Here is a 144,179-nt window from a genome sequence, read left to right on the forward strand (position 1 = left end):
GAGACCTTTCTTGTAGAGAATTATGTTTCCTACTTTTTATGTTCTATGATATTTTTTGATCAGATGCGTAGTTCTCGAGATATATCAAGATATTTAAAAGTTCCGAAGCCGCACCAACATAATACAGATACAGAAACACCGTGGCCCCTTTCTTTGAGATAACTCTGCACTAGTGCGAGTCGCAAATGCCACTTCCAGCTTAGCTGTGCAGAAGAAGAACAACAAGAAGAAGAAATATCTCGAAATACGTCCGTCAGGCCCCTTCCCTTGAGATAAATCTGCAAATATCTCGGAAACGAAGCGAGCTATGGCAAAATGTTAAGAGACCTTATTTGTAGAGAATTAAGTTTCCTACTTTTTATGTTCTATGATATTTTTTGATCAGATGCGTAGTTCTCGAGATATATCAAGATATTTAAAAGTTCCGAAACCGCACCAACATAATAGAGATACAGAAACACCGTGGCCCCTTTCTTTGAGATAACTCTGCACTATTGCGAGCTGTAAATGCCACTTCCAGCTTAGCTGTGCAGAAGAAGAACAACAAGAAGAAGAAATATCTCGAAATATGTCCGTCAGGCCCCTGCCCTTGAGATATATCTGCAAATATCTCGGAAACCAAGCGAGGTATGGCAAAATGTTAAGAGACCTTTTTTGTAGAGAATTATGTTTCCTACAATTTATGTTCTATGATATTTTTTGATCAGAAGCGTAGTTTTCGAGATATATCTAGATATTTAAAAGTTACGAAGCCGCACCAACATAATAGAGATACAGAAACACCGCGGCTCCTTTCTTTGAGATAACTCTGCACTATTGCGAGCTGTAAATGCCACTTCCAGCTTAGCTGTGCAGAAGAAGAACAACAAGAAGAAGAAATATCTCGAAATATGTCCGTCAGGCCCCTGCCCTTGAGATATATCTGCAAATATCTCGGAAACCAAGCGAGCTATGGCAAAATGTTAAGAGACCTTTTTTGTAGAGAATTATGTCTCCTACAATTTATGTTCTATGATATTTTTTGATCAGAAGCGTAGTTTTCGAGATATATCTAGATATTTAAAAGTTACGAAGCCGCACCAACATAATAGAGATACAGAAACACCGTGGCCCCTTTCTTTGAGATAACTCTGCAATAGTGCGAGCCGCAAATGCCACTTCCAGCTTAGCTGTGCAGAAGAAGAACAACAAGAAGAAGAAATATCTCGAAATATGTCCGTCAGGCCCCTTCCCTTGAGATAAATCTGCAAATATCTCGGAAACGAAGCGAGCTATGCCAAAATGTTAAGAGACCTTTTTTGTAGAGAATTAAGTTTCCTACTTTTTATGTTCTATGATAATTTTTGATCAGATGCGTAGTTCTCGAGATATATCAAGATATTTAAAAGTTCCGAAGCCGCACCAACATAATACAGATACAGAAACACCGTGGCCCCTTTCTTTGAGATAACTCTGCACTAGTGCGAGCCGCAAATGCCACTTCCAGCTTAGCTGTGCAGAAGAAGAACAACAAGAAGAAGAAATATCTCGAAATATGTCCGTCAGGCCCCTTCCCTTGAGATAAATCTGCAAATATCTCGGAAACGAAGCGAGCTATGGCAAAATGTTAAGAGACCTTTTTTGTAGAGAATTAAGTTTCCTACTTTTTATGTTCTATGATATTTTTTGATCAGATGCGTAGTTCTCGAGATATATCAAGATATTTAAAAGTTCCGAAGCCGCACCAACATAATAGAGATACAGAAACACCGTGGCCCCTTTCTATGAGATAACTCTGCACTAGTGCGAGCCGCAAATGCCACTTCCAGCTTAGCTGTGCAGAAGAAGAACAACAAGAAGAAGAAATATCTCGAAATATGTCCGTCAGGCCCCTTCCCTTGAGATAAATCTGCAAATATCTCGGAAACGAAGCGAGCTATGGCAAAATGTTTAGAGACCTTTCTTGTAGAGAATTAAGTTTCCTGCTTTTTATGTAGTATGATATTTTTTGATCAGATGCGTAGTTCTCGAGATATATCGAGATATTTAAAAGTTCCGAAGCCGCACCAACATAATAGAGATACAGAAACACCGTGGCACCTTTCTTTGGGATAACTCTGCACTATTGCGAGCTGCAAATGCCACTTCCAGCTTAGCTGTGCAGAAGAAGAACAACAAGAAGAAGAAATATCTCGAAATATGTCCGTCAGGCCACTTCCCTTGAGATGAATCTGCAAATATCTCGGAAACGAAGCGAGCTATGGCAAAATGTTAAGAGACCTTTTTTGTAGAGAATAATGTTTCCTACAATTTACGCTCTATGATATTTTTTGATCAGAAGCGTAGTTTTCGAGATATATCGAGATATTTAAAAGTTCCGAAGCCGCACCAACATAATAGAGATACAGAAACACCGTGGCCCCTTTCTTTGAGATAACTCTGCACTAGTGCGAGCCGCAAATGCCACTTCCAGCTTAGCTGTGCAGAAGAAGAACAACAAGAAGAAGAAATATCTCGAAATATGTCCGTCAGGCCCCTTCCCTTGAGATAAATCTGCAAATATCTCGGAAACGAAGCGAGCTATGGCAAAATGTTTAGAGACCTTTCTTGTAGAGAATTAAGTTTCCTACTTTTTATGTAGTATGATATTTTTTGATCAGATGCGTAGTTCTCGAGATATATCGAGATATTTAAAAGTTCCGAAGCCGCACCAACATAATAGAGATACAGAAACACCGTGGCACCTTTCTTTGGGATAACTCTGCACTATTGCGAGCTGCAAATGCCACTTCCAGCTTAGCTGTGCAGAAGAAGAACAACAAGAAGAAGAAATATCTCGAAATATGTCCGTCAGGCCACTTCCCTTGAGATGAATCTGCAAATATCTCGGAAACGAAGCGAGCTATGGCAAAATGTTAAGAGACCTTTTTTGTAGAGAATAATGTTTCCTACAATTTACGCTCTATGATATTTTTTGATCAGAAGCGTAGTTTTCGAGATATATCGAGATATTTAAAAGTTCCGAAGCCGCACCAACATAATAGAGATACAGAAACACCGTGGCCCCTTTCTTTGAGATAACTGTGCACTAGTGCGAGCCGCAAATGCCACTTCCAGCTTAGCTGTGCAGAAGAAGAACAACAAGAAGAAGAAACTTCTCGAAATATGTCCGTCAGGCCCCTTCCCTTGAGATAAATCTGCAAATATCTCGGAAACGAAGCGAGCTATGGCAAAATGTTAAGAGACCTTTTTTGTAGAGAATTAAGTTTCCTACTTTTTATGTTCTATGATATTTTTTGATCAGATGCGTAGTTCTCGAGATATATCAAGATATTTAAAAGTTCCGAAGCCGCACCAACATAATAGAGATACAGAAACACCGTGGCCCCTTTCTTTGAGATAACTCTGCACTATTGCGAGCTGCAAATGCCACTTCCAGCTTAGCTGTGCAGAAGAAGAACAAAAAGAAGAAGAAGTATCTCGAAATATGTCCGTCAGGCCCCTTCCTTTGAGCTGAATCTGCAAATATCTCGGAAACGAAGCGAGCTATGGCAAAATGTTAAGAGACGTTTTTTGTAGAGAATTATGTTTCCTACAATTTATGTTCTATGATATTTTTTGATCAGAAGCGTAGTTTTCGAGATATATCGAGATACTTAAAAGTTCCGAAGCCGCACCAACATAATACAGATACAGAAACACCGTGGCCCCTTTCTTTGAGATAACTCTGCACTAGTGCGAGCCGCAAATGCCACTTCCAGCTTAGCTGTGCAGAAGAAGAACAACAAGAAGAAGAAATATCTCGAAATATGTCCGTCAGGCCCCTTCCCTTGAGATAAATCTGCAAATATCTCGGAAACGAAGCGAGCTATGGCAAAATGTTTAGAGACCTTTCTTGTAGAGAATTAAGTTTCCTGCTTTTTATGTAGTATGATATTTTTTGATCAGATGCGTAGTTCTCGAGATATATCGAGATATTTAAAAGTTCCGAAGCCGCACCAACATAATAGAGATACAGAAACACCGTGGCACCTTTCTTTGGGATAACTCTGCACTATTGCGAGCTGCAAATGCCACTTCCAGCTTAGCTGTGCAGAAGAAGAACAACAAGAAGAAGAAATATCTCGAAATATGTCCGTCAGGCCACTTCCCTTGAGATGAATCTGCAAATATCTCGGAAACGAAGCGAGCTATGGCAAAATGTTAAGAGACCTTTTTTGTAGAGAATAATGTTTCCTACAATTTACGCTCTATGATATTTTTTGATCAGAAGCGTAGTTTTCGAGATATATCGAGATATTTAAAAGTTCCGAAGCCGCACCAACATAATAGAGATACAGAAACACCGTGGCCCCTTTCTTTGAGATAACTCTGCACTAGTGCGAGCCGCAAATGCCACTTCCAGCTTAGCTGTGCAGAGGAAGAACAACAAGAAGAAGAAATATCTCGAAATATGTCCGTCAGGCCAGTTCCTTTGAGCTGAATCTGCAAATATCTCGGAAACGAAGCGAGCTATGGCAAAATGTTAAGAGACGTTTTTTGTAGAGAATTATGTTTCCTACAATTTATGTTCTATGATATTTTTTGATCAGAAGCGTAGTTTTCGAGATATATCGAGATACTTAAAAGTTCCGAAGCCGCACCAACATATTAGAGATACAGAAACACCGTGGCCCCTTTCTTTGAGATAACTGTGCACTAGTGCGAGCCGCAAATGCCACTTCCAGCTTAGCTGTGCAGAAGAAGAACAACAAGAAGAAGAAATATCTCGAAATATGTCCGTCAGGCCCCTTCCCTTGAGATAAATCTGCAAATATCTCGGAAACGAAGCGAGCTATGGCAAAATGTTAAGAGACCTTTTTTGTAGAGAATTATGTTTCCTACTTTTTATGTTCTATGATATTTTTTGATCAGACGCGTTGTTCTCGAGATATATCAAGATATTTAAAAGTTCCGAAGCCGCACCAACATAATACAGATACAGAAACACCGTGGCCCCTTTCTTTGAGATAACTCTGCACTAGTGCGAGCCGCAAATGCCACTTCCAGCTTAGCTGTGCAGAAGAAGAACAACAAGAAGAAGAAATATCTCGAAATATGTCCGTCAGGCCACTTCCCTTGAGATGAATCTGCAAATATCTCGGAAACGAAGCGAGCTATGGCAAAATGTTAGGAGACCTTTTTTGTAGAGAATAATGTTTCCTACAATTTACGCTCTATGATATTTTTTGATCAGAAGCGTAGTTTTCGAGATATATCGAGATATTTAAAAGTTCCGAAGCCGCACCAACATAATAGAGATACAGAAACACCGTGGCCCCTTTCTTTGAGATAACTCTGCACTAGTGCGAGCCGCAAATGCCACTTCCAGCTTAGCTGTGCAGAAGAAGAACAACAAGAAGAAGAAATATCTCGAAATATGTCCGTCAGGCCCCTTCCCTTGAGATAAATCTGCAAATATCTCGGAAACGAAGCGAGCTATGGCAAAATGTTTAGAGACCTTTCTTGTAGAGAATTAAGTTTCCTACTTTTTATGTAGTATGATATTTTTTGATCAGATGCGTAGTTCTCGAGATATATCGAGATATTTAAAAGTTCCGAAGCCGCACCAACATAATAGAGATACAGAAACACCGTGGCACCTTTCTTTGGGATAACTCTGCACTATTGCGAGCTGCAAATGCCACTTCCAGCTTAGCTGTGCAGAAGAAGAACAACAAGAAGAAGAAATATCTCGAAATATGTCCGTCAGGCCACTTCCCTTGAGATGAATCTGCAAATATCTCGGAAACGAAGCGAGCTATGGCAAAATGTTAAGAGACCTTTTTTGTAGAGAATAATGTTTCCTACAATTTACGCTCTATGATATTTTTTGATCAGAAGCGTAGTTTTCGAGATATATCGAGATATTTAAAAGTTCCGAAGCCGCACCAACATAATAGAGATACAGAAACACCGTGGCCCCTTTCTTTGAGATAACTGTGCACTAGTGCGAGCCGCAAATGCCACTTCCAGCTTAGCTGTGCAGAAGAAGAACAACAAGAAGAAGAAACTTCTCGAAATATGTCCGTCAGGCCCCTTCCCTTGAGATAAATCTGCAAATATCTCGGAAACGAAGCGAGCTATGGCAAAATGTTAAGAGACCTTTTTTGTAGAGAATTAAGTTTCCTACTTTTTATGTTCTATGATATTTTTTGATCAGATGCGTAGTTCTCGAGATATATCAAGATATTTAAAAGTTCCGAAGCCGCACCAACATAATAGAGATACAGAAACACCGTGGCCCCTTTCTTTGAGATAACTCTGCACTATTGCGAGCTGCAAATGCCACTTCCAGCTTAGCTGTGCAGAGGAAGAACAACAAGAAGAAGAAATATCTCGAAATATGTCCGTCAGGCCAGTTCCTTTGAGCTGAATCTGCAAATATCTCGGAAACGAAGCGAGCTATGGCAAAATGTTAAGAGACGTTTTTTGTAGAGAATTATGTTTCCTACAATTTATGTTCTATGATATTTTTTGATCAGAAGCGTAGTTTTCGAGATATATCGAGATACTTAAAAGTTCCGAAGCCGCACCAACATATTAGAGATACAGAAACACCGTGGCCCCTTTCTTTGAGATAACTGTGCACTAGTGCGAGCCGCAAATGCCACTTCCAGCTTAGCTGTGCAGAAGAAGAACAACAAGAAGAAGAAATATCTCGAAATATGTCCGTCAGGCCCCTTCCCTTGAGATAAATCTGCAAATATCTCGGAAACGAAGCGAGCTATGGCAAAATGTTAAGAGACCTTTTTTGTAGAGAATTATGTTTCCTACTTTTTATGTTCTATGATATTTTTTGATCAGACGCGTTGTTCTCGAGATATATCAAGATATTTAAAAGTTCCGAAGCCGCACCAACATAATACAGATACAGAAACACCGTGGCCCCTTTCTTTGAGATAACTCTGCACTAGTGCGAGCCGCAAATGCCACTTCCAGCTTAGCTGTGCAGAAGAAGAACAAAAAGAAGAAGAAATATCTCGAAATATGTCCGTCAGGCCCCTTCCCTTGAGATAAATCTGCAAATATCTCGGAAACGAAGCGAGCTATGGCAAAATGTTAAGAGACCTTTTTTGTAGAGAATTAAGTTTCCTACTTTTTATGTTCTATGATATTTTTTGATCAGATGCGTAGTTCTCGAGATATATCAAGATATTTAAAAGTTCCGAAGCCGCACCAACATAATACAGATACAGAAACACCGTGGCCCCTTTCTTTGAGATAACTCTGCACTAGTGCGAGCCGCAAATGCCACTTCCAGCTTAGCTGTGCAGAAGAAGAACAACAAGAAGAAGAAATATCTCGAAATATGTCCGTCAGGCCCCTTCCCTTGAGATAAATCTGCAAATATCTCGGAAACGAAGCGAGCTATGGCAAAATGTTAAGAGACCTTATTTGTAGAGAATTAAGTTTCCTACTTTTTATGTTCTATGATATTTTTTGATCAGATGCGTAGTTCTCGAGATATATCAAGATATTTAAAAGTTCCGAAACCGCACCAACATAATAGAGATACAGAAACACCGTGGCCCCTTTCTTTGAGATAACTCTGCACTATTGCGAGCTGTAAATGCCAATTCCAGCTTAGCTGTGCAGAAGAAGAACAACAAGAAGAAGAAATATCTCGAAATATGTCCGTCAGGCCCCTGCCCTTGAGATATATCTGCAAATATCTCGGAAACCAAGCGAGCTATGGCAAAATGTTAAGAGACCTTTTTTGTAGAGAATTATGTTTCCTACAATTTATGTTCTATGATATTTTTTGATCAGAAGCGTAGTTTTCGAGATATATCTAGATATTTAAAAGTTACGAAGCCGCACCAACATAATAGAGATACAGAAACACCGCGGCTCCTTTCTTTGAGATAACTCTGCACTATTGCGAGCTGTAAATGCCACTTCCAGCTTAGCTGTGCAGAAGAAGAACAACAAGAAGAAGAAATATCTCGAAATATGTCCGTCAGGCCCCTGCCCTTGAGATATATCTGCAAATATCTCGGAAACCAAGCGAGCTATGGCAAAATGTTAAGAGACCTTTTTTGTAGAGAATTATGTTTCCTACAATTTATGTTCTATGATATTTTTTGATCAGAAGCGTAGTTTTCGAGATATATCTAGATATTTAAAAGTTACGAAGCCGCACCAACATAATAGAGATACAGAAACACCGTGGCCCCTTTCTTTGAGATAACTCTGCAATAGTGCGAGCCGCAAATGCCACTTCCAGCTTAGCTGTGCAGAAGAAGAACAAAAAGAAGAAGAAATATCTCGAAATATGTCCGTCAGGCCCCTTCCCTTGAGATAAATCTGCAAATATCTCGGAAACGAAGCGAGCTATGGCAAAATGTTTAGAGACCTTTCTTGTAGAGAATTAAGTTTCCTGCTTTTTATGTAGTATGATATTTTTTGATCAGATGCGTAGTTCTCGAGATATATCGAGATATTTAAAAGTTCCGAAGCCGCACCAACATAATAGAGATACAGAAACACCGTGGCACCTTTCTTTGGGATAACTCTGCACTATTGCGAGCTGCAAATGCCACTTCCAGCTTAGCTGTGCAGAAGAAGAACAACAAGAAGAAGAAATATCTCGAAATATGTCCGTCAGGCCACTTCCCTTGAGATGAATCTGCAAATATCTCGGAAACGAAGCGAGCTATGGCAAAATGTTAAGAGACCTTTTTTGTAGAGAATAATGTTTCCTACAATTTACGCTCTATGATATTTTTTGATCAGAAGCGTAGTTTTCGAGATATATCGAGATATTTAAAAGTTCCGAAGCCGCACCAACATAATAGAGATACAGAAACACCGTGGCCCCTTTCTTTGAGATAACTCTGCACTAGTGCGAGCCGCAAATGCCACTTCCAGCTTAGCTGTGCAGAAGAAGAACAACAAGAAGAAGAAATATCTCGAAATATGTCCGTCAGGCCCCTTCCCTTGAGATAAATCTGCAAATATCTCGGAAACGAAGCGAGCTATGGCAAAATGTTTAGAGACCTTTCTTGTAGAGAATTAAGTTTCCTACTTTTTATGTAGTATGATATTTTTTGATCAGATGCGTAGTTCTCGAGATATATCGAGATATTTAAAAGTTCCGAAGCCGCACCAACATAATAGAGATACAGAAACACCGTGGCACCTTTCTTTGGGATAACTCTGCACTATTGCGAGCTGCAAATGCCACTTCCAGCTTAGCTGTGCAGAAGAAGAACAACAAGAAGAAGAAATATCTCGAAATATGTCCGTCAGGCCACTTCCCTTGAGATGAATCTGCAAATATCTCGGAAACGAAGCGAGCTATGGCAAAATGTTAAGAGACCTTTTTTGTAGAGAATAATGTTTCCTACAATTTACGCTCTATGATATTTTTTGATCAGAAGCGTAGTTTTCGAGATATATCGAGATATTTAAAAGTTCCGAAGCCGCACCAACATAATAGAGATACAGAAACACCGTGGCCCCTTTCTTTGAGATAACTGTGCACTAGTGCGAGCCGCAAATGCCACTTCCAGCTTAGCTGTGCAGAAGAAGAACAACAAGAAGAAGAAACTTCTCGAAATATGTCCGTCAGGCCCCTTCCCTTGAGATAAATCTGCAAATATCTCGGAAACGAAGCGAGCTATGGCAAAATGTTAAGAGACCTTTTTTGTAGAGAATTAAGTTTCCTACTTTTTATGTTCTATGATATTTTTTGATCAGATGCGTAGTTCTCGAGATATATCAAGGTATTTAAAAGTTCCGAAGCCGCACCAACATAATAGAGATACAGAAACACCGTGGCCCCTTTCTTTGAGATAACTCTGCACTATTGCGAGCTGCAAATGCCACTTCCAGCTTAGCTGTGCAGAGGAAGAACAACAAGAAGAAGAAATATCTCGAAATATGTCCGTCAGGCCAGTTCCTTTGAGCTGAATCTGCAAATATCTCGGAAACGAAGCGAGCTATGGCAAAATGTTAAGAGACGTTTTTTGTAGAGAATTATGTTTCCTACAATTTATGTTCTATGATATTTTTTGATCAGAAGCGTAGTTTTCGAGATATATCGAGATACTTAAAAGTTCCGAAGCCGCACCAACATATTAGAGATACAGAAACACCGTGGCCCCTTTCTTTGAGATAACTGTGCACTAGTGCGAGCCGCAAATGCCACTTCCAGCTTAGCTGTGCAGAAGAAGAACAACAAGAAGAAGAAATATCTCGAAATATGTCCGTCAGGCCCCTTCCCTTGAGATAAATCTGCAAATATCTCGGAAACGAAGCGAGCTATGGCAAAATGTTAAGAGACCTTTTTTGTAGAGAATTATGTTTCCTACTTTTTATGTTCTATGATATTTTTTGATCAGACGCGTTGTTCTCGAGATATATCAAGATATTTAAAAGTTCCGAAGCCGCACCAACATAATACAGATACAGAAACACCGTGGCCCCTTTCTTTGAGATAACTCTGCACTAGTGCGAGCCGCAAATGCCACTTCCAGCTTAGCTGTGCAGAAGAAGAACAAAAAGAAGAAGAAATATCTCGAAATATGTCCGTCAGGCCCCTTCCCTTGAGATAAATCTGCAAATATCTCGGAAACGAAGCGAGCTATGGCAAAATGTTAAGAGACCTTTTTTGTAGAGAATTAAGTTTCCTACTTTTTATGTTCTATGATATTTTTTGATCAGATGCGTAGTTCTCGAGATATATCAAGATATTTAAAAGTTCCGAAGCCGCACCAACATAATACAGATACAGAAACACCGTGGCCCCTTTCTTTGAGATAACTCTGCACTAGTGCGAGCCGCAAATGCCACTTCCAGCTTAGCTGTGCAGAAGAAGAACAACAAGAAGAAGAAATATCTCGAAATATGTCCGTCAGGCCCCTTCCCTTGAGATAAATCTGCAAATATCTCGGAAACGAAGCGAGCTATGGCAAAATGTTAAGAGACCTTATTTGTAGAGAATTAAGTTTCCTACTTTTTATGTTCTATGATATTTTTTGATCAGATGCGTAGTTCTCGAGATATATCAAGATATTTAAAAGTTCCGAAACCGCACCAACATAATAGAGATACAGAAACACCGTGGCCCCTTTCTTTGAGATAACTCTGCACTATTGCGAGCTGTAAATGCCACTTCCAGCTTAGCTGTGCAGAAGAAGAACAACAAGAAGAAGAAATATCTCGAAATATGTCCGTCAGGCCCCTGCCCTTGAGATATATCTGCAAATATCTCGGAAACCAAGCGAGCTATGGCAAAATGTTAAGAGACCTTTTTTGTAGAGAATTATGTTTCCTACAATTTATGTTCTATGATATTTTTTGATCAGAAGCGTAGTTTTCGAGATATATCTAGATATTTAAAAGTTACGAAGCCGCACCAACATAATAGAGATACTGAAACACCGCGGCTCCTTTCTTTGAGATAACTCTGCACTATTGCGAGCTGTAAATGCCACTTCCAGCTTAGCTGTGCAGAAGAAGAACAACAAGAAGAAGAAATATCTCGAAATATGTCCGTCAGGCCCCTGCCCTTGAGATATATCTGCAAATATCTCGGAAACCAAGCGAGCTATGGCAAAATGTTAAGAGACATTTTTTGTAGAGAATTAAGTTTCCTACTTTTTATGTTCTATGATATTTTTTGATCAGATGCGTAGTTCTCGAGATATATCAAGATATTTAAAAGTTCCGAAGCCGCACCAACATAATACAGATACAGAAACACCGTGGCCCCTTTCTTTGAGATAACTCTGCACTAGTGCGAGCCGCAAATGCCACTTCCAGCTTAGCTGTGCAGAAGAAGAACAACAAGAAGAAGAAATATCTCGAAATATGTCCGTCAGGCCCCTTCCCTTGAGATAAATCTGCAAATATCTCGGAAACGACGCGAGCTATGGCAAAATGTTAAAAGACCTTTTTTGTAGAGAATTATGTTTCCTACTTTTTATGTTCTATGATATTTTTTGATCAGACGCGTAGTTCTCGAGATATATCAAGATATTTAAAAGTTCCGAAGCCGCACCAACATAATAGAGATACAGAAACACCGTGGCCCCTTTCTTTGAGATATCTCTGCACTATTGCGAGCTGCAAATGCCACTTCCAGCTTAGCTGTGCAGAAGAAGAACAACAAGAAGAAGAAATATCTCGAAATATGTCCGTGAGGCCCCTTCCCTTGAGATAAATCTGCAAATATCTCGGAAACGAAGCGAGCTATGGCAAAATGTTAAGAGACCTTATTTGTAGAGAATTAAGTTTCCTACTTTTTATGTTCTATGATATTTTTTGATCAGATGCGTAGTTCTCGAGATATATCAAGATATTTAAAAGTTCCGAAACCGCACCAACATAATAGAGATACAGAAACACCGTGGCCCCTTTCTTTGAGATAACTCTGCACTATTGCGAGCTGTAAATGCCACTTCCAGCTTAGCTGTGCAGAAGAAGAACAACAAGAAGAAGAAATATCTCGAAATATGTCCGTCAGGCCCCTGCCCTTGAGATATATCTGCAAATATCTCGGAAACCAAGCGAGCTATGGCAAAATGTTAAGAGACCTTTTTTGTAGAGAATTATGTTTCCTACAATTTATGTTCTATGATATTTTTTGATCAGAAGCGTAGTTTTCGAGATATACCTAGATATTTAAAAGTTCCGAAACCGCACCAACATAATAGAGCTACAGAAACACCGTGGCCCCTTTCTTTGAGATAACTCTGCACTATTGCGAGCTGTAAATGCCACTTCCAGCTTAGCTGTGCAGAAGAAGAACAACACGAAGAAGAAATATCTCGAAATATGTCCGTCAGGCCCCTGCCCTTGAGATATATCTGCAAATATCTCGGAAACCAAGCGAGCTATGGCAAAATGTTAAGAGACCTTTTTTGTAGAGAATTATGTTTCCTACAATTTATGTTCTATGATATTTTTTGATCAGAAGCGTAGTTTTCGAGATATATCTAGATATTTAAAAGTTACGAAGCCGCACCAACATAATAGAGATACAGAAACACCGTGGCCCCTTTCTTTGAGATAACTCTGCAATAGTGCGAGCCGCAAATGCCACTTCCAGCTTAGCTGTGCAGAAGAAGAACAACAAGAAGAAGAAATATCTCGAAATATGTCCGTCAGGCCCCTTCCCTTGAGATAAATCTGCAAATATCTCGGAAACGAAGCGAGCTATGCCAAAATGTTAAGAGACCTTTTTTGTAGAGAATTAAGTTTCCTACTTTTTATGTTCTATGATAATTTTTGATCAGATGCGTAGTTCTCGAGATATATCAAGATATTTAAAAGTTCCGAAGCCGCACCAACATAATACAGATACAGAAACACCGTGGCCCCTTTCTTTGAGATAACTCTGCACTAGTGCGAGCCGCAAATGCCACTTCCAGCTTAGCTGTGCAGAAGAAGAACAACAAGAAGAAGAAATATCTCGAAATATGTCCGTCAGGCCCCTTCCCTTGAGATAAATCTGCAAATATCTCGGAAACGAAGCGAGCTATGGCAAAATGTTAAGAGACCTTTTTTGTAGAGAATTAAGTTTCCTACTTTTTATGTTCTATGATATTTTTTGATCAGATGCGTAGTTCTCGAGATATATCAAGATATTTAAAAGTTCCGAAACCGCACCAACATAATAGAGCTACAGAAACACCGTGGCCCCTTTCTTTGAGATAACTCTGCACTATTGCGAGCTGTAAATGCCACTTCCAGCTTAGCTGTGCAGAAGAAGAACAACACGAAGAAGAAATATCTCGAAATATGTCCGTCAGGCCCCTGCCCTTGAGATATATCTGCAAATATCTCGGAAACCAAGCGAGCTATGGCAAAATGTTAAGAGACCTTTTTTGTAGAGAATTATGTTTCCTACAATTTATGTTCTATGATATTTTTTGATCAGAAGCGTAGTTTTCGAGATATATCGAGATATTTAAAAGTTCCGAAGCCGCACCAACATAATACAGATACAGAAACACCGTGGCCCCTTTCTTTGAGATAACTCTGCACTAGTGCGAGCCGCAAATGCCACTTCCAGCTTAGCTGTGCAGAAGAAGAACAACAAGAAGAAGAAATATCTCGAAATATGTCCGTCAGGCCCCTTCCCTTGAGATAAATCTGCAAATATCTCGGAAACGAAGCGAGCTATGGCAAAATGTTTAGAGACCTTTCTTGTAGAGAATTAAGTTTCCTACTTTTTATGTAGTATGATATTTTTTGATCAGATGCGTAGTTCTCGAGATATATCGAGATATTTAAAAGTTCCGAAGCCGCACCAACATAATAGAGATACAGAAACACCGTGGCACCTTTCTTTGGGATAACTCTGCACTATTGCGAGCTGCAAATGCCACTTCCAGCTTAGCTGTGCAGAAGAAGAACAACAAGAAGAAGAAATATCTCGAAATATGTCCGTCAGGCCACTTCCCTTGAGATGAATCTGCAAATATCTCGGAAACGAAGCGAGCTATGGCAAAATGTTAAGAGACCTTTTTTGTAGAGAATAATGTTTCCTACAATTTACGCTCTATGATATTTTTTGATCAGAAGCGTAGTTTTCGAGATATATCGAGATATTTAAAAGTTCCGAAGCCGCACCAACATAATAGAGATACAGAAACACCGTGGCCCCTTTCTTTGAGATAACTGTGCACTAGTGCGAGCCGCAAATGCCACTTCCAGCTTAGCTGTGCAGAAGAAGAACAACAAGAAGAAGAAACTTCTCGAAATATGTCCGTCAGGCCCCTTCCCTTGAGATAAATCTGCAAATATCTCGGAAACGAAGCGAGCTATGGCAAAATGTTAAGAGACCTTTTTTGTAGAGAATTAAGTTTCCTACTTTTTATGTTCTATGATATTTTTTGATCAGATGCGTAGTTCTCGAGATATATCAAGGTATTTAAAAGTTCCGAAGCCGCACCAACATAATAGAGATACAGAAACACCGTGGCCCCTTTCTTTGAGATAACTCTGCACTATTGCGAGCTGCAAATGCCACTTCCAGCTTAGCTGTGCAGAGGAAGAACAACAAGAAGAAGAAATATCTCGAAATATGTCCGTCAGGCCAGTTCCTTTGAGCTGAATCTGCAAATATCTCGGAAACCAAGCGAGCTATGGCAAAATGTTAAGAGACCTTTTTTGTAGAGAATTATGTTTCCTACAATTTATGTTCTATGATATTTTTTGATCAGAAGCGTAGTTTTCGAGATATATCTAGATATTTAAAAGTTACGAAGCCGCACCAACATAATAGAGATACAGAAACACCGTGGCCCCTTTCTTTGAGATAACTCTGCAATAGTGCGAGCCGCAAATGCCACTTCCAGCTTAGCTGTGCAGAAGAAGAACAACAAGAAGAAGAAATATCTCGAAATATGTCCGTCAGGCCCCTTCCCTTGAGATAAATCTGCAAATATCTCGGAAACGAAGCGAGCTATGCCAAAATGTTAAGAGACCTTTTTTGTAGAGAATTAAGTTTCCTACTTTTTATGTTCTATGATAATTTTTGATCAGATGCGTAGTTCTCGAGATATATCAAGATATTTAAAAGTTCCGAAGCCGCACCAACATAATACAGATACAGAAACACCGTGGCCCCTTTCTTTGAGATAACTCTGCACTAGTGCGAGCCGCAAATGCCACTTCCAGCTTAGCTGTGCAGAAGAAGAACAACAAGAAGAAGAAATATCTCGAAATATGTCCGTCAGGCCCCTTCCCTTGAGATAAATCTGCAAATATCTCGGAAACGAAGCGAGCTATGGCAAAATGTTAAGAGACCTTTTTTGTAGAGAATTAAGTTTCCTACTTTTTATGTTCTATGATATTTTTTGATCAGATGCGTAGTTCTCGAGATATATCAAGATATTTAAAAGTTCCGAAACCGCACCAACATAATAGAGCTACAGAAACACCGTGGCCCCTTTCTTTGAGATAACTCTGCACTATTGCGAGCTGTAAATGCCACTTCCAGCTTAGCTGTGCAGAAGAAGAACAACACGAAGAAGAAATATCTCGAAATATGTCCGTCAGGCCCCTGCCCTTGAGATATATCTGCAAATATCTCGGAAACCAAGCGAGCTATGGCAAAATGTTAAGAGACCTTTTTTGTAGAGAATTATGTTTCCTACAATTTATGTTCTATGATATTTTTTGATCAGAATCGTAGTTTTCGAGATATATCGAGATATTTAAAAGTTCCGAAGCCGCACCAACATAATACAGATACAGAAACACCGTGGCCCCTTTCTTTGAGATAACTCTGCACTAGTGCGAGCCGCAAATGCCACTTCCAGCTTAGCTGTGCAGAAGAAGAACAACAAGAAGAAGAAATATCTCGAAATATGTCCGTCAGGCCCCTTCCCTTGAGATAAATCTGCAAATATCTCGGAAACGACGCGAGCTATGGCAAAATGTTAAGAGACCTTTTTTGTAGAGAATTATGTTTCCTACTTTTTATGTTCTATGATATTTTTTGATCAGACGCGTAGTTCTCGAGATATATCAAGATATTTAAAAGTTCCGAAGCCGCACCAACATAATAGAGATACAGAAACACCGTGGCCCCTTTCTTTGAGATATCTCTGCACTATTGCGAGCTGCAAATGCCACTTCCAGCTTAGCTGTGCAGAAGAAGAACAACAAGAAGAAGAAATATCTCGAAATATGTCCGTCAGGCCCCTGCCCTTGAGATATATCTGCAAATATCTCGGAAACCAAGCGAGCTATGGCAAAATGTTAAGAGACCTTTTTTGTAGAGAATTATGTTTCCTACAATTTATGTTCTATGATATTTTTTGATCAGAAGCGTAGTTTTCGAGATATACCTAGATATTTAAAAGTTACGAAGCCGCACCAACATAATAGAGATACAGAAACACCGCGGCTCCTTTCTTTGAGATAACTCTGCACTATTGCGAGCTGTAAATGCCACTTCCAGCTTAGCTGTGCAGAAGAAGAACAACAAGAAGAAGAAATATCTCGAAATATGTCCGTCAGGCCCCTGCCCTTGAGATATATCTGCAAATATCTCGGAAACCAAGCGAGCTATGGCAAAATGTTAAGAGACCTTTTTTGTAGAGAATTATGTTTCCTACAATTTATGTTCTATGATATTTTTTGATCAGAAGCGTAGTTTTCGAGATATATCTAGATATTTAAAAGTTACGAAGCCGCACCAACATAATAGAGATACAGAAACACCGTGGCCCCTTTCTTTGAGATAACTCTGCAATAGTGCGAGCCGCAAATGCCACTTCCAGCTTAGCTGTGCAGAAGAAGAACAACAAGAAGAAGAAATATCTCGAAATATGTCCGTCAGGCCCCTTCCCTTGAGATAAATCTGCAAATATCTCGGAAACGAAGCGAGCTATGCCAAAATGTTAAGAGACCTTTTTTGTAGAGAATTAAGTTTCCTACTTTTTATGTTCTATGATAATTTTTGATCAGATGCGTAGTTCTCGAGATATATCAAGATATTTAAAAGTTCCGAAGCCGCACCAACATAATACAGATACAGAAACACCGTGGCCCCTTTCTTTGAGATAACTCTGCACTAGTGCGAGCCGCAAATGCCACTTCCAGCTTAGCTGTGCAGAAGAAGAACAACAAGAAGAAGAAATATCTCGAAATATGTCCGTCAGGCCCCTTCCCTTGAGATAAATCTGCAAATATCTCGGAAACGAAGCGAGCTATGGCAAAATGTTAAGAGACCTTTTTTGTAGAGAATTAAGTTTCCTACTTTTTATGTTCTATGATATTTTTTGATCAGATGCGTAGTTCTCGAGATATATCAAGATATTTAAAAGTTCCGAAACCGCACCAACATAATAGAGCTACAGAAACACCGTGGCCCCTTTCTTTGAGATAACTCTGCACTATTGCGAGCTGTAAATGCCACTTCCAGCTTAGCTGTGCAGAAGAAGAACAACACGAAGAAGAAATATCTCGAAATATGTCCGTCAGGCCCCTGCCCTTGAGATATATCTGCAAATATCTCGGAAACCAAGCGAGCTATGGCAAAATGTTAAGAGACCTTTTTTGTAGAGAATTATGTTTCCTACAATTTATGTTCTATGATATTTTTTGATCAGAATCGTAGTTTTCGAGATATATCGAGATATTTAAAAGTTCCGAAGCCGCACCAACATAATACAGATACAGAAACACCGTGGCCCCTTTCTTTGAGATAACTCTGCACTAGTGCGAGCCGCAAATGCCACTTCCAGCTTAGCTGTGCAGAAGAAGAACAACAAGAAGAAGAAATATCTCGAAATATGTCCGTCAGGCCCCTTCCCTTGAGATAAATCTGCAAATATCTCGGAAACGACGCGAGCTATGGCAAAATGTTAAGAGACCTTATTTGTAGAGAATTAAGTTTCCTACTTTTTATGTTCTATGATATTTTTTGATCAGATGCGTAGTTCTCGAGATATATCAAGATATTTAAAAGTTCCGAAACCGCACCAACATAATAGAGATACAGAAACACCGTGGCCCCTTTCTTTGAGATAACTCTGCACTATTGCGAGCTGTAAATGCCACTTCCAGCTTAGCTGTGCAGAAGAAGAACAACAAGAAGAAGAAATATCTCGAAATATGTCCGTCAGGCCCTTTGCCCTTGAGATATATCTGCAAATATCTCGGAAACCAAGCGAGCTATGGCAAAATGTTAAGAGACCTTTTTTGTAGAGAATTATGTTTCCTACTTTTTATGTTCTATGATATTTTTTGATCAGATGCGTAGTTCTCGAGATATATCAAGATATTTAAAAGTTCCGAAGCCGCACCAACATAATACAGATACAGAAACACCGTGGCCCCTTTCTTTGAGATAACTCTGCACTAGTGCGAGCCGCAAATGCCACTTCCAGCTTAGCTGTGCAGGAGAAGAACAACAAGAAGAAGAAATATCTCGAAATACGTCCGTCAGGCCCCTTCCCTTGAGATAAATCTGCAAATATCTCGGAAACGACGCGAGCTATGGCAAAATGTTAAGAGACCTTTTTTGTAGAGAATTATGTTTCCTACTTTTTATGTTCTATGATATTTTTTGATCAGACGCGTAGTTCTCGAGATATATCAAGATATTTAAAAGTTCCGAAGCCGCACCAACATAATAGAGATACAGAAACACCGTGGCCCCTTTCTTTGAGATATCTCTGCACTATTGCGAGCTGCAAATGCCACTTCCAGCTTAGCTGTGCAGAAGAAGAACAACAAGAAGAAGAAATATCTCGAAATATGTCCGTGAGGCCCCTTCCCTTGAGATAAATCTGCAAATATCTCGGAAACGAAGCGAGCTATGGCAAAATGTTAAGAGACCTTTTTTGTAGAGAATTAAGTTTCCTACTTTTTATGTTCTATGATATTTTTTGATCAGATGCGTAGTTCTCGAGATATATCAAGATATTTAAAAGTTCCGAAACCGCACCAACATAATAGAGCTACAGAAACACCGTGGCCCCTTTCTTTGAGATAACTCTGCACTATTGCGAGCTGTAAATGCCACTTCCAGCTTAGCTGTGCAGAAGAAGAACAACACGAAGAAGAAATATCTCGAAATATGTCCGTCAGGCCCCTGCCCTTGAGATATATCTGCAAATATCTCGGAAACCAAGCGAGCTATGGCAAAATGTTAAGAGACCTTTTTTGTAGAGAATTATGTTTCCTACAATTTATGTTCTATGATATTTTTTGATCAGAAGCGTAGTTTTCGAGATATATCGAGATATTTAAAAGTTACGAAGCCGCACCAACATAATAGAGATACAGAAACACCGTGGCCCCTTTCTTTGAGATAACTCTGCAATAGTGCGAGCCGCAAATGCCACTTCCAGCTTAGCTGTGCAGAAGAAGAACAACAAGAAGAAGAAATATTTCGAAATATGTCCGTCAGGCCCCTTCCCTTGAGATAAATCTGCAAATATCTCGGAAACGAAGCGAGCTATGGCAAAATGTTAAGAGACCTTTTTTGTAGAGAATTAAGTTTCCTACTTTTTATGTTCTATGATATTTTTTGATCAGATGCGTAGTTCTCGAGATATATCAAGATATTTAAAAGTTCCGAAGCCGCACCAACATAATAGAGATACAGAAACACCGTGGCCCCTTTCTTTGAGATAACTCTGCACTATTGCGAGCTGCAAATGCCACTTCCAGCTTAGCTGTGCAGAGGAAGAACAACAAGAAGAAGAAATATCTCGAAATATGTCCGTCAGGCCAGTTCCTTTGAGCTGAATCTGCAAATATCTCGGAAACGAAGCGAGCTATGGCAAAATGTTAAGAGACGTTCTTTGTAGAGAATTATGTTTCCTACAATTTATGTTCTATGATATTTTTTGATCAGAAGCGTAGTTTTCGAGATATATCGAGATACTTAAAAGTTCCGAAGTCGCACCAACATATTAGAGATACAGAAACACCGTGGCCCCTTTCTTTGAGATAACTGTGCACTAGTGCGAGCCGCAAATGCCACTTCCAGCTTAGCTGTGCAGAAGAAGAACAACAAGAAGAAGAAATATCTCGAAATATGTCCGTCAGGCCCCTTCCCTTGAGATAAATCTGCAAATATCTCGGAAACGAAGCGAGCTATGGCAAAATGTTAAGAGACCTTTTTTGTAGAGAATTATGTTTCCTACTTTTTATGTTCTATGATATTTTTTGATCAGACGCGTAGTTCTCGAGATATATCAAGATATTTAAAAGTTCCGAAGCCGCACCAACATAATACAGATACAGAAACACCGTGGCCCCTTTCTTTGAGATAACTCTGCACTAGTGCGAGCCGCAAATGCCACTTCCAGCTTAGCTGTGCAGAAGAAGAACAAAAAGAAGAAGAAATATCTCGAAATATGTCCGTCAGGCCCCTTCCCTTGAGATAAATCTGCAAATATCTCGGAAACGAAGCGAGCTATGGCAAAATGTTAAGAGACCTTTTTTGTAGAGAATTATGTTTCCTACTTTTTATGTTGTATGATATTTTTTGATCAGACGCGTAGTTCTCGAGATATATCAAGATATTTAAAAGTTCCGAAGCCGCACCAACATAATAGAGATACAGAAACACCGTGGCCCCTTTCTTTGAGATAACTCTGCACTATTGCGAGCTGTAAATGCCACTTCCAGCTTAGCTGTGCAGAAGAAGAACAACAAGAAGAAGAAATATCTCGAAATATGTCCGTCAGGCCCCTGCCCTTGAGATATATCTGCAAATATCTCGGAAACCAAGCGAGCTATGGCAAAATGTTAAGAGACCTTTTTTGTAGAGAATTATGTTTCCTACAATTTATGTTCTATGATATTTTTTGATCAGAAGCGTAGTTTTCGAGATATATCTAGATATTTAAAAGTTACGAATCCGCACCAACATAATAGAGATACAGAAACACCGCGGCTCCTTTCTTTGAGATAACTCTGCACTATTGCGAGCTGTAAATGCCACTTCCAGCTTAGCTGTGCAGAAGAAGAACAACAAGAAGAAGAAATATCTCGAAATATGTCCGTCAGGCCCCTGCCCCTGAGATATATCTGCAAATATCTCGGAAACCAAGCGAGCTATGGCAAAATGTTAAGAGACCTTTTTTGTAGAGAATTATGTTTCCTACAATTTATGTTCTATGATATTTTTTGATCAGAAGCGTAGTTTTCGAGATATATCTAGATATTTAAAAGTTACGAAGCCGCACCAACATAATAGAGATACAGAAACACCGTGGCCCCTTTCTTTGAGATAACTCTGCAATAGTGCGAGCCGCAAATGCCACTTCCAGCTTAGCTGTGCAGAAGAAGAACAACAAGAAGAAGAAATATCTCGAAATATGTCCGTCAGGCCCCTTCCCTTGAGATAAATCTGCAAATATCTCGGAAACCAAGCGAGCTATGGCAAAATGTTAAGAGACCTTTTTTGTAGAGAATTAAGTTTCCTACTTTTTATGTTCTATGATATTTTTTGATCAGATGCGTAGTTCTCGAGATATATCAAGATATTTAAAAGTTCCGAAGCCGCACCAACATAATACAGATACAGAAACACCGTGGCCCCTTTCTTTAAGATAACTCTGCACTAGTGCGAGCCGCAAATGCCACTTCCAGCTTAGCTGTGCAGAAGAAGAACAACAAGAAGAAGAAATATCTCGAAATATGTCCGTCAGGCCCCTTCCCTTGAGATAAATCTGCAAATATCTCGGAAACGAAGCGAGCTATGGCAAAATGTTAAGAGACCTTTTTTGTAGAGAATTAAGTTTCCTACTTTTTATGTTCTATGATATTTTTTGATCAGATGCGTAGTTCTCGAGATATATCAAGATATTTAAAAGTTCCGAAGCCGCACCAACATAATAGAGATACAGAAACACCGTGGCTCCTTTCTTTGAGATAACTCTGCACTATTGCGAGCTGGAAATGCCACTTCCAGTTTAGCTGTGCAGAAGAAGAACAACAAGAAGAAGAAATATCTCGAAATATGTCCGTTAGGCCCCTTCCCTTGAGATAAATCTGCAAATATCTCGGAAACGAAGCGAGCTATGGCAAAATGTTAAGAGACCTTTTTTGTAGAGAATTAAGTTTCCTACTTTTTATGTTCTATGATATTTTTTGATCAGATGCGTAGTTCTCGAGATATATCAAGATATTTAAAAGTTCCGAAGCCGCACCAACATAATAGAGATACAGAAACACCGTGGCCCCTTTCTTTGAGATAACTCTGCACTGTTGCGAGCTGTAAATACCACTTCCAGCTTAGCTGTGCAGAAGAAGAACAACAAGAAGAAGAAATATCTCGAAATATGTCCGTCAGGCCCCTGCCCTTGAGATATATCTGCAAATATCTCGGAAACAAAGCGAGCTATGGCAAAATGTTAAGAGACGTTTTTTGTAGAGAATTATGTTTCCTACAATTTATGTTCTATGATATTTTTTGATCAGAAGCGTAGTTTTCGAGATATATCGAGATACTTAAAAGTTCCGAAGCTGCACCAACATATTAGAGATACAGAAACACCGTGGCCCCTTTCTTTGAGATAACTGTGCACTAGTGCGAGCCGCAAATGCCACTTCCAGCTTAGCTGTGCAGAAGAAGAACAACAAGAAGAAGAAACTTCTCGAAATATGTCCGTTAGGCCCCTTCCCTTGAGATAAATCTGCAAATATCTCGGAAACGAAGCGAGCTATGGCAAAATGTTAAGAGACCTTTTTTGTAGAGAATTAAGTTTCCTACTTTTTATGTTCTATGATATTTTTTGATCAGATGCGTAGTTCTCGAGATATATCAAGATATTTAAAAGTTCCGAAGCCGCACCAACATAATAGAGATACAGAAACACCGTGGCCCCTTTCTTTGAGATAACTCTGCACTAGTGCGAGCCGCAAATGCCACTTCCAGCTTAGCTGTGCAGAAGAAGAACAACAAGAAGAAGAAATATCTCGAAATATGTCCGTCAGGCCCCTTCCCTTGAGATAAATCTGCAAATATCTCGGAAACGAAGCGAGCTATGGCAAAATGTTTAGAGACCTTTCTTGTAGAGAATTAAGTTTCCTACTTTTTATGTAGTATGATATTTTTTGATCAGATGCGTAGTTCTCGAGATATATCGAGATATTTAAAAGTTCCGAAGCCGCACCAACATAATAGAGATACAGAAACACCGTGGCACCTTTCTTTGGGATAACTCTGCACTATTGCGAGCTGCAAATGCCACTTCCAGCTTAGCTGTGCAGAAGAAGAACAACAAGAAGAAGAAATATCTCGAAATATGTCCGTCAGGCCACTTCCCTTGAGATGAATCTGCAAATATCTCGGAAACGAAGCGAGCTATGGCAAAATGTTAAGAGACCTTTTTTGTAGAGAATAATGTTTCCTACAATTTACGCTCTATGATATTTTTTGATCAGAAGCGTAGTTTTCGAGATATATCGAGATATTTAAAAGTTCCGAAGCCGCACCAACATAATAGAGATACAGAAACACCGTGGCCCCTTTCTATGAGATAACTCTGCACTAGTGCGAGCCGCAAATGCCACTTCCAGCTTAGCTGTGCAGAGGAAGAACAACAAGAAGAAGAAATATCTCGAAATATGTCCGTCAGGCCAGTTCCTTTGAGCTGAATCTGCAAATATCTCGGAAACGAAGCGAGCTATGGCAAAATGTTAAGAGACCTTTTTTGTAGAGAATTAAGTTTCCTACTTTTTATGTTCTATGATATTTTTTGATCAGATGCGTAGTTCTCGAGATATATCAAGATATTTAAAAGTTCCGAAGCCGCACCAACATAATACAGATACAGAAACACCGTGGCCCCTTTCTTTGAGATAACTCTGCACTAGTGCGAGCCGCAAATGCCACTTCCAGCTTAGCTGTGCAGAAGAAGAACAACAAGAAGAAGAAATATCTCGAAATATGTCCGTCAGGCCCCTTCCCTTGAGATAAATCTGCAAATATCTCGGAAACGACGCGAGCTATGGCAAAATGTTAAAAGACCTTTTTTGTAGAGAATTATGTTTCCTACTTTTTATGTTCTATGATATTTTTTGATCAGACGCGTAGTTCTCGAGATATATCAAGATATTTAAAAGTTCCGAAGCCGCACCAACGTAATAGAGATACAGAAACACCGTGGCCCCTTTCTTTGAGATATCTCTGCACTATTGCGAGCTGCAAATGCCACTTCCAGCTTAGCTGTGCAGAAGAAGAACAACAAGAAGAAGAAATATCTCGAAATATGTCCGTCAGGCCCCTTCCCTTGAGATAAATCTGCAAATATCTCGGAAACCAAGCGAGCTATGGCAAAATGTTAAGAGACCTTTTTTGTAGAGAATTAAGTTTCCTACTTTTTATGTTCTATGATATTTTTTGATCAGATGCGTAGTTCTCGAAATATATCAAGATATTTAAAAGTTCCGAAGCCGCACCAACATAATACAGATACAGAAACACCGTGGCCCCTTTCTTTGAGATAACTCTGCACTAGTGCGAGCCGCAAATGCCACTTCCAGCTTAGCTGTGCAGAAGAAGAACAACAAGAAGAAGAAATATCTCGAAATATGTCCGTCAGGCCCCTTCCCTTGAGATAAATATGCAAATATCTCGGAAACGAAGCGAGCTATGGCAAAATGTTAAGAGACCTTTTTTGTAGAGAATTAAGTTTCCTACTTTTTATGTTCTATGATATTTTTTGATCAGATGCGTAGTTCTCGAGATATATCAAGATATTTAAAAGTTCCGAAGCCGCACCAACATAATAGAGATACAGAAACACCGTGGCTCCTTTCTTTGAGATAACTCTGCACTATTGCGAGCTGGAAATGCCACTTCCAGTTTAGCTGTGCAGAAGAAGAACAACAAGAAGAAGAAATATCTCGAAATATGTCCGTTAGGCCCCTTCCCTTGAGATAAATCTGCAAATATCTCGGAAACGAAGCGAGCTATGGCAAAATGTTAAGAGACCTTTTTTGTAGAGAATTATGTTTCCTACAATTTATGTTCTATGATATTTTTTGATCAGAAGCGTAGTTTTCGAGATATATCGAGATACTTAAAAGTTCCGAAGCTGCACCAACATATTAGAGATACAGAAACACCGTGGCCCCTTTCTTTGAGATAACTGTGCACTAGTGCGAGCCGCAAATGCCACTTCCAGCTTAGCTGTGCAGAAGAAGGACAACAAGAAGAAGAAACTTCTCGAAATATGTCCGTTAGGCCCCTTCCCTTGAGATAAATCTGCAAATATCTCGGAAACGAAGCGAGCTATGGCAAAATGTTAAGAGACCTTTTTTGTAGAGAATTAAGTTTCCTACTTTTTATGTTCTATGATATTTTTTGATCAGATGCGTAGTTCTCGAGATATATCAAGATATTTAAAAGTTCCGAAGCCGCACCAACATAATAGAGATACAGAAACACCGTGGCCCCTTTCTTTGAGATAACTCTGCACTATTGCGAGCTGTAAATGCCACTTCCAGCTTAGCTGTGCAGAAGAAGAACAACAAGAAGAAGAAATATCTCGAAATATGTCCGTCAGGCCCCTGCCCTTGAGATATATCTGCAAATATCTCGGAAACGAAGCGAGCTATGGCAAAATGTTGAGAGACCTTTTTTGTAGAGAATTATGTTTCCTACAATTTATGTTCTATGATATTTTTTGATCAGATGCGTAGTTCTCGAGATATATCAAGATATTTAAAAGTTCCGAAGCCGCACCAACATAATACAGATACAGAAACACCGTGGCCCCTTTCTTTGAGATAACTCTGCACTAGTGCGAGCCGCAAATGCCACTTCCAGCTTAGCTGTGCAGAAGAAGAACAACAAGAAGAAGAAATATCTCGAAATATGTCCGTCAGGCCCCTTCCCTTGAGATAAATCTGCAAATATCTCGGAAACGACGCGAGCTATGGCAAAATGTTAAAAGACCTTTTTTGTAGAGAATTATGTTTCCTACTTTTTATGTTCTATGATATTTTTTGATCAGACGCGTAGTTCTCGAGATATATCAAGATATTTAAAAGTTCCGAAGCCGCACCAACATAATACAGATACAGAAACACCGTGGCCCCTTTCTTTGAGATAACTCTGCACTAGTGCGAGCCGCAAATGCCACTTCCAGCTTAGCTGTGCAGAAGAAGAACAACAAGAAGAAGAAATATCTCGAAATATGTCCGTCAGGCCCCTTCCCTTGAGATAAATCTGCAAATATCTCGGAAACGAAGCGAGCTATGGCAAAATGTTAAGAGACCTTTTTTGTAGAGAATTAAGTTTCCTACTTTTTATGTTCTATGATATTTTTTGATCAGATGCGTAGTTCTCGAGATATATCAAGATATTTAAAAGTTCCGAAGCCGCACCAACATAATAGAGATACAGAAACACCGTGGCTCCTTTCTTTGAGATAACTCTGCACTATTGCGAGCTGGAAATGCCACTTCCAGTTTAGCTGTGCAGAAGAAGAACAACAAGAAGAAGAAATATCTCGAAATATGTCCGTTAGGCCCCTTCCCTTGAGATAAATCTGCAAATATCTCGGAAACGAAGCGAGCTATGGCAAAATGTTAAGAGACCTTTTTTGTAGAGAATTAAGTTTCCTACTTTTTATGTTCTATGATATTTTTTGATCAGATGCGTAGTTCTCGAGATATATCAAGATATTTAAAAGTTCCGAAGCCGCACCAACATAATAGAGATACAGAAACACCGTGGCCCCTTTCTTTGAGATAACTCTGCACTGTTGCGAGCTGTAAATACCACTTCCAGCTTAGCTGTGCAGAAGAAGAACAACAAGAAGAAGAAATATCTCGAAATATGTCCGTCAGGCCCCTGCCCTTGAGATATATCTGCAAATATCTCGGAAACAAAGCGAGCTATGGCAAAATGTTAAGAGACGTTTTTTGTAGAGAATTATGTTTCCTACAATTTATGTTCTATGATATTTTTTGATCAGAAGCGTAGTTTTCGAGATATATCGAGATATTTAAAAGTGCCGAAGCCGCACCAACATAATACAGATACAGAAACACCGTGGCCCCTTTCTTTGAGATAACTCTGCTCTAGTGCGAGCCGCAAATGCCACTTCCAGCTTAGCTGTGCAGAAGAAGAACAACAAGAAGAAGAAATATCTCGAAATATGTCCGTCAGGCCCCTTCCCTTGAGATAAATCTGCAAATATCTCGGAAACGAAGCGAGCTATGGCAAAATGTTAAGAGACCTTTTTTGTAGAGAATTAAGTTTCCTACTTTTTATGTTCTATCATATTTTTTGATCAGATGCGTAGTTCTCGAGATATATCAAGATATTTAAAAGTTCCGAAGCCGCACCAACATAATAGAGATACAGAAACACCGTGGCCCCTTTCTTTGAGATAACTCTGCAATAGTGCGAGCCGCAAATGCCACTTCCAGCTTAGCTGTGCAGAAGAAGAACAACAAGAAGAAGAAATATCTCGAAATATGTCCGTCAGGCCCCTTCCCTTGAGATAAATCTGCAAATATCTCGGAAACGAAGCGAGCTATGGCAAAATGTTAAGAGACCTTTTTTGTAGAGAATTAAGTTTCCTACTTTTTATGTTCTATCATATTTTTTGATCAGATGCGTAGTTCTCGAGATATATCAAGATATTTAAAAGTTCCGAAGCCGCACCAACATAATAGAGATACAGAAACACCGTGGCCCCTTTCTTTGAGATAACTCTGCAATAGTGCGAGCCGCAAATGCCACTTCCAGCTTAGCTGTGCAGAAGAAGGACAACAAGAAGAAGAAATATCTCGAAATATGTCCGTTAGGCCCCTTCCCTTGAGATAAATCTGCAAATATCTCGGAAACGAAGCGAGCTATGGCAAAATGTTAAGAGACCTTTTTTGTAGAGAATTAAGTTTCCTACTTTTTATGTTCTATGATATTTTTTGATCAGATGCGCAGTTCTCGAGATATATCAAGATATTTAAAAGTTCCGAAGCCGCACCAACATAATAGAGATACAGAAACACCGTGGCCCCTTTCTTTGAGATAACTCTGCACTATTGCGAGCTGTAAATGCCACTTCCAGCTTAGCTGTGCAGAAGAAGAACAACAAGAAGAAGAAATATCTCGAAATATGTCCGTCAGGCCCCTGCCCTTGAGATATATCTGCAAATATCTCGGAAACGAAGCGAGCTATGGCAAAATGTTGAGGGACCTTTTTTGTAGAGAATTATGTTTCCTACAATTTATGTTCTATGATATTTTTTGATCAGAAGCGTAGTTTTCGAGATATATCGAGATATTTAAAAGTTCCGAAGCCGCACCAACATAATAGAGATACAGAAACACCGTGGCCCCTTTCTTTGAGATAACTCTGCAATAGTGCGAGCCGCAAATGCCACTTCCAGCTTAGCTGTGCAGAAGAAGAACAACAAGAAGAAGAAATATCTCGAAATATGTCCGTCAGGCCCCTTCCCTTGAGATAAATCTGCAAATATCTCGGAAACGAAGCGAGCTATGGCAAAATGTTAAGAGACCTTTTTTGTAGAGAATTAAGTTTCCTACTTTTTATGCTCTATGATATTTTTTGATCAGATGCGTAGTTCTCGAGATATATCAAGATATTTAAAAGTTCCGAAGCCGCACCAACATAATAGAGATACAGAAACACCGTGGCCCCTTTCTTTGAGATAACTCTGAACTATTGCGAGCTGTAAATGCCACTTCCAGCTTAGCTGTGCAGAAGAAGAACAACAAGAAGAAGAAATATCTCGAAATATGTCCGTCAGGCCCCTGCCCTTGAGATATATCTGCAAATACCTCGGAAACCAAGCGAGCTATGGCAAAATGTTAAGAGACCTTATTTGTAGAGAATTAAGTTTCCTACTTTTTATGTTCTATGATATTTTTTGATCAGATGCGTAGTTCTCGAGATATATCAAGATATTTAAAAGTTCTGAAACTGCACCAACATAATAGAGATACAGAAACACCGTGGCCCCTTTCTTTGAGATAACTCTGCACTAGTGCGAGCCGCAAATGCCACTTCCAGCTTAGCTGTGCAGAAGAAGAACAACAAGAAGAAGAAATATCTCGAAATATGTCCGTCAGGCCCCTTCCCTTGAGATAAATCTGCAAATATCTCGGAAACGAAGCGAGCTATGGCAAAATGTTAAGAGACCTTTTTTGTAGAGAATTAAGTTTCCTACTTTTTATCTTCTATGATATTTTTTGATCAGATGCGTAGTTCTCGAGATATATCAAGATATTTAAAAGTTCCGAAGCCGCACCAACATAATAGAGATACAGAAACACCGTGGCCCCTTTCTTTGAGATAACTCTGCACTATTGCGAGCTGTAAATGCCACTTCCAGCTTAGCTGTGCAGAAGAAGAACAACAAGAAGAAGAAATATCTCGAAATATGTCCGTCAGGCCCCTTCCCTTGAGATATATCTGCAAATATCTCGGAAACGAAGCGAGCTATGGCAAAATGTTAAGAGACCTTTTTTGTAGAGAATTATGTTTCCTACAATTTATGTTCTATGATATTCTTTGATCAGATGCGTAGTTCTCGAGATATATCAAGATATTTAAAAGTTCCGAAGCCGCACCAACATAATAGAGATAAGGAAACACCGTGGCCCCTTTCTTTGAGATAACTCTGCACTATTGCGAGCTGCAAATGCCACTTCCAGCTTAGCTGTGCAGAAGAAGAACATCAAGAAGAAGAAATATCTCGATTAATGTCCGTCAGGCCCCTTCCCTTGAGATAAATCTGCAAATATCTCGGAAACGAAGAGGGCTATGGCAAAATGTTAAGAGACCTTTTTTGTAGAGAATTAAGTTTCCTACTTTTTATGTTCTATGATATTTTTTTATCTGATGCGTAGTTCTCGAGATATATCAAGATATTTAAAAGTTCCGAAGCCGCACCAACATAATAGAGATACAGAAACACCGTGGCCCCTTTCTTTGACATAACTCTGCACTATTGCGAGCTGTAAATGCCACTTCCAGCTTAGCTGTGCAGAAGAAGAACAACAAGAAGAAGAAATATCTCGAAATATGTCCGTCAGGCCCCTTCCCTTGAGATAAATCTGCAAATATCTCGGAAACGAAGCGAGCTATGGCAAAATGTTAGGAGACCTTTTTTGTAGAGAATTAAGTTTCCTACTTTTTATGTTCTATGATATTTTTTGATCAGATGCGTAGTTCTCGAGATATATCAAGATATTTAAAAGTTCCGAAGCCGCACCAACATAATAGAGATACAGAAACACCGTGGCCCCTTTCTTTGAGATAACTCTGCACTATTGCGAGCTGCAAATGCCACTTCCAGCTTAGCTGTGCAGAGGAAGAACAACAAGAAGAAGAAATATCTCGAAATATGTCCGTCAGGCCAGTTCCTTTGAGCTGAATCGGCAAATATCTCGGAAACGAAGCGAGCTATGGCAAAATGTTAAGAGACGTTTTTTGTAGAGAATTATGTTTCCTACAATTTAAGTTCTATGATATTTTTTGATCAGAAGCGTAGTTTTCGAGATATATCGAGATATTTAAAAGTTCCGAAGCCGCACCAACATAATAGAGATAAGGAAACACCGTGGCCCCTTTCTTTGAGATAACTCTGCACTATTGCGAGCTGCAAATGCCACTTCCAGCTTAGCTGTGCAGAAGAAGAACATCAAGAAGAAGAAATATCTCGATTAATGTCCGTCAGGCCCCTTCCCTTGAGATAAATCTGCAAATATCTCGGAAACGAAGAGGGCTATGGCAAAATGTTAAGAGACCTTTTTTGTAGAGAATTAAGTTTCCTACTTTTTATGTTCTATGATATTTTTTTATCTGATGCGTAGTTCTCGAGATATATCAAGATATTTAAAAGTTCCGAAGCCGCACCAACATAATAGAGATACAGAAACACCGTGGCCCCTTTCTTTGACATAACTCTGCACTATTGCGAGCTGTAAATGCCACTTCCAGCTTAGCTGTGCAGAAGAAGAACAACAAGAAGAAGAAATATCTCGAAATATGTCCGTCAGGCCCCTTCCCTTGAGATAAATCTGCAAATATCTCGGAAACGAAGCGAGCTATGGCAAAATGTTAAGAGACCTTTTTTGTAGAGAATTAAGTTTCCTACTTTTTATGTTCTATGATATTTTTTGATCAAATGCGCAGTTCTCGAGATATATCAAGATATTTAAAAGTTCCGAAGCCGCACCAACATAATAGAGATACAGAAACACCGTGGCCCCTTTCTTTGAGATAACCCTGCACTATTGCGAGCTGTAAATGCCACTTCCAGCTTAGCTGTGCAGAAGAAGAACAACAAGAAGAAGAAATATCTCGAAATATGTCCGTCAGGCCCCTGCCCTTGAGATATATCTGCAAATATCTCGGAAACGAAGCGAGCTATGGCAAAATGTTGAGGGACCTTTTTTGTAGAGAATTATGTTTCCTACAATTTATGTTCTATGATATTTTTTGATCAGAAGCGTAGTTTTCGAGATATATCGAGATATTTAAAAGTTCCGAAGCCGCACCAACATAATAGATATACAGAAACACCGTGGCCCCTTTCTTTGAGATAACTCTGCAATAGTGCGAGCCGCAAATGCCACTTCCAGCTTAGCTGTGCAGAAGAAGAACAACAAGAAGAAGAAATATCTCGAAATATGTCCGTCAGGCCCCTTCCCTTGAGATGAATCTGCAAATATCTCGGAAACGAAGCGAGCTATGGCAAAATGTTAAGAGACCTTTTTGGTAGAGAATTAAGTTTCCTACTTTTTATGTTCTATGATATTTTTTGATCAGATGCGTAGTTCTCGAGATATATCAAGATATTTAAAAGTTCCGAAGCCGCACCAACATAATAGAGATACAGAAACACCGTGGCCCCTTTCTTTGAGATAACTCTGCACTAGTGCGAGCCGCAAATGCCACTTCCAGCTTAGCTGTGCAGAAGAAGAACAACAAGAAGAAGAAATATCTCGAAATATGTCCGTCAGGCCCCTTCCCTTGAGATAAATCTGCAAATATCTCGGAAACGAAGCGAGCTATGGCAAAATGTTAAGAGACCTTTTTTGTAGAGAATTAAGTTTCCTACTTTTTATGTTCTATGATATTTTTTGATCAGATGCGTAGTTCTCGAGATATATCAAGATATTTAAAAGTTCCGAAGCCGCACCAACATAATAGAGATACAGAAACACCGTGGCCCCTTTCTTTGAGATAACTCTGCACTATTGCGAGCTGTAAATGCCACTTCCAGCTTAGCTGTGCAGAAGAAGAACAACAAGAAGAAGAAATATCTCGAAATATGTCCGTCAGGCCCCTGCCCTTGAGATATATCTGCAAATACCTCGGAAACCAAGCGAGCTATGGCAAAATGTTAAGAGACCTTTTTTGTAGAGAATTATGTTTCCTACAATTTATGTTCTATGATATTTTTTCATCAGAAGCGTAGTTTTCGAGATATATCTAGATATTTAAAAGTTACGAAGCCGCACCAACATAATAGAGATACAGAAACACCGCGGCTCCTTTCTTTGAGATAACTCTGCACTATGGCGAGCTGTAAATGCCACTTCCAGCTTAGCTGTGCAGAAGAAGAACAACAAGAAGAAGAAATATCTCGAAATATGTCCGTCAGGCCCCTGCTCTTGAGATATATCTGCAAATATCTCGGAAACCAAGCGAGCTATGGCAAAATGTTAAGAGACCTTTTTTGTAGAGAATTAAGTTTCCTACTTTTTATGTTCTATGATATTTTTTGATCAGATGCGTAGTTCTCGAGATATATCAAGATATTTAAAAGTTCCGAAGCCGCACCAACATAATAGAGATACAGAAACACCGTGGCTCCTTTCTTTGAGATAACTCTGCACTATTGCGAGCTGGAAATGCCACTTCCAGTTTAGCTGTGCAGAAGAAGAACAACAAGAAGAAGAAATATCTCGAAATATGTCCGTTAGGCCCCTTCCCTTGAGATAAATCTGCAAATATCTCGGAAACGAAGCGAGCTATGGCAAAATGTTAAGAGACCTTTTTTGTAGAGAATTAAGTTTCCTACTTTTTATGCTCTATGATATTTTTTGATCAGATGCGTAGTTTTCGAGATATATCAAGATACTTAAAAGTTCCGAAGCCGCACCAACATATTAGAGATACAGAAACACCGTGGCCCCTTTCTTTGAGATAACTGTGCACTAGTGCGAGCCGCAAATGCCACTTCCAGCTTAGCTGTGCAGAAGAAGAACAACAAGAAGAAGAAATATCTCGAAATATGTCCGTCAGGCCCCTGCCCTTGAGATATAGCTGCAAATATCTCGGAAACGAAGCGAGCTATGGCAAAATGTTGAGAGACCTTTTTTGTAGAGAATTATGTTTCCTACAATTTATGTTCTATGATATTTTTTGATCAGAAGCGTAGTTTTCGAGATATATCGAGATATTTAAAAGTTCCGAAGCCGCACCAACATAATAGAGATACAGAAACACCGTGGCCCCTTTCTTTGAGATAACTCTGCAATAGTGCGAGCCGCAAATGCCACTTCCAGCTTAGCTGTGCAGAAGAAGAACAACAAGAAGAAGAAATATCTCGAAATATGTCCGTCAGGCCCCTTCCCTTGAGATAAATCTGCAAATATCTCGGAAACGAAGCGAGCTATGGCAAAATGTTAAGAGACCTTTTTTGTAGAGAATTAAGTTTCCTACTTTTTATGTCCTATGATATTTTTTGATCAGATGCGTAGTTCTCGAGATATATCAAGATATTTAAAAGTTCCGAAGCCGCACCAACATAATAGAGATACAGAAACACCGTGGCCCCTTTCTTTGAGATAACTCTGCACTATTGCGAGCTGTAAATGCCACTTCCAGCTTAGCTGTGCAGAAGAAGAACAACAAGAAGAAGAAATATCTCGAAATATGTCCGTCAGGCCCCTTCCCTTGAGATATATCTGCAAATATCTCGGAAACGAAGCGAGCTATGACAAAATGTTAAGAGACCTTTTTTGTAGAGAATTATGTTTCCTACAATTTATGTTCTATGATATTTTTTGATCAGCAGCGTAGTTTTCGAGATATATCGAGATATTTAAAAGTTCCGAAGCCGCACCAACATAATAGAGATACAGAAACACCGTGGCCCCTTTCTTTGAGATAACTCTGCACTAGTGCGAGCCGCAAATGCCACTTCCAGCTTAGCTGTGCAGAAGAAGAACAACAAGAAGAAGAAATATCTCGAAATATGTCCGTCAGGGCCCTTCCCTTGAGATAAATCTGCAAATATCTCGGAAACGAAGCGAGCTATGGCAAAATGTTAAGAGACCTTTTTTGTAGAGAATTATGTTTCCTACTTTTTATGTCCTATGATATTTTTTGATCAGACGCGTAGCTCTCGAGATATATCAAGATATTTAAAAGTTCCGAAGCCGCACCAACATAATAGAGATACAGAAACACCGTGGCCCCTTTCTTTGAGATATCTCTGCACTATTGCGAGCTGCAAATGCCACTTCCAGCTTAGCTGCGCAGAAGAAGAACAACAAGAAGAAGAAATATCTCGAAATATGTCCGTCAGGCCCCTTCCCTTGAGATAAATCTGCAAATATCTCGGAAACGAAGCGAGCTATGGCGAAATGTTAAGAGACCTTTTTTGTAGAGAATTAAGTTTCCTACTTTTTATCTTCTATGATATTTTTTGATCAGATGCGTAGTTCTCGAGATATATCAAGATATTTAAAAGTTCCAAAGCCGCACCAACATAATAGAGATACAGAAACACCGTGGCCCCTTTCTTTGAGATAACTCTGCACTATTGCGAGCTGTAAATGCCACTTCCAGCTTAGCTGTGCAGAAGAAGAACAACAAGAAGAAGAAATATCTCGAAATATGTCCGTCAGGCCCCTTCCCTTGAGATATATCTGCAAATATCTCGGAAACGAAGCGAGCTATGGCAAAATGTTAAGAGACCTTTTTTGTAGAGAATTATGTTTCCTACAATTTATGTTCTATGATATTCTTTGATCAGATGCGTAGTTCTCGAGATATATCAAGATATTTAAAAGTTCCGAAGCCGCACCAACATAATAGAGATACAGAAACACCGTGGCCCCTTTCTTTGAGATAACTCTGCACTATTGCGAGCTGCAAATGCCACTTCCAGCTTAGCTGTGCAGAAGAAGAACATCAAGAAGAAGAAATATCTCGATTAATGTCCGTCAGGCCCCTTCCCTTGAGATAAATCTGCAAATATCTCGGAAACGAAGAGGGCTATGGCAAAATGTTAAGAGACCTTTTTTGTAGAGAATTAAGTTTCCTACTTTTTATGTTCTATGATATTTTTTTATCTGATGCGTAGTTCTCGAGATATATCAAGATATTTAAAAGTTCCGAAGCCGCACCAACATAATAGAGATACAGAAACACCGTGGCCCCTTTCTTTGAGATAACTCTGCACTATTGCGAGCTGCAAATGCCACTTCCAGCTTAGCTGTGCAGAAGAAGAACAACAAGAAGAAGAAATATCTCGAAATATGTCCGTCAGGCCCCTTCCCTTGAGATATATCTGCAAATATCTCGGAAACGAAGCGAGCTATGGCAAAATGTTAAGAGACCTTTTTTGTAGAGAATTATGTTTCCTACAATTTATGTTCTATGATATTCTTTGATCAGATGCGTAGTTCTCGAGATATATCAAGATATTTAAAAGTTCCGAAGCCGCACCAACATAATAGAGATACAGAAACACCGTGGCCCCTTTCTTTGAGATAACTCTGCACTATTGCGAGCTGTAAATGCCACTTCCAGCTTAGCTGTGCAGAAGAAGAACAACAAGAAGAAGAAATATCTCGAAATATGTCCGTCAGGCCCCTTCCCTTGAGATATATCTGCAAATATCTCGGAAACGAAGCGAGCTATGGCAAAATGTTAAGAGACCTTTTTTGTAGAGAATTATGTTTCCTACAATTTATGTTCTATGATATTCTTTGATCAGATGCGTAGTTCTCGAGATATATCAAGATATTTAAAAGTTCCGAAGCCGCACCAACATAATAGAGATACAGAAACACCGTGGCCCCTTTCTTTGAGATAACTCTGCACTATTGCGAGCTGCAAATGCCACTTCCAGCTTAGCTGTGCAGAAGAAGAACATCAAGAAGAAGAAATATCTCGATTAATGTCCGTCAGGCCCCTTCCCTTGAGATAAATCTGCAAATATCTCGGAAACGAAGAGGGCTATGGCAAAATGTTAAGAGACCTTTTTTGTAGAGAATTAAGTTTCCTACTTTTTATGTTCTATGATATTTTTTTATCTGATGCGTAGTTCTCGAGATATATCAAGATATTTAAAAGTTCCGAAGCCGCACCAACATAATAGAGATACAGAAACACCGTGGCCCCTTTCTTTGAGATAACTCTGCACTATTGCGAGCTGCAAATGCCACTTCCAGCTTAGCTGTGCAGAAGAAGAACAACAAGAAGAAGAAATATCTCGAAATATGTCCGTCAGGCCCCTTCCCTTGAGATATATCTGCAAATATCTCGGAAACGAAGCGAGCTATGGCAAAATGTTAAGAGACCTTTTTTGTAGAGAATTATGTTTCCTACAATTTATGTTCTATGATATTCTTTGATCAGATGCGTAGTTCTCGAGATATATCAAGATATTTAAAAGTTCCGAAGCCGCACCAACATAATAGAGATACAGAAACACCGTGGCCCCTTTCTTTGAGATAACTCTGCACTATTGCGAGCTGTAAATGCCACTTCCAGCTTAGCTGTGCAGAAGAAGAACAACAAGAAGAAGAAATATCTCGAAATATGTCCGTCAGGCCCCTTCCCTTGAGATATATCTGCAAATATCTCGGAAACGAAGCTAGCTATGGCAAAATGTTAAGAGACCTTTTTTGTAGAGAATTACGTTTCCTACAATTTATGTTCTATGATATTTTTTGATCAGAAGCGTAGTTTTCGAGATATATCGAGATATTTAAGAGTTCCGAAGCCGCACCAACATAATAGAGATACAGAAACACCGTGGCCCCTTTCTTTGAGATAACTCTGCGCTAGTGCGAGCCGCAAATGCCACTTCCAGCTTAGCTGTGCAGAACAAGAACAACAAGAAGAAGAAATATCTCGAAATATGTCCGTCAGGCCCCTTCCCTTGAGATAAATCTGCAAATATCTCGGAAACGAAGCGAGCTATGGCAAAATGTTAAGAGACCTTTTTTGTAGAGAATTAAGTTTCCTACTTTTTATGTTCTATGATATTTTTTGATCAGATGCGTAGTTCTCGAGATATATCAAGATATTTAAAAGTTCCGAAGCCGCACCAACATAATAGAGATACAGAAACACCGTGGCCCCTTTCTTTGAGATAACTCTGCACTATTGCGAGCTGCAAATGCCACTTCCAGCTTAGCTGTGCAGAGGAAGAACAACAAGAAGAAGAAATATCTCGAAATATGTCCGTCAGGCCAGTTCCTTTGAGCTGAATCGGCAAATATCTCGGAAACGAAGCGAGCTATGGCAAAATGTTAAGAGACGTTTTTTGTAGAGAATTATGTTTCCTACAATTTAAGTTCTATGATATTTTTTGATCAGAAGCGTAGTTTTCGAGATATATCGAGATATTTAAAAGTTCCGAAGCCGCACCAACATAATAGGGATACAGAAACACCGTGGCCCCTTTCTTTGAGATAACTCTGCACTAGTGCGAGCCGCAAATGCCACTTCCAGCTTAGCTGTGCAGAAGAAGAACAACAAGAAGAAGAAATATCTCGAAATATGTCCGTCAGGCCCCTTCCCTTGAGATATATCTGCAAATATCTCGGAAACGAAGCGAGCTATGACAAAATGTTAAGAGACCTTTTTTGTAGAGAATTATGTTTGCTACAATTTATGTTCTATGATATTTTTTGATCAGAAGCGTAGTTTTCGAGATATATCGAGATATTTAAAAATTCCGAAGCCGCACCAACATAATAGAGATACAGAAACACCGTGGCCCCTTTCTTTGAGATAACTCTGCACTAGTGCGAGCCGCAAATGCCACTTCCAGCTTAGCTGTGCAGAAGAAGAACAACAAGAAGAAGAAATATCTCGAAATATGTCCGTCAGGCCCCTTCCCTTGAGATAAATCTGCAAATATCTCGGAAACGAAGCGAGCTATGGCAAAATGTTAAGAGACCTTTTTTGTAGAGAATTAAGTTTCCTACTTTTTATGTTCTATGATATTTTTTGATCAGATGCGTAGTTCTCGAGATATATCAAGATATTTAAAAGTTCCGAAGCCGCACCAACATAATAGAGATACAGAAACACCGTGGCCCCTTTCTTTGAGATAACTCTGCACTATTGCGAGCTGCAAATGCCACTTCCAGCTTAGCTGTGCAGAAGAAGAACAACAAGAAGAAGAAATATCTCGAAATATGTCCGTCAGGCCCCTTCCCTTGAGATAAATCTGCAAATATCTCGGAAACGAAGCGAGCTATGGCAAAATGTTAAGAGACCTTTTTTGTAGAGAATTATGTTTCCTACAATTTATGTTCTATGATATTCTTTGATCAGATGCGTAGTTCTCGAGATATATCAAGATATTTAAAAGTTCCGAAGCCGCACCAACATAATAGAGATACAGAAACACCGTGGCCCCTTTCTTTGAGATAACTCTGCACTATTGCGAGCTGCAAATGCCACTTCCAGCTTAGCTGTGCAGAAGAAGAACATCAAGAAGAAGAAATATCTCGATTAATGTCCGTCAGGCCCCTTCCCTTGAGATAAATCTGCAAATATCTCGGAAACGAAGAGGGCTATGGCAAAATGTTAAGAGACCTTTTTTGTAGAGAATTAAGTTTCCTACTTTTTATGTTCTATGATATTTTTTTATCTGATGCGTAGTTCTCGAGATATATCAAGATATTTAAAAGTTCCGAAGCCGCACCAACATAATAGAGATACAGAAACACCGTGGCCCCTTTCTTTGAGATAACTCTGCACTATTGCGAGCTGTAAATGCCACTTCCAGCTTAGCTGTGCAGAAGAAGAACAACAAGAAGAAGAAATATCTCGAAATATGTCCGTCAGGCCCCTTCCCTTGAGATATATCTGCAAATATCTCGGAAACGAAGCTAGCTATGGCAAAATGTTAAGAGACCTTTTTTGTAGAGAATTACGTTTCCTACAATTTATGTTCTATGATATTTTTTGATCAGAAGCGTAGTTTTCGAGATATATCGAGATATTTAAAAGTTCCGAAGCCGCACCAACATAATAGAGATACAGAAACACCGTGGCCCCTTTCTGTGAGATAACTCTGCGCTAGGGCGAGCCGCAAATGCCACTTCCAGCTTAGCTGTGCAGAAGAAGAACAACAAGAAGAAGAAATATCTCGAAATATGTCCGTCAGGCCCCTTCCCTTGAGATAAATCTGCAAATATCTCGGAAACGAAGCGAGCTATGGCAAAATGTTAAGAGACCTTTTTTGTAGAGAATTAAGTTTCCTACTTTTTATGTTCTATGATATTTTTTGATCAGATGCGTAGTTCTCGAGATATATCAAGATATTTAAAAGTTCCGAAGCCGCACCAACATAATAGAGATACAGAAACACCGTGGCCCCTTTCTTTGAGATAACTCTGCACTATTGCGAGCTGCAAATGCCACTTCCAGCTTAGCTGTGCAGAGGAAGAACAACAAGAAGAAGAAATATCTCGAAATATGTCCGTCAGGCCAGTTCCTTTGAGCTGAATCGGCAAATATCTCGGAAACGAAGCGAGCTATGGCAAAATGTTAAGAGACGTTTTTTGTAGAGAATTATGTTTCCTACAATTTAAGTTCTATGATATTTTTTGATCAGAAGCGTAGTTTTCGAGATATATCGAGATATTTAAAAGTTCCGAAGCCGCACCAACATAATAGGGATACAGAAACACCGTGGCCCCTTTCTTTGAGATAACTCTGCACTAGTGCGAGCCGCAAATGCCACTTCCAGCTTAGCTGTGCAGAAGAAGAACAACAAGAAGAAGAAATATCTCGAAATATGTCCGTCAGGCCCCTTCCCTTGAGATATATCTGCAAATATCTCGGAAACGAAGCGAGCTATGACAAAATGTTAAGAGACCTTTTTTGTAGAGAATTATGTTTCCTACAATTTATGTTCTATGATATTTTTTGATCAGAAGCGTAGTTTTCGAGATATATCGAGATATTTAAAAATTCCGAAGCCGCACCAACATAATAGAGATACAGAAACACCGTGGCCCCTTTCTTTGAGATAACTCTGCACTAGTGCGAGCCGCAAATGCCACTTCCAGCTTAGCTGTGCAGAAGAAGAACAACAAGAAGAAGAAATATCTCGAAATATGTCCGTCAGGCCCCTTCCCTTGAGATAAATCTGCAAATATCTCGGAAACGAAGCGAGCTATGGCAAAATGTTAAGAGACCTTTTTTGTAGAGAATTAAGTTTCCTACTTTTTATGTTCTATGATATTTTTTGATCAGATGCGTAGTTCTCGAGATATATCAAGATATTTAAAAGTTCCGAAGCCGCACCAACATAATAGAGATACAGAAACACCGTGGCCCCTTTCTTTGAGATAACTCTGCACTATTGCGAGCTGCAAATGCCACTTCCAGCTTAGCTGTGCAGAAGAAGAACATCAAGAAGAAGAAATATCTCGATTAATGTCCGTCAGGCCCCTTCCCTTGAGATAAATCTGCAAATATCTCGGAAACGAAGAGGGCTATGGCAAAATGTTAAGAGACCTTTTTTGTAGAGAATTAAGTTTCCTACTTTTTATGTTCTATGATATTTTTTGATCAGATGCGTAGTTCTCGAGATATATCAAGATATTTAAAAGTTCCGAAGCCGCACCAACATAATAGAGATACAGAAACACCGTGGCCCCTTTCTTTGAGATAACTCTGCACTATTGCGAGCTGCAAATGCCACTTCCAGCTTAGCTGTGCAGAAGAAGAACAACAAGAAGAAGAAATATCTCGAAATATGTCCGTCAGGCCCCTTCCCTTGAGATATATCTGCAAATATCTCGGAAACGAAGCGAGCTATGGCAAAATGTTAAGAGACCTTTTTTGTAGAGAATTATGTTTCCTACTTTTTATGTTCTATGATATTTTTTGATCAGACGCGTAGCTCTCGATATATATCAAGATATTTAAAAGTTCCGAAGCCGCACCAACATAATAGAGATACAGAAACAGCGTGGCCCCTTTCTTTGAGATATCTCTGCACTATTGCGAGCTGCAAATGCCACTTCCAGCTTAGCTGCGCAGAAGAAGAACAACAAGAAGAAGAAATATCTCGAAATATGTCCGTCAGGCCCCTTCCCTTGAGATAAATCTGCAAATATCTCGGAAACGAAGCGAGCTATGGCAAAATGTTAAGAGACCTTATTTGTAGAGAATTAAGTTTCCTACTTTTCATGTTCTATGATATTTTTTGATCAGATGGGTAGTTCTCGAGATATATCAAGATATTTAAAAGTTCCGAAACCGCACCAACATAATAGAGATACAGAAACACCGTGGCCCCTTTCTTTGAGATAACTCTGCGCTAGTGCGAGCCGCAAATGCCACTTCCAGCTTAGCTGTGCAGAAGAAGAACAACAAGAAGAAGAAATATCTCGAAATATGTCCGTCAGGCCCCTTCCCTTGAGATAAATCTGCAAATATCTCGGAAACGAAGCGAGCTATGGCAAAATGTTAAGAGACCTTTTTTGTAGAGAATTAAGTTTCCTACTTTTTATGTTCTACGATATTTTTTGATCAGATGCGTAGTTCTCGAGATATATCAAGATATTTAAAAGTTCCGAAGCCGCACCAACATAATAGGGATACAGAAACACCGTGGCCCCTTTCTTTGAGATAACTCTGCACTAGTGCGAGCCGCAAATGCCACTTCCAGCTTAGCTGTGCAGAAGAAGAACAACAAGAAGAAGAAATATCTCGAAATATGTCCGTCAGGCCCCTTCCCTTGAGATATATCTGCAAATATCTCGGAAACGAAGCGAGCTATGACAAAATGTTAAGAGACCTTTTTTGTAGAGAATTATGTTTCCTACAATTTATGTTCTATGATATTTTTTGATCAGAAGCGTAGTTTTCGAGATATATCGAGATATTTAAAAATTCCGAAGCCGCACCAACATAATAGAGATACAGAAACACCGTGGCCCCTTTCTTTGAGATAACTCTGCACTAGTGCGAGCCGCAAATGCCACTTCCAGCTTAGCTGTGCAGAAGAAGAACAACAAGAAGAAGAAATATCTCGAAATATGTCCGTCAGGCCCCTTCCCTTGAGATAAATCTGCAAATATCTCGGAAACGAAGCGAGCTATGGCAAAATGTTAAGAGACCTTTTTTGTAGAGAATTAAGTTTCCTACTTTTTATGTTCTATGATATTTTTTGATCAGACGCGTAGTTCTCGAGATATATCAAGATATTTAAAAGTTCCGAAGCCGCACCAACATAATAGAGATACAGAAACACCGTGGCCCCTTTCTTTGAGATAACTCTGCACTATTGCGAGCTGCAAATGCCACTTCCAGCTTAGATGTGCAGAAGAAGAACATCAAGAAGAAGAAATATCTCGATTAATGTCCGTCAGGCCCCTTCCCTTGAGATAAATCTGCAAATATCTCGGAAACGAAGAGGGCTATGGCAAAATGTTAAGAGACCTTTTTTGTAGAGAATTAAGTTTCCTACTTTTTATGTTCTATGATATTTTTTTATCTGATGCGTAGTTCTCGAGATATATCAAGATATTTAAAAGTTCCGAAGCCGCACCAACATAATAGAGATACAGAAACACCGTGGCCCCTTTCTTTGAGATAACTCTGCACTATTGCGAGCTGTAAATGCCACTTCCAGCTTAGCTGTGCAGAAGAAGAACAACAAGAAGAAGAAATATCTCGAAATATGTCCGTCAGGCCCCTTCCCTTGAGATATATCTGCAAATATCTCGGAAACGAAGCTAGCTATGGCAAAATGTTAAGAGACCTTTTTTGTAGAGAATTACGTTTCCTACAATTTATGTTCTATGATATTTTTTGATCAGAAGCGTAGTTTTCGAGATATATCGAGATATTTAAAAGTTCCGAAGCCGCACCAACATAATAGAGATACAGAAACACCGTGGCCCCTTTCTTTGAGATAACTCTGCGCTAGTGCGAGCCGCAAATGCCACTTCCAGCTTCGCTGTGCAGAAGAAGAACAACAAGAAGAAGAAATATCTCGAAATATGTCCGTCAGGCCCCTTCCCTTGAGATATATCTGCAAATATCTCGGAAACGAAGCGAGCTATGACAAAATGTTAAGAGACCTTTTTTGTAGAGAATTATGTTTCCTACAATTTATGTTCTATGATATTTTTTGATCAGAAGCGTAGTTTTCGAGATATATCGAGATATTTAAAAATTCCGAAGCCGCACCAACATAATAGAGATACAGAAACACCGTGGCCCCTTTCTTTGAGATAACTCTGCACTAGTGCGAGCCGCAAATGCCACTTCCAGCTTAGCTGTGCAGAAGAAGAACAACAAGAAGAAGAAATATCTCGAAATATGTCCGTCAGGCCCCTTCCCTTGAGATAAATCTGCAAATATCTCGGAAACGAAGCGAGCTATGGCAAAATGTTAAGAGACCTTTTTTGTAGAGAATTAAGTTTCCTACTTTTTATGTTCTATGATATTTTTTGATCAGATGCGTAGTTCTCGAGATATATCAAGATATTTAAAAGTTCCGAAGCCGCACCAACATAATAGAGATACAGAAACACCGTGGCCCCTTTCTTTGAGATAACTCTGCACTATTGCGAGCTGCAAATGCCACTTCCAGCTTAGCTGTGCAGAAGAAGAACAACAAGAAGAAGAAATATCTCGAAATATGTCCGTCAGGCCCCTTCCCTTGAGATATATCTGCAAATATCTCGGAAACGAAGCGAGCTATGGCAAAATGTTAAGAGACCTTTTTTGTAGAGAATTATGTTTCCTACTTTTTATGTTCTATGATATTTTTTGATCAGACGCGTAGCTCTCGATATATATCAAGATATTTAAAAGTTCCGAAGCCGCACCAACATAATAGAGATACAGAAACAGCGTGGCCCCTTTCTTTGAGATATCTCTGCACTATTGCGAGCTGCAAATGCCACTTCCAGCTTACCTGCGCAGAAGAAGAACAACAAGAAGAAGAAATATCTCGAAATATGTCCGTCAGGCCCCTTCCCTTGAGATAAATCTGCAAATATCTCGGAAACGAAGCGAGCTATGGCAAAATGTTAAGAGACCTTATTTGTAGAGAATTAAGTTTCCTACTTTTCATGTTCTATGATATTTTTTGATCAGATGGGTAGTTCTCGAGATATATCAAGATATTTAAAAGTTCCGAAACCGCACCAACATAATAGAGATACAGAAACACCGTGGCCCCTTTCTTTGAGATAACTCTGCACTAGTGCGAGCTGCAAATGCCACTTCCAGCTTAGCTGTGCAGGGGAAGAACAACAAGAAGAAGAAATATCTCGAAATATATCCGTTAGGCCCCTTCCCTTGAGATAAATCTGCAAATATCTCGGAAACTAAGCGAGCTATGGCAAAATGTTAAGATACCTCTTTTGTAGAGAATTAAGTTTCCTACTTTTTATGTTCTATGATATTTTTTGATCAGATGCGTAGTTCTCGAGATATATCAAGATATTTAAAAGTTCCGAAGCCGCACCAACATAATAGAGATACAGAAACACCGTGGCCCCTTTCTTTGAGATAACTCTGCACTATTGCGAGCTGTAAATGCCACTTCCAGCTTAGCTGTGCAGAAGAAGAACAACAAGAAGAAGAAATATCTCGAAATATGTCCGTCCGGCCCCTTCCCTTGAGATATATCTGCAAATATCTCGGAAACGAAGCGAGCTATGGCAAAATGTTAAGAGACCTTTCTTGTAGAGAATTAAGTTTCCTACTTTTCATGTTCTATGATATTTTTTGATCAGATGCGTAGTTCTCGAGATATATCAAGATATTTAAAAGTTCCGAAGCCGCACCAACATAATAGAGATACAGAAACACCGTGGCACCTTTCTTTGAGATAACTCTGCACTATTGCGAGCTGTCAATGCCACTTCCAGCTTAGCTGTGCAGAAGAAGAACAACAAGAAGAAGAAATATCTCGAAATATGTCCGTCAGGCCCCTTCCCTTGAGATATATCTGCAAATATCTCGGAAACGAAGCGAGCTATGACAAAATGTTAAGAGAACTTTTTTGTAGAGAATTATGTTTCCTACAATTTATGTTCTATGATATTTTTTGATCAGATGCGTAGTTCTCGAGATATATCAAGATATTTAAAAGCTCCGAAGCCGCACCAACATAATAGAGATACAGAAACACCGTGGCCCCTTTCTTTGAGATAACTCTGCACTATTGCGAGCTGTAAATGCCACTTCCAGCTTAGCTGTGCAGAAGAAGAACAACAAGAAGAAGAAATATCTCGAAATATGTCCGTCAGGCCCCTTCCCTTGAGATAAATCTGCAAATATCTCGGAAACGAAGAGAGCTATGGCAAAATGTTAAGAGACCTTTTTTGTAGAGAATTAAGTTTCCTACTTTTTATGTTGTATGATATTTTTTGATCAGATGCGTAGTTCTCGAGATATATCAAGATATTTAAAAGTTCCGAAGCCGCACCAACATAATAGAGATACAGAAACACCGTGGCCCCTTTCTTTGAGATAACTCTGCACTATTGCGAGCTGTAAATGCCACTTCCAGCTTAGCTGTGCAGAAGAAGAACAACAAGAAGAAGAAATATCTCGAAATATGTCCGTCAGGCCCCTTCCCTTGAGATATATCTGCAAATATCTCGGAAACCAAGCGAGCTATGGCAAAATGTTAAGAGACCTTTTTTGTAGAGAATTATGTTTCCTACAATTTATGTTGTATGATATTTTTTGATCAGAAGCGTAGTTTTCGAGATATATCGAGATATTTAAAAGTTCCGAAGCCGCACCAACATAATAGAAATACAGAAACACCGTGGCCCCTTTCTTTGAGATAACTCTGCACTAGTGCGAGCCGCAAATGCCACTTCCAGCTTAGCTGTGCAGAAGAAGAACCACAAGAAGAAGAAATATCTCGAAATATGTCCGTCAGGCCCCTTCCCTTGAGATAAATCTGCAAATATCTCGGAAACGAAGCGAGCTATGGCAAAATGTTAAGAGACCTTTTTTGTAGAGAATTAAGTTTCCTACTTTTTATGTTCTATGATATTTTTTGATCAGATGCGTAGTTCTCGAGATATATCAAGATATTTAAAAGTTTCGTAGCCGCACCAACATAATAGAGATACAGAAACACCGTGGCCCCTTTCTTTGAGATAACTCTGCACTATTGCGAGCTGCAAATGCCACTTCCAGCTTAGCTGTGCAGAGGAAGAACAACAAGAAGAAGAAATATCTCGAAATATGTCCGTCAGGCCAGTTCCTTTGAGCTGAATCGGCAAATATCTCGGAAACGAAGCGAGCTATGGCAAAATGTTAAGAGACGTTTTTTGTAGAGAATTATGTTTCCTACAATTTATGTTCTATGATATTTTTTGATCAGGAGCGTAGTTTTCGAGATATATCGAGATATTTAAAAGTTCCGAAGCCGCACCAACATAATAGGGATACAGAAACACCGTGGCCCCTTTCTTTGAGATAACTCTGCACTAGTGCGAGCCGCAAATGCCACTTCCAGCTTAGCTGTGCAGAGGAAGAACAACAAGAAGAAGAAATATCTCGAAATATGTCCGTCAGGCCAGTTCCTTTGAGCTGAATCTGCAAATATCTCGGAAACGAAGCGAGCTATGGCAAAATGTTAAGAGACGTTTTTTGTAGAGAATTATGTTTCCTACAATTTATGTTCTATGATATTTTTTGGTGAGAAGCGTAGTTTTCGAGATATATCGAGATATTTAAAAGTTCAGAAGCCGCACCAACATAATAGGGATACAGAAACACCGTGGCCCCTTTCTTTGAGATAACTCTGCACTAGTGCGAGCCGCAAATGCCACTTCCAGCTTAGCTGTGCAGAAGAAGAACAACAAGAAGAAGAAATATCTCGAAATATGTCCGTCAGGCCCCTTCCCTTGCGATAAATCTGCAAATATCTCGGAAACGAAGCGAGCTATGGCAAAATGTTAAGAGACCTTTTTTGTAGAGAATTAAGTTTCCTACAATTTACGTTCTATGATATTTTTTGATCAGAAGCGTAGTTTTCGAGATATATCGAGATATTTAAAAGTTCAGAAGCCGCACCAACATAATAGGGATACAGAAACACCGTGGCCCCTTTCTTTGAGATAACTCTGCACTATTGCGAGCTGTAAATGCCACTTCCAGCTTAGCTGTGCAGAAGAAGAACAACAAGAAGAAGAAATATCTCGAAATATGTCCGTCAGGCCCCTTCCCTTGAGATAAATCTGCAAATATCTCGGAAACGAAGCGAGCTATGGCAAAATGTTAAGAGACCTTTTTTGTAGAGAATTAAGTTTCCTACTTTTTATCTTCTATGATATTTTTTGATCAGATGCGTAGTTCTCGAGATATATCAAGATATTTAAAAGTTCCGAAGCCGCACCAACATAATAGAGATACAGAAACACCGTGGCCCCTTTCTTTGAGATAACTCTGCACTATTGCGAGCTGTAAATGCCACTTCCAGCTTAGCTGTGCAGAAGAAGAACAACAAGAAGAAGAAATATCTCGAAATATGTCCGTCAGGCCCCTTCCCTTGAGATATATCTGCAAATATCTCGGAAACGAAGCGAGCTATGGCAAAATGTTAAGAGACCTTTTTTGTAGAGAATTATGTTTCCTACAATTTATATTCTATGATATTTTTTGATCAGAAGCGTAGTTTTCGAGATACATCGAGATATTTAAAAGTTCCGAAGCCGCACCAACATAATAGAGATACAGAAACACCGTGGCCCCTTTCTTTGAGATAACTCTGCACTAGTGCGGGCCGCAAATGCCACTTCCAGCTTAGCTGTGCAGAAGAAGAACAACAAGAAGAAGAAATATCTCGAAATATGTCCGTCAGGCCCCTTCCCTTGAGATATATCTGCAAATATCTCGGAAACGAAGCGAGCTATGGCAAAATGTTAAGAGACCTTTTTTGTAGAGAATTAAGTTTCCTACTTTTTATATTCTATGATATTTTTTGATCAGATGCGTAGTTCTCGAGATATATCAAGATATTTAAAAGTTCCGAATACGCACCAACATAATAGAGATACAGAAACACCGTGGCCCCTTTCTTTGAGATAACTCTGCACTAGTGCGAGCCGCAAATGCCACTTCCAGCTTAGCTGTGCAGAGGAAGAACAACAAGAAGAAGAAATATCTCGAAATATGTCCGTCAGGCCAGTTCCTTTGAGCTGAATCTGCAAATATCTCGGAAACGAAGCGAGCTATGGCAAAATGTTAAGAGACGTTTTTTGTAGAGAATTATGTTTCCTACAATTTATGTTCTATGATATTTTTTGGTCAGAAGCGTAGTTTTCGAGATATATCGAGATATTTAAAAGTTCAGAAGCCGCACCAACATAATAGGGATACAGAAACACCGTGGCCCCTTTCTTTGAGATAACTCTGCACTAGTGCGAGCCGCAAATGCCACTTCCAGCTTAGCTGTGCAGAAGAAGAACAACAAGAAGAAGAAATATCTCGAAATATGTCCGTCAGGCCCCTTCCCTTGCGATAAATCTGCAAATATCTCGGAAACGAAGCGAGCTATGGCAAAATGTTAAGAGACCTTTTTTGTAGAGAATTAAGTTTCCTACAATTTACGTTCTATGATATTTTTTGATCAGAAGCGTAGTTTTCGAGATATATCGAGATATTTAAAAGTTCAGAAGCCGCACCAACATAATAGGGATACAGAAACACCGTGGCCCCTTTCTTTGAGATAACTCTGCACTATTGCGAGCTGTAAATGCCACTTCCAGCTTAGCTGTGCAGAAGAAGAACAACAAGAAGAAGAAATATCTCGAAATATGTCCGTCAGGCCCCTTCCCTTGAGATAAATCTGCAAATATCTCGGAAACGAAGCGAGCTATGGCAAAATGTTAAGAGACCTTTTTTGTAGAGAATTAAGTTTCCTACTTTTTATCTTCTATGATATTTTTTGATCAGATGCGTAGTTCTCGAGATATATCAAGATATTTAAAAGTTCCGAAGCCGCACCAACATAATAGAGATACAGAAACACCGTGGCCCCTTTCTTTGAGATAACTCTGCACTATTGCGAGCTGTAAATGCCACTTCCAGCTTAGCTGTGCAGAAGAAGAACAACAAGAAGAAGAAATATCTCGAAATATGTCCGTCAGGCCCCTTCCCTTGAGATATATCTGCAAATATCTCGGAAACGAAGCGAGCTATGGCAAAATGTTAAGAGACCTTTTTTGTAGAGAATTATGTTTCCTACAATTTATATTCTATGATATTTTTTGATCAGAAGCGTAGTTTTCGAGATACATCGAGATATTTAAAAGTTCCGAAGCCGCACCAACATAATAGAGATACAGAAACACCGTGGCCCCTTTCTTTGAGATAACTCTGCACTAGTGCGGGCCGCAAATGCCACTTCCAGCTTAGCTGTGCAGAAGAAGAACAACAAGAAGAAGAAATATCTCGAAATATGTCCGTCAGGCCCCTTCCCTTGAGATATATCTGCAAATATCTCGGAAACGAAGCGAGCTATGGCAAAATGTTAAGAGACCTTTTTGTAGAGAATTAAGTTTCCTACTTTTTATATTCTATGATATTTTTTGATCAGATGCGTAGTTCTCGAGATATATCAAGATATTTAAAAGTTCCGAATACGCACCAACATAATAGAGATACAGAAACACCGTGGCCCCTTTCTTTGAGATAACTCTGCACTATTGCGAGCTGTAAATGCCACTTCCAGCTTAGCTGTGCAGAAGAAGAACAACAAGAAGAAGAAATATCTCGAAATATGTCCGTCAGGCCCCTTCCCTTGAGATATATCTGCAAATATCTCGGAAACGAAGCGAGCTATGGCAAAATGTTAAGAGACCTTTTTTGTAGAGAATTATGTTTCCTACAATTTATGTTCTATGATATTTTTTGATCAGAAGCGTAGTTTTCGAGATACATCGAGATATTTAAAAGTTCCGAAGCCGCACCAACATAATAGAGATACAGAAACACCGTGGCCCCTTTCTTTGAGATAACTCTGCACTAGTGCGAGCCGCAAATGCCACTTCCAGCTTAGCTGTGCAGAAGAAGAACAACAAGAAGAAGAAATATCTCGAAATATGTCCGTCAGGCCCCTTCCCTTGAGATAAATCTGCAAATATCTCGGAAACGAAGAGAGCTATGGCAAAATGTTAAGAGACCTTTTTTGTAGAGAATTAAGTTTCCTACTTTTTATGTTCTATGATATTTTTTGATCAGATGCGTAGTTCTCGAGATATATCAAGATATTTAAAAGTTCCGAAGCCGCACCAACATAATAGAGATACAGAAACACCGTGGCCCCTTTCTTTGAGATAACTCTGCACTATTGCAAGCTGCAAATGCCACTTCCAGCTTAGCTGTGCAGAGGAAGAACAACAAGAAGAAGAAATATCTCGAAATATGTCCGTCAGGCCAGTTCCTTTGAGCTGAATCGGCAAATATCTCGGAAACGAAGCGAGCTATGGCAAAATGTTAAGAGACGTTTTTTGTAGAGAATTATGTTTCCTACAATTTACGTTCTATGATATTTTTTGATCAGAAGCGTAGTTTTCGAGATATATCGAGATATTTAAAAGTTCAGAAGCCGCACCAACATAATAGGGATACAGAAACACCGTGGCCCCTTTCTTTGAGATAACTCTGCACTATTGCAAGCTGCAAATGCCACTTCCAGCTTAGCTGTGCAGAGGAAGAACAACAAGAAGAAGAAATATCTCGAAATATGTCCGTCAGGCCAGTTCCTTTGAGCTGAATCGGCAAATATCTCGGAAACGAAGCGAGCTATGGCAAAATGTTAAGAGACGTTTTTTGTAGAGAATTATGTTTCCTACAATTTATGTTCTATGATATTTTTTGGTCAGAAGCGTAGTTTTCGCGATATATCGAGATATTTAAAAGTTCAGAAGCCGCACCAACATAATAGGGATACAGAAACACCGTGGCCCCTTTCTTTGAGATAACTCTGCACTAGTGCGAGCCGCAAATGCCACTTCCAGCTTAGCTGTGCAGAAGAAGAACAACAAGAAGAAGAAATATCTCGAAATATGTCCGTCAGGCCCCTTCCCTTGAGATAAATCTGCAAATATCTCGGAAACGAAGCGAGCTATGGCAAAATGTTAAGAGACCTTTTTTGTAGACAATTAAGTTTCCTACTTTTTATCTTCTATGATATTTTTGGATCAGATGCGTAGTTCTCGAGATATATCAAGATATTTAAAAGTTCCGAAGCCGCACCAACATAATAGAGATACAGAAACACCGTGGCCCCTCTCTTTGAGATAACTCTGCACTATTGCGAGCTGGAAATGCCACTTCCAGTTTAGCTGTGCAGAAGAAGAACAACAAGAAGAAGGAATATCTCGAAATATGTCCGTCAGGCCCCTTCCCTTGAGATATATCTGCAAATATCTCGGAAACGAAGCGAGCTATGACAAAATGTTAAGAGCGCTTTTTTGTAGAGAATTATTTTTCCTACAATTTATGTTCTATGATATTTTTTGATCAGAAGCGTAGTTTTCGAGATATATCGAGATATTTAAAAGTTCCGAAGCCGCACCAACATAATAGGGATACAGGAACACCGTGGCCCCTTTCTTTGAGATAACTCTGCACTAGTGCGAGCCGCAAATGCCACTTCCAGCTTAGCTGTGCAGAAGAAGAACAACAAGAAGAAGAAATATCTCGAAATATGTCCGTCAGGCCCCTTCCCTTGAGATAAATCTGCAAATATCTCGGAAACGAAGCGAGCTATGGCAAAATGTTAAGAGACCTTTTTTGTAGAGAATTAAGTTTCCTACTTTTTATCTTCTATGATATTTTTTGATCAGATGCGTAGTTCTCGAGATATATCAAGATATTTAAAAGTTCCGAAGCCGCACCAACATAATAGAGATACAGAAACACCGTGGCCCCTTTCTTTGAGATAACTCTGCACTATTGCGAGCTGTAAATGCCACTTCCAGCTTAGCTGTGCAGAAGAAGAACAACAAGAAGAAGAAATATCTCGAAATATGTCCGTCAGGCCCCTTCCCTTGAGATATATCTGCAAATATCTCGGAAACGAAGCGAGCTATGGCAAAATGTTAAGAGACCTTTTTTCTAGAGAATTATGTTTCCTACAATTTATATTCTATGATATTTTTTGATCAGAAGCGTAGTTTTCGAGATACATCGAGATATTTAAAAGTTCCGAAGCCGCACCAACATAATAGAGATACAGAAACACCGTGGCCCCTTTCTTTGAGATAACTCTGCACTAGTGCGAGCCGCAAATGCCACTTCCAGCTTAGCTGTGCAGAAGAAGAACAACAAGAAGAAGAAATATCTCGAAACATGTCCGTCAGGCCCCTTCCCTTGAGATATATCTGCAAATATCTCGGAAACGAAGCGAGCTATGGCAAAATGTTAAGAGACCTTTTTTGTAAAGAATTCTGTTTCCTACAATTTATGCTCTATGATATTTTTTGATCAGAAGCGTAGTTTTCGAGATATATCGGGATATTTAAAAGTTCCGAAGCCGCACCAACATAATAGAGATACAGAAACACCGTGGCCCCTTTCCTTGAGATAACTCTGCACTAGTGCGAGCCGCAAATGCCACTTCCAGCTTAGCTGTGCAGAAGAAGAACAACAAGAAGAAGAAGTATCTCGAAATATGTCCGACAGGCCCCTTCCCTTGAGATAAATCTGCAAATATCTCGGAAACGAAGCGAGCTATGGCAAAATGTTAAGAGACCTTTTTTGTAGAGAATTAAGTTTCCTACTTTTTATCTACTATGATATTTTTTGATCAGATGCGTAGTTCTCGAGATATATCAAGATATTTAAAAGTTCCGAAGCCGCACCAACATAATAGAGATACAGAAACACCGTGGCCCCTCTCTTTGAGATAACTCTGCACTATTGCGAGCTGGAAATGCCACTTCCAGTTTAGCTGTGCAGAAGAAGAACAACAAGAAGAAGGAATATCTCGAAATATGTCCGTCAGGCCCCTTCCCTTGAGATATATCTGCAAATATCTCGGAAACGAAGCGAGCTATGGCAAAATGTTAAGAGACCTTTTTTGTAAAGAATTCTGTTTCCTACAATTTATGCTCTATGATATTTTTTGATCAGAAGCGTAGTTTTCGAGATATATCGAGATATTTAAAAGTTCCGAAGCCGCACCAACATAATAGAGATACAGAAACACCGTGGCCCCTTTCCTTGAGATAACTCTGCACTAGTGCGAGCCGCAAATGCCACTTCCAGCTTAGCTGTGCAGAAGAAGAACAACAAGAAGAAGAAATATCTCGAAATATGTCCGTCAGGCCCCTTCCCTTGAGATAAATCTGCAAATATCTCGGAAACGAAGCGAGCTATGGCAAAATGTTAAGAGACCTTTTTTGTAGAGAATTAAGTTTCCTACTTTTTATGTTCTATGATATTTTTTGATCAGATGCGTAGTTCTCGAGATATATCAAGATATTTAAAAGTTTCGTAGCCGCACCAACATAATAGAGATACAGAAACACCGTGGCCCCTTTCTTTGAGATAACTCTGCACTATTGCAAGCTGCAAATGCCACTTCCAGCTTAGCTGTGCAGAGGAAGAACAACAAGAAGAAGAAATATCTCGAAATATGTCCGTCAGGCCAGTTCCTTTGAGCTGAATCGGCAAATATCTCGGAAACGAAGCGAGCTATGGCAAAATGTTAAGAGACGTTTTTTGTAGAGAATTATGTTTCCTACAATTTACGTTCTATGATATTTTTTGGTCAGAAGCGTAGTTTTCGAGATATATCGAGATATTTAAAAGTTCAGAAGCCGCACCAACATAATAGGGATACAGAAACACCGTGGCCCCTTTCTTTGAGATAACTCTGCACTAGTGCGAGCCGCAAATGCCACTTCCAGCTTAGCTGTGCAGAAGAAGAACAACAAGAAGAAGAAATATCTCGAAATATGTCCGTCAGGCCCCTTCCCTTGAGATAAATCTGCAAATATCTCGGAAACGAAGCGAGCTATGGCAAAATGTTAAGAGACCTTTTTTGTAGAGAATTAAGTTTCCTACTTTTTATCTTCTATGATATTTTTTGATCAGATGCGTAGTTCTCGAGATATATCAAGATATTTAAAAGTTCCGAAGCCGCACCAACATAATAGAGATACAGAAACACCGTGGCCCCTCTCTTTGAGATAACTCTGCACTATTGCGAGCTGGAAATGCCACTTCCAGTTTAGCTGTGCAGAAGAAGAACAACAAGAAGAAGGAATATCTCGAAATATGTCCGTCAGGCCCCTTCCCTTGAGATATATCTGCAAATATCTCGGAAACGAAGCGAGCTATGGCAAAATGTTAAGAGACCTTTTTTGTAGAGAATTATGTTTCCTACAATTTATGCTCTATGATATTTTTTGATCAGAAGCGTAGGTTTCGAGATATATCGAGATATTTAAAAGTTCCGAAGCCGCACCAACATAATAGAGATACAGAAACACCGTGGCCCCTTTCCTTGAGATAACTCTGCACTATTGCGAGCTGCAAATGCCACTTCCAGCTTAGCTGTGCAGAGGAAGAACAACAAGAAGAAGAAATATCTCGAAATATGTCCGTCAGGCCAGTTCCTTTGAGCTGAATCTGCAAATATCTCGGAAACGAAGCGAGCTATGGCAAAATGTTAAGAGACCTTTTTTGTAGAGAATTATGTTTCCTACAATTTATGTTCTATGATATTTTTTGAGCAGATGCGTAGTTCTCGAGATATATCAAGATATTTAAAAGTTCCGAAGCCGCACCAACATAATAGAGATACAGAAACACCGTGGCCCCTTTCTTTGAGATAACTCTGCACTATTGCGAGCTGTAAATGCCACTTCCAGCTTAGCTGTGCAGAAGAAGAACAACAAGAAGAAGAAATATCTCGAAATATGTCCGTCAGGCCCCTTCCCTTGAGATAAATCTGCAAATATCTCGGAAACGAAGCGAGCTATGGCAAAATGTTAAGAGACCTTTTTTGTAGAGAATTAAGTTTCCTACTTTTTATGTTCTATGATATTTTTTGATCAGATGCGTAGTTCTCGAGATATATCAAGATATTTAAAAGTTCCGAAGCCGCACCAACATAATAGAGATACAGAAACGCCGTGGCCCCTTTCTTTGAGATAACTCTGCACTATTGCGAGCTGCAAATGCCACTTCCAGCTTAGCTGTGCAGAGGAAGAACAACAAGAAGAAGAAATATCTCGAAATATGTCCGTCAGGCCAGTTCCTTTGAGATGAATCTGCAAATATCTCGGAAACGAAGCGAGCTATGGCAAAATGTTAAGAGACGTTTTTTATAGAGAATTATGTTTCCTACAATTTATGTTCTATGATATTTTTTGATCAGAAGCGTAGTTTTCGAGATACATCGAGATATTTAAAAGTTCCGAAGCCGCACCAACATAATAGAGATACAGAAACAGCGTGGCCCCTTTCTTTGAGATAACTCTGCACTAGTGCGAGCCGCAAATGCCACTTCCAGCTTAGCTGTGCAGAAGAAGAACAACAAGAAGAAGAAATATCTCGAAATATGTCCGTCAGGCCCCTTCCCTTGAGATAAATCTGCAAATATCTCGGAAACGAAGCGAGCTATGGCAAAATGTTAAGAGACCTTTTTTGTAGAGAATTAAGTTTCCTACTTTTTATCTTCTATGATATTTTTTGATCAGATGCGTAGTTCTCGAGATATATCAAGATATTTAAAAGTTCCGAAGCCGCACCAACATAATAGAGATACAGAAACACCGTGGCCCCTTTCTTTGAGATAACTCTGCACTATTGCGAGCTGTAAATGCCACTTCCAGCTTAGCTGTGCAGAAGAAGAACAACAAGAAGAAGAAATATCTCGAAATATGTCCGTCAGGCCCCTTCCCTTGAGATATATCTGCAAATATCTCGGAAACGAAGCGAGCTATGGCAAAATGTTAAGAGACCTTTTTTCTAGAGAATTATGTTTCCTACAATTTATATTCTATGATATTTTTTGATCAGAAGCGTAGTTTTCGAGATACATCGAGATATTTAAAAGTTCCGAAGCCGCACCAACATAATAGAGATACAGAAACACCGTGGCCCCTTTCTTTGAGATAACTCTGCACTAGTGCGAGCCGCAAATGCCACTTCCAGCTTAGCTGTGCAGAAGAAGAACAACAAGAAGGAGAAATATCTCGAAACATGTCCGTCAGGCCCCTTCCCTTGAGATATATCTGCAAATATCTCGGAAACGAAGCGAGCTATGGCAAAATGTTAAGAGACCTTTTTTGTAAAGAATTCTGTTTCCTACAATTTATGCTCTATGATATTTTTTGATCAGAAGCGTAGTTTTCGAGATATATCGAGATATTTAAAAGTTCCGAAGCCGCACCAACATAATAGAGATACAGAAACACCGTGGCCCCTTTCCTTGATATAACTCTGCACTAGTGCGAGCCGTAAATGCCACTTCCAGCTTAGCTGTGCAGAAGAAGAACAACAAGAAGAAGAAATATCTCGAAATATGTCCGACAGGCCCCTTCCCTTGAGATAAATCTGCAAATATCTCGGAAACGAAGCGAGCTATGGCAAAATGTTAAGAGACCTTTTTTGTAGAGAATTAAGTTTCCTACTTTTTATCTTCTATGATATTTTTTGATCAGATGCGTAGTTCTCGAGATATATCAAGATATTTAAAAGTTCCGAAGCCGCACCAACATAATAGAGATACAGAAACACCGTGGCCCCTCTCTTTGAGATAACTCTGCACTATTGCGAGCTGGAAATGCCACTTCCAGTTTAGCTGTGCAGAAGAAGAACAACAAGAAGAAGGAATATCTCGAAATATGTCCGTCAGGCCCCTTCCCTTGAGATATATCTGCAAATATCTCGGAAACGAAGCGAGCTATGGCAAAATGTTAAGAGACCTTTTTTGTAAAGAATTCTGTTTCCTACAATTTATGCTCTATGATATTTTTTGATCAGAAGCGTAGTTTTCGAGATATATCGAGATATTTAAAAGTTCCGAAGCCGCACCAACATAATAGAGATACAGAAACACCGTGGCCCCTTTCCTTGAGATAACTCTGCACTAGTGCGAGCCGCAAATGCCACTTCCAGCTTAGCTGTGCAGAAGAAGAACAACAAGAAGAAGAAATATCTCGAAATATGTCCGTCAGGCCCCTTCCCTTGAGATAAATCTGCAAATATCTCGGAAACGAAGCGAGCTATGGCAAAATGTTAAGAGACCTTTTTTGTAGAGAATTAAGTTTCCTACTTTTTATGTTCTATGATATTTTTTGATCAGATGCGTAGTTCTCGAGATATATCAAGATATTTAAAAGTTTCGTAGCCGCACCAACATAATAGAGATACAGAAACACCGTGGCCCCTTTCTTTGAGATAACTCTGCACTATTGCAAGCTGCAAATGCCACTTCCAGCTTAGCTGTGCAGAGGAAGAACAACAAGAAGAAGAAATATCTCGAAATATGTCCGTCAGGCCAGTTCCTTTGAGCTGAATCGGCAAATATCTCGGAAACGAAGCGAGCTATGGCAAAATGTTAAGAGACGTTTTTTGTAGAGAATTATGTTTCCTACAATTTACGTTCTATGATATTTTTTGATCAGAAGCGTAGTTTTCGAGATATATCGAGATATTTAAAAGTTCAGAAGCCGCACCAACATAATAGGGATACAGAAACACCGTGGCCCCTTTCTTTGAGATAACTCTGCACTATTGCAAGCTGCAAATGCCACTTCCAGCTTAGCTGTGCAGAGGAAGAACAACAAGAAGAAGAAATATCTCGAAATATGTCCGTCAGGCCAGTTCCTTTGAGCTGAATCGGCAAATATCTCGGAAACGAAGCGAGCTATGGCAAAATGTTAAGAGACGTTTTTTGTAGAGAATTATGTTTCCTACAGTTTATGTTCTATGATATTTTTTGGTCAGAAGCGTAGTTTTCGAGATATATCGAGATATTTAAAAGTTCAGAAGCCGCACCAACATAATAGGGATACAGAAACACCGTGGCCCCTTTCTTTGAGATAACTCTGCACTAGTGCGAGCCGCAAATGCCACTTCCAGCTTAGCTGTGCAGAAGAAGAACAACAAGAAGAAGAAATATCTCGAAATATGTCCGTCAGGCCCCTTCCCTTGAGATAAATCTGCAAATATCTCGGAAACGAAGCGAGCTATGGCAAAATGTTAAGAGACCTTTTTTGTAGAGAATTAAGTTTCCTACTTTTTATCTTCTATGATATTTTTTGATCAGATGCGTAGTTCTCGAGATATATCAAGATATTTAAAAGTTCCGAAGCCGCACCAACATAATAGAGATACAGAAACACCGTGGCCCCTCTCTTTGAGATAACTCTGCACTATTGCGAGCTGGAAATGCCACTTCCAGTTTAGCTGTGCAGAAGAAGAACAACAAGAAGAAGGAATATCTCGAAATATGTCCGTCAGGCCCCTTCCCTTGAGATATATCTGCAAATATCTCGGAAACGAAGCGAGCTATGGCAAAATGTTAAGAGACCTTTTTTGTAGAGAATTATGTTTCCTACAATTTATGCTCTATGATATTTTTTGATCAGAAGCGTAGTTTTCGAGATACATCGAGATATTTAAAAGTTCCGAAGCCGCACCAACATAATAGAGATACAGAAACACCGTGGCCCCTTTCTTTGAGATAACTCTGCACTAGTGCGAGCCGCAAATGCCACTTCCAGCTTAGCTGTGCAGAAGAAGAACAACAAGAAGAAGAAATATCTCGAAATATGTCCGTCAGGCCCCTTCCCTTGAGATAAATCTGCAAATATCTCGGAAACGAAGCGAGCTATGGCAAAATGTTAAGAGACCTTTTTTGTAGAGAATTAAGTTTCCTACTTTTTATCTTCTATGATATTTTTTGATCAGATGCGTAGTTCTCGAGATATATCAAGATATTTAAAAGTTCCGAAGCCGCACCAACATAATAGAGATACAGAAACACCGTGGCCCCTCTCTTTGAGATAACTCTGCACTATTGCGAGCTGGAAATGCCACTTCCAGTTTAGCTGTGCAGAAGAAGAACAACAAGAAGAAGGAATATCTCGAAATATGTCCGTCAGGCCCCTTCCCTTGAGATATATCTGCAAATATCTCGGAAACGAAGCGAGCTATGGCAAAATGTTAAGAGACCTTTTTTGTAGAGAATTATGTTTCCTACAATTTATGCTCTATGATATTTTTTGATCAGAAGCGTAGTTTTCGAGATACATCGAGATATTTAAAAGTTCCGAAGCCGCACCAACATAATAGAGATACAGAAACACCGTGGCCCCTTTCTTTGAGATAACTCTGCACTAGTGCGAGCCGCAAATGCCACTTCCAGCTTAGCTGTGCAGAAGAAGAACAACAAGAAGAAGAAATATCTCGAAATATGTCCGTCAGGCCCCTTCCCTTGAGATAAATCTGCAAATATCTCGGAAACGAAGCGAGCTATGGCAAAATGTTAAGAGACCTTTTTTGTAGAGAATTAAGTTTCCTACTTTTTATCTTCTATGATATTTTTTGATCAGATGCGTAGTTCTCGAGATATATCAAGATATTTAAAAGTTCCGAAGCCGCACCAACATAATAGAGATACAGAAACACCGTGGCCCCTCTCTTTGAGATAACTCTGCACTATTGCGAGCTGGAAATGCCACTTCCAGTTTAGCTGTGCAGAAGAAGAACAACAAGAAGAAGGAATATCTCGAAATATGTCCGTCAGGCCCCTTCCCTTGAGATATATCTGCAAATATCTCGGAAACGAAGCGAGCTATGGCAAAATGTTAAGAGACCTTTTTTGTAGAGAATTATGTTTCCTACAATTTATGCTCTATGATATTTTTTGATCAGAAGCGTAGTTTTCGAGATATATCGAGATATTTAAAAGTTCCGAAGCCGCACCAACATAATAGAGATACAGAAACACCGTGGCCCCTTTCCTTGAGATAACTCTGCACTATTGCGAGCTGCAAATGCCACTTCCAGCTTAGCTGTGCAGAGGAAGAACAACAAGAAGAAGAAATATCTCGAAATATGTCCGTCAGGCCAGTTCCTTTGAGCTGAATCTGCAAATATCTCGGAAACGAAGCGAGCTATGGCAAAATGTTAAGAGACCTTTTTTGTAGAGAATTATGTTTCCTACAATTTATGTTCTATGATATTTTTTGAGCAGATGCGTAGTTCTCGAGATATATCAAGATATTTAAAAGTTCCGAAGCCGCACCAACATAATAGAGATACAGAAACACCGTGGCCCCTTTCTTTGAGATAACTCTGCACTATTGCGAGCTGTAAATGCCACTTCCAGCTTAGCTGTGCAGAAGAAGAACAACAAGAAGAAGAAATATCTCGAAATATGTCCGTCAGGCCCCTTCCCTTGAGATATATCTGCAAATATCTCGGAAACGAAGCGAGCTATGGCAAAATGTTAAGAGACCTTTTTTGTAGAGAATTATGTTTCCTACAATTTACGTTCTATGATATTTTTTGATCAGAAGCGTAGTTTTCGAGATACATCGAGATATTTAAAAGTTCCGAAGCCGCACCAACATAATAGAGATACAGAAACACCGTGGCCCCTTTCTTTGAGATAACTCTGCACTAGTGCGAGCCGCAAATGCCACTTCCAGCTTAGCTGTGCAGAAGAAGAACAACAAGAAGAAGAAATATCTCGAAATATGTCCGTCAGGCCCCTTCCCTTGAGATAAATCTGCAAATATCTCGGAAACGAAGCGAGCTATGGCAAAATGTTAAGAGACCTTTTTTGTAGAGAATTAAGTTTCCTACTTTTTATGTTCTATGATATTTTTTGATCAGATGCGTAGTTCTCGAGATATATCAAGATATTTAAAAGTTCCGAAGCCGCACCAACATAATAGAGATACAGAAACGCCGTGGCCCCTTTCTTTGAGATAACTCTGCACTATTGCGAGCTGCAAATGCCACTTCCAGCTTAGCTGTGCAGAAGAAGAACAACAAGAAGAAGAAATATCTCGAAATATGTCCGTCAGGCCCCTTCCCTTGAGATATATCTGCAAATATCTCGGAAACGAAGCGAGCTATGGCAAAATGTTAAGAGACCTTTTTTCTAGAGAATTATGTTTCCTACAATTTATGTTCTATGATATTTTTTGATCAGATGCGTAGTTCTCGAGATATATCAAGATATTTAAAAGTTCCGAAGCCGCACCAACATAATAGAGATACAGAAACACCGTGGCCCCTTTCGTTGAGATAACTCTGCACTAGTGCGAGCCGCAAATGCCACTTCCAGCTTAGCTGTGCAGAAGAAGAACAACAAGAAGAAGAAATATCTCGAAATATGTCCGTCAGGCCCCTTCCCTTGAGATAAATCTGCACATATCTCGGAAACGAAGCGAGCTATGGCAAAATGTTAAGAGACCTTTTTTGTAGAGAATTAAGTTTCCTACTTCTTATGTTCTATGATATTTTTTGATCAGATGCGTAGTTCTCGAGATATATCAAGTTATTTAAAAGTTCCGAAGCCGCACCAACATAATAGAGATACAGAAACACCGTGGCCCCTTTCTTTGAGATAACTCTGCACTATTGCGAGCTGCAAATGCCACTTCCAGCTTAGCTGTGCAGAGGAAGAACAACAAGAAGAAGAAATATCTCGAAATATGTCCGTCAGGCCAGTTCCTTTGAGCTGAATCTGCAAATATCTCGGAAACGAAGCGAGCTATGGCAAAATGTTAAGAGACGTTTTTTGTAGAGAATTATGTTTCCTACAATTTATGTTCTATGATATTTTTTGATCAGAAGCGTAGTTTTCGAGATATATCGAGATATTTAAAAGCTCCAAAGACGCACCAACATAATAGAGATACAGAAACACCGTGGCCCCTTTCTTTGAGATAACTGTGCACTAGTGCGAGCCGCAAATGCCACTTCCAGCTTAGCTGTGCAGAAGAAGAACAACAAGAAGAAGAAGTATCTCGAAATATGTCCGTCAGGCCCCTTCCCTTGAGATATATCTGCAAATATCTCGGAAACGAAGCGAGATATGGCAAAATGTTAAGAGACCGTTTTTGTAGAGAATTAAGTTTCCTACTTTTTATGTTCTATGATATTTTTTGATCAGACGCGTAGTTCTCGAGATATATCAAGATATTTAAAAGTTCCGAAGCCGCACCAACATAATAGAGATACAGAAACACCGTGGCCCCTTTCTTTGAGATAACTCTGCACTAGTGCGAGCCGCAAATGCCACTTCCAGCTTAGCTGTGCAGAAGAAGAACAACAAGAAGAAGAAATATCTCGAAATATGTCCGTCAGGCCCCTTCCCTTGAGATAAATCTGCAAATATCTCGGAAACGAAGCGAGCTATGGCAAAATGTTAAGAGACCTTTTTTGTAGAGAATTAAGTTTCCTACTTTTTATGTTCTATGATATTTTTTGATCAGATGCGTAGTTCTCGAGATATATCAAGATATTTAAAAGTTCCGAAGCCGCACCAACATAATAGAGATACAGAAACACCGTGGCCCCTTTCTTTGAGATAACTCTGCACTATTGCGAGCTGCAAATGCCACTTCCAGCTTAGCTGTGCAGAGGAAGAACAACAAGAAGAAGAAATATCTCGAAATATGTCCGTCAGGCCAGTTCCTTTGAGCTGAATCTGCAAATATCTCGGAAACGAAGCGAGCTATGGCAAAATGTTAAGAGACGTTTTTTGTAGAGAATTATGTTTCCTACAATTTATGTTCTATGATATTTTTTGATCAGAAGCGTAGTTTTCGAGATATATCGAGATATTTAAAAGCTCCAAAGACGCACCAACATTATAGAGATACAGAAACACCGTGGCCCCTTTCTTTGAGATAACTCTGCACTATTGCGAGCTGCAAATGCCACTTCCAGCTTAGCTGTGCAGAAGAAGAACAACAAGAAGAAGAAATATCTCGAAATATGTCCGTCAGGCCCCTTCCCTTGAGATAAATCTGCAAATATCTCGGAAACGAAGAGAGCTATGGCAAAATGTTAAGAGACCTTTTTTGTAGAGAATTAAGTTTCCTACTTTTCATGTTCTATGATATTTTTTGATCAGATGCGTAGTTCTCGAGATATATCAAGATATTTAAAAGTTCCGAAGCCGCACCAACATAATAGAGATACAGAAACACCGTGGCCCCTTTCTTTGAGATAACTCTGCACTATTGCGAGCTGTAAATGCCACTTCCAGCTTAGCTGTGCAGAAGAAGAACAACAAGAAGAAGAAATATCTCGAAATATGTCCGTCAGGCCCCTTCCCTTGAGATAAATCTGCAAATATCTCGGAAACGAAGCGAGCTATGGCAAAATGTTAAGAGACCTTTTTTGTAGAGAATTAAGCTTCCTACTTTTTATCTTCTATGATATTTTTTGATCAGATGCGTAGTTCTCGAGATATATCAAGATATTTAAAAGTTCCGAAGCCGCACCAACATAATAGAGATACAGAAACACCGTGGCCCCTCTCTTTGAGATAACTCTGCACTATTGCGAGCTGGAAATGCCACTTCCAGTTTAGCTGTGCAGAAGAAGAACAACAAGAAGAAGAAATATCTCGAAATATGTCCGTTAGGCCCCTTCCCTTGAGATAAATCTGCAAATATCTCGGAAACGAAGCGAGCTATGGCAAAATGTTAAGAGACCTCTTTTGTAGAGAATTAAGTTTCCTACTTTTTATGTTCTATGATATTTTTTGATCAGATGCGTAGTTCTCGAGATATATCAAGATATTTAAAAGTTCCGAAGCCGCACCAACATAATAGAGATACAGAAACACCGTGGCCCCTTTCTTTGAGATAACTCTGCACTATTGCGAGCTGTAAATGCCACTTCCAGCTTAGCTGTGCAGAAGAAGAACAACAAGAAGAAGAAATATCTCGAAATATGTCCGTCAGGCCCCTTCCCTTGAGATATATCTGCAAATATCTCGGAAACGAAGCGAGCTATGGCAAAATGTTAAGAGACCTTTTTTCTAGAGAATTATGTTTCCTACAATTTATGTTCTATGATATTTTTTGATCAGATGCGTAGTTCTCGAGATATATCAAGATATTTAAAAGTTCCGAAGCCGCACCAACATAATAGAGATACAGAAACACCGTGGCCCCTTTCGTTGAGATAACTCTGCACTAGTGCGAGCCGCAAATGCCACTTCCAGCTTAGCTGTGCAGAAGAAGAACAACAAGAAGAAGAAATATCTCGAAATATGTCCGTCAGGCCCCTTCCCTTGAGATAAATCTGCACATATCTCGGAAACGAAGCGAGCTATGGCAAAATGTTAAGAGACCTTTTTTGTAGAGAATTAAGTTTCCTACTTCTTATGTTCTATGATATTTTTTGATCAGATGCGTAGTTCTCGAGATATATCAAGTTATTTAAAAGTTCCGAAGCCGCACCAACATAATAGAGATACAGAAACACCGTGGCCCCTTTCTTTGAGATAACTCTGCACTATTGCGAGCTGCAAATGCCACTTCCAGCTTAGCTGTGCAGAGGAAGAACAACAAGAAGAAGAAATATCTCGAAATATGTCCGTCAGGCCAGTTCCTTTGAGCTGAATCTGCAAATATCTCGGAAACGAAGCGAGCTATGGCAAAATGTTAAGAGACGTTTTTTGTAGAGAATTATGTTTCCTACAATTGATGTTCTATGATATTTTTTGATCAGAAGCGTAGTTTTCGAGATATATCGAGATATTTAAAAGTTCCGAAGCCGCACCAACATAATAGGGATACAGAAACACCGTGGCCCCTTTCTTTGAGATAACTCTGCACTAGTGCGAGCCGCAAATGCCACTTCCAGCTTAGCTGTGCAGAAGAAGAACAACAAGAAGAAGAAATATCTCGAAATATGTCCGTCAGGCCCCTTCCCTTGAGATAAATCTGCAAATATCTCGGAAACGAAGCGAGCTATGGCAAAATGTTAAGAGACCTTTTTTGTAGAGAATTAAGTTGCCTACTTTTTATGTTGTATGATATTTTTTGATCAGATGCGTAGTTCTCGAGATGTATCAAGATATTTAAAAGTTCCGTAGCCGCACCAACATAATAGAGATACAGAAACACCGTGGCCCCTTTCTTTGAGATAACTCTGCACTATTGCGAGCTGTAAATGCCACTTCCAGCTTAGCTGTGCAGAAGAAGAACAACAAGAAGAAGAAATATCTCGAAATCTGTCCGTCAGGCCCCTTCCCTTGAGATATATCTGCAAATATCTCGGAAACGAAGCGAGCTATGGCAAAATGTTAAGAGACCTTTTTTGTAGAGAATTATGTTTCCTACAATTTATCTTCTATGATATTTTTTGATCAGATGCGTAGTTCTCGAGATATATCAAGTTATTTAAAAGTTCCGAAGCCGCACCAACATAATAGAGATACAGAAACACCGTGGCCCCTTTCTTTGAGATAACTCTGCACTATTGCGAGCTGCAAATGCCACTTCCAGCTTAGCTGTGCAGAGGAAGAACAACAAGAAGAAGAAATATCTCGAAATATGTCCGTCAGGCCAGTTCCTTTGAGCTGAAACTGCAAATATCTCGGAAACGAAGCGAGCTATGGCAAAATGTTAAGAGACGTTTTTTGTAGAGAATTATGTTTCCTACAATTGATGTTCTATGATATTTTTTGATCAGAAGCGTAGTTTTCGAGATATATCGAGATATTTAAAAGTTCCGAAGCCGCACCAACATAATAGGGATACAGAAACACCGTGGCCCCTTTCTTTGAGATAACTCTGCACTAGTGCGAGCCGCAAATGCCACTTCCAGCTTAGCTGTGCAGAAGAAGAACAACAAGAAGAAGAAATATCTCGAAATATGTCCGTCAGGCCCCTTCCCTTGAGATAAATCTGCAAATATCTCGGAAACGAAGCGAGCTATGGCAAAATGTTAAGAGACCTTTTTTGTAGAGAATTAAGTTGCCTACGTTTTATGTTGTATGATATTTTTTGATCAGATGCGTAGTTCTCGAGATGTATCAAGATATTTAAAAGTTCCGTAGCCGCACCAACATAATAGAGATACAGAAACACCGTGGCCCCTTTCTTTGAGATAACTCTGCACTATTGCGAGCTGTAAATGCCACTTCCAGCTTAGCTGTGCAGAAGAAGAACAACAAGAAGAAGAAATATCTCGAAATCTGTCCGTCAGGCCCCTTCCCTTGAGATATATCTGCAAATATCTCGGAAACGAAGCGAGCTATGGCAAAATGTTAAGAGACCTTTTTTGTAGAGAATTATGTTTCCTACAATTTATCTTCTATGATATTTTTTGATCAGAAGCGTAGTTTTCGAGATACATCGAGATATTTAAAAGTTCCGAAGCCGCACCAACATAATAGGGATACAGAAACACCGTGGCCCCTTTCTTTGAGATAACTCTGCACTAGTGCGAGCCGCAAATGCCACTTCCAGCTTAGCTGTGCAGAAGAAGAACAACAAGAAGAAGAAATATCTCGAAATATGTCCGTCAGGGCCCTTCCCTTGAGATAAATCTGCAAATATCTCGGAAACGAAGCGAGCTATGGCAAAATGTTAAGAGACCTTTTTTGTAGAGAATTAAGTTTCCTACTTTTTATGTTCTATGATATTTTTTGATCAGATGCGTAGTTCTCGAGATATATCAAGATATTTAAAAGTTCCGAAGCCGCACCAACATAATAGAGATACAGAAACACCGTGGCCCCTTTCTTTGAGATAACTCTGCACTATTGCGAGCTGCAAATGCCACTTCCAGCTTAGCTGTGCAGAGGAAGAACAACAAGAAGAAGAAATATCTCGAAATATGTCCGTCAGGCCAGTTCCTTTGAGCTGAATCTGCAAATATCTCGGAAACGAAGCGAGCTATGGCAAAATGTTAAGAGACGTTTTTTGTAGAGAATTATGTTTCCTACAATTTATGTTCTATGATATTTTTTGATCAGAAGCGTAGTTTTCGAGATACATCGAGATATTTAAAAGTTCCGAAGCCGCACCAACATAATAGAGATACAGAAACAGCGTGGCCCCTTTCTTTGAGATAACTCTGCACTAGTGCGAGCCGCAAATGCCACTTCCAGCTTAGCTGTGCAGAAGAAGAACAACAAGAAGAAGAAATATCTCGAAATATGTCCGTCAGGCCCCTTCCCTTGAGATATATCTGCAAATATCTCGGAAACGAAGCGAGCTATGGCAAAATGTTAAGAGACCTTTTTTGTAGAGAATTATGTTTCCTACAATTTATGTTCTATTATATTTTTTGATCAGAAGCGTAGTTTTCGAGATACATCGAGATATTTAAAAGTTCCGAAGCCGCACCAACATAATAGGGATACAGAAACACCGTGGCCCCTTTCTTTGAGATAACTCTGCACTAGTGCGAGCCGCAAATGCCACTTCCAGCTTAGCTGTGCAGAAGAAGAACAACAAGAAGAAGAAATATCTCGAAATATGTCCGTTAGGCCCCTTCCCTTGAGATAAATCTGCAAATATCTCGGAAACGAAGCGAGCTATGGCAAAATGTTAAGAGACCTCTTTTGTAGAGAATTAAGTTTCCTACTTTTTATGTTCTATGATATTTTTTGATCAGATGCGTAGTTCTCGAGATATATCAAGATATTTAAACGTTCCGAAGCCGCACCAACATAATAGAGATACAGAAACACCGTGGCCCCTTTCTTTGAGATAACTCTGCACTATTGCGAGCTGTAAATGCCACTTCCAGCTTAGCTGTGCAGAAGAAGAACAACAAGAAGAAGAAATATCTCGAAATATGTCCGTCAGGCCCCTTCCCTTGAGATATATCTGCAAATATCTCGGAAACGAAGCGAGCTATGGCAAAATGTTAAGAGACCTTTTCTGTAGAGAATTATGTTTCCTACAATTTATGTTCTATGATATTTTTTGATCAGAAGCGTAGTTTTCGAGATATATCGAGATATTTAAAAGTTCCGAAGCCGCACCAACATAATAGAGATACAGAAACACCGTGGCCCCTTTCGTTGAGATAACTCTGCACTAGTGCGAGCCGCAAATGCCACTTCCAGCTTAGCTGTGCAGAAGAAGAACAACAAGAAGAAGAAATATCTCGAAATATGTCCGTCAGGCCCCTTCCCTTGAGATAAATCTGCACATATCTCGGAAACGAAGCGAGCTATGGCAAAATGTTAAGAGACCTTTTTTGTAGAGAATTAAGTTTCCTACTTTTTATGTTCTATGATATTTTTTGATCAGATGCGTAGTTCTCGAGATATATCAAGTTATTTAAAAGTTCCGAAGCCGCACCAACATAATAGAGATACAGAAACACCGTGGCCCCTTTCTTTGAGATAACTCTGCACTATTGCGAGCTGCAAATGCCACTTCCAGCTTAGCTGTGCAGAGGAAGAACAACAAGAAGAATAAATATCTCGAAATATGTCCGTCAGGCCAGTTCCTTTGAGCTGAATCTGCAAATATCTCGGGAACGAAGCGAGCTATGGCAAAATGTTAAGAGACGTTTTTTGTAGAGAATTATGTTTCCTACAATTTATGTTCTATGATATTTTTTGATCAGAAGCGTAGTTTTCGAGATATATCGAGATATTTAAAGGTTCCGAAGCCGCACCAACATAATAGGGATACAGAAACACCGTGGCCCCTTTCTTTGAGATAACTGTGCACTAGTGCGAGCCGCAAATGCCACTTCCAGCTTAGCTGTGCAGAAGAAGAACAACAAGAAGAAGAAGTATCTCGAAATATGTCCGTCAGGCCCCTTCCCTTGAGATATATCTGCAAATATCTCGGAAACGAAGCGAGCTATGGCAAAATGTTAAGAGACCGTTTTTGTAGAGAATTAAGTTTCCTACTTTTTATGTTCTATGATATTTTTTGATCAGACGCGTAGTTCTCGAGATATATCCAGATATTTAAAAGTTCCGAAGCCGCACCAACATAATAGAGATACAGAAACACCGTGGCCCCTTTCTTTGAGATAACTCTGCACTAGTGCGAGCCGCAAATGCCACTTCCAGCTTAGCTGTGCAGAAGAAGAACAACAAGAAGAAGAAATATCTCGAAATATGTCCGTTAGGCCCCTTCCCTTGAGATAAATCTGCAAATATCTCGGAAACGAAGCGAGCTATGGCAAAATGTTAAGAGACCTCTTTTGTAGAGAATTAAGTTTCCTACTTTTTATGTTCTATGATATTTTTTGATCAGATGCGTAGTTCTCGAGATATATCAAGATATTTAAACGTTCCGAAGCCGCACCAACATAATAGAGATACAGAAACACCGTGGCCCCTTACTTTGAGATAACTCTGCACTATTGCGAGCTGTAAATGCCACTTCCAGCTTAGCTGTGCAGAAGAAGAACAACAAGAAGAAGAAATATCTCGAAATATGTCCGTCAGGCCCCTTCCCTTGAGATATATCTGCAAATATCTCGGAAACGAAGCGAGCTATGGCAAAATGTTAGGAGACCTTTTCTGTAGAGAATTATGTTTCCTACAATTTATGTACTATGATATTTTTTGATCAGAAGCGTAGTTTTCGAGATATATCGAGATATTTAAAAGTTCCGAAGCCGCACCAACATAATAGAGATACAGAAACACCGTGGCCCCTTTCGTTGAGATAACTCTGCACTAGTGCGAGCCGCAAATGCCACTTCCAGCTTAGCTGTGCAGAAGAAGAACAACAAGAAGAAGAAATATCTCGAAATATGTCCGTCAGGCCCCTTCCCTTGAGATAAATCTGCACATATCTCGGAAACGAAGCGAGCTATGGCAAAATGTTAAGAGACCTTTTTTGTAGAGAATTAAGTTTCCTACTTTTTATGTTCTATGATATTTTTTGATCAGATGCGTAGTTCTCGAGATATATCAAGTTATTTAAAAGTTCCGAAGCCGCACCAACATAATAGAGATACAGAAACACCGTGGCCCCTTTCTTTGAGATAACTCTGCACTATTGCGAGCTGCAAATGCCACTTCCAGCTTAGCTGTGCAGAGGAAGAACAACAAGAAGAAGAAATATCTCGAAATATGTCCGTCAGGCCAGTTCCTTTGAGCTGAATCTGCAAATATCTCGGAAACGAAGCGAGCTATGGCAAAATGTTAAGAGACGTTTTTTGTAGAGAATTATGTTTCCTACAATTTATGTTCTATGATATTTTTTGATCAGAAGCGTAGTTTTCGAGATATATCGAGATATTTAAAAGTTCCGAAGCCGCACCAACATAATAGGGATACAGAAACACCGTGGCCCCTTTCTTTGAGATAACTCTGCACTAGTGCGAGCCGCAAATGCCACTTCCAGCTTAGCTGTGCAGAAGAAGAACAACAAGAAGAAGAAATATCTCGAAATCTGTCCGTCAGGCCCCTTCCCTTGAGATAAATCTGCAAATATCTCGGAAACGAAGCGAGCTATGGCAAAATGTTAAGAGACCTCTTTTGTAGAGAATTAAGTTTCCTACTTTTTATGTTCTATGATATTTTTTGATCAGATGCGTAGTTCTCGAGATATATCAAGATATTTAAACGTTCCGAAGCCGCACCAACATAATAGAGATACAGAAACACCGTGGCCCCTTTCTTTGAGATAACTGTGCACTAGTGCGAGCCGCAAATGCCACTTCCAGCTTAGCTGTGCAGAAGAAGAACAACAAGAAGAAGAAGTATCTCGAAATATGTCCGTCAGGCCCCTTCCCTTGAGATATATCTGCAAATATCTCGGAAACGAAGCGAGCTATGGCAAAATGTTAAGAGACCGTTTTTGTAGAGAATTAAGTTTCCTACTTTTTATGTTCTATGATATTTTTTGATCAGACGCGTAGTTCTCGAGATATATCAAGATATTTAAAAGTTCCGAAGCCGCACCAACATAATAGAGATACAGAAACACCGTGGCCCCTTTCTTTGAGATAACTCTGCACTAGTGCGAGCCGCAAATGCCACTTCCAGCTTAGCTGTGCAGAAGAAGAACAACAAGAAGAAGAAATATCTCGAAATATGTCCGTCAGGCCCCTTCCCTTGAGATAAATCTGCAAATATCTCGGAAACGAAGCGAGCTATGGCAAAATGTTAAGAGACCTTTTTTGTAGAGAATTAAGTTTCCTACTTTTTATGTTCTATGATATTTTTTGATCAGATGCGTAGTTCTCGAGATATATCAAGATATTTAAAAGTTCCGAAGCCGCACCAACATAATAGAGATACAGAAACACCGTGGCCCCTTTCTTTGAGATAACTCTGCACTATTGCGAGCTGCAAATGCCACTTCCAGCTTAGCTGTGCAGAGGAAGAACAACAAGAAGAAGAAATATCTCGAAATATGTCCGTCAGGCCAGTTCCTTTGAGCTGAATCTGCAAATATCTCGGAAACGAAGCGAGCTATGGCAAAATGTTAAGAGACGTTTTTTGTAGAGAATTATGTTTCCTACAATCTATGTTCTATGATATTTTTTGATCAGAAGCGTAGTTTTCGAGATATATCGAGATATTTAAAAGCTCCAAAGACGCACCAACATAATAGAGATACAGAAACACCGTGGCCCCTTTGAGATAACTGTGCACTAGTGCGAGCCGCAAATGCCACTTCCAGCTTAGCTGTGCAGAAGAAGAACAACAAGAAGAAGAAGTATCTCGAAATATGTCCGTCAGGCCCCTTCCCTTGAGATATATCTGCAAATATCTCGGAAACGAAGCGAGCTATGGCAAAATGTTAAGAGACCGTTTTTGTAGAGAATTAAGTTTCCTACTTTTTATGTTCTATGATATTTTTTGATCAGACGCGTAGTTCTCGAGATATATCAAGATATTTAAAAGTTCCGAAGCCGCACCAACATAATAGAGATACAGAAACACCGTGGCCCCTTTCTTTGAGATAACTCTGCACTATTGCGAGCTGCAAATGCCACTTCCAGCTTAGCTGTGCAGAAGAAGAACAACAAGAAGAAGAAATATCTCGAAATATGTCCGTCAGGCCCCTTCCCTTGAGATAAATCTGCAAATATCTCGGAAACGAAGAGAGCTATGGCAAAATGTTAAGAGACCTTTTTTGTAGAGAATTAAGTTTCCTACTTTTCATGTTCTATGATATTTTTTGATCAGATGCGTAGTTCTCGAGATATATCAAGATATTTAAAAGTTCCGAAGCCGCACCAACATAATAGAGATACAGAAACACCGTGGCCCCTTTCTTTGAGATAACTCTGCACTATTGCGAGCTGTAAATGCCACTTCCAGCTTAGCTGTGCAGAAGAAGAACAACAAGAAGAAGAAATATCTCGAAATATGTCCGTCAGGCCCCTTCCCTTGAGATAAATCTGCAAATATCTCGGAAACGAAGCGAGCTATGGCAAAATGTTAAGAGACCTTTTTTGTAGAGAATTAAGCTTCCTACTTTTTATCTTCTATGATATTTTTTGATCAGATGCGTAGTTCTCGAGATATATCAAGATATTTAAAAGTTCCGAAGCCGCACCAACATAATAGAGATACAGAAACACCGTGGCCCCTCTCTTTGAGATAACTCTGCACTATTGCGAGCTGGAAATGCCACTTCCAGTTTAGCTGTGCAGAAGAAGAACAACAAGAAGAAGAAATATCTCGAAATATGTCCGTTAGGCCCCTTCCCTTGAGATAAATCTGCAAATATCTCGGAAACGAAGCGAGCTATGGCAAAATGTTAAGAGACCTCTTTTGTAGAGAATTAAGTTTCCTACTTTTTATGTTCTATGATATTTTTTGATCAGATGCGTAGTTCTCGAGATATATCAAGATATTTAAAAGTTCCGAAGCCGCACCAACATAATAGAGATACAGAAACACCGTGGCCCCTTTCTTTGAGATAACTCTGCACTATTGCGAGCTGTAAATGCCACTTCCAGCTTAGCTGTGCAGAAGAAGAACAACAAGAAGAAGAAATATCTCGAAATATGTCCGTCAGGCCCCTTCCCTTGAGATATATCTGCAAATATCTCGGAAACGAAGCGAGCTATGGCAAAATGTTAAGAGACCTTTTTTGTAGAGAATTATGTTTCCTACAATTTATGTTCTATGATATTTTTTGATCAGATGCGTAGTTCTCGAGATATATCAAGATATTTAAAAGTTCCGAAGCCGCACCAACATAATAGAGATACAGAAACACCGTGGCCCCTTTCGTTGAGATAACTCTGCACTAGTGCGAGCCGCAAATGCCACTTCCAGCTTAGCTGTGCAGAAGAAGAACAACAAGAAGAAGAAATATCTCGAAATATGTCCGTCAGGCCCCTTCCCTTGAGATAAATCTGCACATATCTCGGAAACGAAGCGAGCTATGGCAAAATGTTAAGAGACCTTTTTTGTAGAGAATTAAGTTTCCTACTTCTTATGTTCTATGATATTTTTTGATCAGATGCGTAGTTCTCGAGATATATCAAGTTATTTAAAAGTTCCGAAGCCGCACCAACATAATAGAGATACAGAAACACCGTGGCCCCTTTCTTTGAGATAACTCTGCACTATTGCGAGCTGCAAATGCCACTTCCAGCTTAGCTGTGCAGAGGAAGAACAACAAGAAGAAGAAATATCTCGAAATATGTCCGTCAGGCCAGTTCCTTTGAGCTGAATCTGCAAATATCTCGGAAACGAAGCGAGCTATGGCAAAATGTTAAGAGACGTTTTTTGTAGAGAATTATGTTTCCTACAATTGATGTTCTATGATATTTTTTGATCAGAAGCGTAGTTTTCGAGATATATCGAGATATTTAAAAGTTCCGAAGCCGCACCAACATAATAGGGATACAGAAACACCGTGGCCCCTTTCTTTGAGATAACTCTGCACTAGTGCGAGCCGCAAATGCCACTTCCAGCTTAGCTGTGCAGAAGAAGAACAACAAGAAGAAGAAATATCTCGAAATATGTCCGTCAGGCCCCTTCCCTTGAGATAAATCTGCAAATATCTCGGAAACGAAGCGAGCTATGGCAAAATGTTAAGAGACCTTTTTTGTAGAGAATTAAGTTTCCTACTTTTTATGTTGTATGATATTTTTTGATCAGATGCGTAGTTCTCGAGATGTATCAAGATATTTAAAAGTTCCGTAGCCGCACCAACATAATAGAGATACAGAAACACCGTGGCCCCTTTCTTTGAGATAACTCTGCACTATTGCGAGCTGTAAATGCCACTTCCAGCTTAGCTGTGCAGAAGAAGAACAACAAGAAGAAGAAATATCTCGAAATCTGTCCGTCAGGCCCCTTCCCTTGAGATATATCTGCAAATATCTCGGAAACGAAGCGAGCTATGGCAAAATGTTAAGAGACCTTTTTTGTAGAGAATTATGTTTCCTACAATTTATCTTCTATGATATTTTTTGATCAGAAGCGTAGTTTTCGAGATACATCGAGATATTTAAAAGTTCCGAAGCCGCACCAACATAATAGAGATACAGAAACACCGTGGCCCCTTTCTTTGAGATAACTCTGCACTAGTGCGAGCCGCAAATGCCACTTCCAGCTTAGCTGTGCAGAAGAAGAACAACAAGAAGAAGAAATATCTCGAAATATGTCCGTCAGGCCCCTTCCCTTGAGATAAATCTGCAAATATCTCGGAAACGAAGCGAGCTATGGCAAAATGTTAAGAGACCTTTTTTGTAGAGAATTAAGTTTCCTACTTTTTATGTTGTATGATATTTTTTGATCAGATGCGTAGTTCTCGAGATGTATCAAGATATTTAAAAGTTCCGTAGCCGCACCAACATAATAGAGATACAGAAACACCGTGGCCCCTTTCTTTGAGATAACTCTGCACTATTGCGAGCTGTAAATGCCACTTCCAGCTTAGCTGTGCAGAAGAAGAACAACAAGAAGAAGAAATATCTCGAAATCTGTCCGTCAGGCCCCTTCCCTTGAGATATATCTGCAAATATCTCGGAAACGAAGCGAGCTATGGCAAAATGTTAAGAGACCTTTTTTGTAGAGAATTATGTTTCCTACAATTTATCTTCTATGATATTTTTTGATCAGAAGCGTAGTTTTCGAGATACATCGAGATATTTAAAAGTTCCGAAGCCGCACCAACATAATAGAGATACAGAAACACCGTGGCCCCTTTCTTTGAGATAACTCTGCACTAGTGCGAGCCGCAAATGCCACTTCCAGCTTAGCTGTGCAGAAGAAGAACAACAAGAAGAAGAAATATCTCGAAATATGTCCGTCAGGCCCCTTCCCTTGAGATAAATCTGCAAATATCTCGGAAACGAAGCGAGCTATGGCAAAATGTTAAGAGACCTTTTTTGTAGAGAATTAAGTTTCCTACTTTTTATGTTGTATGATATTTTTTGATCAGATGCGTAGTTCTCGAGATGTATCAAGATATTTAAAAGTTCCGTAGCCGCACCAACATAATAGAGATACAGAAACACCGTGGCCCCTTTCTTTGAGATAACTCTGCACTATTGCGAGCTGTAAATGCCACTTCCAGCTTAGCTGTGCAGAAGAAGAACAACAAGAAGAAGAAATATCTCGAAATCTGTCCGTCAGGCCCCTTCCCTTGAGATATATCTGCAAATATCTCGGAAACGAAGCGAGCTATGGCAAAATGTTAAGAGACCTTTTTTGTAGAGAATTATGTTTCCTACAATTTATCTTCTATGATATTTTTTGATCAGAAGCGTAGTTTTCGAGATACATCGAGATATTTAAAAGTTCCGAAGCCGCACCAACATAATAGAGATACAGAAACACCGTGGCCCCTTTCTTTGAGATAACTCTGCACTAGTGCGAGCCGCAAATGCCACTTCCAGCTTAGCTGTGCAGAAGAAGAACAACAAGAAGAAGAAATATCTCGAAATATGTCCGGCAGGCCCCTTCCCTTGAGATATATCTGCAAATATCTCGGAAACGAAGCGAGCTATGGCAAAATGTTAAGAGACCTTTTTTGTAGAGAATTCTGTTTCCTACAATTTATGTTCTATGATATTTTTTGATCAGAAGCGTAGTTTTCGAGATATATCGAGATATTTAAAAGTTCCGAAGCCGCACCAACATAATAGAGATACAGAAACACCGTGGCCCCTTTCTTTGAGATAACTCTGCACTAGTGCGAGCCGCAAATGCCACTTCCAGCTTAGCTGTGCAGAAGAAGAACAACAAGAAGAAGAAATATCTCGAAATATGTCCGTCAGGCCCCTTCCCTTGAGATAAATCTGCAAATATCTCGGAAACGAAGCGAGCTATGGCAAAATGTTAACAGACCTTTTTAGTAGAGAATTAAGTTTCCTACTTTTTATGTTCTATGATATTTTTTGATCAGATGCGTAGTTCTCGAGATATATCAAGATATTTAAAAGTTCCGAAGCCGCACCAACATAATAGAGATACAGAAACACCGTGGCCCCTTTCTTTGAGATAACTCTGCACTATTGCGAGCTGCAAATGCCACTTCCAGCTTAGCTGTGCAGAGGAAGAACAACAAGAAGAAGAAATATCTCGAAATATGTCCGTCAGGCCAGTTCCTTTGAGCTGATTCTGCAAATATCTCGGAAACGAAGCGAGCTATGGCAAAATGTTAAGAGACGTTTTTTGTAGAGAATTATGTTTCCTACAATTTATGTTCTATGATATTTTTTGATCAGAAGCGTAGTTTTCGAGATATATCGAGATATTTAAAAGTTCCGAAGACGCACCAACATAATAGAGATACAGAAACACCGTGGCCCCTTTCTTTGAGATAACTGTGCACTAGTGCGAGCCGCAAATGCCACTTCCAGCTTAGCTGTGCAGAAGAAGAACAACAAGAAGAAGAAGTATCTCGAAATATGTCCGTCAGGCCCCTTCCCTTGAGATATATCTGCAAATATCTCGGAAACGAAGCGAGCTATGGCAAAATGTTAAGAGACCGTTTTTGTAGAGAATTAAGTTTCCTACTTTTTATGTTCTATGATATTTTTTGATCAGACGCGTAGTTCTCGAGATATATCAAGATATTTAAAAGTTCCGAAGCCGCACTAACATAATAGAGATACAGAAACACCGTGGCCCCTTTCTTTGAGATAATTCTGCACTATTGCGAGCTGCAAATGCCACTTCCAGCTTAGCTGTGCAGAAGAAGAACAACAAGAAGAAGAAATATCTCGAAATATGTCCGTCAGGCCCCTTCCCTTGAGATAAATCTGCAAATATCTCGGAAACGAAGAGAGCTATGGCAAAATGTTAAGAGACCTTTTTTGTAGAGAATTAAGTTTCCTACTTTTCATGTTCTATGATATTTTTTGATCAGATGCGTAGTTCTCGAGATATATCAAGATATTTAAAAGTTCCGAAGCCGCACCAACATAATAGAGATACAGAAACACCGTGGCCCCTTTCTTTGAGATAACTCTGCACTATTGCGAGCTGTAAATGCCACTTCCAGCTTAGCTGTGCAGAAGAAGAACAACAAGAAGAAGAAATATCTCGAAATATGTCCGTCAGGCCCCTTCCCTTGAGATATATCTGCAAATATCTCGGAAACGAAGCGAGCTATGGCAAAATGTTAAGAGACCTTTTTTGTAGAGAATTATGTTTCCTACAATTTATGTTCTATGATATTTTTTGATCAGAAGCGTAGTTTTCGAGATATATCGAGATATTTAAAAGTTCCGAAGACGCACCAACATAATAGAGATACAGAAACACCGTGGCCCCTTTCTTTGAGATAACTGTGCACTAGTGCGAGCCGCAAATGCCACTTCCAGCTTAGCTGTGCAGAAGAAGAACAACAAGAAGAAGAAGTATCTCGAAATATGTCCGTCAGGCCCCTTCCCTTGAGATATATCTGCAAATATCTCGGAAACGAAGCGAGCTATGGCAAAATGTTAAGAGACCGTTTTTGTAGAGAATTAAGTTTCCTACTTTTTATGTTCTATGATATTTTTTGATCAGACGCGTAGTTCTCGAGATATATCAAGATATTTAAAAGTTCCGAAGCCGCACTAACATAATAGAGATACAGAAACACCGTGGCCCCTTTCTTTGAGATAATTCTGCACTATTGCGAGCTGCAAATGCCACTTCCAGCTTAGCTGTGCAGAAGAAGAACAACAAGAAGAAGAAATATCTCGAAATATGTCCGTCAGGCCCCTTCCCTTGAGATAAATCTGCAAATATCTCGGAAACGAAGAGAGCTATGGCAAAATGTTAAGAGACCTTTTTTGTAGAGAATTAAGTTTCCTACTTTTCATGTTCTATGATATTTTTTGATCAGATGCGTAGTTCTCGAGATATATCAAGATATTTAAAAGTTCCGAAGCCGCACCAACATAATAGAGATACAGAAACACCGTGGCCCCTTTCTTTGAGATAACTCTGCACTATTGCGAGCTGTAAATGCCACTTCCAGCTTAGCTGTGCAGAAGAAGAACAACAAGAAGAAGAAATATCTCGAAATATGTCCGTCAGGCCCCTTCCCTTGAGATATATCTGCAAATATCTCGGAAACGAAGCGAGCTATGGCAAAATGTTAAGAGACCTTTTTTGTAGAGAATTATGTTTCCTACAATTTATGTTGTATGATATTTTTTGATCAGAAGCGTAGTTTTCGAGATACATCGAGATATTTAAAAGTTCCGAAGCCGCACCAACATAATAGAGATACAGAAACACCGTGGCCCCTTTCGTTGAGATAACTCTGCACTAGTGCGAGCCGCAAATGCCACTTCCAGCTTAGCTGTGCAGAAGAAGAACAACAAGAAGAAGAAATATCTCGAAATATGTCCGTCAGGCCCCTTCCCTTGAGATAAATCTGCACATATCTCGGAAACGAAGCGAGCTATTGCAAAATGTTAAGAGACGTTTTTTGTAGAGAATTATGTTTCCTACTATTTATGTTCTATGATATTTTTTGATCCGAAGCGTAGTTTTCGAGATATATCCGGATATTTAAAAGTTCCGAAGCCGCACCAACATTATAGGGATACAGAAACACCGTGGCCCCTTTCTTTGAGATAACTCTGCACTAGTGCGAGCCGCAAATGCCACTTCCAGCTTAGCTGTGCAGAAGAAGAACAACAAGAAGAAGAAATATCTCGAAATATGTCCGTCAGGCCCCTTCCCTTGAGATAAATCTGCAAATATCTCGGAAACGAAGCGAGCTATGGCAAAATGTTAAGAGACCTTTTTTGTAGAGAATTAAGTTTCCTACTTTTTATCTCCTATGATATTTTTTGATCAGATGCGTAGTTCTCGAGATATATCAAGATATTTAAAAGTTCCGAAGCCGCACCAACATAATAGAGATACAGAAACACCGTGGCCCCTCTCTTTGAGATAACTCTGCACTATTGCGAGCTGGAAATGCCACTTCCAGTTTAGCTGTGCAGAAGAAGGACAACAAGAAGAAGAAATATCTCGAAATATGTCCGTTAGGCCCCTTCCCTTGAGATAAATCTGCAAATATCTCGGAAACGAAGCGACCTATGGCAAAATGTTAAGAGACCTTTTTTGTAGAGAATTAAGTTTCCTACTTTTTATGTTCTATGATATTTTTTGATCAGATGCGTAGTTCTCGAGATATATCAAGGTATTTAAAAGTTCCGAAGCCGCACCAACATAATAGAGATACAGAAACGCCGTGGCCCCTTTCTTTGAGATAACTCTGCACTATTGCGAGCTGCAAATGCCACTTCTAGCTTAGCTGTGCAGAGGAAGAACAACAAGAAGAAGAAATATCTCGCAATATGTCCGTCAGGCCAGTTCCTTTGAGATGAATCTGCAAATATCTCGGAAACGAAGCGAGCTATGGCAAAATGTTAAGAGACGTTTTTTATAGAGAATTATGTTTCCTACAATTTATGTTCTATGATATTTTTTGATCAGAAGCGTAGTTTTCGAGATATATCGAGATATTTAAAAGTTCCGAAGCCGCACCAACATAATAGAGATACAGAAACACCGTGGCCCCTTTCTTTGAGATAACTGTGCACTAGTGCGAGCCGCAAATGCCACTTCCAGCTTAGCTGTGCAGAAGAAGAACAACAAGAAGAAGAAGTATCTCGAAATATGTCCGTCAGGCCCCTTCCCTTGAGATATATCTGCAAATATCTCGGAAACGAAGCGAGCTATGGCAAAATGTTAAGAGACCGTTTTTGTAGAGAATTAAGTTTCCTACTTTTTATGTTCTATGATATTTTTTGATCAGACGCGTAGTTCTCGAGATATATCAAGATATTTAAAAGTTCCGAAGCCGCACTAACATAATAGAGATACAGAAACACCGTGGCCCCTTTCTTTGAGATAATTCTGCACTATTGCGAGCTGCAAATGCCACTTCCAGCTTAGCTGTGCAGAAGAAGAACAACAAGAAGAAGAAATATCTCGAAATATGTCCGTCAGGCCCCTTCCCTTGAGATAAATCTGCAAATATCTCGGAAACGAAGAGAGCTATGGCAAAATGTTAAGAGACCTTTTTTGTAGAGAATTAAGTTTCCTACTTTTCATGTTCTATGATATTTTTTGATCAGATGCGTAGTTCTCGAGATATATCAAGATATTTAAAAGTTCCGAAGCCGCACCAACATAATAGAGATACAGAAACACCGTGGCCCCTTTCTTTGAGATAACTCTGCACTATTGCGAGCTGTAAATGCCACTTCCAGCTTAGCTGTGCAGAAGAAGAACAACAAGAAGAAGAAATATCTCGAAATATGTCCGTCAGGCCCCTTCCCTTGAGATATATCTGCAAATATCTCGGAAACGAAGCGAGCTAGGGCAAAATGTTAAGAGACCTTTTTTGTAGAGAATTAAGTTTCCTACTTTTTATGTTCTATGATATTTTTTGATCAGATGCGTAGTTCTCGAGATATATCAAGGTATTTAAAAGTTCCGAAGCCGCACCAACATAATAGAGATACAGAAACGCCGTGGCCCCTTTCTTTGAGATAACTCTGCACTATTGCGAGCTGCAAATGCCACTTCTAGCTTAGCTGTGCAGAGGAAGAACAACAAGAAGAAGAAATATCTCGAAATATGTCCGTCAGGCCAGTTCCTTTGAGATGAATCTGCAAATGTCTCGGAAACGAAGCGAGCTATGGCAAAATGTTAAGAGACGTTTTTTATAGAGAATTATGTTTCCTACAATTTATGTTCTATGATATTTTTTGATCAGAAGCGTAGTTTTCGAGATATATCGAGATATTTAAAAGTTCCGAAGCCGCACCAACATAATAGAGATAAAGAAACACCGTGGCCCCTTTCTTTGAGATAACTCTGCACTAGTGCGAGCCGCAAATGCCACTTCCAGCTTAGCTGTGCAGAAGAAGAACAACAAGAAGAAGAAATATCTCGAAATATGTCCGACAGGCCCCTTCCCTTGAGATAAATCTGCAAATATCTCGGAAACGAAGCGAGCTATGGCGAAATGTTAAGAGACCTTTTTTGTAGAGAATTAAGTTTCCTACTTTTTATCTTCTATGATATTTTTTGATCAGATGCGTAGTTCTCGAGATATATCAAGATATTTAAAAGTTCCGAAGCCGCACCAACATAATAGAGATACAGAACCACCGTGGCCCCTTTCTTTGAGATAACTCTGCACTATTGCGAGCTGCAAATGCCACTTCCAGCTTAGCTGTGCAGAGGAAGAACAACAAGAAGAAGAAATATCTCGAAATATGTCCGTCAGGCCAGTTCCTTTGAGCTGATTCTGCAAATATCTCGGAAACGAAGCGAGCTATGGCAAAATGTTAAGAGACGTTTTTTGTAGAGAATTATGTTTCCTACAATTTATGTTCTATGATATTTTTTGATCAGAAGCGTAGTTTTCGAGATATATCGAGATATTTAAAAGTTCCGAAGACGCACCAACATAATAGAGATACAGAAACACCGTGGCCCCTTTCTTTGAGATAACTGTGCACTAGTGCGAGCCGCAAATGCCACTTCCAGCTTAGCTGTGCAGAAGAAGAACAACAAGAAGAAGAAGTATCTCGAAATATGTCCGTCAGGCCCCTTCCCTTGAGATATATCTGCAAATATCTCGGAAACGAAGCGAGCTATGGCAAAATGTTAAGAGACCGTTTTTGTAGAGAATTAAGTTTCCTACTTTTTATGTTCTATGATATTTTTTGATCAGACGCGTAGTTCTCGAGATATATCAAGATATTTAAAAGTTCCGAAGCCGCACTAACATAATAGAGATACAGAAACACCGTGGCCCCTTTCTTTGAGATAATTCTGCACTATTGCGAGCTGCAAATGCCACTTCCAGCTTAGCTGTGCAGAAGAAGAACAACAAGAAGAAGAAATATCTCGAAATATGTCCGTCAGGCCCCTTCCCTTGAGATAAATCTGCAAATATCTCGGAAACGAAGAGAGCTATGGCAAAATCTTAAGAGACCTTTTTTGTAGAGAATTAAGTTTCCTACTTTTCATGTTCTATGATATTTTTTGATCAGATGCGTAGTTCTCGAGATATATCAAGATATTTAAAAGTTCCGAAGCCGCACCAACATAATAGAGATACAGAAACACCGTGGCCCCTTTCTTTGAGATAACTCTGCACTATTGCGAGCTGTAAATGCCACTTCCAGCTTAGCTGTGCAGAAGAAGAACAACAAGAAGAAGAAATATCTCGAAATATGTCCGTCAGGCCCCTTCCCTTGAGATATATCTGCAAATATCTCGGAAACGAAGCGAGCTATGGCAAAATGTTAAGAGACCTTTTTTGTAGAGAATTATGTTTCCTACAATTTATGTTGTATGATATTTTTTGATCAGAAGCGTAGTTTTCGAGATACATCGAGATATTTAAAAGTTCCGAAGCCGCACCAACATAATAGAGATACAGAAACACCGTGGCCCCTTTCTTTGAGATAACTCTGCACTAGTGCGAGCCGCAAATGCCACTTCCAGCTTAGCTGTGCAGAAGAAGAACAACAAGAAGAAGAAATATCTCGAAATATGTCCGTCAGGCCCCTTCCCTTGAGATAAATCTGCAAATATCTCGGAAACGAAGCGAGCTATGGCAAAATGTTAAGAGACCTTTTTTGTAGAGAATTATGTTTCCTACAATTTATGTTCTATGATATTTTTTGATCAGAAGCGTAGTTTTCGAGATATATCGAGATATTTAAAAGTTCCGAAGCCGCACCAACATAATAGAGATACAGAAACACCGTGGCCCCTTTCGTTGAGATAACTCTGCACTAGTGCGAGCCGCAAATGCCACTTCCAGCTTAGCTGTGCAGAAGAAGAACAACAAGAAGAAGAAATATCTCGAAATATGTCCGTCAGGCCCCTTCCCTTGAGATAAATCTGCACATATCTCGGAAACGAAGCGAGCTATTGCAAAATGTTAAGAGACGTTTTTTGTAGAGAATTATGTTTCCTACTATTTATGTTCAATGCTATTTTTTGATCCGAAGCGTAGTTTTCGAGATATATCAAGATATTTAAAAGTTCCGAAGCCGCACCAACATAATAGAGATACAGAAACACCGTGGCCCCTCTCTTTGAGATAACTCTGCACTGTTGCGAGCTGGAAATGCCACTTCCAGTTTAGCTGTGCAGAAGAAGGACAACAAGAAGAAGAAATATCTCGAAATATGTCCGTTAGGCCCCTTCCCTTGAGATAAATCTGCAAATATCTCGGAAACGAAGCGACCTATGGCAAAATGTTAAGAGACCTTTTTTGTAGAGAATTAAGTTTCCTACTTTTTATGTTCTATGATATTTTTTGATCAGATGCGTAGTTCTCGAGATATATCAAGGTATTTAAAAGTTCCGAAGCCGCACCAACATAATAGAGATACAGAAACGCCGTGGCCCCTTTCTTTGAGATAACTCTGCACTATTGCGAGCTGCAAATGCCACTGCTAGCTTAGCTGTGCAGAGGAAGAACAACAAGAAGAAGAAATATCTCGAAATATGTCCGTCAGGCCAGTTCCTTTGAGATGAATCTGCAAATATCTCGGAAACGAAGCGAGCTATGGCAAAATGTTAAGAGACATTTTTTATAGAGAATTATGTTTCCTACAATTTATGTTCCATGATATTTTTTGATCAGAAGCGTAGTTTTCGAGATACATCGAGATATTTAAAAGTTCCGAAGCCGCACCAACATAATAGAGATACAGAAACACCGTGGCCCCTTTCTTTGAGATAACTCTGCACTAGTGCGAGCCGCAAATGCCACTTCCAGCTTAGCTGTGCAGAAGAAGAACAACAAGAAGAAGAAATATCTCGAAATATGTCCGTCAGGCCCCTTCCCTTGAGATATATCTGCAAATATCTCGGAAACGAAGCGAGCTATGGCAAAATGTTTAGAGACCTTTTTTGTAGAGAATTAAGTTTCCTACTTTTTATCTTCTATGATATTTTTTGATCAGATGCGTAGTTCTCGAGATATATCAAGATATTTAAAAGTTCCGAAGCCGCACCAACATAATAGAGATACAGAAACACCGTGGCCCCTCTCTTTGAGATAACTCTGCACTATTGCGAGCTGGAAATGCCACTTCCAGTTTAGCTGTGCAGAAGAAGGACAACAAGAAGAAGAAATATCTCGAAATATGTCCGTTAGGCCCCTTCCCTTGAGATAAATCTGCAAATATCTCGGAAACGAAGCGACATATGGCAAAATGTTAAGAGACCTTTTTTGTAGAGAATTCAGTTTCCTACTTTTTATGTTCTATGATACTTTTTGATCAGATGCGTAGTTCTCGAGATATATCAAGATATTTAAAAGTTCCGAAGCCGCACCAACATAATAGAGATACAGAAACACCGTGGCCCCTTTCTTTGAGATAACTCTGCACTATTGCGAGCTGTAAATGCCACTTCCAGCTTAGCTGTGCAGAAGAAGAACAACAAGAAGAAGAAATATCTCGAAATATGTCCGTCAGGCCCCTTCCCTTCAGATATATCTGCAAATATCTCGGAAACGAAGCGAGCTATGGCAAAATGTTGAGAGACCTTTTTTGTAGAGAATTCTGTTTCCTACAATTTATGTTCTATGATATTTTTTGATCAGAAGCGTAGTTTTCGAGATACATCGAGATATTTAAAAGTTCCGAAGCCGCTCCAACATAATAGAGATACAGAAACACCGTGGCCCCTTTCGTTGAGATAACTCTGCACTAGTGCGAGCCGCAAATGCCACTTCCAGCTTAGCTGTGCAGAAGAAGAACAACAAGAAGAAGAAATATCTCGAAATATGTCCGTCAGGCCCCTTCCCTTGAGATAAATCTGCACATATCTCGGAAACGAAGCGAGCTATGGCAAAATGTTAAGAGACGTTTTTTGTAGAGAATTATGTTTCCTACTATTTATGTTCTATGATATTTTTTGATCCGAAGCGTAGTTTTCGAGATATATCGAGATATTTAAAAGTTCCGAAGCCGCACCAACATAATAGGGATACAGAAACACCGTGGCCCCTTTCTTTGAGATAACTCTGCACTAGTGCGAGCCGCAAATGCCACTTCCAGCTTAGCTGTGCAGAAGAAGAACAACAAGAAGAAGAAATATCTCGAAATATGTCCGTCAGGCCCCTTCCCTTGAGATAATTCTGCAAATATCTCGGAAACGAAGCGAGCTATGGCAAAATGTTAAGAGACCTTTTTTGTAGAGAATTATGTTTCCTACAATTTATGTTCTATGATATTTTTTGATCAGAAGCGTAGTTTTCGAGATATATCGAGATATTTAAAAGTTCCGAAGCCGCACCAACATAATAGAGATACAGAAACACCGTGGCCCCTCTCTTTGAGATAACTCTGCACTATTGCGAGCTGGAAATGCCACTTCCAGCTTAGCTGTGCAGAAGAAGAACAACAAGAAGAAGAAATATCTCGAAATATGTCCGTCAGGCCCCTTCCCTTGAGATAATTCTGCAAATATCTCGGAAACGAAGCGAGCTATGGCAAAATGTTAAGAGACCTTTTTTGTAGAGAATTATGTTTCCTACAATTTATGTTCTATGATATTTTTTGATCAGAAGCGTAGTTTTCGAGATATATCGAGATATTTAAAAGTTCCGAAGCCGCACCAACATAATAGAGATACAGAAACACCGTGGCCCCTTTCTTTGAGATAACTCTGCACTAGTGCGAGCCGCAAATGCCACTTCCAGCTTAGCTGTGCAGAAGAAGAACAACAAGAAGAAGAAATATCTCGAAATATGTCCGACAGGCCCCTTCCCTTGAGATAAATCTGCAAATATCTCGGAAACGAAGCGAGCTATGGCGAAATCTTAAGAGACCTTTTTTGTAGAGAATTAAGTTTCCTACTTTTTATCTTCTATGATATTTTTTGATCAGATGCGTAGTTCTCGAGATATATCAAGATATTTAAAAGTTCCGAAGCCGCACCAACATAATAGAGATACAGAACCACCGTGGCTCCTTTCTTTGAGATAACTCTGCACTATTGCGAGCTGCAAATGCCACTTCCAGCTTAGCTGTGCAGAGGAAGAACAACAAGAAGAAGAAATATCTCGAAATATGTCCGTCAGGCCAGTTCCTTTGAGCTGATTCTGCAAATATCTCGGAAACGAAGCGAGCTATGGCAAAATGTTAAGAGACCTTTTTTGTAGAGAATTAAGTTTCCTACTTTTTATGTTCTATGATATTTTTTGATCAGACGCGTAGTTCTCGAGATATATCAAGATATTTAAAAGTTCCGAAGCCGCACTAACATAATAGAGATACAGAAACACCGTGGCCCCTTTCTTTGAGATAATTCTGCACTATTGCGAGCTGCAAATGCCACTTCCAGCTTAGCTGTGCAGAAGAAGAACAACAAGAAGAAGAAATATCTCGAAATATGTCCGTCAGGCCCCTTCCCTTGAGATAAATCTGCAAATATCTCGGAAACGAAGAGAGCTATGGCAAAATGTTAAGAGACCTTTTTTGTAGAGAATTAAGTTTCCTACTTTTCATGTTCTATGATATTTTTTGATCAGATGCGTAGTTCTCGAGATATATCAAGATATTTAAAAGTTCCGAAGCCGCACCAACATAATAGAGATACAGAAACACCGTGGCCCCTTTCTTTGAGATAACTCTGCACTATTGCGAGCTGTAAATGCCACTTCCAGCTTAGTTGTGCAGAAGAAGAACAACAAGAAGAAGAAATATCTCGAAATATGTCCGTCAGGCCCCTTCCCTTGAGATATATCTGCAAATATCTCGGAAACGAAGCGAGCTATGGCAAAATGTTAAGAGACCTTTTTTGTAGAGAATTATGTTTCCTACAATTTATGTTGTATGATATTTTTTGATCAGAAGCGTAGTTTTCGAGATACATCGAGATATTTAAAAGTTCCGAAGCCGCACCAACATAATAGAGATACAGAAACACCGTGGCCCCTTTCTTTGAGATAACTCTGCACTAGTGCGAGCCGCAAATGCCACTTCCAGCTTAGCTGTGCAGAAGAAGAACAACAAGAAGAAGAAATATCTCGAAATATGTCCGTCAGGCCCCTTCCCTTGAGATAAATCTGCAAATATCTCGGAAACGAAGCGAGCTATGGCAAAATGTTAAGAGACCTTTTTTGTAGAGAATTATGTTTCCTACAATTTATGTTCTATGATATTTTTTGATCAGAAGCGTAGTTTTCGAGATATATCGAGATATTTAAAAGTTCCGAAGCCGCACCAACATAATAGAGATACAGAACCACCGTGGCTCCTTTCTTTGAGATAACTCTGCACTATTGCGAGCTGCAAATGCCACTTCCAGCTTAGCTGTGCAGAGGAAGAACAACAAGAAGAAGAAATATCTCGAAATATGTCCGTCAGGCCAGTTCCTTTGAGCTGATTCTGCAAATATCTCGGAAACGAAGCGAGCTATGGCAAAATGTTAAGAGACCTTTTTTGTAGAGAATTAAGTTTCCTACTTTTTATGTTCTATGATATTTTTTGATCAGACGCGTAGTTCTCGAGATATATCAAGATATTTAAAAGTTCCGAAGCCGCACTAACATAATAGAGATACAGAAACACCGTGGCCCCTTTCTTTGAGATAATTCTGCACTATTGCGAGCTGCAAATGCCACTTCCAGCTTAGCTGTGCAGAAGAAGAACAACAAGAAGAAGAAATATCTCGAAATATGTCCGTCAGGCCCCTTCCCTTGAGATAAATCTGCAAATATCTCGGAAACGAAGAGAGCTATGGCAAAATGTTAAGAGACCTTTTTTGTAGAGAATTAAGTTTCCTACTTTTCATGTTCTATGATATTTTTTGATCAGATGCGTAGTTCTCGAGATATATCAAGATATTTAAAAGTTCCGAAGCCGCACCAACATAATAGAGATACAGAAACACCGTGGCCCCTTTCTTTGAGATAACTCTGCACTATTGCGAGCTGTAAATGCCACTTCCAGCTTAGTTGTGCAGAAGAAGAACAACAAGAAGAAGAAATATCTCGAAATATGTCCGTCAGGCCCCTTCCCTTGAGATATATCTGCAAATATCTCGGAAACGAAGCGAGCTATGGCAAAATGTTAAGAGACCTTTTTTGTAGAGAATTATGTTTCCTACAATTTATGTTGTATGATATTTTTTGATCAGAAGCATAGTTTTCGAGATACATCGAGATATTTAAAAGTTCCGAAGCCGCACCAACATAATAGAGATACAGAAACACCGTGGCCCCTTTCTTTGAGATAACTCTGCACTAGTGCGAGCCGCAAATGCCACTTCCAGCTTAGCTGTGCAGAAGAAGAACAACAAGAAGAAGAAATATCTCGAAATATGTCCGTCAGGCCCCTTCCCTTGAGATAAATCTGCAAATATCTCGGAAACGAAGCGAGCTATGGCAAAATGTTAAGAGACCTTTTTTGTAGAGAATTATGTTTCCTACAATTTATGTTCTATGATATTTTTTGATCAGAAGCGTAATTTTCGAGATATATCGAGATATTTAAAAGTTCCGAAGCCGCACCAACATAATAGAGATACAGAAACACCGTGGCCCCTTTCGTTGAGATAACTCTCCACTAGTGCGAGCCGCAAATGCCACTTCCAGCTTAGCTGTGCAGAAGAAGAACAACAAGAAGAAGAAATATCTCGAAATATGTCCGTCAGGCCCCTTCCCTTGAGATAAATCTGCACATATCTCGGAAACGAAGCGAGCTATTGCAAAATGTTAAGAGACGTTTTTTGTAGAGAATTATGTTTCCTACTATTTATGTTCTATGATATTTTTTGATCCGAAGCGTAGTTTTCGAGATATATCCGGATATTTAAAAGTTCCGAAGCCGCACCAACATTATAGGGATACAGAAACACCGTGGCCCCTTTCTTTGAGATAACTCTGCACTATTGCGAGCTGGAAATGCCACTTCCAGTTTAGCTGTGCAGAAGAAGGACAACAAGAAGAAGAAATATCTCGAAATATGTCCGTTAGGCCCCTTCCCTTGAGATAAATCTACAAATATCTCGGAAACGAAGCGACCTATGGCAAAATGTTAAGAGACCTTTTTTGTAGAGAATTAAGTTTCCTACTTTTTATGTTCTATGATATTTTGTGATCAGATGCGTAGTTCTCGAGATATATCAAGGTATTTAAAAGTTCCGAAGCCGCACCAACATAATAGAGATACAGAAACGCCGTGGCCCCTTTCTTTGAGATAACTCTGCACTATTGCGAGCTGCAAATGCCACTTCTAGCTTAGCTGTGCAGAGGAAGAACAACAAGAAGAAGAAATATCTCGAAATATGTCCGTCAGGCCAGTTCCTTTGAGATGAATCTGCAAATATCTCGGAAACGAAGCGAGCTATGGCAAAATGTTAAGAGACGTTTTTTATAGAGAATTATGTTTCCTACAATTTATGTTCCATGATATTTTTTGATCAGAAGCGTAGTTTTCGAGATACATCGAGATATTTAAAAGTTCCGAAGCCGCACCAACATAATAGAGATACAGAAACACCGTGGCCCCTTTCTTTGAGATAACTCTGCACTAGTGCGAGCCGCAAATGCCACTTCCAGCTTAGCTGTGCAGAAGAAGAACAACAAGAAGAAGAAATATCTCGAAATATGTCCGTCAGGCCCCTTCCCTTGAGATATATCTGCAAATATCTCGGAAACGAAGCGAGCTATGGCAAAATGTTAAGAGACCTTTTTTGTAGAGAATTAAGTTTCCTACTTTTTATCTTCTATGATATTTTTTGATCAGATGCGTAGTTCTCGAGATATATCAAGATATTTAAAAGTTCCGAAGCCGCACCAACATAATAGAGATACAGAAACACCGTGGCCCCTCTCTTTGAGATAACTCTGCACTATTGCGAGCTGGAAATGCCACTTCCAGTTTAGCTGTGCAGAAGAAGGACAACAAGAAGAAGAAATATCTCGAAATATGTCCGTTAGGCCCCTTCCCTTGAGATAAATCTGCAAATATCTCGGAAACAAAGCGACCTATGGCAAAATGTTAAGAGACCTTTTTTGTAGAGAATTAAGTTTCCTACTTTTTATGTTCTATGATATTTTTTGATCAGATGCGTAGTTCTCGAGATATATCAAGATATTTAAAAGTTCCGAAGCCGCACCAACATAATAGAGATACAGAAGCACCGTGGCCCCTTTCTTTGAGATAACTCTGCACTATTGCGAGCTGTAAATGCCACTTCCAGCTTAGCTGTGCAGAAGAAGAACAACAAGAAGAAGAAATATCTCGAAATATGTCCGTCAGGCCCCTTCCCTTGAGATATATCTGCAAATATCTCGGAAACGAAGCGAGCTATGGCAAAATGTTGAGAGACCTTTTTTGTAGAGAATTCTGTTTCCTACAATTTATGTTCTATGATATTTTTTGATCAGAAGCGTAGTTTTCGAGATATATCGAGATATTTAAAAGTTCCGAAGCCGCTCCAACATAATAGAGATACAGAAACACCGTGGCCCCTTTCGTTGAGATAACTCTGCACTAGTGCGAGCCGCAAATGCCACTTCCAGCTTAGCTGTGCAGAAGAAGAACAACAAGAAGAAGAAATATCTCGAAATATGTCCGTCAGGCCCCTTCCCTTGAGATAAATCTGCACATATCTCGGAAACGAAGCGAGCTATGGCAAAATGTTAAGAGACGTTTTTTGTAGAGAAATATGTTTCCTACTATTTATGTTCTATGATATTTTTTGATCCGAAGCGTAGTTTTCGAGATATATCGAGATATTTAAAAGTTCCGAAGCCGCACCAACATAATAGGGATACAGAAACACCGTGGCCCCTTTCTTTGAGATAACTCTGCACTAGTGCGAGCCACAAATGCCACTTCCAGCTTAGCTGTGCAGAAGAAGAACAACAAGAAGAAGAAATATCTCGAAATATGTCCGTCAGGCCCCTTCCCTTGAGATAAATCTGCAAATATCTCGGAAACCAAGTGAGCTATGGCAAAATGTTAAGAGGCCTTTTTTGTAGAGAATTAAGTTTCCTACTTTTTATCTTCTATGATATTTTTTGATCAGATGCGTAGTTCTCGAGATATATCAAGATATTTAAAAGTTCCGAAGCCGCACCAACATAATAGAGATACAGAAACACCGTGGCCCCTCTCTTTGAGATAACTCTGCACTATTGCGAGCTGGAAATGCCACTTCCAGCTTAGCTGTGCAGAAGAAGAACAACAAGAAGAAGAAATATCTCGAAATATGTCCGTCAGGCCCCTTCCCTTGAGATAATTCTGCAAATATCTCGGAAACGAAGCGAGCTATGGCAAAATGTTAAGAGACCTTTTTTGTAGAGAATTATGTTTCCTACAATTTATGTTCTATGATATTTTTTGATCAGAAGCGTAGTTTTCGAGATATATCGAGATATTTAAAAGTTCCGAAGCCGCACCAACATAATAGAGATACAGAAACACCGTGGCCCCTTTCTTTGAGATAACTCTGCACTAGTGCGAGCCGCAAATGCCACTTCCAGCTTAGCTGTGCAGAAGAAGAACAACAAGAAGAAGAAATATCTCGAAATATGTCCGACAGGCCCCTTCCCTTGAGATAAATCTGCAAATATCTCGGAAACGAAGCGAGCTATGGCGAAATGTTAAGAGACCTTTTTTGTAGAGAATTAAGTTTCCTACTTTTTATCTTCTATGATATTTTTTGATCAGATGCGTAGTTCTCGAGATATATCAAGATATTTAAAAGTTCCGAAGCCGCACCAACATAATAGAGATACAGAAACACCGTGGCCCCTCTCTTTGAGATAACTCCGCACTATTGCGAGCTGCAAATGCCACTTCCAGCTTAGCTGTGCAGAAGAAGAACAACAAGAAGAAGAAATATCTCGAAATATGTCCGTCAGGCCAGTTCCTTTGAGCTGAATCTGCAAATATCTCGGAAACGAAGCGAGCTATGGCAAAATGTTAAGAGACGTTTTTTGTAGAGAATTATGTTTCCTACAATTTATGTTCTATGATATTTTTTGATCCGAAGCGTAGTTTTCGAGATATATCCAGATATTTAAAAGTTCCGAAGCCGCACCAACATTATAGGGATACAGAAACACCGTGGCCCCTTTCTTTGAGATAACTCTGCACTAGTGCGAGCCGCAAATGCCACTTCCAGCTTAGCTGTGCAGAAGAAGAACAACAAGAAGAAGAAATATCTCGAAATATGTCCGTCAGGCCCCTTCCCTTGAGATAAATCTGCAAATATCTCGGAAACGAAGCGAGCTATGGCGAAATCTTAAGAGATCTTTTTTGTAGAGAATTAAGTTTCCTACTTTTTATCTTCTATGATATTTTTTGATCAGATGCGTAGTTCTCGAGATATATCGAGATATTTAAAAGTTCCGAAGCCGCTCCAACATAATAGAGATACAGAAACACCGTGGCCCCTTTCGTTGAGATAACTCTGCACTAGTGCGAGCCGCAAATGCCACTTCCAGCTTAGCTGTGCAGAAGAAGAACAACAAGAAGAAGAAATATCTCGAAATATGTCCGACAGGCCCCTTCCCTTGAGATAAATCTGCAAATATCTCGGAAACGAAGCGAGCTATGGCGAAATGTTAAGAGACCTTTTTTGTAGAGAATTAAGTTTCCTACTTTTTAGCTTCTATGATATTTTTTGATCAGATGCGTAGTTCTCGAGATATATCAAGATATTTAAAAGTTCCGAAGCCGCACCAACATAATAGAGATACAGAAACACCGTGGCCCCTCTCTTTGAGATAACTCTGCACTATTGCGAGCTGCAAATGCCACTTCCAGCTTAGCTGTGCAGAAGAAGAACAACAAGAAGAAGAAATATCTCGAAATATGTCCGTCAGGCCAGTTCCTTTGAGCTGAATCTGCAAATATCTCGGAAACGAAGCGAGCTATGGCAAAATGTTAAGAGACGTTTTTTGTAGAGAATTAAGTTTCCTACTTTTTATCTTCTATGATATTTTTTGATCAGATGCGTAGTTCTCGAGATATATCAAGATATTTAAAAGTTCCGAAGCCGCACCAACATAATAGAGATACAGAAACACCGTGGCCCCTCTCTTTGAGATAACTCTGCACTATTGCGAGCTGGAAATGCCACTTCCAGTTTAGCTGTGCAGAAGAAGGACAACAAGAAGAAGAAATATCTCGAAATATGTCCGTTAGGCCCCTTCCCTTGAGATAAATCTGCAAATATCTCGGAAACGAAGCGACCTATGGCAAAATGTTAAGAGACCTTTTTTGTAGAGAATTAAGTTTCCTACTTTTTATGTTCTATGATATTTTTTGATCAGATGCGTAGTTCTCGAGATATATCAAGATATTTAAAAGTTCCGAAGCCGCACCAACATAATAGAGATACAGAAACACCGTGGCCCCTTTCTTTGAGATAACTCTGCACTATTGCGAGCTGTAAATGCCACTTCCAGCTTAGCTGTGCAGAAGAAGAACAACAAGAAGAAGAAATATCTCGAAATATGTCCGTCAGGCCCCTTCCCTTGAGATATATCTGCAAATATCTCGGAAACGAAGCGAGCTATGGCAAAATGTTGAGAGACCTTTTTTGTAGAGAATTCTGTTTCCTACAATTTATGTTCTATGATATTTTTTGATCAGAAGCGTAGTTTTCGAGATATATCGAGATATTTAAAAGTTCCGAAGCCGCTCCAACATAATAGAGATACAGAAACACCGTGGCCCCTTTCGTTGAGATAACTCTGCACTAGTGCGAGCCGCAAATGCCACTTCCAGCTTAGCTGTGCAGAAGAAGAACAACAAGAAGAAGAAATATCTCGAAATATGTCCGACAGGCCCCTTCCCTTGAGATAAATCTGCAAATATCTCGGAAACGAAGCGAGCTATGGCGAAATGTTAAGAGACCTTTTTTGTAGAGAATTAAGTTTCCTACTTTTTATCTTCTATGATATTTTTTGATCAGATGCGTAGTTCTCGAGATATATCAAGATATTTAAAAGTTCCGAAGCCGCACCAACATAATAGAGATACAGAAACACCGTGGCCCCTCTCTTTGAGATAACTCTGCACTATTGCGAGCTGCAAATGCCACTTCCAGCTTAGCTGTGCAGAAGAAGAACAACAAGAAGAAGAAATATCTCGAAATATGTCCGTCAGGCCAGTTCCTTTGAGCTGAATCTGCAAATATCTCGGAAACGAAGCGAGCTATGGCAAAATGTTAAGAGACGTTTTTTGTAGAGAATTATGTTTCCTACAATCTATGTTCTATGATATTTTTTGATCCGAAGCGTAGTTTTCGAGATATATCCAGATATTTAAAAGTTCCGAAGCCGCACCAACATTATAGGGATACAGAAACACCGTGGCCCCTTTCTTTGAGATAACTCTGCACTAGTGCGAGCCGCAAATGCCACTTCCAGCTTAGCTGTGCAGAAGAAGAACAACAAGAAGAAGAAATATCTCGAAATATGTCCGTCAGGCCCCTTCCCTTGAGATAAATTTGCAAATATCTCGGAAACGAAGCGAGCTATGGCAAAATCTTAAGAGATCTTTTTTGTAGAGAATGAAGTTTCCTACTTTTTATCTTCTATGATATTTTTTGATCAGATGCGTAGTTCTCGAGATATATCAAGATATTTAAAAGTTCCGAAGCCGCACCAACATAATAGAGATACAGAAACACCGTGGCCCCTCTCTTTGAGATAACTCTGCACTATTGCGAGCTGGAAATGCCACTTCCAGTTTAGCTGTGCAGAAGAAGGACAACAAGAAGAAGAAATATCTCGAAATATGTCCGTTAGGCCCCTTCCCTTGAGATAAATCTGCAAATATCTCGGAAACGAAGCGACGTATGGCAAAATGTTAAGAGACCTTTTTTGTAGAGAATTAAGTTTCCTACTTTTTATGTTCTATGATATTTTTTGATCAGATGCGTAGTTCTCGAGATATATCAGGGTATTTAAAAGTTCCGAAGCCGCACCAACATAATAGAGATACAGAAACGCCGTGGCCCCTTTCTTTGAGATAACTCTGCACTATTGCGAGCTGCAAATGCCACTTCTAGCTTAGCTGTGCAGAGGAAGAACAACAAGAAGAAGAAATATCTCGAAATATGTCCGTCAGGCCAGTTCCTTTGAGATGAATCTGCAAATATCTCGGAAACGAAGCGAGCTATGGCAAAATGTTAAGAGACGTTTTTTATAGAGAATTATGTTTCCTACAATTTATGCTCCATGATATTTTTTGATCAGAAGCGTAGTTTTCGAGATACATCGAGATATTTAAAAGTTCCGAAGCCGCACCAACATAATAGAGATACAGAAACACCGTGGCCCCTTTCTTTGAGATAACTCTGCACTAGTGCGAGCCGCAAATGCCACTTCCAGCTTAGCTGTGCAGAAGAAGAACAACAAGAAGAAGAAATATCTCGAAATATGTCCGTCAGGCCCCTTCCCTTGAGATAAATCTGCAAATATCTCGGAAACGAAGAGAGCTATGGCAAAATGTTAAGAGACCTTTTTTGTAGAGAATTAAGTTTCCTACTTTTTATGTTCTATGATATTTTTTGATCAGATGCGTAGTTCTCGAGATATATCAAGATATTTAAAAGTTCCGAAGCCGCACCAACATAATAGAGATACAGAAACACCGTGGCCCCTTTCTTTGAGATAACTCTGCACTAGTGCGAGCCGCAAATGCCACTTCCAGCTTAGCTGTGCAGAAGAAGAACAACAAGAAGAAGAAATATCTCGAAATATGTCCGTCAGGCCCCTTCCCTTGAGATAAATCTGCAAATATCTCGGAAACGAAGCGAGCTATGGCAAAATGTTAGGAGACCTTTTTTGTAGAGAATTAAGTTTCCTACTTTTTATCTTCTATGATATTTTTTGATCAGATGCGTAGTTCTCGAGATATATCAAGATATTTAAAAGTTCCGAAGCCGCACCAACATAATAGAGATACAGAAACACCGTGGCCCCTCTCTTTGAGATAACTCTGCACTATTGCGAGCTGGAAATGCCACTTCCAGTTTAGCTGTGCAGAAGAAGGACAACAAGAAGAAGAAATATCTCGAAATATGTCCGTTAGGCCCCTTCCCTTGAGATAAATCTGCAAATATCTCGGAAACGAAGCGACGTATGGCAAAATGTTAAGAGACCTTTTTTGTAGAGAATTAAGTTTCCTACAATTTATGTTCTATGATATTTTTTGATCAGAAGCGTAGTTTTCGAGATATATCGAGATATTTAAAAGTTCCGAAGCCGCTCCAACATAATAGAGATACAGAAACACCGTGGCCCCTTTCGTTGAGATAACTCTGCACTAGTGCGAGCCGCAAATGCCACTTCCAGCTTAGCTGTGCAGAAGAAGAACAACAAGAAGAAGAAATATCTCGAAATATGTCCGACAGGCCCCTTCCCTTGAGATAAATCTGCAAATATCTCGGAAACGAAGCGAGCTATGGCGAAATGTTAAGAGACCTTTTTTGTAGAGAATTAAGTTTCCTACTTTTTATCTTCTATGATATTTTTTGATCAGATGCGTAGTTCTCGAGATATATCAAGATATTTAAAAGTTCCGAAGCCGCACCAACATAATAGAGATACAGAAACACCGTGGCCCCTCTCTTTGAGATAACTCTGCACTATTGCGAGCTGCAAATGCCACTTCCAGCTTAGCTGTGCAGAAGAAGAACAACAAGAAGAAGAAATATCTCGAAATATGTCCGTCAGGCCAGTTCCTTTGAGCTGAATCTGCAAATATCTCGGAAACGAAGCGAGCTATGGCAAAATGTTAAGAGACGTTTTTTGTAGAGAATTATGTTTCCTACAATCTATGTTCTATGATATTTTTTGATCCGAAGCGTAGTTTTCGAGATATATCCAGATATTTAAAAGTTCCGAAGCCGCACCAACATTATAGGGATACAGAAACACCGTGGCCCCTTTCTTTGAGATAACTCTGCACTAGTGCGAGCCGCAAATGCCACTTCCAGCTTAGCTGTGCAGAAGAAGAACAACAAGAAGAAGAAATATCTCGAAATATGTCCGTCAGGCCCCTTCCCTTGAGATAAATTTGCAAATATCTCGGAAACGAAGCGAGCTATGGCAAAATCTTAAGAGATCTTTTTTGTAGAGAATGAAGTTTCCTACTTTTTATCTTCTATGATATTTTTTGATCAGATGCGTAGTTCTCGAGATATATCAAGATATTTAAAAGTTCCGAAGCCGCACCAACATAATAGAGATACAGAAACACCGTGGCCCCTCTCTTTGAGATAACTCTGCACTATTGCGAGCTGGAAATGCCACTTCCAGTTTAGCTGTGCAGAAGAAGGACAACAAGAAGAAGAAATATCTCGAAATATGTCCGTTAGGCCCCTTCCCTTGAGATAAATCTGCAAATATCTCGGAAACGAAGCGACGTATGGCAAAATGTTAAGAGACCTTTTTTGTAGAGAATTAAGTTTCCTACTTTTTATGTTCTATGATATTTTTTGATCAGATGCGTAGTTCTCGAGATATATCAGGGTATTTAAAAGTTCCGAAGCCGCACCAACATAATAGAGATACAGAAACGCCGTGGCCCCTTTCTTTGAGATAACTCTGCACTATTGCGAGCTGCAAATGCCACTTCTAGCTTAGCTGTGCAGAGGAAGAACAACAAGAAGAAGAAATATCTCGAAATATGTCCGTCAGGCCAGTTCCTTTGAGATGAATCTGCAAATATCTCGGAAACGAAGCGAGCTATGGCAAAATGTTAAGAGACGTTTTTTATAGAGAATTATGTTTCCTACAATTTATGCTCCATGATATTTTTTGATCAGAAGCGTAGTTTTCGAGATACATCGAGATATTTAAAAGTTCCGAAGCCGCACCAACATAATAGAGATACAGAAACACCGTGGCCCCTTTCTTTGAGATAACTCTGCACTAGTGCGAGCCGCAAATGCCACTTCCAGCTTAGCTGTGCAGAAGAAGAACAACAAGAAGAAGAAATATCTCGAAATATGTCCGTCAGGCCCCTTCCCTTGAGATAAATCTGCAAATATCTCGGAAACGAAGAGAGCTATGGCAAAATGTTAAGAGACCTTTTTTGTAGAGAATTAAGTTTCCTACTTTTTATGTTCTATGATATTTTTTGATCAGATGCGTAGTTCTCGAGATATATCAAGATATTTAAAAGTTCCGAAGCCGCACCAACATAATAGAGATACAGAAACACCGTGGCCCCTTTCTTTGAGATAACTCTGCACTAGTGCGAGCCGCAAATGCCACTTCCAGCTTAGCTGTGCAGAAGAAGAACAACAAGAAGAAGAAATATCTCGAAATATGTCCGTCAGGCCCCTTCCCTTGAGATAAATCTGCAAATATCTCGGAAACGAAGCGAGCTATGGCAAAATGTTAGGAGACCTTTTTTGTAGAGAATTAAGTTTCCTACTTTTTATCTTCTATGATATTTTTTGATCAGATGCGTAGTTCTCGAGATATATCAAGATATTTAAAAGTTCCGAAGCCGCACCAACATAATAGAGATACAGAAACACCGTGGCCCCTCTCTTTGAGATAACTCTGCACTATTGCGAGCTGGAAATGCCACTTCCAGTTTAGCTGTGCAGAAGAAGGACAACAAGAAGAAGAAATATCTCGAAATATGTCCGTTAGGCCCCTTCCCTTGAGATAAATCTGCAAATATCTCGGAAACGAAGCGACGTATGGCAAAATGTTAAGAGACCTTTTTTGTAGAGAATTAAGTTTCCTACTTTTTATGTTCTATGATATTTTTTGATCAGATGCGTAGTTCTCGAGATATATCAAGGTATTTAAAAGTTCCGAAGCCGCACCAACATAATAGAGATACAGAAACGCCGTGGCCCCTTTCTTTGAGATAACTCTGCACTATTGCGAGCTGCAAATGCCACTTCTAGCTTAGCTGTGCAGAGGAAGAACAACAAGAAGAAGAAATATCTCGAAATATGTCCGTCAGGCCAGTTCCTTTGAGATGAATCTGCAAATATCTCGGAAACGAAGCGAGCTATTGCAAAATGTTAAGAGACGTTTTTTATAGAGAATTATGTTTCCTACAATTTATGCTCCATGATATTTTTTGATCAGAAGCGTAGTTTTCGAGATACATCGAGATATTTAAAAGTTCCGAAGCCGCACCAACATAATAGAGATACAGAAACACCGTGGCCCCTTTCTTTGAGATAACTCTGCACTAGTGCGAGCCGCAAATGCCACTTCCAGCTTAGCTGTGCAGAAGAAGAACAACAAGAAGAAGAAATATCTCGAAATATGTCCGTCAGGCCCCTTCCCTTGAGATAAATCTGCAAATATCTCGGAAACGAAGAGAGCTATGGCAAAATGTTAAGAGACCTTTTTTGTAGAGAATTAAGTTTCCTACTTTTTATGTTCTATGATATTTTTTGATCAGATGCGTAGTTCTCGAGATATATCAAGATATTTAAAAGTTCCGAAGCCGCACCAACATAATAGAGATACAGAAACACCGTGGCCCCTTTCTTTGAGATAACTCTGCACTAGTGCGAGCCGCAAATGCCACTTCCAGCTTAGCTGTGCAGAAGAAGAACAACAAGAAGAAGAAATATCTCGAAATATGTCCGTCAGGCCCCTTCCCTTGAGATAAATCTGCAAATATCTCGGAAACGAAGCGAGCTATGGCAAAATGTTAGGAGACCTTTTTTGTAGAGAATTAAGTTTCCTACTTTTTATCTTCTATGATATTTTTTGATCAGATGCGTAGTTCTCGAGATATATCAAGATATTTAAAAGTTCCGAAGCCGCACCAACATAATAGAGATACAGAAACACCGTGGCCCCTCTCTTTGAGATAACTCTGCACTATTGCGAGCTGGAAATGCCACTTCCAGTTTAGCTGTGCAGAAGAAGGACAACAAGAAGAAGAAATATCTCGAAATATGTCCGTTAGGCCCCTTCCCTTGAGATAAATCTGCAAATATCTCGGAAACGAAGCGACCTATGGCAAAATGTTAAGAGACCTTTTTTGTAGAGAATTAGGTTTCCTACTTTTTATGTTCTATGATATTTTTTGATCAGATGCGTAGTTCTCGAGATATATCAAGATATTTAAAAGTTCCGAAGCCGCACCAACATAATAGAGATACAGAAACACCGTGGCCCCTTTCTTTGAGATAACTCTGCACTATTGCGAGCTGTAAATGCCACTTCCAGCTTAGCTGTGCAGAAGAAGAACAACAAGAAGAAGAAATATCTCGAAATATGTCCGTCAGGCCCCTTCCCTTGAGATATATCTGCAAATATCTCGGAAACGAAGCGAGCTATGGCAAAATGTTGAGAGACCTTTTTTGTAGAGAATTCTGTTTCCTACAATTTATGTTCTATGATATTTTTTGATCAGAAGCGTAGTTTTCGAGATATATCGAGATATTTAAAAGTTCCGAAGCCGCTCCAACATAATAGAGATACAGAAACACCGTGGCCCCTTTCGTTGAGATAACTCTGCACTAGTGCGAGCCGCAAATGCCACTTCCAGCTTAGCTGTGCAGAAGAAGAACAACAAGAAGAAGAAATATCTCGAAATATGTCCGTCAGGCCACTTCCCTTGAGATAAATCTGCACATATCTCGGAAACGAAGCGAGCTATGGCAAAATGTTAAGAGACGTTTTTTGTAGAGAATTATGTTTCCTACTATTTATGTTCTATGATATTTTTTGATCCGAAGCGTAGTTTTCGAGATATATCGAGATATTTAAAAGTTCCGAAGCCGCACCAACATAATAGGGATACAGAAACACCGTGGCCCCTTTCTTTGAGATAACTCTGCACTAGTGCGAGCCGCAAATGCCACTTCCAGCTTAGCTGTGCAGAAGAAGAACAACAAGGAGAAGAAATATCTCGAAATATGTCCGTCAGGCCCCTTCCCTTGAGATAAATCTGCAAATATCTCGGTAACCAAGCGAGCTATGGCAAAATGTTAAGAGACCTTTTTTGTAGAGAATTATGCTTCCTACAATTTATGTTCTATGATATTTTTTGATCAGAAGCGTAGTTTTCGAGATATATCGAGATATTTAAAAGTTCCGAAGCCGCACCAACATAATAGAGATACAGAAACACCGTGGCCCCTTTCGTTGAGACAACTCTGCACTAGTGCGAGCCGCAAATGCCACTTCCAGCTTAGCTGTGCAGAAGAGGAACAACAAGAAGAAGAAATATCTCGAAATATGTCCGTCAGGCCCCTTCCCTTGAGATAAATCTGCAAATATCTCGGAAACGAAGCGAGCTATGGCAAAATGTTAAGAGACCTTTTTTGTAGAGAATTATGTTTCCTACTTTTTATGTTCTATGATATTTTTTGATCAGATGCGTAGTTCTCGAGATATATCAAGATATTTAAAAGTTCCGAAGCCGCACCAACATAATAGAGATACAGAAACACCGTGGCCCCTTTCTTTGAGATAACTCTGCACTATTGCGAGCTGTAAATGCCACTTCCAGCTTAGCTGTGCAGAAGAAGAACAACAAGAAGAAGAAATATCTCGAAATATGTCCGTCAGGCCCCTTCCCTTGAGATATATCTGCAAATATCTCGGAAACGAAGCGAGCTATGGCAAAATGTTAAGAGACCTTTTTTGTAGAGAATTATGCTTCCTACAATTTATGTTCTATGATATTTTTTGATCAGAAGCGTAGTTTTCGAGATATATCGAGATATTTAAAAGTTCCGAAGCCGCACCAACATAATAGAGATACAGAAACACCGTGGCCCCTTTCGCTGAGACAACTCTGCACTAGTGCGAGCCGCAAATGCCACTTCCAGCTTAGCTGTGCAGAAGAGGAACAACAAGAAGAAGAAATATCTCGAAATATGTCCGTCAGGCCCCTTCCCTTGAGATAAATCTGCAAATATCTCGGAAACGAAGCGAGCTATGGCAAAATGTTAAGAGACCTTTTTTGTAGAGAATTATGTTTCCTACTTTTTATGTTCTATGATATTTTTTGATCAGATGCGTAGTTCTCGAGATATATCAAGATATTTAAAAGTTCCGAAGCCGCACCAACATAATAGAGATACAGAAACACCGTGGCTCCTTTCTTTGAGATAACTCTGCACTAGTGTGAGCCGCAAATGCCACTTCCAGCTTAGCTGTGCAGAAGAAGAACAACAAGAAGAAGAAATATCTCGAAATATGTCCGTCAGGCCCCTTCCCTTGAGATAAATCTGCAAATATCTCGGAAACGAAGAGAGCTATGGCAAAATGTTAAGAGACCTTTTTTGTAGAGAATTAAGTTTCCTACTTTTCATGTTCTATGATATTTTTTGATCAGATGCGTAGTTCTCGAGATATATCAAGATATTTAAAAGTTCCGAAGCCGCACCAACATAATAGAGATACAGAAACACCGTGGCCCCTTTCTTTGAGATAACTCTGCACTATTGCGAGCTGTAAATGCCACTTCCAGCTTAGCGGTGCAGAAGAAGAACAACAAGAAGAAGAAATATCTCGAAATATGTCCGTCAGGCCCCTTCCCTTGAGATATATCTGCAAATATCTCGGAAACCAAGCGAGCTATGGCAAAATGTTAAGAGACCTTTTTTGTAGAGAATTATGCTTCCTACAATTTATGTTCTATGATATTTTTTGATCAGAAGCGTAGTTTTCGAGATATATCGAGATATTTAAAAGTTCCGAAGCCGCACCAACATAATAGAGATACAGAAACACCGTGGCCCCTTTCGTTGAGACAACTCTGCACTAGTGCGAGCCGCAAATGCCACTTCCAGCTTAGCTGTGCAGAAGAAGAACAACAAGAAGAAGAAATATCTCGAAATATGTCCGTCAGGCCCCTTCCCTTGAGATAAATCTGCAAATATCTCGGAAACGAAGCGAGCTATGGCAAAATGTTAAGAGACCTTTTTTGTAGAGAATTATGTTTCCTACTTTTTATGTTCTATGATATTTTTTGATCAGATGCGTAGTTCTCGAGATATATCAAGATATTTAAAAGTTCCGAAGCCGCACCAACATAATAGAGATACAGAAACACCGTGGCTCCTTTCTTTGAGATAACTCTGCACTAGTGCGAGCTGCAAATGCCACTTCCAGCTTAGCTGTGCAGAAGAAGAACAACAAGAAGAAGAAATATCTCGAAATATGTCCGTCAGGCCCCTTCCCTTGAGATAAATCTGCAAATATCTCGGAAACGAAGCGAGCTATGGCAAAATGTTAAGAGACCTTTTTTGTAGAGAATTAAGTTTCCTACTTTTTATGTTCTATGATATTTTTCGATCAGAGGCGTAGTTCTCGAGATATATCAAGATATTTAAAAGTTCCGAAGCCGCACCAACATAATAGAGATACAGAAACACCGTGGCCCCTTTCTTTGAGATAACTCTGCACGATTGCGAGCTGGAAATGCCACTTCCAGTTTAGCTGTGCAGAAGAAGAACAACAAGAAGAAGGAATATCTCGAAATATGTCCGTCAGGCCACTTCCCTTGAGATAAATCTGCAAATATCTCGGAAACGAAGCGAGCTATGGCAAAATGTTAAGAGACCTTTTTTGTAGAGAATTATGTTTCCTACTTTTTATGTTCGATGATATTTTTTGATCAGATGCGTAGTTCTCGAGATATATCAAGATATTTAAAAGTTCCGAAGCTGCACCAACATAATAGAGGTACAGAAACACCGTGGCCTCTTTCTTTGAGATAACTCTGCACTATTGCGAGCTGCAAATGCCACTTCGAGCTTAGCTGTGCAGAAGAAGAACAACAAGAAGAAGAAATATCTCGAAATATGTCCGTCAGACCCCTTCCCTTGAGATGAATCTGCACATATCTCGGAAACGAAGCGAGCTATGGCAAAATGTTAAGAGACCTTTTCTGTAGAGAATAATGTTTCCTACAATTTACGTTCTATGATATTTTTTGATCAGAAGCGTAGTTTTCGAGATATATCGAGATATTTAAAAGTTCCGAAGCCGCACCAACATAATAGAGATGCAGAAACACCGTGGCCCCTTTCTTTGAGATAACTCTGCACTATTGCGACCTGCAAATGCCACTTCCAGCTCAGCTGTGCAGAAGAAGAACAACAAGAAGAAGAAATATCTCGAAATATGTCCGTCAGGCCCCTTCCCTTGAGATATATCTGCAAATATCTCGGAAACGAAGCGAGCTATGGCAAAATGTTAAGAGACCTTTTTTGTAGAGAATTATGCTTCCTACAATTTATGTTGTATGATATTTTTTGATCAGAAGCGTAGTTTTCGAGATATATCGAGATATTTAAAAGTTCCGAAGCCGCACCAACATAATAGAGATACAGAAGCACCGTGGCCCCTTTCGTTGAGATAACTCTGCACCAGTGCGAGCCGCAAATGCCACTTCCAGCTTAGCTGTGCAGAAGAAGAATAACAAGAAGAAGAAATATCTCGAAATATGTCCGTCAGGCCCCTTCCCTTGAGATAAATCTGCAAATATCTCGGAAACGAAGCGAGCTATGGCAAAATGTTAAGAGACCTTTTTTGTCGAGAATTATGTTTCCTACAATTTATGTTCTATGATATTTTTTGATCAGAAGCGTAGTTTTCGAGATAAATCGAGATATTTAAAAGTTCCGAAGCCGCACCAACATAATAGAGATACGGAAACACCGTGGCCCCTTTCTTTGAGATAACTCAGCACTATTGCGAGCTGGAAATGCCACTTCCAGTTTAGCTGTGCAGAAGAAGAACAACAAGAAGAAGAAATATCTCGAAATATGTCCGTTAGGCCCCTTCCCTTGAGATAAATCTGCAAATATCTCGGAAACGAAGCGAGCTATGGCAAAATGTTAAGAGAGCTTTTTTGTAGAGAATTAAGTTTCCTACTTTTTATGTTCTATGATATTTTTTGATCAGATGCGTAGTTCTCGAGATATATCAAGATATTTAAAAGTTCCGAAGCCGCACCAACATAATAGAGATACAGAAACACCGTGGCCCCTTTCTTTGAGATAACTTTACACTATTGCGCGCTGCAAATGCCACTTCCAGCGTAGCTGTGCAGAAGAAGAACAACAAGAAGAAGAAATATCTCGAAATATGTCCGTCAGGCCCCTTCCCTTGAGATATATCTGCAAATATCTCGGAAACGAAGCGAGCTATGGCAAAATGTTGAGAGACCTTTTTTGTAGAGAATTCTGTTTCCTACAATTTATGTTCTATGATATTTTTTGATCAGAAGCGTAGTTTTCGAGATATATCGAGATATTTAAAAGTTCCGAAGCCGCTCCAACATAATAGAGATACAGAAACACCGTGGCCCCTTTCGTTGAGATAACTCTGCACTAGTGCGAGCCGCAAATGCCACTTCCAGCTTAGCTGTGCAGAAGAAGAACAACAAGAAGAAGAAATATCTCGAAATATGTCCGTCAGGCCACTTCCCTTGAGATAAATCTGCAAATATCTCGGAAACCAAGCGAGCTATGGCAAAATGTTAAGAGACCTTTTTTGTAGAGAATTATGCTTCCTACAATTTATGTTCTATGATATTTTTTGATCAGAAGCGTAGTTTTCGAGATATATCGAGATATTTAAAAGTTCCGAAGCCGCACCAACATAATAGAGATACAGAAACACCGTGGCCCCTTTCGTTGAGACAACTCTGCACTAGTGCGAGCCGCAAATGCCACTTCCAGCTTAGCTGTGCAGAAGAGGAACAACAAGAAGAAGAAATATCTCGAAATATGTCCGTCAGGCCCCTTCCCTTGAGATAAATCTGCAAATATCTCGGAAACGAAGCGAGCTATGGCAAAATGTTAAGAGAGCTTTTTTGTAGAGAATTATGTTTCCTACTTTTTATGTTCTATGATATTTTTTGATCAGATGCGTAGTTCTCGAGATATATCAAGATATTTAAAAGTTCCGAAGCCGCACCAACATAATAGAGATACAGAAACACCGTGGCTCCTTTCTTTGAGATAACTCTGCACTAGTGCGAGCCGCAAATGCCACTTCCAGCTTAGCTGTGCAGAAGAAGAACAACAAGAAGAAGAAATATCTCGAAATATGTCCGTCAGGCCCCTTCCCTTGAGATAAATCTGCAAATATCTCGGAAACGAAGAGAGCTATGGCAAAATGTTAAGAGACCTTTCTTGTAGAGAATTAAGTTTCCTACTTTTCATGTTCTATGATATTTTTTGATCAGATGCGTAGTTCTCGAGATATATCAAGATATTTAAAAGTTCCGAAGCCGCACCAACATAATAGAGATACAGAAACACCGTGGCCCCTTTCTTTGAGATAACTCTGCACTATTGCGAGCTGTAAATGCCACTTCCAGCTTAGCTGTGCAGAAGAAGAACAACAAGAAGAAGAAATATCTCGAAATATGTCCGTCAGGCCCCTTCCCTTGAGATATATCTGCAAATATCTCGGAAACGAAGCGAGCTATGGCAAAATGTTAAGAGACCTTTTTTGTAGAGAATTATGCTTCCTACAATTTATGTTCTATGATATTTTTTGATCAGAAGCGTAGTTTTCGAGATATATCGAGATATTTAAAAGTTCCGAAGCCGCACCAACATAATAGAGATACAGAAACACCGTGGCTCCTTTCTTTGAGATAACTCTGCACTAGTGCGAGCTGCAAATGCCACTTCCAGCTTAGCTGTGCAGAAGAAGAACAACAAGAAGAAGAAATATCTCGAAATATGTCCGTCAGGCCCCTTCCCTTGAGATAAATCTGCAAATATCTCGGAAACGAAGCGAGCTATGGCAAAATGTTAAGAGACCTTTTTTGTAGAGAATTAAGTTTCCTACTTTTTATGTTCTATGATATTTTTCGATCAGAGGCGTAGTTCTCGAGATATATCAAGATATTTAAAAGTTCCGAAGCCGCACCAACATAATAGAGATACAGAAACACCGTGGCCCCTTTCTTTGAGATAACTCTGCACGATTGCGAGCTGGAAATGCCACTTCCAGTTTAGCTGTGCAGAAGAAGAACAACAAGAAGAAGGAATATCTCGAAATATGTCCGTCAGGCCACTTCCCTTGAGATAAATCTGCAAATATCTCGGAAACGAAGCGAGCTATGGCAAAATGTTAAGAGACCTTTTTTGTAGAGAATTATGTTTCCTACTTTTTATGTTCGATGATATTTTTTGATCAGATGCGTAGTTCTCGAGATATATCAAGATATTTAAAAGTTCCGAAGCTGCACCAACATAATAGAGGTACAGAAACACCGTGGCCTCTTTCTTTGAGATAACTCTGCACTATTGCGAGCTGCAAATGCCACTTCGAGCTTAGCTGTGCAGAAGAAGAACAACAAGAAGAAGAAATATCTCGAAATATGTCCGTCAGACCCCTTCCCTTGAGATGAATCTGCACATATCTCGGAAACGAAGCGAGCTATGGCAAAATGTTAAGAGACCTTTTCTGTAGAGAATAATGTTTCCTACAATTTACGTTCTATGATATTTTTTGATCAGAAGCGTAGTTTTCGAGATATATCGAGATATTTAAAAGTTCCGAAGCCGCGCCAACATAATAGAGATGCAGAAACACCGTGGCCCCTTTCTTTGAGATAACTCTGCACTATTGCGACCTGCAAATGCCACTTCCAGCTCAGCTGTGCAGAAGAAGAACAACAAGAAGAAGAAATATCTCGAAATATGTCCGTCAGGCCCCTTCCCTTGAGATATATCTGCAAATATCTCGGAAACGAAGCGAGCTATGGCAAAATGTTAAGAGACCTTTTTTGTAGAGAATTATGCTTCCTACAATTTATGTTGTATGATATTTTTTGATCAGAAGCGTAGTTTTCGAGATATATCGAGATATTTAAAAGTTCCGAAGCCGCACCAACATAATAGAGATACAGAAGCACCGTGGCCCCTTTCGTTGAGATAACTCTGCACCAGTGCGAGCCGCAAATGCCACTTCCAGCTTAGCTGTGCAGAAGAAGAATAACAAGAAGAAGAAATATCTCGAAATATGTCCGTCAGGCCCCTTCCCTTGAGATAAATCTGCAAATATCTCGGAAACGAAGCGAGCTATGGCAAAATGTTAAGAGACCTTTTTTGTCGAGAATTATGTTTCCTACAATTTATGTTCTATGATATTTTTTGATCAGAAGCGTAGTTTTCGAGATAAATCGAGATATTTAAAAGTTCCGAAGCCGCACCAACATAATAGAGATACGGAAACACCGTGGCCCCTTTCTTTGAGATAACTCAGCACTATTGCGAGCTGGAAATGCCACTTCCAGTTTAGCTGTGCAGAAGAAGAACAACAAGAAGAAGAAATATCTCGAAATATGTCCGTTAGGCCCCTTCCCTTGAGATAAATCTGCAAATATCTCGGAAACGAAGCGAGCTATGGCAAAATGTTAAGAGAGCTTTTTTGTAGAGAATTAAGTTTCCTACTTTTTATGTTCTATGATATTTTTTGATCAGATGCGTAGTTCTCGAGATATATCAAGATATTTAAAAGTTCCGAAGCCGCACCAACATAATAGAGATACAGAAACACCGTGGCCCCTTTCTTTGAGATAACTTTACACTATTGCGCGCTGCAAATGCCACTTCCAGCGTAGCTGTGCAGAAGAAGAACAACAAGAAGAAGAAATATCTCGAAATATGTCCGTCAGGCCCCTTCCCTTGAGATATATCTGCAAATATCTCGGAAACGAAGCGAGCTATGGCAAAATGTTGAGAGACCTTTTTTGTAGAGAATTCTGTTTCCTACAATTTATGTTCTATGATATTTTTTGATCAGAAGCGTAGTTTTCGAGATATATCGAGATATTTAAAAGTTCCGAAGCCGCTCCAACATAATAGAGATACAGAAACACCGTGGCCCCTTTCGTTGAGATAACTCTGCACTAGTGCGAGCCGCAAATGCCACTTCCAGCTTAGCTGTGCAGAAGAAGAACAACAAGAAGAAGAAATATCTCGAAATATGTCCGTCAGGCCACTTCCCTTGAGATAAATCTGCACATATCTCGGAAACGAAGCGAGCTATGGCAAAATGTTAAGAGACGTTTTTTGTAGAGAATTATGTTTCCTACTATTTATGTTCTATGATATTTTTTGATCCGAAGCGTAGTTTTCGAGATATATCGAGATATTTAAAAGTTCCGAAGCCGCACCAACATAATAGGGATACAGAAACACCGTGGCCCCTTTCTTTGAGATAACTCTGCACTAGTGCGAGCCGCAAATGCCACTTCCAGCTTAGCTGTGCAGAAGAAGAACAACAAGGAGAAGAAATATCTCGAAATATGTCCGTCAGGCCCCTTCCCTTGAGATAAATCTGCAAATATCTCGGAAACCAAGCGAGCTATGGCAAAATGTTAAGAGACCTTTTTTGTAGAGAATTATGCTTCCTACAATTTATGTTCTATGATATTTTTTGATCAGAAGCGTAGTTTTCGAGATATATCGAGATATTTAAAAGTTCCGAAGCCGCACCAACATAATAGAGATACAGAAACACCGTGGCCCCTTTCGTTGAGACAACTCTGCACTAGTGCGAGCCGCAAATGCCACTTCCAGCTTAGCTGTGCAGAAGAGGAACAACAAGAAGAAGAAATATCTCGAAATATGTCCGTCAGGCCCCTTCCCTTGAGATAAATCTGCAAATATCTCGGAAACGAAGAGAGCTATGGCAAAATGTTAAGAGACGTTTTTTGTAGAGAATTATGTTTCCTACTATTTATGTTCTATGATATTTTTTGATCCGAAGCGTAGTTTTCGAGATATATCGAGATATTTAAAAGTTCCGAAGCCGCACCAACATAATAGGGATACAGAAACACCGTGGCTCCTTTCTTTGAGATAACTCTGCACTAGTGCGAGCCGCAAATGCCACTTCCAGCTTAGCTGTGCAGAAGAAGAACAACAAGAAGAAGAAATATCTCGAAATATGTCCGTCAGGCCCCTTCCCTTGAGATAAATCTGCAAATATCTCGGAAACGAAGAGAGCTATGGCAAAATGTTAAGAGACCTTTCTTGTAGAGAATTAAGTTTCCTACTTTTCATGTTCTATGATATTTTTTGATCAGATGCGTAGTTCTCGAGATATATCAAGATATTTAAAAGTTCCGAAGCCGCACCAACATAATAGAGATACAGAAACACCGTGGCCCCTTTCTTTGAGATAACTCTGCACTATTGCGAGCTGTAAATGCCACTTCCAGCTTAGCTGTGCAGAAGAAGAACAACAAGAAGAAGAAATATCTCGAAATATGTCCGTCAGGCCCCTTCCCTTGAGATATATCTGCAAATATCTCGGAAACGAAGCGAGCTATGGCAAAATGTTAAGAGACCTTTTTTGTAGAGAATTATGCTTCCTACAATTTATGTTCTATGATATTTTTTGATCAGAAGCGTAGTTTTCGAGATATATCGAGATATTTAAAAGTTCCGAAGCCGCACCAACATAATAGAGATACAGAAACACCGTGGCCCCTTTCGCTGAGACAACTCTGCACTAGTGCGAGCCGCAAATGCCACTTCCAGCTTAGCTGTGCAGAAGAGGAACAACAAGAAGAAGAAATATCTCGAAATATGTCCGTCAGGCCCCTTCCCTTGAGATAAATCTGCAAATATCTCGGAAACGAAGCGAGCTATGGCAAAATGTTAAGAGACCTTTTTTGTAGAGAATTATGTTTCCTACTTTTTATGTTCTATGATATTTTTTGATCAGATGCGTAGTTCTCGAGATATATCAAGATATTTAAAAGTTCCGAAGCCGCACCAACATAATAGAGATACAGAAACACCGTGGCTCCTTTCTTTGAGATAACTCTGCACTAGTGTGAGCCGCAAATGCCACTTCCAGCTTAGCTGTGCAGAAGAAGAACAACAAGAAGAAGAAATATCTCGAAATATGTCCGTCAGGCCCCTTCCCTTGAGATAAATCTGCAAATATCTCGGAAACGAAGAGAGCTATGGCAAAATGTTAAGAGACCTTTTTTGTAGAGAATTAAGTTTCCTACTTTTCATGTTCTATGATATTTTTTGATCAGATGCGTAGTTCTCGAGATATATCAAGATATTTAAAAGTTCCGAAGCCGCACCAACATAATAGAGATACAGAAACACCGTGGCCCCTTTCTTTGAGATAACTCTGCACTATTGCGAGCTGTAAATGCCACTTCCAGCTTAGCGGTGCAGAAGAAGAACAACAAGAAGAAGAAATATCTCGAAATATGTCCGTCAGGCCCCTTCCCTTGAGATATATCTGCAAATATCTCGGAAACCAAGCGAGCTATGGCAAAATGTTAAGAGACCTTTTTTGTAGAGAATTATGCTTCCTACAATTTATGTTCTATGATATTTTTTGATCAGAAGCGTAGTTTTCGAGATATATCGAGATATTTAAAAGTTCCGAAGCCGCACCAACATAATAGAGATACAGAAACACCGTGGCCCCTTTCGTTGAGACAACTCTGCACTAGTGCGAGCCGCAAATGCCACTTCCAGCTTAGCTGTGCAGAAGAAGAACAACAAGAAGAAGAAATATCTCGAAATATGTCCGTCAGGCCCCTTCCCTTGAGATAAATCTGCAAATATCTCGGAAACGAAGCGAGCTATGGCAAAATGTTAAGAGACCTTTTTTGTAGAGAATTAAGTTTCCTACTTTTCATGTTCTATGATATTTTTTGATCAGATGCGTAGTTCTCGAGATATATCAAGATATTTAAAAGTTCCGAAGCCGCACCAACATAATAGAAATACAGAAACACCGTGGCCCCTTTCTTTGAGATAACTCTGCACTATTGCGAGCTGTAAATGCCACTTCCAGCTTAGCTGTGCAGAAGAAGAACAACAAGAAGAAGAAATATCTCGAAATATGTCCGTCAGGCCCCTTCCCTTGAGATATATCTGCAAATATCTCGGAAACGAAGCGAGCTATGGCAAAATATTAAGAGACCTTTTTTGTAGAGAATTATGCTTCCTACAATTTATGTTCTATTATATTTTTTGATCAGAAGCGTAGTTTTCGAGATATATCGAGATATTTAAAAGTTCCGAAGCCGCACCAACATAATAGAGATACAGAAACACCGTGGCCCCTTTCGTTGAGACAACTCTGCACTAGTGCGAGCCGCAAATGCCACTTCCAGCTTAGCTGTGCAGAAGAAGAACAACAAGAAGAAGAAATATCTCGAAATATGTCCGTCAGGCCCCTTCCCTTGAGATAAATCTGCAAATATCTCGGAAACGAAGCGAGCTATGGCAAAATGTTAAGAGACCTTTTTTGTAGAGAATTATGTTTCCTACTTTTTATGTTCTATGATATTTTTTGATCAGATGCGTAGTTCTCGAGATATATCAAGATATTTAAAAGTTCCGAAGCCGCACCAACATAATAGAGATACAGAAACACCGTGGCTCCTTTCTTTGAGATAACTCTGCACTAGTGCGAGCTGCAAATGCCACTTCCAGCTTAGCTGTGCAGAAGAAGAACAACAAGAAGAAGAAATATCTCGAAATATGTCCGTCAGGCCCCTTCCCTTGAGATAAATCTGCAAATATCTCGGAAACGAAGCGAGCTATGGCAAAATGTTAAGAGACCTTTTTTGTAGAGAATTAAGTTTCCTACTTTTTATGTTCTATGATATTTTTCGATCAGAGGCGTAGTTCTCGAGATATATCAAGATATTTAAAAGTTCCGAAGCCGCACCAACATAATAGAGATACAGAAACACCGTGGCCCCTTTCTTTGAGATAACTCTGCACGATTGCGAGCTGGAAATGCCACTTCCAGTTTAGCTGTGCAGAAGAAGAACAACAAGAAGAAGGAATATCTCGAAATATGTCCGTCAGGCCACTTCCCTTGAGATAAATCTGCAAATATCTCGGAAACGAAGCGAGCTATGGCAAAATGTTAAGAGACCTTTTTTGTAGAGAATTATGTTTCCTACTTTTTATGTTCGATGATATTTTTTGATCAGATGCGTAGTTCTCGAGATATATCAAGATATTTAAAAGTTCCGAAGCTGCACCAACATAATAGAGGTACAGAAACACCGTGGCCTCTTTCTTTGAGATAACTCTGCACTATTGCGAGCTGCAAATGCCACTTCGAGCTTAGCTGTGCAGAAGAAGAACAACAAGAAGAAGAAATATCTCGAAATATGTCCGTCAGACCCCTTCCCTTGAGATGAATCTGCACATATCTCGGAAACGAAGCGAGCTATGGCAAAATGTTAAGAGACCTTTTCTGTAGAGAATAATGTTTCCTACAATTTACGTTCTATGATATTTTTTGATCAGAAGCGTAGTTTTCGAGATATATCGAGATATTTAAAAGTTCCGAAGCCGCACCAACATAATAGAGATGCAGAAACACCGTGGCCCCTTTCTTTGAGATAACTCTGCACTATTGCGACCTGCAAATGCCACTTCCAGCTCAGCTGTGCAGAAGAAGAACAACAAGAAGAAGAAATATCTCGAAATATGTCCGTCAGGCCCCTTCCCTTGAGATATATCTGCAAATATCTCGGAAACGAAGCGAGCTATGGCAAAATGTTAAGAGACCTTTTTTGTAGAGAATTATGCTTCCTACAATTTATGTTGTATGATATTTTTTGATCAGAAGCGTAGTTTTCGAGATATATCGAGATATTTAAAAGTTCCGAAGCCGCACCAACATAATAGAGATACAGAAGCACCGAGGCCCCTTTCGTTGAGATAACTCTGCACCAGTGCGAGCCGCAAATGCCACTTCCAGCTTAGCTGTGCAGAAGAAGAATAACAAGAAGAAGAAATATCTCGAAATATGTCCGTCAGGCCCCTTCCCTTGAGATAAATCTGCAAATATCTCGGAAACGAAGCGAGCTATGGCAAAATGTTAAGAGACCTTTTTTGTCGAGAATTATGTTTCCTACAATTTATGTTCTATGATATTTTTTGATCAGAAGCGTAGTTTTCGAGATAAATCGAGATATTTAAAAGTTCCGAAGCCGCACCAACATAATAGAGATACGGAAACACCGTGGCCCCTTTCTTTGAGATAACTCAGCACTATTGCGAGCTGGAAATGCCACTTCCAGTTTAGCTGTGCAGAAGAAGAACAACAAGAAGAAGAAATATCTCGAAATATGTCCGTTAGGCCCCTTCCCTTGAGATAAATCTGCAAATATCTCGGAAACGAAGCGAGCTATGGCAAAATGTTAAGAGAGCTTTTTTGTAGAGAATTAAGTTTCCTACTTTTTATGTTCTATGATATTTTTTGATCAGATGCGTAGTTCTCGAGATATATCAAGATATTTAAAAGTTCCGAAGCCGCACCAACATAATAGAGATACAGAAACACCGTGGCCCCTTTCTTTGAGATAACTTTACACTATTGCGCGCTGCAAATGCCACTTCCAGCGTAGCTGTGCAGAAGAAGAACAACAAGAAGAAGAAATATCTCGAAATATGTCCGTCAGGCCCCTTCCCTTGAGATAAATCTGCAAATATCTCGGAAACGAAGAGAGCTATGGCAAAATGTTAAGAGACCGTTTTTGTAGAGAATTAAGTTTCCTACTTTTTATGTTCTATGATATTTTTTGATCAGACGCGTAGTTCTCGAGATATATCAAGATATTTAAAAGTTCCGAAGCCGCACCAACATAATAGAGATACAGAAACACCGTGGCCCCTTTCTTTGAGATAACTCTGCACTATTGCGAGCTGCAAATGCCACTTCCAGCTTGGCTGTGCAGAAGAAGAACAACAAGAAGAAGAAATATCTCGAAATATGTCCGTCAGGCCCCTTCCCTTGAGATAAATCTGCAAATATCTCGGAAACGAAGAGAGCTATGGCAAAATGTTAAGAGACCTTTTTTGTAAAGAATTAAGTTTCCTACTTTTCATGGTCTATGATATTTTTTGATCAGATGCGTAGTTCTCGAGATATATCAAGATATTTAAAAGTTCCGAAGCCGCACCAACATAATAGAGATACAGAAACACCGTGGCCCCTTTCTTTGAGATAACTCTGCACTATTGCGAGCTGTAAATGCCACTTCCAGCTTAGCTGTGCAGAAGAAGAACAACAAGAAGAAGAAATATCTCGAAATATGTCCGTCAGGCCCCTTCCCTTGAGATATATCTGCAAATATCTCTTAAACGAAGCGAGCTATGGCAAAATGTTAAGAGACCTTTTTTGTAGAGAATTATGCTTCCTACTTTTTATGTTCTATGATATTTTTTGATCAGACGCGTAGTTCTCGAGATATATCAAGATATTTAAAAGTTCCGAAGCCGCACCAACATAATAGAGATACAGAAACACCGTGGCTCCTTTCTTTGAGATAACTCTGCAATAGTGCGAGCCGCAAATGCCACTTCCAGCTTAGCTGTGCAGAAGAAGAACAACAAGAAGAAGAAATATCTCGAAATATGTCCGTCAGGCCCCTTCCCTTGAGATAAATCTGCAAATATCTCGGAAACGAAGCGAGCTATGGCAAAATGTTAAGAGACCTCTTTTGTAGAGAATGAAGTTTCCTACTTTTTATGTTCTATGATATTTTTCGATCAGATGCGTAGTTCTCGAGATATATCAAGATATTTAAAAGTTCCGAAGCCGCACCAACATAATAGAGATACAGAAACACCGTGGCCCCTTTCTTTGAGATAACTCTGCACTATTGCGACCTGCAAATGCCACTTCCAGCTTAGCTGTGCAGAAGAGGAACAACAAGAAGAAGAAATATCTCGGAATATGTCCGTCAGGCCCCTTCCCTTGAGATAAATCTGCAAATATCTCGGAAACGATGCCAGCTATGGGAAAATGTTAAGAGACCTTTTTTGTAGAGAATTAAGTTTCCTACTTTTTATGTTCTATGATATTTTTTGATCAGATGCGTAGTTCTCGAGATATATCAAGATATTTAAAAGTTCCGAAGCCGCACCAACATAATAGAGATACAGAAACACCGTGGCCCCTTTCTTTGAGATAACTCTGCACTATTGCGCGCTGCAAATGCCACTTCCAGCTTAGCTGTGCAGAAGAAGAACAACAAGAAGAAGAAATATCTCGAAATATGTCCGTCAGGCCCCTTCCCTTGAGATAAATCTGCAAATATCTCGGAAACGAAGCGAGCTACGGCAAAATGTTAAGAGACCTTTTTTGTAGAGAATTATGCTTCCTACAATTTATGTTGTATGATATTTTTTGATCAGAAGCGTAGTTTTCGAGATATATCGAGATATTTAAAAGTTCCGAAGCCGCACCAACATAATAGAGATACAGAAGCACCGTGGCCCCTTTCGTTGAGATAACTCTGCACCAGTGCGAGCCGCAAATGCCACTTCCAGCTTAGCTGTGCAGAAGAAGAATAACAAGAAGAAGAAATATCTCGAAATATGTCCGTCAGGCCCCTTCCCTTGAGATAAATCTGCAAATATCTCGGAAACGAAGCGAGCTATGGCAAAATGTTAAGAGACCTTTTTTGTCGAGAATTATGTTTCCTACAATTTATGTTCTATGATATTTTTTGATCAGAAGCGTAGTTTTCGAGATAAATCGAGATATTTAAAAGTTCCGAAGCCGCACCAACATAATAGAGATACGGAAACACCGTGGCCCCTTTCTTTGAGATAACTCAGCACTATTGCGAGCTGGAAATGCCACTTCCAGTTTAGCTGTGCAGAAGAAGAACAACAAGAAGAAGAAATATCTCGAAATATGTCCGTTAGGCCCCTTCCCTTGAGATAAATCTGCAAATATCTCGGAAACGAAGCGAGCTATGGCAAAATGTTAAGAGAGCTTTTTTGTAGAGAATTAAGTTTCCTACTTTTTATGTTCTATGATATTTTTTGATCAGATGCGTAGTTCTCGAGATATATCAAGATATTTAAAAGTTCCGAAGCCGCACCAACATAATAGAGATACAGAAACACCGTGGCCCCTTTCTTTGAGATAACTCTGCACTATTGCGAGCTGCAAATGCCACTTCCAGCTTAGCTGTGCAGAAGAAGAACAACAAGAAGAAGAAATATCTCGAAATATGTCCGTCAGGCCCCTTCCCTTGAGATAAATCTGCAAATATCTCGGAAACGAAGAGAGCTATGGCAAAATGTTAAGAGACCTTTTTTGTAGAGAATTAAGTTTCCTACTTTTCATGGTCTATGATATTTTTTGATCAGATGCGTAGTTCTCGAGATATATCAAGATATTTAAAAGTTCCGAAGCCGCACCAACATAATAGAGATACAGAAACACCGTGGCCCCTTTCTTTGAGATAACTCTGCACTATTGCGAGCTGTAAATGCCACTTCCAGCTTAGCTGTGCAGAAGAAGAACAACAAGAAGAAGAAATATCTCGAAATATGTCCGTCAGGCCCCTTCCCTTGAGATAAATCTGCAAATATCTCGGAAACGAAGCGAGCTATGGCAAAATGTTAAGAGACCTCTTTTGTAGAGAATGAAGTTTCCTACTTTTTATGTTCTATGATATTTTTCGATCAGATGCGTAGTTCTCGAGATATATCAAGATATTTAAAAGTTCCGAAGCCGCACCAACATAATAGAGATACAGAAACACCGTGGCCCCTTTCTTTGAGATAACTCTGCACTATTGCGACCTGCAAATGCCACTTCCAGCTTAGCTGTGCAGAAGAGGAACAACAAGAAGAAGAAATATCTCGGAATATGTCCGTCAGGCCCCTTCCCTTGAGATAAATCTGCAAATATCTCGGAAACGATGCCAGCTATGGGAAAATGTTAAGAGACCTTTTTTGTAGAGAATTAAGTTTCCTACTTTTTATGTTCTATGATATTTTTTGATCAGATGCGTAGTTCTCGAGATATATCAAGATATTTAAAAGTTCCGAAGCCGCACCAACATAATAGAGATACAGAAACACCGTGGCCCCTTTCTTTGAGATAACTCTGCACTATTGCGCGCTGCAAATGCCACTTCCAGCTTAGCTGTGCAGAAGAAGAACAACAAGAAGAAGAAATATCTCGAAATATGTCCGTCAGGCCCCTTCCCTTGAGATAAATCTGCAAATATCTCGGAAACGAAGCGAGCTACGGCAAAATGTTAAGAGACCTTTTTTGTAGAGAATTATGCTTCCTACAATTTATGTTGTATGATATTTTTTGATCAGAAGCGTAGTTTTCGAGATATATCGAGATATTTAAAAGTTCCGAAGCCGCACCAACATAATAGAGATACAGAAGCACCGTGGCCCCTTTCGTTGAGATAACTCTGCACCAGTGCGAGCCGCAAATGCCACTTCCAGCTTAGCTGTGCAGAAGAAGAATAACAAGAAGAAGAAATATCTCGAAATATGTCCGTCAGGCCCCTTCCCTTGAGATAAATCTGCAAATGTCTCGGAAACGAAGCGAGCTATGGCAAAATGTTAAGAGACCTTTTTTGTCGAGAATTATGTTTCCTACAATTTATGTTCTATGATATTTTTTGATCAGAAGCGTAGTTTTCGAGATAAATCGAGATATTTAAAAGTTCCGAAGCCGCACCAACATAATAGAGATACGGAAACACCGTGGCCCCTTTCTTTGAGATAACTCAGCACTATTGCGAGCTGGAAATGCCACTTCCAGTTTAGCTGTGCAGAAGAAGAACAACAAGAAGAAGAAATATCTCGAAATATGTCCGTTAGGCCCCTTCCCTTGAGATAAATCTGCAAATATCTCGGAAACGAAGCGAGCTATGGCAAAATGTTAAGAGAGCTTTTTTGTAGAGAATTAAGTTTCCTACTTTTTATGTTCTATGATATTTTTTGATCAGATGCGTAGTTCTCGAGATATATCAAGATATTTAAAAGTTCCGAAGCCGCACCAACATAATAGAGATACAGAAACACCGTGGCCCCTTTCTTTGAGATAACTCTGCACTATTGCGAGCTGCAAATGCCACTTCCAGCTTAGCTGTGCAGAAGAAGAACAACAAGAAGAAGAAATATCTCGAAATATGTCCGTCAGGCCCCTTCCCTTGAGATAAATCTGCAAATATCTCGGAAACGAAGAGAGCTATGGCAAAATGTTAAGAGACCTTTTTTGTAGAGAATTAAGTTTCCTACTTTTCATGGTCTATGATATTTTTTGATCAGATGCGTAGTTCTCGAGATATATCAAGATATTTAAAAGTTCCGAAGCCGCACCAACATAATAGAGATACAGAAACACCGTGGCCCCTTTCTTTGAGATAACTCTGCACTATTGCGATCTGTAAATGCCACTTCCAGCTTAGCTGTGCAGAAGAAGAACAACAAGAAGAAGAAATATCTCGAAATATGTCCGTCAGGCCCCTTCCCTTGAGATATATCTGCAAATATCTCTTAAACGAAGCGAGCTATGGCAAAATGTTAAGAGACCTTTTTTGTAGAGAATTATGTTTCCTACAATTTATGTTCTATGATATTTTTTGATCAGAAGCGTAGTTTTCGAGATATATCGAGATATTTAAAAGATCCGAAGCCGCACCAACATAATAGAGATACAGAAACACCGTGGCCCCTTTCTTTGAGATAACTCTGCACTAGTGCGAGCCGCAAATGCCGCTTCCAGCTTAGCTGTGCAGAAGAAGAACAACAAGAAGAAGAAATATCCCGAAATATGTCCGTCAGGCCCCTTCCCTCGAGATAAATCTGCAAATATCTCGGAAACGAAGCGAGCTATGGCAAAATGTTAAGAGACCTTTTTTGTAGAAAATTAGGATTCCTACTTTTTATGTTCTATGATATTTTTGGATCAGATGCGTAGTTCTCGAGATATATCAAGATATTTAAAAGTTCCGAAGCCGCACCAACATAATAGAGATACAGAAACACCGTGGCCCCTTTCTTTGAGATAACTTTACACTATTGCGCGCTGCAAATGCCACTTCCAGCTTAGCTGTGCAGAAGAAGAACAACAAGAAGAAGAAATATCTCGAAATATGTCCGTCAGGCCCCTTCCCTCGAGATAAATCTGCAAATATCTCGGAAACGAAGCGAGCTATGGCAAAATGTTAAGAGACCGTTTTTGTAGAGAATTAAGTTTCCTACTTTTTATGTTCTACGATATTTTTTGATCAGACGCGTAGTTCTCGAGATATATCAAGATATTTAAAAGTTCCGAAGCCGCACCAACATAATAGAGATACAGAAACACCGTGGCCCCTTTCTTTGAGATAACTCTGCACTATTGCGAGCTGCAAATGCCACTTCCAGCTTAGCTGTGCAGAAGAAGAACAACAAGAAGAAGAAATATCTCGAAATATGTCCGTCAGGCCCCTTCCCTTGAGATAAATCTGCAAATATCTCGGAAACGAAGAGAGCTATGGCAAAATGTTAAGAGACCTTTTTTGTAGAGAATTAAGTTTCCTACTTTTCATGTTCTATGATATTTTTTGATCAGATGCGTAGTTCTCGAGATATATCAAGATATTTAAAAGTTCCGAAGCCGCACCAACATAATAGAGATACAGAAACACCGTGGCCCCTTTCTTTGAGATAACTCTGCACTATTGCGAGCTGTAAATGCCACTTCCAGCTTAGCTGTGCACAAGAAGAACAACAAGAAGAAGAAATATCTCGAAATATGTCCGTCAGGCCCCTTCCCTTGAGATAAATCTGCAAATATCTCGGAAACGAAGCGAGCTACGGCAAAATGTTAAGAGACCTTTTTTGTAGAGAATTATGTTTCCTACAATTTACGTTCTCTGATATTTTTTGATCAGAAGCGTAGTTTTCGAGATATATCGAGATATTTAAAAGTTCCGAAGCCGCACCAACATAATAGAGATACAGAAACACCGTGGCCCCTTTCTTTGAGATAACTCTGCACTATTGCGACCTGCAAATGCCACTTCCAGCTTAGCTGTGCAGAAGAGGAACAACAAGAAGAAGAAATATCTCGGAATATGTCCGTCAGACCCCTTCCCTTGAGCTAAATCTGCAAATATCTCGGAAACGATGCCAGCTATGGGAAAATGTTAAGAGACCTTTTTTGTAGAGAATTAAGTTTCCTACTTTTTATGTTCTATGATATTTTTTGATCAGATGCGTAGTTCTCGAGATATATCAAGATATTTAAAAGCTCCGAAGCTGCACCAACATAATAGAGGTACAGAAACACCGTGGCCCCTTTCTTTGAGATAACTCTGCACTATTGCGAGCTGCAAATGCCACTTCCAGCTTAGCTGTGCAGAAGAGGAACAACAAGAAGAAGAAATATCTCGGAATATGTCCGTCAGGCCCCTTCCCTTGAGCTATATCTGCAAATATCTCGGAAACGATGCCAGTTATGGGAAAATGTTAAGAGACCTTTTTTGTAGAGAATTAAGTTTCCTACTTTTTATGTTCTATGATATTTTTTGATCAGATGCGTAGTTCTCGAGATATATCAAGATATTTAAAAGTTCCGAAGCCGCACCAACATAATAGAGATACAGAAACACCGTGGCCCCTTTCTTTGAGATAACTCTGCACTATTGCGAGCTGCAAATGCCACTTCCAGCTTAGCTGTGCAGAAGAAGAACAACAAGAAGAAGAAATATCTGGAAATATGTCCGTCAGGGCCCTTCCCTTGAGATAAATCTGCAAATATCTCGGAAACGAAGCGAGCTACGGCAAAATGTTAAGAGACCTTTTTTGTAGAAAATTAGGATTCCTACTTTTTATGTTCTATGATATTTTTTGAACAGATGCGTAGTTCTCGAGATATATCAAGATATTTAAAAGTTCCGAAGCCGCACCAACATAATAGAGATACAGAAACACCGTGGCCCCTTTCTTTGAGATAACTCTGCACTATTGCGCGCTGCAAATGCCACTTCCAGCTTAGCTGTGCAGAAGAAGAACAACAAGAAGAAGAAATATCTCGAAATATGTCCGTCAGGCCCCGTCCCTTGAGATAAATCTGCAAATATCTCGGAAACGAAGCGAGCTATGGCAAAATGTTAAGAGACCTTTTTTGTAGAGAATTAAGTTTCCTACTTTTTATGTTCTATGATATTTTTTGATCAGATGCGTAGTTCTCGAGATATATCATGATATGTAAAAGCTCCGAAGCTGCACCAACATAATAGAGGTACAGAAACACCGTGGCCCCTTTCTTTGAGATAACTCTGCACTATTGCGAGCTGCAAATGCCACTTCCAGCTTAGCTGTGCAGAAGAAGAACAACAAGAAGAAGAAATATCACGAAATATGTCCGTCAGGACCCTTCCCTTGAGATAAATCTGCAAATATCTCGGAAACGAAGCGAGCTATTGCAAAACGTTAAGAGACCTTTTTTGTAGAGAATTAAGTTTCCTACTTTTTATGTTCTATGATATTTTTTGATCAGATGCGTAGTTCTCGAGATATATCAAGATATTTAAAAGTTCCGAAGCCGCACCAACATAATAGAGATACAGAAACACCGTAGCCCCTTTCTTTGCGATAACTCTGCACTATTGCGAGCTGCAAATGCCACTTCCAGCTTAGCTGTGCAGAAGAAGAACAACAAGAAGAAGAAATATCTCGAAATATGTCCGTCAGGCCCCTTCCCTTGAGATAAATCTGCAAATATCTCGGAAACGAAGCGAGCTATGGCAAAATGTTAAGAGACCTTTTTTGTAGAGAATTAAGTTTCCTACTTTTTATGTTCCATGATATTTTTCGATCAGAGGCGTAGTTCTCGAGATATATCAAGATATTTAAAAGTTCCGAAGCCGCACCAACATAATAGAGATACAGAAACACCGTGGCCCCTTTCTTTGCGATAACTCTGCACTATTGCGAGCTGCAAATGCCACTTCCAGCTTAGCTGTGCAGAAGAAGAACAACAAGAAGAAGAAATATCTCGAAATATGTCCGTCAGGCCACTTCCCTTGAGATATATCTGCAAATATCTCGGAAACGAAACGAGCTATGGCAAAATGTTAGGAGACCTTTTTTGTAGAGAATTAAGTTTCCTACTTTTTATGTTGTATGATATTTTTCGATCAGAGGCGTAGTTCTTGAGATATATCAAGATATTTAAAAGTTCCGAAGCCGCACCAACATAATAGAGGTACAGAAACACCGTGGCCCCTTTCTTTGAGATTACTCTGCACGATTGCGAGCTGGAAATGCCACTTCCAGTTTAGCTGTGCAGAAGAAGAACAACAAGAAGAAGAAATATCTCGAAATATGTCCATCAGGACCCTTCCCTTGAGATAAATCTGCAAATATCTCGGAAACGAAGCGAGCGATGGCAAAATGTTAAGAGACCTTTTTCGTAGAGAATTATGTTTCCTACAATTTATGTTCTATGATATTTTTTGATCAGAAGCGTAGTTTTCGAGATATATCGAGATATTTAAAAGTGCCGAAGCCGCACCAACATAATAGAGATACAGAAACACCGTGGCCCCTTTCTTTGGGATAACTCTGCACTATTGCGAGCTGGAAATGCCACTTCCAGTTTAGCTGTGCGGAAGAAGAACAACAAGAAGAAGAAATATCTCGAAATATGTCCGTCAGGCCCCTTCCCTTGAGATAAATATGCAAATATCTCGGAAACGAAGCGAGCTATGGCAAAATGTTAAGAGACCTTTTTTGTAGAAAATTAGGTTTCCTACTTTTTATGTTCTATGATATTTTTTGATCAGATGCGTAGTTCTCGAGATATATCAAGATATTTAAAAGTTCCGAAGCCGCACCAACATAATAGAGATACAGAAACACCGTGGCCCCTTTCTTTGCGATAACTCTGCACTATTGCGAGCTGCAAATGCCACTTCCAGCTTAGCTGTGCAGAAGAAGAACAACAAGAAGAAGAAATATCTCGGAATATGTCCGTCAGGCCCCTTCCCTTGAGCTAAATCTGCAAATATCTCGGAAACGATGCCAGCTATGGGAAAATGTTAAGAGACCTTTTTTGTAGAGAATTAAGTTTTCTACTTTTTATGTTTTATGATATTTCTTGATCAGATGCGTAGTTCTCGAGATATATCAAGATATTTAAAAGTTCCGAAGCCGCACCAACATAATAGAGATACAGAATCACCGTGGCCCCTTTCTTTGAGATAACTCTGCACTATTGCGCGCAGCAAATGCCACTTCCAGCTTAGCTGTGCAGAAGAAGAACAACAAGAAGAAGAAATATCTCGAAATATGTCCGTCAGGCCCCTTCCCTTGAGATAAATCTGCAAATATCTCGGAAACGAAGCGAGCTATGGCAAAATGTTAAGAGACCTTTTTTGTAGAGAATTAAGTTTCCTACTTTTTATGTTCTATGATATTTTTCGATCAGAGGCGTAGTTCTCGAGATATATCAAGATATTTAAAAGTTTCGAAGCCGCACCAACATAATAGAGATACAGAAACACCGTGGCCCCTCTCTTTGAGATAACTCTGCATGATTGCGAGCTGGAAATGCCACTTCCAGTTTAGCTGTGCAGAAGAAGAACAACAAGAAGAAGAAATATCTCGAAATATGTCCGTCAGGACCCTTCCCTTGAGATAAATCTGCAAATATCTCGGAAACGAAGCGAGCTATTGCAAAACGTTAAGAGACCTTTTTTGTAGAAAATTAGGTTTCCTACTTTTTATGTTCTATGATATTTTTTGATCAGATGCGTAGTTCTCGAGATATATCAAGATATTTGAAAGTTCCGAAGCCGCACCAACATAATAGAGATACAGAAACACCGTGGCCCCTTTCTTTGAGATAACTCTGCACTATTGCGAGCTGCAAATGCCACTTCCAGCTTAGCTGTGCAGAAGAAGAACAACAAGAAGAAGAAATATCTGGAAATATGTCCGTCAGGCCCCTTCCCTTGAGATAAATCTGCAAATATCTCGGAAACCAAGCGAGCTACGGCAAAATGTTAAGAGCCCTTTTTTGTAGAAAATTAGGATTCCTACTTTTTATGTTCTATGATATTTTTTGAACAGATGCGTAGTTCTCGAGATATATCAAGATATTTAAAAGTTCCGAAGCCGCACCAACATAATAGAGATACAGAAACACCGTGGCCCCTTTCTTTGAGATAACTCTGCACTATTGCGCGCTGCAAATGCCACTTCCAGCTTAGCTGTGCAGAAGAAGAACAACAAGAAGAAGAAATATCTCGAAATATGTCCGTCAGGCCCCTTCCCTTGAGATAAATCTGCAAATATCTCGGAAACGAAGCGAGCTATGGCAAAATGTTAAGAGACCTTTTTTGTAGAGAATTAAGTTTCCTACTTTTTATGTTCTATGATATTTTTTGATCAGATGCGTAGTTCTCGAGATATATCATGATATGTAAAAGCTCCGAAGCTGCACCAACATAATAGAGGTACAGAAACACCGTGGCCCCTTTCTTTGAGATAACTCTGCACTATTGCGAGCTGCAAATGCTACTTCCAGCTTAGCTGTGCAGAAGAAGAACAACAAGAAGAAGAAATATCTCGAAATATGTCCGTCAGGACCCTTCCCTTGAGATAAATCTGCAAATATCTCGGAAACGAAGCGAGCTATGGCAAAATGTTAAGAGACCTTTTTTGTAGAGAATTAAGTTTCCTACTTTTTATGTTTTATGATATTTTTCGATCAGAGGCGTAGTTCTCGAGATATATCAAGATATTTAAAAGTTCCGAAGCCGCACCAACATAATAGAGATACAGAAACACCGTGGCCCCTTTCTTTGCGATAACTCTGCACTATTGCGAGCTGCAAATGCCACTTCCAGCTTAGCTGTGCAGAAGAAGAACAACAAGAAGAAGAAATATCTCGAAATATGTCCGTCAGGCCACTTCCCTTGAGATAAATCTGCAAATATCTCGGAAACGAAGCGAGCTATGGCAAAATGTTAGGAGACCTTTTTTGTAGAGAATTAAGTTTCCTACTTTTTATGTTGTATGATATTTTTCGATCAGAGGCGTAGTTCTCGAGATATATCAAGATATTTAAAAGTTCCGAAGCCGCACCAACATAATAGAGATACAGAAACACCGTGGCCCCTTTCTTTGAGATTACTCTGCACGATTGCGAGCTGGAAATGCCACTTCCAGTTTAGCTGTGCAGAAGAAGAACAACAAGAAGAAGAAATATCTCGAAATATGTCCATCAGGACCCTTCCCTTGAGATAAATCTGCAAATATCTCGGAAACGAAGCGAGCGATGGCAAAATGTTAAGAGACCTTTTTTGTAGAGAATTATGTTTCCTACAATTTATGTTCTATGATATTTTTTGATCAGAAGCGTAGTTTTCGAGATATATCGAGATATTTAAAAGTGCCGAAGCCGCACCAACATAATAGAGATACAGAAACACCGTGGCCCCTTTCTTTGGGATAACTCTGCACTATTGCGAGCTGGAAATGCCACTTCCAGTTTAGCTGTGCGGAAGAAGAACAACAAGAAGAAGAAATATCTCGAAATATGTCCGTCAGGCCCCTTCCCTTGAGATAAATATGCAAATATCTCGGAAACGAAGCGAGCTATGGCAAAATGTTAAGAGACCTTTTTTGTAGAGAATTAAGTTTCCTACTTTTTATGTTCTATGATATTTTTTGATCAGATGCGTAGTTCTCGAGATATATCAAGATATTTAAAAGTTCCGAAGCCGCACGAACATAATAGAGATACAGAAACACCGTGGCCCCTTTCTTTGAGATAACTCTGCACTATTGCGAGCTGCAAATGCCACTTCCAGCTTAGCTGTGCAGAAGAAGAACAACAAGAAGAAGAAATATCTGGAAATATGTCCGTCAGGCCCCTTCCCTTGAGATAAATCTGCAAATATCTCGGAAACGAAGCGAGCTATGGCAAAATGTTGAGAGACCTTTTTTGTGGAGAATTAAGTTTCCTACTATTTATGTTCTATGATATTTTTGGATCAGACGCGTAGTTCTCGAGATATATCAAGATATTTAAAAGTTCCGAAGCCGCACCAACATAATAGAGATACAGAAACACCGTGGCCCCTTTCTTTGAGATAACTCTGCACTAGTGCGAGCCGCAAATGCCACTTCCAGCTTAGCTGTGCAGAAGAAGAACAACAAGAAGAAGAAATATCTCGAAATATGTCCGTCAGGCCACTTCCCTTGAGATAAATCTGCAAATATCTCGGAAACGAAGCGAGCTATGGCAAAATGTTGAGAGACCTTTTTTGTAGAGAATTATGTTTCCTACTTTTTATGTTCTATGATATTTTTTGATCAGACGCGTAGTTCTCGAGATATATCAAGATATTTAAAAGTTCCGAAGCCGCACCAACATAATAGAGATACAGAAACACCGTGGCCCCTTTCTTTGAGATATCTCTGCGCTATTGCGAGCTGCAAATGCCACTTCCAGCTTAGCTGTGCAGAAGAAGAACAACAAGAAGAAGAAATATCTCGAAATATGTCCGTCAGGCCCCTTCCCTTGAGATAAATCTGCAAATATCTCGGAAACGAAGAGAGCTATGACAAAATGTTAAGAGACCTTTTTTGTAGAGAATTAAGTTTCCTACTTTTTATGTTCTATGGTATTTTTTGATCAGATGCGTAGTTCTCGAGATATATCAAGATATTTAAAAGTTCCGAAGCCGCACCAACATAATAGAGATACAGAAACACCGTGGCCCCTTTCTTTGAGATAACTCTGCACTATTGCGAGCTGTAAATGCCACTTCCAGCTTAGCTGTGCAGAAGAAGAACAACAAGAAGAAGAAATATCTCGAAATATGTCCGTCAGGCCCCTTCCCTTGAGATATATCTGCAAATATCTCGGAAACGAAGCGAGCTATGGCAAAATGTTGAGAGACCTTTTTTGTGGAGAATTAAGTTTCCTACTATTTATGTTCTATGATATTTTTGGATCAGACGCGTAGTTCTCGAGATATATCAAGATATTTAAAAGTTCCGAAGCCGCACCAACATAATAGAGATACAGAAACACCGTGGCCCCTTTCTTTGAGATAACTCTGCACTAGTGCGAGCCGCAAATGCCACTTCCAGCTTAGCTGTGCAGAAGAAGAACAACAAGAAGAAGAAATATCTCGAAATATGTCCGTCAGGCCACTTCCCTTGAGATAAATCTGCAAATATCTCGGAAACGAAGCGAGCTATGGCAAAATGTTGAGAGACCTTTTTTGTAGAGAATTATGTTTCCTACTTTTTATGTTCTATGATATTTTTTGATCAGACGCGTAGTTCTCGAGATATATCAAGATATTTAAAAGTTCCGAAGCCGCACCAACATAATAGAGATACAGAAACACCGTGGCCCCTTTCTTTGAGATATCTCTGCGCTATTGCGAGCTGCAAATGCCACTTCCAGCTTAGCTGTGCAGAAGAAGAACAACAAGAAGAAGAAATATCTCGAAATATGTCCGTCAGGCCCCTTCCCTTGAGATAAATCTGCAAATATCTCGGAAACGAAGCGAACTATGGCAAAATGTTAAGAGACCTTTTTTGTAGAGAATTAAGTTTCCTACTTTTTATGTTCTATGATATTTTTTGATCAGATGCGTAGTTCTCGAGATATATCAAGATATTTAAAAGTTCCGAAGCCGCACGAACATAATAGAGATACAGAAACACCGTGGCCCCTTTCTTTGAGATATCTCTGCACTATTGCGAGCTGCAAATGCCACTTCCAGCTTAGCTGTGCAGAAGAAGAACAACAAGAAGAAGAAATATCTCGAAATATGTCCGTCAGGCCACTTCCCTTGAGATAAATCTGCAAATATCTCGGAAACGAAGCGAGCTATGGCAAAATGTTGAGAGACCTTTTTTGTAGAGAATTATGTTTCCTACTTTTTATGTTCTATGATATTTTTTGATCAGACGCGTAGTTCTCGAGATATATCAAGATATTTAAAAGTTCCGAAGCCGCACCAACATAATAGAGATACAGAAACACCGTGGCCCCTTTCTTTGAGATATCTCTGCACTATTGCGAGCTGCAAATGCCACTTCCAGCTTAGCTGTGCAGAAGAAGAACAACAAGAAGAAGAAATATCTCGAAATATGTCCGTCAGGCCACTTCCCTTGAGATAAATCTGCAAATATCTCGGAAACGAAGCGAGCTATGGCAAAATGTTGAGAGACCTTTTTTGTAGAGAATTATGTTTCCTACTTTTTATGTTCTATGATATTTTTTGATCAGACGCGTAGTTCTCGAGATATATCAAGATATTTAAAAGTTCCGAAGCCGCACCAACATAATAGAGATACAGAAACACCGTGGCCCCTTTCTTTGAGATATCTCTGCACTATTGCGAGCTGCAAATGCCACTTCCAGCTTAGCTGTGCAGAAGAAGAACAACAAGAAGAAGAAATATCTCGAAATATGTCCGTCAGGCCCCTTCCCTTGAGATAAATCTGCAAATATCTCGGAAACGAAGAGAGCTATGACAAAATGTGAAGAGACCTTTTTTGTAGAGAATTAAGTTTCCTACTTTTTATGTTCTATGGTATTTTTTGATCAGATGCGTAGTTCTCGAGATATATCAAGATATTTAAAAGTTCCGAAGCCGCACCAACATAATAGAGATACAGAAACACCGTGGCCCCTTTCTTTGAGATAACTCTGCACTATTGCGAGCTGTAAATGCCACTTCCAGCTTAGCTGTGCAGAAGAAGAACAACAAGAAGAAGAAATATCTCGAAATATGTCCGTCAGGCCCCTTCCCTTGAGATATATCTGCAAATATCTCGGAAACGAAGCGAGCTATGGCAAAATGTTAAGAGACCTTTTTTGTAGAGAATTATGTTTCCTACAATTTATGCTCTACGATATTTTTTGATCAGAAGCGTAGTTTTCGAGATATATCGAGATATTTAAAAGTTCCGAAGCCGCACCAACATAATAGAGATACAGAAACACCGTGGCCCCTTTCTTTGAGATAACTCTGCACTATTGCGAGCTGCAAATGCCACTTCCAGCTTAGCTGTGCAAAAGAAGAACAACAAGAATAAGAAATATTTCGAAATATGTCCGTCAGGCCCCTTCCCTTGAGATAAATCTGCAAATATCTCGGAAACGAAGCGAGCTATGGCAAAATGTTAAGAGACCTTTTTTGTAGAGAATTAAGTTTCCTACTTTTTATGTTCTATGATATTTTTCGATCAGAGGCGTAGTTCTCGAGATATATCAAGATATTTAAAAGTTTCGAAGCCGCACCAACATAATAGAGATACAGAAACACCGTGGCCCCTCTCTTTGAGATAACTCTGCATGATTGCGAGCTGGAAATGCCACTTCCAGTTTAGCTGTGCAGAAGAGGAAATATCTCGAAATATGTCCGTCAGGACCCTTCCCTTGAGATAAATCTGCAAATATCTCGGAAACGAAGCGAGCTATTGCAAAACGTTAAGAGACCTTTTTTGCAGAGAATTAAGTTTCCTACTTTTTATGTTCTATGATATTTTTTGATCAGATGCGTAGTTCTCGAGATATATCAAGATATTTAAAAGTTCCGAAGCCGCACCAACATAATAGAGATACAGAAACACCGTGGCCCCTTTCTTTGCGATAACTCTGCACTATTGCGAGCTGCAAATGCCACTTCCAGCTTAGCTGTGCAGAAGAAGAACAACAAGAAGAAGAAATATCTCGAAATATGTCCGTCAGGCCCCTTCCCTTGAGATAAATCTGCAAATATCTCGGAAACGAAGCGAGCTATGGCAAAATGTTAAGAGACCTTTTTTGTAGAGAAATAAGTTTCCTACTTTTTATGTTCTATGATATTTTTTGATCAGATGCGTAGTTCTCGAGATATATCAAGATATTTAAAAGCTCCGAAGCTGCACCAACATAATAGAGGTACAGAAACACAGTGGCCCCTTTCTTTGAGATAACTCTGCACTATTGCGAGCTGCAAATGCCACTTCCAGCTTAGCTGTGCAAAAGAAGAACAACAAGAATAAGAAATATTTCGAAATATGTCCGTCAGGCCCCTTCCCTTGAGATAAATCTGCAAATATCTCGGAAACGAAGCGAGCTACGGCAAAATGTTGAGAGACCTTTTTTGTAGAAAATTAGGTTTCCTACTTTTTATGTTCTATGATATTTTTTGATCAGATGCGTAGTTCTCGAGATATATCAAGATATTTGAAAGTTCCGAAGCCGCACCAACATAATAGAGATACAGAAACACCGTGGCCCCTTTCTTTGAGATAACTCTGCACTATTGCGAGCTGCAAATGCCACTTCCAGCTTAGCTGTGCAGAAGAAGAACAACAAGAAGAAGAAATATCTGGAAATATGTCCGTCAGGCCCCTTCCCTTGAGATAAATCTGCAAATATCTCGGAAACCAAGCGAGCTACGGCAAAATGTTAAGAGCCCTTTTTTGTAGAAAATTAGGATTCCTACTTTTTATGTTCTATGATATTTTTTGAACAGATGCGTAGTTCTCGAGATATATCAAGATATTTAAAAGTTCCGAAGCCGCACCAACATAATAGAGATACAGAAACACCGTGGCCCCTTTCTTTGAGATAACTCTGCACTATTGCGAGCTGCAAATGCCACTTCCAGCTTAGCTGTGCAAAAGAAGAACAACAAGAATAAGAAATATTTCGAAATATGTCCGTCAGGCCCCTTCCCTTGAGATAAATCTGCAAATATCTCGGAAACGAAGCGAGCTATGGCAAAATGTTAAGAGACCTTTTTTGTAGAGAATTAAGTTTCCTACTTTTTATGTTCTATGATATTTTTCGATCAGAGGCGTAGTTCTCGAGATATATCAAGATATTTAAAAGTTCCGAAGCCGCACCAACATAATAGAGATACAGAAACACCGTGGCCCCTTTCTTTGCGATAACTCTGCACTATTGCGAGCTGCAAATGCCACTTCCAGCTTAGCTGTGCAGAAGAAGAACAACAAGAAGAAGAAATATCTCGAAATATGTCCGTCAGGCCCCTTCCCTTGAGATAAATCTGCAAATATCTCGGAAACGAAGCGAGCTATGGCAAAATGTTAAGAGACCTTTTTTGTAGAGAAATAAGTTTCCTACTTTTTATGTTCTATGATATTTTTTGATCAGATGCGTAGTTCTCGAGATATATCAAGATATTTAAAAGCTCCGAAGCTGCACCAACATAATAGAGGTACAGAAACACAGTGGCCCCTTTCTTTGAGATAACTCTGCACTATTGCGAGCTGCAAATGCCACTTCCAGCTTAGCTGTGCAAAAGAAGAACAACAAGAATAAGAAATATTTCGAAATATGTCCGTCAGGCCCCTTCCCTTGAGATAAATCTGCAAATATCTCGGAAACGAAGCGAGCTACGGCAAAATGTTGAGAGACCTTTTTTGTAGAAAATTAGGTTTCCTACTTTTTATGTTCTATGATATTTTTTGATCAGATGCGTAGTTCTCGAGATATATCAAGATATTTGAAAGTTCCGAAGCCGCACCAACATAATAGAGATACAGAAACACCGTGGCCCCTTTCTTTGAGATAACTCTGCACTATTGCGAGCTGCAAATGCCACTTCCAGCTTAGCTGTGCAGAAGAAGAACAACAAGAAGAAGAAATATCTGGAAATATGTCCGTCAGGCCCCTTCCCTTGAGATAAATCTGCAAATATCTCGGAAACCAAGCGAGCTACGGCAAAATGTTAAGAGCCCTTTTTTGTAGAAAATTAGGATTCCTACTTTTTATGTTCTATGATATTTTTTGAACAGATGCGTAGTTCTCGAGATATATCAAGATATTTAAAAGTTCCGAAGCCGCACCAACATAATAGAGATACAGAAACACCGTGGCCCCTTTCTTTGAGATAACTCTGCACTATTGCGCGCTGCAAATGCCACTTCCAGCTTAGCTGTGCAGAAGAAGAACAACAAGAAGAAGAAATATCTCGAAATATGTCCGTCAGGCCCCTTCCCTTGAGATAAATCTGCAAATATCTCGGAAACGAAGCGAGCTATGGCAAAATGTTAAGAGACCTTTTTTGTAGAGAATTAAGTTTCCTACTTTTTATGTTCTATGATATTTTTTGATCAGATGCGTAGTTCTCGAGATATATCATGATATGTAAAAGCTCCGAAGCTGCACCAACATAATAGAGGTACAGAAACACCGTGGCCCCTTTCTTTGAGATAACTCTGCACTATTGCGAGCTGCAAATGCCACTTCCAGCTTAGCTGTGCAGAAGAAGAACAACAAGAAGAAGAAATATCTCGAAATATGTCCGTCAGGACCCTTCCCTTGAGATAAATCTGCAAATATCTCGGAAACGAAGCGAGCTATGGCAAAATGTTAAGAGACCTTTTTTGTAGAGAATTAAGTTTCCTACTTTTTATGTTCTATGATATTTTTTGATCAGATGCGTAGTTCTCGAGATATATCAAGATATTTAAAAGTTCCGAAGCCGCACCAACATAATAGAGATACAGAAACACCGTGGCCCCTTTCTTTGCGATAACTCTGCACTATTGCGAGCTGCAAATGCCACTTCCAGCTTAGCTGTGCAGAAGAAGAACAACAAGAAGAAGAAATATCTCGAAATATGTCCGTCAGGCCCCTTCCCTTGAGATAAATCTGCAAATATCTCGGAAACGAAGCGAGCTATGGCAAAATGTTAAGAGACCTTTTTTGTAGAGAAATAAGTTTCCTACTTTTTATGTTCTATGATATTTTTTGATCAGATGCGTAGTTCTCGAGATATATCAAGATATTTAAAAGCTCCGAAGCTGCACCAACATAATAGAGGTACAGAAACACAGTGGCCCCTTTCTTTGAGATAACTCTGCACTATTGCGAGCTGCAAATGCCACTTCCAGCTTAGCTGTGCAAAAGAAGAACAACAAGAATAAGAAATATTTCGAAATATGTCCGTCAGGCCCCTTCCCTTGAGATAAATCTGCAAATATCTCGGAAACGAAGCGAGCTACGGCAAAATGTTGAGAGACCTTTTTTGTAGAAAATTAGGTTTCCTACTTTTTATGTTCTATGATATTTTTTGATCAGATGCGTAGTTCTCGAGATATATCAAGATATTTGAAAGTTCCGAAGCCGCACCAACATAATAGAGATACAGAAACACCGTGGCCCCTTTCTTTGAGATAACTCTGCACTATTGCGAGCTGCAAATGCCACTTCCAGCTTAGCTGTGCAGAAGAAGAACAACAAGAAGAAGAAATATCTGGAAATATGTCCGTCAGGCCCCTTCCCTTGAGATAAATCTGCAAATATCTCGGAAACCAAGCGAGCTACGGCAAAATGTTAAGAGCCCTTTTTTGTAGAAAATTAGGATTCCTACTTTTTATGTTCTATGATATTTTTTGAACAGATGCGTAGTTCTCGAGATATATCAAGATATTTAAAAGTTCCGAAGCCGCACCAACATAATAGAGATACAGAAACACCGTGGCCCCTTTCTTTGAGATAACTCTGCACTATTGCGCGCTGCAAATGCCACTTCCAGCTTAGCTGTGCAGAAGAAGAACAACAAGAAGAAGAAATATCTCGAAATATGTCCGTCAGGCCCCTTCCCTTGAGATAAATCTGCAAATATCTCGGAAACGAAGCGAGCTATGGCAAAATGTTAAGAGACCTTTTTTGTAGAGAATTAAGTTTCCTACTTTTTATGTTCTATGATATTTTTTGATCAGATGCGTAGTTCTCGAGATATATCATGATATGTAAAAGCTCCGAAGCTGCACCAACATAATAGAGGTACAGAAACACCGTGGCCCCTTTCTTTGAGATAACTCTGCACTATTGCGAGCTGCAAATGCCACTTCCAGCTTAGCTGTGCAGAAGAAGAACAACAAGAAGAAGAAATATCTCGAAATATGTCCGTCAGGACCCTTCCCTTGAGATAAATCTGCAAATATCTCGGAAACGAAGCGAGCTATGGCAAAATGTTAAGAGACCTTTTTTGTAGAGAATTAAGTTTCCTACTTTTTATGTTCTATGATATTTTTCGATCAGAGGCGTAGTTCTCGAGATATATCAAGATATTTAAAAGTTCCGAAGCCGCACCAACATAATAGAGATACAGAAACACCGTGGCCCCTTTCTTTGCGATAACTCTGCACCATTGCGAGCTGCAAATGCCACTTCCAGCTTAGCTGTGCAGAAGAAGAACAACAAGAAGAAGAAATATCTCGAAATATGTCCGTCAGGCCACTTCCCTTGAGATAAATCTGCAAATATCTCGGAAACGAAGCGAGCTATGGCAAAATGTTAGGAGACCTTTTTTGTAGAGAATTAAGTTTCCTACTTTTTATGTTGTATGATATTTTTCGATCAGAGGCGTAGTTCTCGAGATATATCAAGATATTTAAAAGTTCCGAAGCCGCACCAACATAATAGTGATACAGAAACACCGTGGCCCCTTTCTTTGAGATTACTCTGCACGATTGCGAGCTGGAAATGCCACTTCCAGTTTAGCTGTGCAGAAGAAGAACAACAAGAAGAAGAAATATCTCGAAATATGTCCATCAGGACCCTTCCCTTGAGATAAATCTGCAAATATCTCGGAAACGAAGCGAGCGATGGCAAAATGTTAAGAGACCTTTTTTGTAGAGAATTATGTTTCCTACAATTTATGTTCTATGATATTTTTTGATCAGAAGCGTAGTTTTCGAGATATATCGAGATATTTAAAAGTGCCGAAGCCGCACCAACATAATAGAGATACAGAAACACCGTGGCCCCTTTCTTTGGGATAACTCTGCACTATTGCGAGCTGGAAATGCCACTTCCAGTTTAGCTGTGCGGAAGAAGAACAACAAGAAGAAGAAATATCTCGAAATATGTCCGTCAGGCCCCTTCCCTTGAGATAAATATGCAAATATCTCGGAAACGAAGCGAGCTATGGCAAAATGTTAAGAGACCTTTTTTGTAGAGAATTAAGTTTCCTACTTTTTATGTTCTATGATATTTTTTGATCAGATGCGTAGTTCTCGAGATATATCAAGATATTTAAAAGTTCCGAAGCCGCACGAACATAATAGAGATACAGAAACACCGTGGCCCCTTTCTTTGAGATAACTCTGCACTATTGCGAGCTGCAAATGCCACTTCCAGCTTAGCTGTGCAGAAGAAGAACAACAAGAAGAAGAAATATCTGGAAATATGTCCGTCAGGCCCCTTCCCTTGAGATAAATCTGCAAATATCTCGGAAACGAAGCGAGCTATGGCAAAATGTTGAGAGACCTTTTTTGTGGAGAATTAAGTTTCCTACTATTTATGTTCTATGATATTTTTGGATCAGACGCGTAGTTCTCGAGATATATCAAGATATTTAAAAGTTCCGAAGCCGCACCAACATAATAGAGATACAGAAACACCGTGGCCCCTTTCTTTGAGATAACTCTGCACTAGTGCGAGCCGCAAATGCCACTTCCAGCTTAGCTGTGCAGAAGAAGAACAACAAGAAGAAGAAATATCTCGAAATATGTCCGTCAGGCCACTTCCCTTGAGATAAATCTGCAAATATCTCGGAAACGAAGCGAGCTATGGCAAAATGTTGAGAGACCTTTTTTGTAGAGAATTATGTTTCCTACTTTTTATGTTCTATGATATTTTTTGATCAGACGCGTAGTTCTCGAGATATATCAAGATATTTAAAAGTTCCGAAGCCGCACCAACATAATAGAGATACAGAAACACCGTGGCCCCTTTCTTTGAGATATCTCTGCGCTATTGCGAGCTGCAAATGCCACTTCCAGCTTAGCTGTGCAGAAGAAGAACAACAAGAAGAAGAAATATCTCGAAATATGTCCGTCAGGCCCCTTCCCTTGAGATAAATCTGCAAATATCTCGGAAACGAAGAGAGCTATGACAAAATGTTAAGAGACCTTTTTTGTAGAGAATTAAGTTTCCTACTTTTTACGTTCTATGGTATTTTTTGATCAGATGCGTAGTTCTCGAGATATATCAAGATATTTAAAAGTTCCGAAGCCGCACCAACATAATAGAGATACAGAAACACCGTGGCCCCTTTCTTTGAGATAACTCTGCACTATTGCGAGCTGTAAATGCCACTTCCAGCTTAGCTGTGCAAAAGAAGAACAACAAGAATAAGAAATATTTCGAAATATGTCCGTCAGGCCCCTTCCCTTGAGATAAATCTGCAAATATCTCGGAAACGAAGCGAGCTACGGCAAAATGTTGAGAGACCTTTTTTGTAGAAAATTAGGTTTCCTACTTTTTATGTTCTATGATATTTTTTGATCAGATGCGTAGTTCTCGAGATATATCAAGATATTTGAAAGTTCCGAAGCCGCACCAACATAATAGAGATACAGAAACACCGTGGCCCCTTTCTTTGAGATAACTCTGCACTATTGCGAGCTGCAAATGCCACTTCCAGCTTAGCTGTGCAGAAGAAGAACAACAAGAAGAAGAAATATCTGGAAATATGTCCGTCAGGCCCCTTCCCTTGAGATAAATCTGCAAATATCTCGGAAACCAAGCGAGCTACGGCAAAATGTTAAGAGCCCTTTTTTGTAGAAAATTAGGATTCCTACTTTTTATGTTCTATGATATTTTTTGAACAGATGCGTAGTTCTCGAGATATATCAAGATATTTAAAAGTTCCGAAGCCGCACCAACATAATAGAGATACAGAAACACCGTGGCCCCTTTCTTTGAGATAACTCTGCACTATTGCGCGCTGCAAATGCCACTTCCAGCTTAGCTGTGCAGAAGAAGAACAACAAGAAGAAGAAATATCTCGAAATATGTCCGTCAGGCCCCTTCCCTTGAGATAAATCTGCAAATATCTCGGAAACGAAGCGAGCTATGGCAAAATGTTAAGAGACCTTTTTTGTAGAGAATTAAGTTTCCTACTTTTTATGTTCTATGATATTTTTTGATCAGATGCGTAGTTCTCGAGATATATCATGATATGTAAAAGCTCCGAAGCTGCACCAACATAATAGAGGTACAGAAACACCGTGGCCCCTTTCTTTGAGATAACTCTGCACTATTGCGAGCTGCAAATGCCACTTCCAGCTTAGCTGTGCAGAAGAAGAACAACAAGAAGAAGAAATATCTCGAAATATGTCCGTCAGGACCCTTCCCTTGAGATATATCTGCAAATATCTCGGAAACGATGCGAGCTATGGCAAAATGTTAAGAGACCTTTTTTGTAGAGAATTAAGTTTCCTACTTTTTATGTTCTATGATATTTTTTGATCAGATGCGTAGTTCTCGAGATATATCAAGATATTTAAAAGTTCCGAAGCCGCACCAACATAATAGAGATACAGAAACACCGTGGCCCCTTTCTTTGCGATAACTCTGCACTATTGCGAGCTGCAAATGCCACTTCCAGCTTAGCTGTGCAGAAGAAGAACAACAAGAAGAAGAAATATCTCGAAATATGTCCGTCAGGCCCCTTCCCTTGAGATAAATCTGCAAATATCTCGGAAACGAAGCGAGCTATGGCAAAATGTTAAGAGACCTTTTTTGTAGAGAAATAAGTTTCCTACTTTTTATGTTCTATGATATTTTTTGATCAGATGCGTAGTTCTCGAGATATATCAAGATATTTAAAAGCTCCGAAGCTGCACCAACATAATAGAGGTACAGAAACACAGTGGCCCCTTTCTTTGAGATAACTCTGCACTATTGCGAGCTGCAAATGCCACTTCCAGCTTAGCTGTGCAAAAGAAGAAGAACAAGAATAAGAAATATTTCGAAATATGTCCGTCAGGCCCCTTCCCTTGAGATAAATCTGCAAATATCTCGGAAACGAAGCGAGCTACGGCAAAATGTTGAGAGACCTTTTTTGTAGAAAATTAGGTTTCCTACTTTTTATGTTCTATGATATTTTTTGATCAGATGCGTAGTTCTCGAGATATATCAAGATATTTGAAAGTTCCGAAGCCGCACCAACATAATAGAGATACAGAAACACCGTGGCCCCTTTCTTTGAGATAACTCTGCACTATTGCGAGCTGCAAATGCCACTTCCAGCTTAGCTGTGCAGAAGAAGAACAACAAGAAGAAGAAATATCTGGAAATATGTCCGTCAGGCCCCTTCCCTTGAGATAAATCTGCAAATATCTCGGAAACCAAGCGAGCTACGGCAAAATGTTAAGAGCCCTTTTTTGTAGAAAATTAGGATTCCTACTTTTTATGTTCTATGATATTTTTTGAACAGATGCGTAGTTCTCGAGATATATCAAGATATTTAAAAGTTCCGAAGCCGCACCAACATAATAGAGATACAGAAACACCGTGGCCCCTTTCTTTGAGATAACTCTGCACTATTGCGCGCTGCAAATGCCACTTCCAGCTTAGCTGTGCAGAAGAAGAACAACAAGAAGAAGAAATATCTCGAAATATGTCCGTCAGGCCCCTTCCCTTGAGATAAATCTGCAAATATCTCGGAAACGAAGCGAGCTATGGCAAAATGTTAAGAGACCTTTTTTGTAGAGAATTAAGTTTCCTACTTTTTATGTTCTATGATATTTTTTGATCAGATGCGTAGTTCTCGAGATATATCATGATATGTAAAAGCTCCGAAGCTGCACCAACATAATAGAGGTACAGAAACACCGTGGCCCCTTTCTTTGAGATAACTCTGCACTATTGCGAGCTGCAAATGCCACTTCCAGCTTAGCTGTGCAGAAGAAGAACAACAAGAAGAAGAAATATCTCGAAATATGTCCGTCAGGACCCTTCCCTTGAGATAAATCTGCAAATATCTCGGAAACGAAGCGAGCTATGGCAAAATGTTAAGAGACCTTTTTTGTAGAGAATTAAGTTTCCTACTTTTTATGTTCTATGATATTTTTCGATCAGAGGCGTAGTTCTCGAGATATATCAAGATATTTAAAAGTTCCGAAGCCGCACCAACATAATAGAGATACAGAAACACCGTGGCCCCTTTCTTTGCGATAACTCTGCACTATTGCGAGCTGCAAATGCCACTTCCAGCTTAGCTGTGCAGAAGAAGAACAACAAGAAGAAGAAATATCTCGAAATATGTCCGTCAGGCCACTTCCCTTGAGATAAATCTGCAAATATCTCGGAAACGAAGCGAGCTATGGCAAAATGTTAGGAGACCTTTTTTGTAGAGAATTAAGTTTCCTACTTTTTATGTTGTATGATATTTTTCGATCAGAGGCGTAGTTCTCGAGATATATCAAGATATTTAAAAGTTCCGAAGCCGCACCAACATAATAGAGATACAGAAACACCGTGGCCCCTTTCTTTGAGATTACTCTGCACGATTGCGAGCTGGAAATGCCACTTCCAGTTTAGCTGTGCAGAAGAAGAACAACAAGAAGAAGAAATATCTCGAAATATGTCCATCAGGACCCTTCCCTTGAGATAAATCTGCAAATATCTCGGAAACGAAGCGAGCGATGGCAAAATGTTAAGAGACCTTTTTTGTAGAGAATTATGTTTCCTACAATTTATGTTCTATGATATTTTTTGATCAGAAGCGTAGTTTTCGAGATATATCGAGATATTTAAAAGTGCCGAAGCCGCACCAACATAATAGAGATACAGAAACACCGTGGCCCCTTTCTTTGGGATAACTCTGCACTATTGCGAGCTGGAAATGCCACTTCCAGTTTAGCTGTGCGGAAGAAGAACAACAAGAAGAAGAAATATCTCGAAATATGTCCGTCAGGCCCCTTCCCTTGAGATAAATATGCAAATATCTCGGAAACGAAGCGAGCTATGGCAAAATGTTAAGAGACCTTTTTTGTAGAGAATTAAGTTTCCTACTTTTTATGTTCTATGATATTTTTTGATCAGATGCGTAGTTCTCGAGATATATCAAGATATTTAAAAGTTCCGAAGCCGCACGAACATAATAGAGATACAGAAACACCGTGGCCCCTTTCTTTGAGATAACTCTGCACTATTGCGAGCTGCAAATGCCACTTCCAGCTTAGCTGTGCAGAAGAAGAACAACAAGAAGAAGAAATATCTGGAAATATGTCCGTCAGGCCCCTTCCCTTGAGATAAATCTGCAAATATCTCGGAAACGAAGCGAGCTATGGCAAAATGTTGAGAGACCTTTTTTGTGGAGAATTAAGTTTCCTACTATTTATGTTCTATGATATTTTTGGATCAGACGCGTAGTTCTCGAGATATATCAAGATATTTAAAAGTTCCGAAGCCGCACCAACATAATAGAGATACAGAAACACCGTGGCCCCTTTCTTTGAGATAACTCTGCACTAGTGCGAGCCGCAAATGCCACTTCCAGCTTAGCTGTGCAGAAGAAGAACAACAAGAAGAAGAAATATCTCGAAATATGTCCGTCATGCCACTTCCCTTGAGATAAATCTGCAAATATCTCGGAAACGAAGCGAGCTATGGCAAAATGTTGAGAGACCTTTTTTGTAGAGAATTATGTTTCCTACTTTTTATGTTCTATGATATTTTTTAATCAGACGCGTAGTTCTCGAGATATATCAAGATATTTAAAAGTTCCGAAGCCGCACCAACATAATAGAGATACAGAAACACCGTGGCCCCTTTCTTTGAGATATCTCTGCGCTATTGCGAGCTGCAAATGCCACTTCCAGCTTAGCTGTGCAGAAGAAGAACAACAAGAAGAAGAAATATCTCGAAATATGTCCGTCAGGCCCCTTCCCTTGAGATAAATCTGCAAATATCTCGGAAACGAAGAGAGCTATGACAAAATGTTAAGAGACCTTTTTTGTAGAGAATTAAGTTTCCTACTTTTTACGTTCTATGGTATTTTTTGATCAGATGCGTAGTTCTCGAGATATATCAAGATATTTAAAAGTTCCGAAGCCGCACCAACATAATAGAGATACAGAAACACCGTGGCCCCTTTCTTTGAGATAACTCTGCACTATTGCGAGCTGTAAATGCCACTTCCAGCTTAGCTGTGCAGAAGAAGAACAACAAGAAGAAGAAATATCTCGAAATATGTCCGTCAGGCCCCTTCCCTTGAGATATATCTGCAAATATCTCGGAAACGAAGCGAGCTATGGCAAAATGTTAAGAGACCTTTTTTGTAGAGAATTATGTTTCCTACAATTTATGTTCTACGATATTTTTTGATCAGAAGCGTAGTTTTCGAGATATATCGAGATATTTAAAAGTTCCGAAGCCGCACCAACATAATAGAGATACAGAAACACCGTGGCCCCTTTCTTTGAGATAACTCTGCACTAGTGCGAGCTGCAAATGCCACTTCCAGCTTAGCTGTGCAGAAGAAGAACAACAAGAAGAAGAAATATCTCGAAATATGTCCGTCAGGCCCCTTCCCTTGAGATAGATCTGCAAATATCTCGGAAACGAAGCGAGCTATGGCAAAATGTTAAGAGACCTTTTTTGTAGAGAATTAAGTTTCCTACTTTTTATGTTCTATGATATTTTTTGATCAGATGCGTAGTTCTCGAGATATATCAAGATATTTAAAAGTTCCGAAGCCGCACGAACATAATAGAGATACAGAAACACCGTGGCCCCTTTCTTTGAGATATCTCTGCACTATTGCGAGCTGCAAATGCCACTTCCAGCTTAGCTGTGCAGAAGAAGAACAACAAGAAGAAGAAATATCTCGAAATATGTCCGTCAGGCCCCTTCCCTTGAGATAAATCTGCAAATATCTCGGAAACGAAGAGAGCTATGACAAAATGTTAAGAGACATTTTTTGTAGAGAATTAAGTTTCCTACTTTTTATGTTCTATGATATTTTTTGATCAGATGCGTAGTTCTCGAGATATATCAAGATATTTAAAAGTTCCGAAGCCGCACCAACATAATAGAGATACAGAAACACCGTGGCCCCTTTCTTTGAGATAACTCTGCACTATTGCGAGCTGCAAATGCCACTTCCAGCTTAGCTGTGCAGAAGAAGAACAACAAGAAGAAGAAATATCTGGAAATATGTCCGTCAGGCCCCTTCCCTTGAGATAAATCTGCAAATATCTCGGAAACGAAGCGAGCTATGGCAAAATGTTGAGAGACCTTTTTTGTGGAGAATTAAGTTTCCTACTATTTATGTTCTATGATATTTTTGGATCAGATGCGTAGTTCTCGAGATATATCAAGATATTTAAAAGTTCCGAAGCCGCACCAACATAATAGAGATACAGAAACACCGTGGCCCCTTTCTTTGAGATAACTCTGCACTAGTGCGAGCCGCAAATGCCACTTCCAGCTTAGCTGTGCAGAAGAAGAACAACAAGAAGAAGAAATATCTCGAAATATGTCCGTCAGGCCACTT

This window comes from Osmia lignaria, unplaced genomic scaffold, assembly GCF_051020975.1.
Source record: "Osmia lignaria lignaria isolate PbOS001 unplaced genomic scaffold, iyOsmLign1 scaffold0005, whole genome shotgun sequence".
NCBI lineage: Eukaryota > Metazoa > Arthropoda > Insecta > Hymenoptera > Megachilidae > Osmia > Osmia lignaria.